The sequence below is a fragment of the Pristiophorus japonicus genome, chromosome 5 (assembly GCF_044704955.1).
Source record: "Pristiophorus japonicus isolate sPriJap1 chromosome 5, sPriJap1.hap1, whole genome shotgun sequence".
NCBI lineage: Eukaryota > Metazoa > Chordata > Chondrichthyes > Pristiophoridae > Pristiophorus > Pristiophorus japonicus.
Window position 1 is genome coordinate 214,554,590 of NC_091981.1, and position 144,179 is coordinate 214,698,768.

At 44.1% G+C, this 144,179-nt stretch overlaps 2 protein-coding genes across 4 annotated transcripts in view; both read left to right on the forward strand.

Annotated features, from left to right (window-relative positions):
- Nucleotides 1–5,300: 5,300 nt before the first annotated feature.
- On the forward strand, nucleotides 5,301–92,424 carry dync1li1 (dynein, cytoplasmic 1, light intermediate chain 1). Of its 3 annotated transcripts, none has more exons than XM_070881293.1 (13): nucleotides 5,301–5,454; nucleotides 5,564–5,637; nucleotides 30,652–30,768; nucleotides 32,593–32,823; nucleotides 37,133–37,302; nucleotides 41,986–42,079; nucleotides 47,545–47,680; nucleotides 49,161–49,272; nucleotides 50,218–50,277; nucleotides 52,748–52,792; nucleotides 53,870–53,990; nucleotides 56,522–56,632; nucleotides 91,509–92,424. In XM_070881293.1, the coding sequence occupies exons 1-13, from the start codon at nucleotides 5,324–5,326 to the stop codon at nucleotides 91,616–91,618; spliced, it is 1,512 nt and encodes a 503-aa protein (XP_070737394.1). In that variant the 5' UTR covers nucleotides 5,301–5,323; the 3' UTR covers nucleotides 91,619–92,424. The 3 variants fall into 3 exon arrangements, with proteins under 3 accessions (XP_070737394.1, XP_070737395.1, XP_070737396.1); XM_070881294.1 differs by having other exon boundaries at nucleotides 56,522–56,629; XM_070881295.1 differs by lacking the exon at nucleotides 91,509–92,424 and adding an exon at nucleotides 63,358–64,049.
- Nucleotides 92,425–144,082: 51,658 nt separating this feature from the next.
- The window catches only part of cmtm6 (CKLF-like MARVEL transmembrane domain containing 6), a 124,268-nt gene continuing 124,171 nt past the window's right edge, over nucleotides 144,083–144,179 (forward strand). The window contains exon 1 of the mRNA XM_070881297.1: nucleotides 144,083–144,179. This exon is cut by the window's right edge and continues 4 nt beyond it. The gene's annotated coding sequence lies outside the window, so the exon portion shown is untranslated.

Below are 144,179 nucleotides of genomic sequence, written 5' to 3' on the forward strand. Positions count from 1 at the left end.
ATCTGGGTCACCTGAAACCTGCTGGCAGTTGCAGACTCGTGGGTTCTGCCCTGTACATTTCTGCTCGCAAACACAGTTCCAGTTCATTTATGAACATTGCTGGCACTTGTGTGCTGAGAGATTTGTTTGGTGTTATCACTGGTGGACATAAACGCCTGTGCTATCGCAATAGCCTTACTGAGGGTCGGTGTCTCTCCAGTCAAAAGTTTTCGTAGGATGGTCTCGTGGCCAATGCCCATTACAAAAAAGTCTCTGAGCATTTGCTCCAGGTAGCCATCAAACTCACGTTGTCCTGCAAGTCGCCTTAGCTCACCACCTCCTGACCTTCAGATCGCTGGCACGTGTAGAACCGGTACCTCGCCATCAGCACACTCTCCCTCGGGTTAAGATGCTCCTGAACCAGTGGGTACTTATCTGTGGGTTTCACGGGAGCCAGAAGATTCTTCATGAGGCTGTAGGTCGGTGCCCCGCAGAGTGTGAGGAGGACCGCTCTTCTTTTTGCAGCGCTTCCTTCTCCGTCCAGCTCATTGGCTACAAAGTACTGGTCTAGCCGTTCGACATAGGCTTCCCAGTCCTCACCCTCCGAGAACTTCTCCAGGATGCCCACAGTTTGCTGCATCTTTGCGTTGGATTCGTATTCTCGTCGGCAGTTTTTGTGTTCCTAAAACAGATGAGGCTGCACACAGGGAGGTTAAAGTAACAGTGACCTCAGTCTTTAATAAGACACTCCAGAGTGAGGAACAGGCCTTAGAGGCCGGCTTACATACAGTGCTCCCAAGGGAAGCTGGGATCACTTGGGACTTCAGGGGATGAGCTCCCTGGTGGCGGAACATGGGAGTGCATGCTTTACAGATATAGAACATATTGCATACCACTCAATCTGAAAAATCAGATAATGGAGTGTGCGCAGACATTCCCACTATCCTGCACACTTGTTCTCACCGTGAGCCGTTCTTTTGATGGCTAGTAATCGTACTGATGCTACTTCCATTGAACGGCCAATCAGCCTTTTTAAGAACATTAACTCAACTAAATTGCAACTGTCTTTAAAAAAAAACTTCATGTTCTCAGCAAATCACAATGCAGTTTATAACTAATAAATTACTTTTGAAGTATAGTGACTGTTATTTTGTAGGTAAATCTGGCAATCAATTTGCAGTTAGGTCCCACAAACAGCAATGTAATGAATGACCAGATAATCTATTATTGGTGGTGATTGAGGAATAAATTGTAGCTAGACAGCTCTTCAAATTACACCATAGGAGCATCCAACAACAACTTGTATTTATATAGCGCCTTTAACATAGTGAAACATCCCAAAGCGCTTCACAGGAGTATTGTGAGATTAAAAAATTGACACCGAGCTGCAGAAGTAGAAATTTGCGCAGGTGACCAAAAGCTTGGTCAAAGAGGTAGGTTTTAAGGAGCGTCTTGAAGGAGGAGAAGGGTAGCGAGGCGGAGAGATTTTGGCAAGGAGTTCCAGAGCTTGAGGCGTAGACAACAAAAGGCGCGGCCACCAATGGTTGAGCGATTATAATCATGGATACTCAAGAGGGCAGAATTAGAGGAACGCAGACATCTCTGGGGGTTGTGGGGATGGAGGAGATTACAGAGATCCACCTGAACAGATGGACAGGGCCTCAATTTACTGTCTCATCTGAAAGATGGCACATCCAACCATGCAGCACTCCCTCATTTCTACACTTAATTATCAACTTAGATTATATGCTCAAATTCTGGAGTGTGGTTTGAACCCACAATCTTCTGATTCAGACAAGAGTGTCATTACTGACCCAAGGTGGCATTACCCAACCATCTGTTCTTGTACGGCCTAAAACTGCCCCTTTGTTTGATACTTCATCTCTATCATCTGGTATTGTCCCTTTTAACAGAATTTCCTTACAACTTACCTCTGAGTGGATGCATTGGTTGTAATTTATCAAAATTCCCTGGATTCTGGGGAGGTCCCAGCAGACTGGAAAACTGCAAATGTAACGCACCTATTTAAAAAAGGAGGCAGACAAAAAGCAGGAAACTATAGACCAGTTAGCCTAACATCTGTGGTTGGGAAGATGTTGGAGTCCATTATTAAAGAAGCAGTAGTAGGACATTTGGAAAAGCATAATTCAGTCAGTCAGGCAGAGTCAGCATGGATTTATGAAGGGGAAGTCATGTTTGACAAATTTGCTGGAATTCTTTGAGGATGTAACGAACAGGGTGGATAAAGGGGAACCAGTGGATGTGGTGCATTTAGACTTCCAGAAGGCATTTGACAAGGTGCCACATAAAAGGTTACTGCACAAGGTAAAAGTGCACGGAGTTGGGGGTAATATATTAGCATCAATAGAGGTTTGGCTAACTAACAGAGAACAGAGAGTCGGGATAAATGGTTCATTCTTGGGTTGGCAATCAGTAAGTAGTGAGGTGCCACAGGGTCAGTGCTGGGACCCCAACTATTTACAATCTATATTAACAACTTGGATGAAGGGACCGAGTGTAACGTAGCCAAGTTTGCTGATGATACAAAGATGGGAGGAAAATCACTGTAAGGAGGGCACAAAAAACCTGCAAAAGGACATAGACAGGCTAAGTGAGTGGGCAAAAATTTGGCAGATGGAGTATAATGTTGGAAAGTGTGAGGTTATGCACTTTGGCAGAAAAAAAATCGCAAAGCAAGTTATTATTTAAATGGAGAAAATTGCAAAGTGCTGCAGTACAGCGGGACCTGGTGCATGAAACACAAAAGGTTAGTATGCAGGTACAGCAAGTGATCAGGAAGGCCATGGAGTATAAAAGCAGGGCATTGGTGAGGCCACACCTGGAATACTGCATGCAATTTTGGTTTCCATATTTAAGAAAGAATATACTTGCTTTGGAGGCAGTTCACAGAAGGTTCACTAGATTGATTCCAGAGATGAGGGGGTTGACTTATGAGGAAAGGTTGAGTAGGTTGGGCCTCTACTCATTGGAATTCAGAAGAATGAGAGGTGATCTTATCAAAACGTGTAAGATTATGAGAGGGCTTGACAAGGTGGATGCAGAGCGGATGTTTCCACTGATGGGGGAGACTAGAACTAGGGGGCATAATCTTAAAATAAGGGGCCGCCCATTTAAAATTGAGATGAGGAGAAATTTCTTCTCTCAGTGGGTTGTAAATCTGTGGTATTTGCTGCCTCAGAGAGCTGTGGAAGCTGGGCCACTAAATAAATTTAAGACAGAGATAGACAGTTTCTTAACAGATAAGGGAATAAGGGGTTATGGGGAGCGGGCAGGGAGGTGGAGCCGAGTCCATGATTGGATCAGCCAAGATCGTATTAAATGGCGGAGCAGGCTTGAGGGGCCGTATGGCCTACTCCTATTTTCTTATGTACTTATGTCCCCTTTGACACTTTACTCTCGATAACGCTGCACTGTCCAATGTATCTAAAACTATCTCTATGACAGGGTGGTCCAAAGTCCACCCCTAAAGGCCACACAATGGGCCCAAGTTTCCACACGCGCCTAGAACGGCGCAGTCCCGACCTGGACACCTGTTTTTCGCGCCACAAAGTGCGCCTAAAAAGATCCTCGGTATTCTCCACCTACTTGCAGGTCCTCTGGCCCTCGGCGCAGCCAGCTTGAGCTGTGAGGGGGCGGAGCCAGGTCCCTGCGCTGAAAACAGTGCCGGGACCTCTGCACATGCGCGCTACAGTCGGCACGCAAGTGCAGTAGCTCCAGGCGCCGAACTGTGTGGGAGGGGCCCGAAGCACGCAGCCCCTAGCCCTGGCTGAATGGCCTCACTGGGGCTGCGTGAATAAGGCTCCTCCCACGGCCAGTTCCTGCTTCCCCCCCACCCCCGACCAGACCCGACACCCGCTCCCCCCCCTGCCTCCGGACCAGACCCGACACCCGCTCCCCCCCCTGCCTCCGGACCAGACCCCCCCACCCCCCGACTGACCCGACCCGACCCGCGCTCCTGTTCCCGCACCCCGCCCCCCCGACCCGACCCGAACTCCTGTTCCCGCTCCCCGCCCCCCCCCCCCCCCCGACTGGACCCAACCCAACCCGACCCGCGCTCTTGTTCCCGCTCCCCGCCGCCCCCGACTGGACCCCCCCCCCCACTGGACCTGACTCCCGCTCCCGGACTGGATCCGACCTGACCTCCCCCCCCCCCCCCCCTCTCTCTCTCTCTTCCCCCCCTCCCTCTCTCTCTCTCTCCCCCCTCCCTCTCCCCCCCCAAACCGAACCGAACCCCCCTCCCTCTCTCTCTCTCTCTCTCCACTCCCCCCCCCCCGAACCGAACCGAACCCCTCTCCCTCTCTCCACCCCCCCCCCCCCGCCAACCCGAACCGAACCGAACCTCCCCGACCCAACCCAACGCCACATACCTGTAAATCTCGTGCTCGGGATGGGCCCTGCCCGAAGTCTCGGGCCAGCCCGTTCAGCCTTCGGTCCCGAAAGGCCTGCCTGAAGCACTTTCACACAGGTAGGAAGATGGTTTATTTAATCTTTTCTTTGCTTATAAATGTTTATTCAGGTTGGATTTATTTGTATAATATTTGTATAAGTATAAATAAGGATTTATTATAGAATTGAATGACTTCCCCCCCCGCCCCCCCACCTCGTTCTGGACGCCTAATTTGTAACCTGCGCCTGATTTTTTAATGTGTATTACAGGTTTTTTCAGTTCTACAAAAATCTTCACTTGCTCCATTCTACTTTAGTTTGGAGTACGTTTTCACTGTGGAAACTTTCAAATCAGGCGTCAGTGGCCGGACACGCCCCCTTTTGAAGAAAAAATTCTGTTCCAAAGTAGAACTGTTCTACCTGACTAGAACTGCAGAAAAGAAAATGTGGAGAACAGTTGCTCCTAAAAATCATGTGGAAACTTGGGCCCATAGAGTCTTAGCCTTGGCAATTAAAGCTCATAGTCGTATTTCTATATTTGCCAATTTGTCCCCTTTGCAGTGTATGGAGGTTTGGAAAGGGCTCGTTTCAGTGCTGTCGCCTCACTGGTGGATGAATCCAAAATTCTGAACACTAAGATCTGTTGGAATCGGTAAGGAGCGATATGAAAACAGACCGGGGACATAGACTTAAACTTTCTAAGTGTCCGCCCCGGCTCCCCCCCAAAAATGTTGGACATGCCGTGGTGCTACCCGCTTTGACAGAATCGCGGTTCTCCTTTACTCAACACCTTCCCTCTTTATCGGGATCACAGCCATCCCGTGTATCAGACTCCCCGCTCGATCTGGGCCTCCCCTTTACCCGGCGTGACCCGGCCCCGCCCTGTCTGCCGGCTCCTCCCGCCGCCGCCTCTCCCTTTCTCTCAGTGTGTGTGAAGATGGCGCCGATCGAAGCCAGCAAGTCCCGGCGGCGGGCCGGTCACGTCCCGGCAGCGCAGAACAAGTGCCCGGAGGGCGAGCGGCGGCGGTCGGCCACGGAGGAGGACGAGGAGGAAGAGAACAACCTGTGGTAAGGGCGGCTGACGGCGGGGCCCGGCTCTCCCTCCCTCCCGGAGCCGCGCTGTGTCCTGTTCTGTCCTCTCCCGGCCCGGCTGTACTGACCCTGTCTTCTGTTGCAGGTCCTCCATCCTGAGCGAGGTGTCCACCCGCTCCCGCTCCAAGCTGCCGTCCGGTAAAGCTGTGCTGGTGACGGGTGAGTGGAGAGGCCTCGGCCTGGGCCGCGATCGCTTCTTATTCCGCTTCTCTCGGCTCTTTGTCGGCGGTGCCGCCCCCTCGCTCCTGCTCCCCTCTCCCGGGGGATGGGCGGGGGCCCCTCCTGCTCCCCCTCTCCCCCGGGGGGCCCCTCCCTCCCCCCGGTCTCCACAACAACAAAAGGCTGTCGCCCTGTCCTGGGGGCTGCGGGTGGCTCGCTGGAGCCACACCTTCGCTGAGTTAACCGACCCGATCTCCCCCTCCTTTCCCCTCTCCGCCGGCTCACGTTTGACCGAGGCCGCTTCGCACTTTGGCTCCTTTCCCTCTGTCCTTAAACCGCAATGTGAACCGCGGCCATTCATTCGGCCGGCTCCCGAGGCCTGGCGTTGCCATGGGAAACCAGCCTGACGGGCGAAGATAAGGCCGAGCCCAACATCAGCCCCCGGCATCTCCCGCTTGCTTCTGTGCCTTCACCGGCTCTTTTTGTTTCTGTGACCCGATTGTCGAAGAAAGGCTGTATAGAATGAAAGCATAGTTATTTTTATTTTCGATACATTTTACGAGTCTTATGATTTTAAAGTCAATGAGCGTTATTGTTTGAATTGGAATACACAGGCCTGGATCAAAATATTTGGAATGGCTTGTTTTTTTGACCTATTTCTAAGTGGTCTCCGTCTCCAGTCTTCAAAGCTTCGCCCAAAGGCGGGGGTGGGGAGAGGAAGAGAACCGAAATACTGTTATACAAAATAGGGAACCCGACAATCTTCAATATTCAAGTTATTTTGGTTGGGAGTAACTCGTTAATAATTGGTGGAAAGGCGAGAAATAAGGAATAGAATCATAGAATAGTACAGCACAGGAGGAGGTCGTTCGGCCCTTCGAGTCTATACTGGCTCTTTCGAAGAGCAATCCAGTTAGTCCCACTTTCTCCCCATATCTCTGCAGTTTTTCTCCTTTCAAATATTTATCCAATTTCCTTTTGAAGGCTACTATTGAATCTGTAATCACCACCCTGTCAGGCAGGGCATTTCAAATCCTAATCACACGTTGCAGTTTTCCTCATATCATCTCTGGTTCTTTTGCCAATCACCTTAAATCTGTGCCCTCTGATTATTGACCCTTCAGCCATTGGAAACCGTTTCTCTTTATTTACTCTCTCTTTGTCTTTTCTTCTCTGAGGAGAATAACCTAGCTTCTTCAGTCTATCCACGTAACAGTAATCCCTCATCCCTGGAACCTTTCAAGGGATGTTGCCCATTGTTAGATTGTCATTTAGGGGTGGGACCTCGTTATGAGCTGATCATTCGAGTGAATGCATACGGTATCGGCAGTTTTTGCTGTGTACCAGTATGCCTTAATAAATGCTTTAATATGTTGTACTATAGACTACAATGGACAAGCTTATTTACTGCTGTTCTGCTGTAAAGTGTATTTTTGCTCGTCATAGGGGCATGAGAAGTTAGATCTCTATCTGCTGCATATTTGGTAAAGCATTGCTGGAGAATGTAGCAACAACAACTTACATTTAATGTTTAAAAAAAACCTATGCAATTTTTAAAAAGGTGTGGATTATTTTATATTGCATCCTGGGTAAAACCTTACAATAGTCTTAGTCATTCTCTCAAAATAGAGCCCAGTAGTTACATTTAATTTTTTGCTCGTCAGGGTATTTATTTTTGTGCTGTTCAAGGTGGAAAACATTATTGCTGGAGAATGTAGCAACAACAACTTGCATTTATCTAGTGCTTTTAATGTTGTAAAACATCCAAGGCACTTCACGGCAGCGTTGTCAAACAAAATTTGGCACCAAGTCACACGAGATATTAGGATTGATGACCAAAAATTTGGTCAGAGGTAAGTTTATAGGAGAGTCTTAATGGAGGGGAGGGGGAGGTTTAGGGAGGGAATTCCAGAGTTTGGGACCGAGGCTGCTGAAGACATGGCTGCCAGTGGAGTGATTTAAAATCGGGGATGCGCAAGAGGCCAGAATTGGAGGAGCGCAGAGATCTCTTGAGGGTTGTAGGGATGAAGTTAGGTTACTGAGATGGGGAGGGGAGAGGCCATGGTGGGATTTGTAAACCAGGATGAGAATTTTAAAAACAGGCTTTGCCAGACTGGGAGCCGATGCAGGTCAGCAAGCGCAGGGGTGATGGGTGAACAAGACTTGGTGCGAGTTACGGTATGTGCAGCAGAGTTTTGGATGATCTCAAGCTTACGGAGGATGCAAGGTGGGAGGCCAGCCAGGAGAGCATTTGGTGTCAGCATCAAGGGTTTTCAGCTGACATGCAATACTACAAATGTATTCCTCTGCTTTGATGCAACAAGATATTTTAGCCTAACCTCAAAAGTACCAAAACTGCATCAATATGAAGTTTTAAACTTCCCATACCTACCATCCTTCTGGATGCTCGGGTAGAGGTTGCCAAATTTGGGAAGTTTTGTACTGTGGGCTTATGTTCATTCGAAACTAGGTTGGAACTGTAGCAGCTCATTATATACAAAAGCTCTGCATCCTTACTGAGACTGTTACAATTGGAATAATTTGATTTTTGTCTATTCTACTAACCATTTTACTTGGTTCTGTTACGGCTAAATCATTGTATATTCAAGTGTCATTTGAGTTGTGTCAGCCGTGCCTCAGTTGGTAGCACCCTCGCCACTGAGTCAGAAGGTTGTGGGTTCAAGTGTCACCCGGAGACTTGAGCATAAAAATCTAGGCTGACATTCCAGTGCAGTGCTGAAGGAGTGCTGCACTGTCGGAGGTGCCGTCTTTCAGATGAGATATTAAATCGAGGCACCGTCTGCTCTCTCAGGTTGACATAAACGATCCCATGGCACTATTTCAAACGAGCAGGTGAGTTATCCGTGCTGTCCTGACCATTATTTATCCCTCAATCAACATCACTAAAAAACAGATTATCTGGTCATTATCACATTGCTGTTTGTCATCATCATCATCATTGGCAGTGCCTCGAAATTGAGGAAGACTTGCTTCCACTCTGAAAGTGAGTTCTCAGGTGACTGAACAGTCCAATACGGGAATTGTCTCTGTCACAGGTGGGACAGACAGTGGTTGAAGGAAAGGGTGGGTGGGGAGTCTGGTTTGCTGCACGCTCCTTCCGCTGCCTGCACTTGTTTTCTGCATGCTCTCGACGATGAGACTCAAAGTGCTCAGCGCCCTCCCAGATGCTCTTCCACCATTTAGGGTGGTCTTTGGCCAGGGATTCCCAGGTGTCGATTGGGATGTTGCACTTTATCAAGGAGGCTTTGAGGGTGGCAATTTCTTGCCCACTCACTTAGCCTGTCTATGTCCTTTTGCAGATTCTTTTGTGTCCTCACACTTTTCCTCCCATCTTTGTATCGTCAGCAAACTTGGCTACATTACACTCAGTCCCTTCTTCCAAGTCGTTAATCTAGATTGTAAATAGTTGGGGTCCCAGCACTGATCCCTGCGGCACCCCACTAGTTACTGGTTGCCAACCCAAGAATTAACCATTAATCACGACTCTCTGTTCCCTGTTATTTAGCCAATCCTCTATCCATGCTAATATATTACCCCCAATCCCGTGAACTTTTATCTTGTGTAGTAACCTTTTATATGGCACCTTGTCAAATGCCTTCTGGAAGTCCAAATACACCACATCCACTGGTTCCCCTTTATCCACCCTGTTCGTTACATCCTCAAAGAACTCCCAACAAATTTGTCAAACATGATTTCCCCTTCATAAATCCATGCTGACTCTGCCTGACTGACTGAATAATGCTTTTCCAAATGTCCTGCTACTGCTTCTTTAATAATGGACTCCAATATTTTCCCAACCACTAACTGGCTAACTGGTCTATAGTTTCCTGCTTTTTGTCTGCCTCCTTTTTTAACTAGGGGCGTTACATTTGCAGTTTTCCAGTCTGCTGGGACCTCCTCAGAATCCAGGGAATTTTGGTAAATTACAACCAATGCATCCACAATCCTTGCCGCTACTTCTCTTAAAATCCTAAGATGCAAGCCATCAGGTCCAGGGGATTTATCTGCCTTTAGTCTCATTATCTTACTGAGTACCACCTCCTTAGTGATTGTGTTAAGTTCCCCCCCGATAGTCCCTAGACTATCCACAGTCGGAATATTATTAGTGTCCTCTACCATAAAGACTGATTCAAAATATTTGTTCAGAGTTTCTGCCATCTCCATGTTCCCCATTACTAATTCCCGGGTCTCGTCCTCTAAGGGACCAGCATTTACTTTAGCCACTCTTTTCCTTTTTATATATCTAATAGAAACTCTTGCTATCTGTTTTTATATTTTGCGCTAGTTTACTTTCATAGTCTATCTTCCCTTTCTTCATTTTTTTAGTCGTTCTTTGCAGGCTTTTAAAAGCTTCCCAGTCTTCTATCCTCCCACTAGTTTTGGCCACTTTGTCTGCCCTTGTTTTTAATTGGATACTATCCTTTAGTTCTTTAGTTAGCCACGGATGGCTATCTTTTACACCCTTTCCTCCTCACTGGAATATATTTTTATTGAGAGTTGTGAAATATCTCCTTAAATGTACACCATTGTTAATCAAACATCCTAAACTTTAATCTATTTTCCCAGTCCACTTCACCCAACTCTGCCCTCATACCTTCATAGTCTCCTTTATTTAAGCTTAGTACGCTGGTTAGAGATCCAACTTTCTCACCCTCCATCTGAATTTGAAATTCAATCATGCTATGATCACTCATTTCGAGGGGATCCTTTACTAGGAGATTGTTTATTAATCTTGTCTCATTACACAGGACCAGATCTAAGATAGCCTGCCCCCTGGTTGGTTCCGTTACATACTGCTCAAGGAACCCATCCCTTATGCACTCTATGAACTTCTCCTCAAGGCTACCCTGACCTTTGATTTGTCCAATCAATATGGAGTTAAAATCACCCATGATTATTGCTGTTCCCTTTTTACAAGCCCCCACTATTTCCTGGCTTATGCTCCGACCAACAGAGTTGCTACTGTTAGGGGGCCTATAGACTATGCCCTCCAGTGACTTTTTCCCTTTATTGTTCCTTATCTCCACCCAAACTGTTTCAACGCTCTTATCGCTTTGGGACTCTTGTGTCGGTCGTGCGGACACTGTGGCCCGCTCAACGGAGCTGGCCGAGTATGGTCAGTGCTTCGTTCGTGTGTCTATCCTCCTTGGGGAGCTTGCTGTGCGCAAATTGGCTGCCGCGTTTCCTACATTACAACAGTGACTACACTTCAAAAAATACTTAATTGGCTGTGAAGTGCTTTGGGACATCCGGCGGTCATGAAATGCACTATATAAATGCAAATCTTTCTTTTTAAACTCACTCTCGACTCAGATAGCTGCACTTATCAACTCCCAACTGTCCAGCCTTTGGCCCTCCATTCACCATGACATTTCTGCAGCTACCGATCTGTTCAATCACACCCTCACCACCACCTTTGATGGTGTAGTCCCTGTTAAAACAATTACGCTCTCTCACCCTGGCTGTTCCCCCTGGTACAGCCCTGGTCTTCACTCTCTTAAGTCCAAGGGACGCAGACTTGAACAGACGTGATGGACAACTGGTTTAGCCATTCAAACCATGTAAAGATAAATCCTGCCTTCTATTCTCCACTGCAAACCGCCTTTTTAAACCCCTCTCCCCAGTCTCCACCCTCACCTCTGACAATAAGTGTGTGGAGTGGGTGGTGGCTTGACCCATCCACCTCCACGGAGGTGTGTGGGGGGCCTGACCCATCCACCTCCATGGCACGAACCTGGTATTGCAGTACTTCCAGGAACGGTGCAGTGGCTCTCGACCTTTTGGCTAAGAGCATTGGCGCAGAGTGATCCTTGATGTGTGCAAGGTGACCTCTGGCGTTTGTGATTTGACAAAGAATTGGAAAGATTGGCCACGAAAAATAAAAAATAAAAAAATAAGTGTGTGGAGCTCATGGACTTTTTTGTCTCTAAGATTGAGACCATCTGTTTGGCCGCCTCTGCCTCTTCCCTTCCTTCCCCTAGCTCACCGGGCCAAGCTTCCTCCAAGGATCCCTCCTGCCGTAGCCCAAATCTCACATCATTCTCCAGCTTCTCTCCGATCTCCCCTAATGAACTTTCTGAGCTCATCCTGTCTGAGACCCACTTCCTGCTCCCTTGACCCTATTCCACTAAACCACCCAACTTCTTTTTCTGGCTCCCATGTTAACTGATGTTGATAACGGTTCTCTCTCCTCCGGTACTGTCCCCCTCTTCCTTAAATCATCACCCCTCTCAAAAAAACCAACCTTTGACCCCTCTGTCCTTGCAAACTACTGCCCCATCTCCAACCTCCCTCTCCTCTTCAAAGTCCTTGAATGTGTTGTCGCCTCCCATCTTTCCCGCAATTCCATGTTTGCATCCCTCCAATCTGGATTCCGCGCCTGCCACAGTACCGAAACAGCTCAACAAAGTTACAAATGACATCCTTTGTGACTGACACAGGCAAACGATCCCTCCTCGTCATTCTTGACTTGTCTGCAGCGTTTGGACTGTTCAGTCACCTAAGAACTCACTTTTAGAGTGGAAGCAAATCTTCCTCGATTTCGAGGGACTGCCTATGATGATGATGCAGCATTTGACACTGTTGACCACTCTATCCTTCTCCATCATTTTTCCACTGTCGTCCAGCTGGGTGGGACTGCACTTGCCTGGTTCCATTCTTGCCTGTCTAACCATAGCCTAAGAATCACCTGCAACGGCTTCTCTTCCACCCCAGCATTGTTACTTCTGTTGTCCCCCAACGATCTATCCTTGGTCCCCTCCTATTTCCCATCTACATATTGCCCCTTGGCGACATCATCTGAAAACACAGCATCAATTTCCACATGTACGCTGATGATACCCAGCTCTACCTCAATACTTCTCTCGACCTCTCCACAGTCTCTAAATTATCAGACTGCTTGTCCGGATGAGCAGAAATTTTCTCCAATTGAATATTGGGAAGACCGAAGCCATTATTTTCAATCCCCGCCACAAACTCCGTTCCCTAGCTACTTCCCAATTTCTGTCTGAGGCTGAACCAGTCTGTTCGCAAACTTGGTGTCACAGTTGACCCTGAAATGAACTTTCGACCACATATCCGTAGCATAACTAAGACTGCCTATTTCCACCTCTGTAACTTCGCCTGTCTCCACCCTTGCCTCAGCTCATCCGCTGATGAAACCCTCATCCGTGCGTTTATTAACTCTAGACTTGACTATTCCAAAGCACTTCTAGCTGGCCCCCCACATCCTACCCTACGTAAACTAGAGGTGATCCAAAACTCGGCTGCCCGTATCCTAACTCGCACCATGTCCCGCTCACCCATCACCCCTGTGCTTGCTGACCTACATTGGCTTCCGGTTAAGCAATGCCTCGATTTCAAAATTTTCATATTTATAAATCCCTCCATAGCCTGGCTCCTCTCTATCTCTGTAATCTCCTCCAGCCCCATAACTCTCCAAGATGTCTGTGCTCCTCTAAATCTGTCCTCTTGAGCATCCCTGATTGTAATCGTTCAACCATCTGTTGTCTAGGTCTCTGGAACTCCCTGCCTAAACCTCTCTGCCTCTCTACCTCTCTTTCCTCCTTCAAGACACTCCTTAAGACCTACCTCTTTGACTAAGCTTTTAGTCACATGTGCTAATTTCTACTTGTGCTGCTCGGTGCCAAATTGTTTTATCTCATAATACTCCTGTGAAGCGCCTTGGGATGTTTCACTACGTTAAAGGCGCTACATAAATGCAAGTTGTTATTAAAGATGTCAGCCATGGCTTAGTGGCAGCAAACACATTTTTGAGTCAGAAGGTTGTGGATTCAACCTCAACTCCAGAGACATGAGCACATAATCAAGCCCGATACCTCAATGCAATACTGAGGGAATGCTGCACTGTCGGAGGTACCGTCTTTCAGATGAGACGTTAAACTGAGGCCCCGCAAATGCCCTCACATGTAGTTTCAGTTAACACAAGTGAACTATTAAGAATACGTTGTTTTGTTGGCGATGTTGCCATCCTGAGACATCTAGCAATCAAACCTACTGTCCCAAAAAAGACCTCCAGGCCTCAATCACATACATTGTTTGAATGGAATAAGACGGTCTGATTCATTGATCTGTACCAAATAATTTGAATGAACTGTTCAGGTCCCAAAATACAGTGGTAGCAATCAGACCGCAGAAACGGGGGGCATCCCTGAAGTATGGGTAAACTACCTTTGTCATGAGGTGTGAATAGTAACCATACTGTTACTTGCAGCAACATTTAGCAGTAACTGATCTTAACATTGTGTGTTTCATGGAAGAATTTGACACATAATTTAATGTAGATAATCTGCTTGTTACATAGTCTTTGTTTCTTTTAGAAACATAGAAAATAGGTGCAGGAGTAGGCCATTCGGCACTTCGAGCCTGCGCCGCCATTCAATGAGTTCATGGCTGAACATGCAACTTCAGTACCCCATTCCTGCTTTCTCGCCATACCCCTTGATCCCCCTAGTAGTAAGGACTACATCTAACTCCTTTTTGAATATATTTAGTGATTGGCCTCAACAACTTTCTGTGGTAGAGAATTCCACAGGTTCACCACTCTCTGGGTGAAGAAGTTTCTCCTCATCTCGGTCCTAAATGGCTTACCCCTTATCCTTAGACTGTGACCCCTGGTTCTGGACTTCCCCAACATTGGGAACATTCTTCCTGCATCTAACCTGTTTAAACTCGTCAGAATTTTAAATGTTTCTATGAGATCCCCTCTCATTCTTCTGAACTCCAGTGAATACAAGCCCAGTTGATCCAGTCTTTCTTGATATGTCAGTCCCACCATCCTGGGAATCAGTCTGGTGAAGCTTCGCTGCACTCCCTCAATAGCAAGAATGTCCTTCCTCAAGTTAGGAGACCAAAACTGTACACAATACTCCAGGTGCGGCCTCACCAAGGCCCTGTACAACTGTAGCAACACCTCCCTGCCCCTGTACTCAAATCTCCTCGCTATGAAGGCCAACATGCCATTTGCTTTCTTAACCGCCTGCTGTACCTGCATGCCAACCTTCAATGACTGATGTACCATGACACCCAGGTCTCGTTGCACCTCCCCTTTTCCTAATCTGTCATCATTCAGATAATAGTCTGTCTCTCTTTTTACCACCAAAGTGGATAACCTCACATTTATCCACATTATACTTCATCTGCCATGCATTTGCTCACTCGCCTAACCTCATAAAGTAACTTCATACAACTTGATAAACCGCAGTTATGTTGGTATTAAGATTCGCATATTTTTTGCAGACTACTTTATCCTGCATATAATCTGCTTGGACTTCCTATTGATACTTTCGTTGTTTTTAAAGAAAGGCTTTTTATTTTAGTGTTGAGTGGTGGTGGAATGATTAGCATTGATGCTTTGATCCCTCAGCTCTTCATTGTTGAAAGCTTTGTTTATGATCGTGGGACCCTCTACTTACAGTAGGAGCTGTAAAATAGCACGTTTACGTGCCAGCAATTGTACTCTGAATTGCTCTCGTGTTTACTGCAGATTGGGACGACCAGTTCATTCTTTCACTTCCAAAACCTGATCTGAGTTCCTTTGCTTGATAATGTCACAACAGTTTAGTAGATTTTTGAAACACAAATTAAAATACAGATGCGCAGATAGAAAAAAGACCTATTTAGAAAACTTACAACCTAGGACTTGTGCAGGTGATTGGAACAAGATCGAGTGCCATTGTAGCACCACAGGTCTGTGGCATTAAATCCTGGAATGGTTTCATCCAGGTTTCACTAGATACTGTGAAAATGATGTCCGAGAGAAGGAAAACAAAATGTCCCAAAGTAAGAATCTTGTCCATATTGCATGCAACTTGATAGTTGAATAGAAAATGGGTAACTGTTAGCCCGTGATGATCAAAGAGAATGTATCCACAACGTGCATTTATATTGCACCTTTAATATAGAAAAGCATACCAAAGTGCTTTGCAGAAATAAGAACATAAGAAATATGAGCAGGATTAGGCCATTGGGATATAATTTAAAATTCTGTGTCATAGATGCAAAACCTATAAAATGCCAAGCAAATATCACTGCTATGCACATGTGTAGGGAATAAACCCTACATAATAGTCCCTACAATTTGGTAGTCATAACTTCTGCAGTGATACAACAAACTGTATAAAACACGCTTCAAACATATTTTTTGTATAGTACGCAGACAGTTTCAGATGTCTAATTTACCGAAATGCCATACCGTATATCCATTATAAGACCATAAGAACATAATAGGAGTAGGCCATACAGCCCCTCGAGCCTGCTCCGTCATTCAATAAGATCATGGCTGATCTGATCATGATTCAGCTCCACATCCCCGCCAGCTCCCCATAACCCCTTATCGTTTAAGAAACTGACTATTTCTGTCTTAAACTTATTCAATGTCCCAGCTTCCACAGCTCTGTGAAGCAGCGAATTCCACAGATTTACAACCCTCAGAAGAAATTTCTCCTCATCTCAGTTTTAAATGGGTGGCCCCTTATTCTAAGATCGTGCCCTCTAGTTCTAGTCTCCTCCATCAGTGGAAACATCCTCCTGCGTCCACCTTGTCAAGCCCCCTCATAATCTTATACGTTTCAATAAATTACCTCCTTTTTCTGAATTCCACTGAGTAGAGGCCCAATCTACTCGACCTTTCCTCATGTCAACCCCCTCATCCCCGGAATCAACCTAGTGAACCTTCTCTGAACTGCCTCCAAAGCAACTATATCCTTTTGTAAATATGGAAATCGAACCTGCATGCAGTGTTCCAGGTGTAGCCTCATCAATACCTGATATAGCTGGAGTAAGACTTTCCTGCTTTTATACTCCATCCCCTTTGCAATAAAGGCCAAGATTCCATTGGCCTTCCTGATCACTTGCTGTACCTGCATACTATCCTTTTGTTTCATGAACAAGTACCCCCAGGTCCCGCTGTACTGCAGCACTTTGCAATCTTTCTCCATTTAAATAATAACTTGCTCTTTGATTTTTTTTCTGCCAAAGTGCATTATCCCACACTTTCCAACATTATACTCCATCTGCCAAATTTTTGCCCACTCACTTAGCCTGTTTATGTCCTTTTGCAGATTTTTTGTGTCCTCCTCACACATTGCTTTTCCTCCCATCTTTGTATTGTCAGCAAACTTGGCTACGATACACTCAGTCTCTTCTTCCAAGTCGTTAATATAGATTATAAATAGTTGGGATTCCAGCACTAATCCCTGTGGCACCCCACTAGTTACTGGTTGCTAACCAGAGAATGAACTATTTATCCCGACTCTCTGTTCTCTGTTAGTTAGCCAATCCTCTATCCATGCTAATATATTACCCCCAACCCCCATGAACTTTTATCTTGCGCAATAACCTTTTATGTGGCACCTTGTCAAATGTCTTGAAGTTCAAATACACCACATCCACTGGTTCCCCTTTATCCACCCTGTTCGTAACATCCTCAAAGAACTCCAGTAAATTTGTCACACATGACTTCCCCTTCATAAATTCATGCTGACTCTGCCTGACCGAATTTTGCTTTTCCAAATGTCCTGCTACTGCTTCTTTAATAATGGACTCCAACATTTTCCTAACCACAGATGTTGGACTAACTAATCTATAGTTTCCTGCTTTTTGTCTGCCTCCTTTTTACATTTGCAGTTTTCTAATCTGCTGGGACCTCCCCAGAATCCAGGGAATTGTCCTTTCATTATTATAATTTCATGACCCAGGAAAGTGACTAATTAACTACAATGATTAATTATAGTAACTTTGTTAGGAACATTTGTTGTTTTAAAGAACGCAACATAAACATATGTTTAACTTCATTGTGCCAGACTGTCCTAAGTTGCATGTGTCTGTGAGTCTTTTGTAGTTGTGAAGTAACTCTTAATGTACTGCATCCTAGGTGATATTACTATGTATTTCCAGTCAGCAGTTGTTGCAAATGACCAATATCAAAACCAGTTTAAAGCAAGTCTAATAACTGGGATTATGAACAACGATTAAATATATTAGGTTCTGGGAAAATGTTACTAGTAGTTGATAGGTTAGATTAGCAGAACCAGAAACGTCCATAAGCAAGCTGCCAATCACTAATGTTTGCATTATAATTGTATTGACCAGATTCCTATTTTTAATAGGGCACTGACTTTTAACGAAAAATCGGATTCAAATTCTTATTTTTTCCCCTCCATGATTAATTTAATTGTTTTGAAACTTTCACAAAATGGCAGCCAACAGTGCAGACCTTCACAGATGGCTTCTGACTTGCGTTTAGCCAATTCACTCAAAGTCTCACTGGAAGCAATTAAGTTACACCACGCTGTAGTTAGCCTTAAATAGGTTTACAATCTGACCCCCACGGGGGCAGTGGGCATAAGTGTAGCAGAACAGAAAATTGAAGCGTGTTGTTCAACAACTCTTTGTCATCTGGGGATATAAATCAGCACAGTCCATTTTTTAAAAAACTGTTGTCACATTAAATGGAAAACTACAGATAAGGTATAATATAGTAAAAGAATATCCAAATGATATCCAACTTCATTAGATTATTTAGGAAACTAGCATAATTGTAAAATTTCCATTTTCAAATACATTTTAATTTATGCCAGTGCCCAGGAACATATTTTGAATGCTACCTAAGAACATACAAGATCTTTTTGGCAAAAACCTCATTAAGGTCTGGGAGCTCTGCCATTAACAGATCACTTCTTGTGTCTGTGTAGACCTAAAAAGAACAGCTGGTGCTACTTGGATCAAATTATCTTGTGGCAGCTAGATTTTTGTTTTTATGACCTTTCATCACCAACAACAACTTGTATTTATATGGCACCTTTAATGTAGTAAAATATCTCAAGGTGCTTCACAGGAGTATTATAAGACAAAAGATTTGATACCGAGTCACGTATGGAGAAATTAGGACAGATGACCAAAAGCTTGGTCAAAGAGGTCGGTTTTAAGGAGCATCATAAAGGAGGAAAGAGAGACGGAGAGGTTTAGGGATGTATTTTTCATGATGTCGGTTATTGTATCAATTGGGACTGAACATTCATACATATATGAATGCTGCGGGCACCTGGATTGCCTGATGCTTGAAAGACATTTTTATCTTTGGCTATACAGTACCGCTGTGTTGCCAACTTCCCCTTCTAGATTCCTGGAAAGTAACAATTTTTTTTAGCAATAGTGAAAAGTCATTTTGCCACAAGTCTTTCCCATTTTTATTGATCTCAATCCCATCCTCTCGCCCATGTCTCTCATTCCTCTCAGAAGCTGATGTAGTTGCCTCCTTACTCCATATATGCTGAGTCTTTCAATGGCCTTCCCAACAAATCTTTTTTAATTCCCTTCATACTTTTAACAGTGTGAAAAGCAGAGAACTAAAGATTATAAGAAAAATCCACAGCTCTCTTAGACAATTTTTCAGAACTGCAAAGACTGGTTTCATCACCTAAGATTAAATGCGTTCTTCACATGCTTTGTTCATATGTGTGTTGGGGGCAGTTCAGAGAATGTTCACTAGGTTGATTCCTGAGATGAAGGGGTTCTCCCATGAAGAACGGTTGAGTAGGTTGGGCCTATACTCATTGGAGTTTAGAAGAATGAGAGATGATCTTACTGAAACATAAGATTCTGAGCGGGTTGACAGGGTAGATGTATAGAGGATGTTTCCCCTCATGGGGAAATCTAGAACTAGGGGGCATAGCTGCAGAATAAGGGGATGCCCATTTAATGAGGAATTTCTCTGAGGGTCGTGAATCTTTGGAATTCTCTACCCTAGAGAGCTATGGAGGCTGGGACTTTGAATATATTTAAGGTGGAGATAGACAGATTTTTGAATGATAAAGGAGTCAAGGGTTATGGGGAATAGGCGGGGAAATGGCGTTGAGGCCAGAATCAGATCAGCCATGATCTTACTGAATGGCGGAGCAGGCTCGAGAGGCCAAATGGCCTATTCCTGCTCCTATTTCTTATGTTCTTATACAGGTTGTACCTCTCCAGTCCAGGACACTCTTTTTTTTAGTCCAAAAACATCCCTGGTCTGGCATCATTCCTCGCGGTGGTGACTTCCCGCGCCGTTCATGGAGGTAAGCGGGCCGGGAAAGGAAAGGGAAGGGCAGGCAGCTGACTGAGGCGCTGAGGATTGAACAAAACTGAGATTAGAAACATAGAAAATAGGTGCAGGAGTAGGCCATTCGGCCCTTCTAGCCTGCACCGCCATTCAATGAGTTCATGGCTGAACATGCAACTTCAGTACCCCATTCCTGCTTTCTCGCCATACCCCTTGATCCCCCTAGTAGTAAGGACTTCATCTAACTCCTTTTTGAATATATTTAGTGAATTGGCCTCAACAACTTTCTGTGGTAGAGAATTCCACAGGTTCACCACTCTCTGGGTGAAGAAATTCCTCCTCAACTCGGTCCTAAATGGCTTACCCCTTATCCTTAGACTGTGTCCCCTGGTTCTGGACTTCCCCAACATTGGGAACATTCTTCCTGCATCTAACCTGTCTAACCCCGTCAGAATTTTAAACGTTTCTATGAGGTCCCCTCTCATTCTTCTGAACTCCAGTGGATACAAGCCCAGTTGATCCAGTCTTTCTTGATAGGTCAGTCCCGCCATCCCGGGAATCAGTCTGGTGAACCTTCGCTGCACTCCCTCAATAGCAAGAATGTCCTTCCTCAAGTTAGGAGACCAAAACTGTACACAATACTCCAGGTGTGGCCTCACCAAGGCCCTGTACAACTGTAGTAACACCTCCCTGCCCCTGTACTCAAATCCCCTCGCTATGAAGGCCAACATGCCATTTGCTTTCTTAACTGCCTGCTGTACCTGCATGCCAACCTTCAATGACTGATGTACCATGACACCCAGGTCTCTTTGCACCTCCCCTTTTCCTAATCTGTCACCATTCAGATAATAGTCTGTCTCTCTGTTTTTACCACCAAAGTGGATAACCTCACATTTATCCACATTATACTTCATCTGCCATGCATTTGCCCACTCACCTAACCTATCCAAGTCGCTCTGCAGCCTCATAGCATCCTCCTCGCAGCTCACACTGCCACCCAACTTAGTGTCATCCGCAAATTTGGAGATACTACATTTAATCCCCTTGTCTAAATCATTAATGTACAATGTAAACAGCTGGGGCCCCAGCACAGAATCTTGTGGTACCCCACTAGTCACTGCCTGCCATTCTGAAAAGTCCCCATTTACTCCTACTCTTTGCTTCCTGTCTGACAACCAGTTCTCAATCCATGTCAGCACACTACCCCCAATCCCATGTGCTTTAACTTTGCACATTAATCTCTTGTGTGGGACCTTGTCGAAAGCCTTCTGAAAGTCCAAATATACCACATCAACTGGTTCTCCCTTGTCCACTTTACTGGAAACATCCTCAAAAAATTCCAGAAGATTTGTCAAGCATGATTTCCCTTTCACAAATCCATGCTGACTTGGACCTATCATGTCACCTCTTTCCAAATGCACTGCTATGACATCCTTAATAATTGATTCCATCATTTTACCCACTACCGATGTCAGGCTGACTGGTCTATAATTCCCTGTTATATCTCTCCCTCCTTTTTTAAAAAGTGGGGTTACATTGGCTACCCTCCACTCCATAGGAACTGATCCAGAGTCAATGGAATGTTGGAAAATGACTGTCAATGCATCCACTATTTCCAAGGCCACCTCCTTAAGTACTCTGGGATGCAGTCCATCAGGCCCTGGGGATTTATCGGCCTTCAATCCCATCAATTTCCCCAACACAATTTCCCGATTAATAAGGATTTCCCTCGGTTCCTCCTCCTTACTAGACCCTCCGACCCCTTTGATATTCGGAAGGTTGTTTGTGTCCTCCTTAGTGAATACCGAACCAAAGTACTTGTTCAATTGGCCCGCCATTTCTTTGTTCCCCGTTATGACTTCCCCTGATTCTGACTGCAGGAGACCTACGTTTGTCTTTACTAACCTTTTTCTCTTTACATATCTGAGCAACGAAATGCTGCACAGAACGCAGCCAGGTTGTTGTCAGCAGTTGCCTCCAGAAAAAGAACGCCAAACCAGCACAGTGAAAGAGAGAGGCCCAAGATTTCAGCGTGGTGTTTTCTCGTGCATCCTGGCTCTGTGCAGAGCTGCTGCTTTGTGTGGGTGGTGTCCTGGGGTCGGGACTCCATCTTGTCTGGAAAAGATCAGCAAACCAGCGCGAAGAGTGAGGCTGGAGTTTTGCAGCCGGAGCATGGTGAAGGCATTCAGGGGCCCGAGCACTTTCATCAGGACCTGGCAAGTCTAGGGTTGGCGTGTTCTCCCGTGCCGGAAAACTCTCTGGTCCGTCACCGGTCAGGTCCCAAGGTTGCCGGACTAGAGAGGTACAACCTGTATACTTTTTGATGCTTTTTTAAATAGTGGGCAATTTGAGATACCTGTACTGTATTTCAAACATTTCCTTCAGTGTAAGACTCGCAACATTAATATCTCCAAACGATCTCTAAAGGAGCATTTGTTAAAGCCGTTAAGAGTCAACCATGTAGCTGCTGACTAATGTTTAAGCTAACAGTGCTTAATTTGCTTCAATAGAAAACAATGCAAACTTCTCCTATTTTTCAGGTCCAAATCACCAAAAAATGATGTGGTGTGAGACCTCTTCTAATAAGGGGCCTTGTACCATTTCACCTTCATATTGGCCTAATGGTCATAGTTTTTACAACAAGCAATATAATCATTTGCATAGGCCGAACACATGAATTGGCTCCAAAATAACTTACGTTTGTGCTTTATGTTGTCTCTACACACACAAAACATTGTCCAATTCGCTTTAGGAAGAATGTGAAGGCTTTTGAGAGGGTACAGAAGAGATTTACTAGAGTGGTTCCAGGGATGAGGGATTACAGTTACGTGGGTTGACTAGAGAAGCTGGGGTTGTTCTCCTTAAAGCAGAGAAGGCCAAGAGGAGATTTGATGGAGGTGTTTAAAATAATGAAGGGTTTAGCTAGAGTAAACTAAGTGAAACTGTTTCCAATGGCTGACTGGTCGATAAACAAAGGGCACAGATTTAAGGTGATTAACCAGAGGCAACATGAGGAAATATGTTTTTTATGCAACGAGTAGTTATGGTTTGGAATGCACTCTGATAGGATGGTGGATACAGGTTCGATAGTAACCTTCACAATGAAATTGGATAAATACCTGTACTTGAAAGAGAAAAAATTGCAGGGCTATGGCAAAAGAACAGGGGAGCAGGACTAACTGGATTGCTCTTCAAAAGAGCTGGGGCAGACTGAATGGTCTCCTGTTCTGTACTATTCGATGAAAAACTGTGTATAATCCTGTGTCTTACTATATTCCTTCTATAAAATTGTACCAGACACTTGGGAGTCTCTGGACTTGAGCAAAAAGTCATTTGCTGACCTTTATGCCTATTATAGGAGCACTATGATCAGCAGAGAAATATTGTTAAAATGAAGTCTGTGTACAAATTCTTTCTGATCATAAAAAGCAGAAATAAAGCTAAAGCAGATTGCCAGTGTCTTTTGAACCCTGAGGTGTACTGTCTTGGAAAATACTAGTGCTTATTTTTCTAATTTTTGATTCCTCCTGTTCTGAAGATAATCATGATTCTAGGGACACCAGCAGCCCTCTAGCACATAATCCAAGTGTATTCCATCATGTGTGGTGAGTGTTGGCAGGCTGTTTCACCATGGAGGAGCATCCTAGCCCAACTTGAACATGGTGCAACACACCCAGAAATGTTAACTGCAAATATACAAAAATAATAGACTGGAAATGACCAGCTAGTTCAACGAACCTGCCCATAGCCTAAAGCATCATCATTTGCAATAACACACACACCAACAGCCAAATAATCTCCTGGGACAGGCAAAAAAAAAAGATTTAAAAAAAAAAACTAATTTAGGGGTGTGAAAATTCCTTTCCAACGTCGTACGGCGATTAAGACTGGTTCAGGAGTCTGCATTGACCATGACTTACTTTAATTCCACCTACCCTTTGTCGACGGTCATATCTGCCCCAGCTAGGAACTGGTCCAACTCTTGAATGAATGCAGCAAATCTGCACTCTCCTCAAGAGCAGACAACCTGTTCCATTGGTCTACTATGCTCTGGGAAAAGAATCTTTTGACATTTAATCTAGTTGTGCCCTTTTGTAACTTATACACTTGACTCCTGGTCCTGGTCCTTCCTAACCTATCTAATTGCAATGATGCTCACATTTCTAGTCATTTTCAGTGCTTCTGTCCGATCACCCAAGTCTACACAGTTCTAAAGTAAATAGATCCAGCTGATCCTATCTGGATAGCTAAGGTGTTTTAAGCTCGGTATCATTCTTGTGGCCCTCATCTGAATCTTTTCCAAAGCCTCTAGATCACCCACCATGTATGGGGGCCAAAAGTGGTTCGAATATTCTAAATGAGGCCTAATCAAAGTCTTGAACAGGACAAAGTGGTTTGTTATGCTTTATATTGAATTGCCTGGCAGTATAACCTTGTATGCTATTTGCTTTGGCTATTTTTTTCACACGGTTGATCATGAACCTAATAGAATTGTGTACTGTAATACCGAGATCATTTTCTTTCTCAACAAAATACAGTTCTGTACCCTGTCAGGTGTAAGTATACTTGCCGTTGATCCTGTCCATGTGCATAACATTACATTTATCTATGTTAAATACCATTCCATCGCATTAAGAGCCACTTGGAGTAGTTTATTCTCATCCACAGTCCTAATGCTTGCACATGTTCTCAACCTTTATTTGAATGATGCCAGGAACTAATGTGTATATAATAAGGATGTCTTTGTGATGCTCCACATGATGGGAGCTGGGTTAGTGTCTTTTTTCCCCCACGCATGGTACAGCTGAGTTCAGGAATATGGCATTAGGAGAAATAAGTGGGAACTATACATTTGCTCCAAAGATGGCCTGTTCACTGTGAATCATGCAGATCTAGCAGCTGCCTTCAGTGACATTGGCAAAAGTTTGGGCACAGATTACTGCATTATAAAACAGGATGGCCGTCCACTGTGACTCTTGCAGATCTAGCAGCTGCCATCAGCGACATTGGCAAAGGAGATTGCTGCATTATAAAACAGTTAATCAGGGGGAAAAAAATTATTTACAAATTAGACTTAATAGTAGCTCAAACTAACTTGTGTTTCATACGGAGTGCCTAAACTGCGGGGGAGGGGGGTAGGGACATTCTGTATGGTGTTTTTTAAAAAAAATTGTTTTCTATGATTGCTTAGTGTAGCACTGAGCCATACAGATCAAACTAAATTTGTTCTCTGTTTTTTGCTTAATCAGTTGATGTAACCTGGGGGTGTGGTCCTGCTCCTAGTCAATATCAAATGCTGGAAATTCCTGTGACAATTGATGATGGGAATTGGCAATGAATTTTCTCCCACATATCCAGTTGAATACCATGTCAACCCTCACTGTTCAGATGCACATTTGAGTAAGTTACTATTACCCAGCATGAGTCATTACTTCAGGACAAGAGAGACTAAATTGGAGGGACAAATATAAAAGGGTAATTTTCTGACTGCACTCCCAGCAGGAAGCCTCATAAATGATTGGAAATTCAAGTGTAGCGTAAGCCTGAATTCCCAATATATGGCCCCAACTGTTGAGGCTCTCTGCTAGAACAGTAAAGTTAGTAAATTATCCCTATGGTGTAGAACATCTGTATGCCATGGTGTCTTCACTTGTGAGCTAATTCCTGACTTTATTCTTTGAGCTATAGAGCCGTCACTTGAGGATATGTTTATCATGTTTTTTTAGTTAGCCATGAGGTTACAGCTTCTAATATTTTATTTAAAAAGTGCACCTTCTTAGTGTTCATTTAATTTCAGCGGAAATAATGTAAGTGTGTTTCTTTTTGTTTACTGCGTGTGGGTGTTTTGGTTTGGCCATTTTTCTTTTCTTTTAATTCCTCAAGTTTTTTTTTTCCAATTTCTGTTTTCGTCTCATTTTTTTCTTGTTTTCTTTTTTTAGGTGGAAAGGGGTGGGTGTGCAGGTTGGAAGTGCAGTGAAGGGAGTCTGGTATGGGTGCCAGCTGGAATCAGGGTTGAACTATGGTGGCAAGCTGAATGAGGTGGTAGAGGTTGAAGATAGGCTGCTGGCTGCGACTAGGACCTTTGGTAAGTGGTAGCAAGAGTTGGTAGTGGATGGCGCAAGATTGGGACAATGTTGGCAAATGTATAGGGCAGGACAGAACATTTTTGAGAGCGAGGGTGAGTGAAGAACTGGATTCAGTGGGACCAGGATGAGGCGGTGATGGAGGGAGAGGTGGTTGGAGAATCGTGTGCATAATGTGAGGTTTGGTATCATAAATAAGTGTTATAAAAACAATTGTGCCTGAAACCATGCTGGAAATTGGTGATGCATGCTAGTTGTAAAACCTGTATAGTTCAATACAAAGAAACAAACTAGTGAAGAGTGAAGTTCATACAAAAATCAGTTGTGAATATTAGAAAAGATAAGATGGTGATTATTGATTTACAAAAGGCTGCAATAGCAAGATTTTAATAAACTTTTTTTTTTAAATGGTATCTGTTTAAAAACTAGATGGAATCTTCAAGGGATATATGTTGGGTGGAAATATAGAAATGTGTTAAATTAATTTTAGAAGGCAGCAACTAAGGTTCTAAAGGAAGGCTCTGAAGTAGATTTCATTTTCCTGTATTATCAGTGGATACAAAGCTACACATAATAGGGCTGTTCAGAGGATAGGGCTCATGAACTGGCTTGATAGTAGCTTCAGGTTATCATATGTTCTGGTATTACACACAGTATTCTCTATATAGTTTATGAATACAGTTACAATGTCTCAAATCCGGCAACCTTGGGACCGAGACCATGCCGCTTTTCGGATTTTTCCAGATTTTGGACAAGAAAATCAAGAGTGTATGTATGCTACCAAGACAAAGTACTAATGCTGGCGTGGATCAGGTCGAGTCGGGCTGGGTCGAGGGTCATTTGGCAAGGCTCGGACCGATCGCACACCATTTAAAACATAGCAGCAAAGCCGATAACTAGTCCGGCTCGCCGGTTTATGGACAATAATTCCGGATTTTATTTTACTGATTATCAAATTGGATTTTCTCTCATGTCTGGTTTTCGCATAGCCGGATTTGAGACGTTGTACTGTACTGTGAACAAGGGACTCGGGAGCCCTTACAAATCTGTACAAGTGACATGAGCTATTCCAGTTATCAATATGAATTCTACAAAACAATAATTCAGAGGAGTTTCGGTCCATTTCCTTGTTGATGTGAGTCCATGGCTGAAATTTCCAGTCTCTTGCACTGGAGCAATTCATTTTAGGAAGACAGAAGGTAAACGAATACAGCTTTGCTGATCTTGTACCTAATGTGTTTTATACAATTATTTTTGGCATCTCCAGCTGAGTATTGTAGTGTTTTGTTATTGCGGTCTTGTAAAAATGTACTATAAATGCAAATATTTCTTAAAATTGATAATTTTTCTGATGCTTCATCCATCTGATCATTTTATGGTATGCAAGGTATTTTCTACGACTTCAGTTCTTTCTGTCTTGATATTGATTTTTTGCAGTATATTTCGATCCAGTATATCTCAGATTCTGTTTGAATGTATTCATATTCATATAATCTACCTCGAAAGGAGCTCCATACATGACTTGTGAGGTATTAGTGTTCATTCTGATGTCACAGCACAGCTGTTGCATTTCATGGCTACATTCCTGTGCTTCAATATGAATTGCTCCCTATTGACTAGAAGTGTTGATCTGTTTTGAATTCAAATGTTTCTGCAGCCAATGAGGATCTGAGACTCTGGATCAGAGTTGATCAAACTTGTCAACAATTGAGCTTCAGTAAGAACTCTGAAATCCGACATATGGGGTATGCATGCCTAATAAGTAGATACTTTTTGAAGCCACAATGGATTTTAGGGTTACATAGAAACATAGAAAATAGGTGCAAGAGCAGGCCATCTGACCCTTTGAGACTGCACCACCATTCAAATAAGATCATGGCTGATCATTCCTTTAGTACCCCATTCCTGCTTTCTCTCCATACCCCTTGATCCCTTTAGCTGCAAGGACCATATCTAACTCCCTCTTGAATATATCTAACGAACTGACAACAACAACTCTCTGCAGTAGGGAATTTCATAGGTTAACAACTCTCTGAATGAAGAAGTTCCTCATCTCAGTCCTAAATGGCTTATCCCTTATCCTAAGATTATGTCCCCTGGTTCTGGACTTCCCCAACATCATGAACATTCTTCCTGCATCTAACCTGTCCAGTCTTGTCAGAATTTTATATGTTTCTATGAGATCCCCTCTCATCCTTCTAAACTCCAGTGAATACAGGCCCAGTCGATCCAGTCTCTCCTCATATGACAGTCCTGCCATCCCAGGAATCAGTCTGGTGAACCTCCGTTGCACTCCCTCAATAGCAAGAATGTCTTTCCTCAGATTAGGAGACCAAAACTGAACACAATATTCCAGGTGGGGCCTCACCAACTGCAGAAAGACTTCCCTGCTCCTATACTCAAATCCCCTTGCTATGAAGGCCAACATACCATTTGCCGCCTTCACCGCCTGCTGTACCTGCATGCCAACCTTCAATGACTGATGAATCATGACACCCAGGTCTCGCTGCACCTCCCCTTTTCCTAATCTGCCGACATTTAGATAATCTGCCTTCGTGTTTTTGCCCCCAAAGTGGATAACCTCATATTTATCCACATTATACTGCATCTGCCATGTATTTGCCCACTCGCCTAACCTGTCCAAAAGACTCTGCAGCCTCTTAACGTTCTCCTCACAGCTCACACCGCCACCCAGTTTAGTGTCATCTGCAAGCTTGGAGATATTACACTCAATTCCATCATCCAAATCATTAATGTATATTGTAAAGAGCTGGGGTCCCAGCACTGAGCCATGCGGCACTCCACTAGTCACTGCCTGCCATTCTGAAAAGGACCCGTTAATCCCGACTCTCTGCTTCCTGTCTGCCAACCAGTTCTCTATCCATGTCAGTACATTACCCCCAATACCATGTGCTTTGATTTTGCACACCAATCTCTTGTGTGGGACCTTGTCAAAAGCCTTTTGAAAGTCCAAATACACCACATCCACTGGTTCTCCCCTGTCCACTCTATTGGTTACATCCTCAAAAAAATTCCAGAAGATTTGTCAAGCATGATTTCCCCTTCATAAATCCATGCTGACTTGGACCAATCCTATCACTGCTTTCCAAATGTGCTGCTATTTCATCCTTAATGATTGATTCCAACATTTTCCCCACTACTGATGTCAGGCTAACTGGTCTATAATTACCCATTTTTTTCTCCCTCCTTTTTTTTAAAAAGTAGTGTTAGCAACCCTCCAGTCCATAGGAACTGATCCAGAGTCGATAGACTGTTGGAACATGATCACCAATGCATCCACTATTTCTAGGCCCACTTCCTTAAGTACTCTGGGATGTAGACTATCAGGCCCTGGGGATTTATCGGCCTTCAATCCCGTCAATTTCCCTAACACAATTTTCCGCCCAATGAGATACTTCAGTTCCTCCTTCTCACTAGACCTTCGGGCCCCTAGTACATCGGGAAGGTTATTTGTGTCTTCCTTTGTTCAATTGGTCTGCCATCTCTTTGTTCCCCATTATAAATTCACCCGAATCCGACTACAAGGGACCACCGTTTGTCTTCACTAATCTTTTTCTCTTCACATTATCTATAGAAGCTTTTGCAGTCATTTTTTATGTTTCCGGCAAGCTTTCTCTCGTACTCTATTTTCCCCCTCTTAATTAAACCCTTTGTCCTCCCCTTTATTCTAAATTTCTCCCAGTCCTCCGACTTGCTACTTTTTCTGCCTAATTTGTATGCCTCTTCCTTCAATTTAACACTATCCTTAATTTCCCTTGTTAGCCACGGTTGAGCCACCTTCCCTGTTTTATTTTTACTCCAAACCGGGATATACAAATGTTGAAGTTCATCCATGTGATCTTTAAAAGTTTGCCATTGCCTATCCACCGTCAACCCTTTAAGCATTATTTGCCAGTCTAATCTAACCAATTCGCGCCTCATACCAACAAATTGTAAGTTTTTAAGTTGTATGCAGTGTCTGTGTGAGTGGTGCACAGTCCGGAAGAGCCCAATATATTCCTGTATTCCCTTTTTCAATGTGGTAGTAGGGCAAGAGCCAGTTGCCTAATAGTTCCATTTAGGTGTACTTGATGAGATTGGTGGCCAGCAGGATACTCAAATATACTTTGTTTTTGAAACATGTCCCAGTAGAAAGTGTGATATTTGTATTGGTGGTTTATTATTGATGGTAAATTGATGTAAAAGAAACAGTGCCACTGTCAGCTGAAGCCACAGAGACCAGAAAAAGAACTGGTTTTCGCAGGTGCTTCCAGTGGCAAAGCACCTGTCAGAATCTGAGGTGGCCATATTTTCTGGCTGCTTGTAGCTGAGCAGCTTAGCTCACTTGTACAAAGTGGGCTTGCTGGCTTATATGGACTTTTGCCTGTCATTGAAGAACATACAGTGACATAGTTGGGCATAATTGTTTTAAAATAACACTAGCTGTTATAGGAACCACCCACATTGTATGCAATATAATTTCTAATGCACCCTTAAGTTGCATCTGCTATTGCAGAATTGCTTCCTGAAGTGGTTCGACAAGGTAAATGTGCCACAAATGACCAATTCTAGGCTATTAAGTTAACTTGTTGCTTAGTAGCTCCAAATTTGTCGTCGTAATTTGAATTTTTTTATTTAAAAAAAAATAGAATCGGCATAATATTCACAGCAGGGAAGAGAAACACAGTCAAATATGTTTGTGGTGAGCAAGTAATATTTTCTAAGATAGCCAAACAAGGTGTGAAATTCAAAGTGTTACGGTGTGTTGGTTAGATTTTGATGTAATTCGGTTTCTGTAGATGTTCAAATAATGAGCTGATTTTTTTTTCCACCCCCTTCCTGTATTTCCAGGAGAAGATGGATCTGGTAAAACCACTTTAATAGCAAAATTACAAGGAGTAGAGGACTACAAGAAAGGGAGAGGAATGGAGTTTTTGTACCTTGATGTTCATGATGAAGACATTGATGGTGAGTGTCATACTGTGTTTGGAAAACTTGTTTATTTTTTAATTAATATTGCAATATGCTTTTAATATGTACTTGAACACTCTCTTGGTTACTTATTTTTCATACCAAGAAAATGTAGACATGGGGCCAGAATTTGCGCTGGGTAATAACTGTGAACTAACAGCGTTTGCCATTATTACCCCCTTTAAAAATGACCACAACTTCAGGATGTAGCGCATGCGCATCTAAATGCGGGAACCCTGAAGATGCAGTCAGTCAGTGCTCCGACACTGGCTATGCTGTGGACTCCCACCCCAAAGCCGACAGTCAGTGAAACTGATGAAAACTTGGGCTTTTCCACAGTAATATCGCTGTTAAATACCCTGTTAAATGTTAGGCCTTGTTTGATTAGGTGTAATTGGGGTTTTAGCAGCCTATTGACTGCTAAATAAACATTGTGGCTCTGAAAAACTAATTTTAATTTTGTGAAGTGTCAAACTTCTCCATTATGAAAAAATCATCATTTTTAAGAAACTTAAAGAAATGTTTTTTAATTTTTTTTAAGTTCGTTCATATTTATTTCCGGTTCCATCGTATCCCCATGTGAGAGCCCGAGTCTTCATTTTGCTCTCTAACATTTTTTAAAAGTCGGAATAAAAGCAGGTTCTCATTTCCTGCTTCTCTGAGGATTCTGCAATGTGATTGGCTGCTTTGACAAAGATCCCCATCATTTTGCATTAAAATCACTTGCATGCTGAAAAAAGAAAACTTCTCGCCACAGAGATCACGACATCTCTCGGAACCTTTCTTTGAGGCCAGCGGCAAACATCTTTGCTTCGCTGCTGACTGCAAATTCCAGGCCATGGTCAATGTTTATGTCCTGGAAATAGTCACTATAGATGAAACTGGTAACCTCTCTGCAGCCTTTGGCACGGTCGGCCACACCAGCACTTCTTCATTATCAAGCTCAGTGGGACTGCCATCCCTTGGCTCCACTCTTACCTATTGAATTGCAGCCAAAGCCTCTCCAGCAATGGCTTCTCTTCTCGGCCCAGAACATTACTTTGAGTCCCGAAGGGATCTATCCACAGATCCCCCCTGTTCCTCATTAACGTGTTGTCCCTTGGCGACATCACCAGTTTTATCTCCCCCCCCCCCCCCCCCCCCCCGCTGCAAGTTTCATGGCTGATGAAGTGAAGGTAATGCTGCATGATTGCGACCTAGTTTTCCTCTCTGCCATTTCATGGCGCTGCCACCATAGGTCATAGGTCATTAATACAGCATACTTGCCAGGAAGTAGAAACAAGCTTCAGGCTACAGCTAACCATTGCTGCCACTGCGTGTGTCAGCTGTATGACTTACTATGATTGAGGTGCTTTCAAGAAAGCATCCAACATTACAGTATCCATGTATCTTGGTTGTGCCATTAAGTCTGCTGTGCCTCAACATTCATTGACCATCTGCCAAAGAGAAATGTTCGCTTGTCTACAGATGAGTGTGTTTGGCACGAGAAGGCGAGTACAGAGCCTGATGTTCCAGGCATTCTTCCATTGGTCTTCCTCTTCTAAACATTTCAGATAGATATGCTTAGAAGAAGATAAATGCATTTAGTGCAGTAAGCGCAAAGGCTCATGGAAGCTTACGTGCCAGCAGAAAGAAAAACACAAAAATCCAGAAATTATTATTAAACTGCAAATTAATTTATTTACCTTTTTAAAGCCCCAAGTAACCGTAGCAGCCCTGAATATTGCATGAGGTGTTATGAGAACTTTAGATGAGGGTGCAGTCCAGTGGTGTAAAGTGACTGGTGGTTTTATTTTCTTTTGTGGGATCTTGTATTAACAGATCATACTCGATGCAATGTTTGGATCTTGGATGGTGACACTTATCATAAAGGTCTCCTGAAGTTTGCAGTTACATCTGATAACATAAAAGACACTCTGCTTATGCTGGTGGTGGACATGTCCCGGCCTTGGATGGTCATAGATTCATTACAGAAGTGGACCAACATTGTTCAAGAACACATTGACAAACTAAAAATACCGCCAGAGGAAATGAAAGAAATGGAACAAAATTGTAAGTCCTATGCTGTATGGAAATAACAAGCATATATTATAATATATTTCTCATTAAATAATTCATTTATTTTTCTATTTAAAAATGTACTATGGCTGTTGGGGTAACTAGCTTGCCTTGTTTTTGAACAGTCGCTTCACTTTCTCCCTCTGGGAGAAATTGGAGAGAGTGGAGGAGGAGGAAAGGTTTGTGTTGTGTGAGCTTCCAACAATGGATCCTCAACTACTTTCAGCATTTTCCAGTTCAAGGTTGAATATCATTCATTTAGATTGAGTGTTTCTCAATTCAAGTTCTTCAGCCATATGCTTATTGTGGAGAGGGCTGCACGCCATCACAGCTGGGTTGGATGGTCACCTTACTGCTGGTGATGAGAATTATGATAGTCTGCACGTTGCAGGGGGCCTCTCGTGCTGCAGTGAGTAGGCCCAACAACCACTGCACTGGTTTGCTTTTTTTTTTGCAGAACAAAGGAGAGAATTCCTAAAACACTATGCAACACAGTTTGACTTAATCACTTACTGTAATATCCCAAGTCACCATGCAGCATGGCTGAATAAGGGAGCATGACAAGAATGTGTGAGAGGGTGCCTTACTGCCCACAGCCCACCGGCATTCATTGGGTAGGAAGAGAGGAAATTTGTCGAGTTTATGTAATGTGGTATGTACGCTGTAAATTCAGTTGCCCCATTTACTTTTTGCTGCAAGTGGTATCTCTAACCTGTCTTCGTACACTTGTTTCATGACAGCCGAAGGCTATGTTTCAATCTTAAAACCTGCATTGCTCCGAGTGCAAGTACAACCATACCAAGAAATCTTAACATACCAATGTAATCCTCCCACAGGCACCATGTAATCAAAATGTACAGTGCTTTAGAAAAATGTGGGTGGAAGCTCTTCGAAATACAAATTTTTTTTTTTTAAAAGGTACTCTAGTGAATTGCAAAATGCAGTTTTTGCCATTGGGTAGTGGCTGCAGCATCTGAGCTATGCATCCAGCAACTCTCAGGATTGTTTTATTTTTGAGTACTCCAAAGGATGTTGGCAATTCAGTATCCTTCACTACAAATTGTACTTCTGCTAAATGTTGTTAAATTATGCTTTCAGCAGGGTGAAATCTGTTAGTAGGAATAGTATCCGTCCAGAAAAATGTATTTTTTTCTCAGCATATGCCGAGTGACTTAACTAGATATATGTTGCAAATTAAAATCATTTTAAAGTCTCATTTTGAAGTACTGAGGATTTATCAAAATTAGTATGAAGTTGAAGATAATTGTTTCTGTGACTGAGTTCTTGATGTCCTTCATGATCCTCTGGATCAATTCCTATCGAGTGGAGAGTAGCCAATGTAACCCCACTTTTTAAAAAAGGAGGGAGAGAGAAAACAGGGAATTATAGACCGGTCAGCCTGACCTCAGTAGTGGGTAAAATGATGGAATCAATTATTAAGGATGTCATAGCAGCGCATTTGGAAAGAGGTGACATGATAGGTCCAAGTCAGCATGGATTTGTGAAAGGGAAATCATGCTTGACAAATCTTCTGGAATTTTTTGAGGATGTTTCCAGTAAAGTGGACAAGGGAGAACCAAATGATGTGGTATATTTGGACTTTCAGAAGGCTTTCCAGAATGGCAGGCAGTGACTAGTGGGGTACCGCAAGGTTCTGTGCTGGGGCCCCAGCTGTTTACACTGTACATTAATGATTTAGACGAGAGGATTAAATGTAGTATCTCCAAATTTGCGGATGACACTAAGTTGGGTGGCAGTGTGAGCTGCGAGGAGGATGCTATGAGGCTGCAGAGTGACTTGGATAGGTTAGGTGAGTGGGCAAATGCATGGCAGATGAAGTATAATGTGGATAAATGTGAGGTTATCCACTTTGGTGGTAAAAACAGAGAGACAGACTATTATCTGAATGGTGACAGATTAGGAAAAGGGGAGGTGCAACGAGACCTGGGTGTCATGTTACATCAGTCATTGAAGGTTGGCATGCAGGTACAGCAGGCGGTTAAGAAAGCAAATGGCATGTTGGCCTTCATAGCGAGGGGATTTGAGTACAGGGGCAGGGAGGTGTTGCTACAGTTGTACAGGGCCTTGGTGAGGCCACACCTGGAGTATTGTGTACAGTTTTGGTCTCTTAACTTGAGGAAGGACATTCTTGCTATTGAGGGAGTGCAGCAAAGGTTCACCAGACTGATTCCCGGGATGGTGGGACTGACCTATCAAGAAAGACTGGATCAACTGGGCTTGTATTCACTGGAGTTCAGAAGAATGAGAGGGGACCTCATAGAAATGTTTAAAATCCTGACGGGTTTAGACAGGTTAGATGCAGGAAGAATGTTCCCAATGTTGGGGAAGTCCAGAACCAGGGGTCACAGTCTAAGGATAAGGGGTAAGCCATTTAGGACTGAGATGAGGAGAAACTTCTTCACCCAGAGAGTGGTGAACCTGTGGAATTCTCTACCACAGAAAGTTGTTGAGGCCAATTCACTAAATATATTCAAAAGGGAGTTAGATGAAGTCCTTACTACTAGGGGGATCAAGGGGTATGGCGAGAAAGCAGGAAGAGGGTACTGAAGTTGCATGTTCAGCCATGAACTCATTGAATGGTGGTGCAGGCTTGAAGGGCTGAATGGCCTACTGCACCTATTTTTCTATGTTTCTATTAATTTAAAATGCTGTGCCTTGTTGCCTTCACGAAAGGGTTTCCCAAAATGATAATGACTCTGTTGCATGCAGCAAAAGTGAACGTAGTACATATTCCAAGGCCCCTTGAAGCACCTGATGCTATGGCCTCCACCCCATTTACCTTGCCAGGTGCATTATCCAGTGACCTCTGTGGGAAAGTGATTGTCTGTGGACGATGACTGAGAGCAGAATGAAGATCAGCCATGATGAAATAGCTTGCTGGTTTACACATGAAGAATGGCCACTTGGACAAATCAAATATAAAGCTGCCAGCACTCATAGGATCACAACTCAGCAAGAGTTAGCATCTTTAGAAGAGGAAAAAATTGGAGGGTAAATAAAAAGAAAAATGGGTTTAAAAATCCTGATTTCTCTCTGTGCTTCAGATAGTTATGAGAAAGGTTGTATGTTATCTGATGGCTGTCTGAACTACTTATCTTTTTGTTTTTTACTTTTCAAGCTCTGTCTTGTGCAATAAAACTATTTGGTTTTGCCATCAGTGCCACACTCAAGAACCCACTACTACAGTGACAACAATAACTGTCCATTAGGTCTCGGTAGCAACAGAAACATTGTAGTTGGCCTGAAGGTTAGGGGGGCAATGGGAAAAATTATCCACAACGTCGTCTTAATTGATATCTAGTCACCTTACCTGAAAGAACCTATATTTTAGAAAGCTGAGTTTAGAAGCAACAGATGTCAAACAGCAGGACAATAATTACATAACTAAGTGGATATAGTCTTTGTAGTATTTGCTAATGGTGACAAATGGAGTAAAGTTTTCTTGGAAGATTCGCATTTCAGCTTTTCTTGCCAGGTTTACCAGTCCACATGATTTCACTAATACAGTTCACAAACCCTAGGAATTCGCAGTTTGACCTGTTGATATTTATAGCCCAAAGCAGCAAGTGAATGTCCTCCGAACATTTTGACACCAAAACTAAGTAATGTCGTGTCCTTTAATATGTTTGTGTTTCTGAAATCTACAAAATTATATATTGGAAAATATTTTTTTAAGTGTACAAGAAAGTGTCCACACCTCCCTGCACCCCTCCACCCTCCCACTACCACCTGTGGCTGGAGATGATCCCGCCCTGTCACTAAGCACCCTGCTCTAATATGTAGAATTGTATAACTATGGCCCTCAGTACAAGTATTGTAGCACGTACTGTCACAAAACATATCGTGAGAAAGCGTGTAAAGCGTCTGCAAAATATTAAAGTTTGAAGGAAAATGTGAAAATACTGTTTGTCATTAGTGCTCATTATTTCTGAGTAGAAGTTAAAGGGCATTAAAGCTCACCAGTTTTGCAGATTGTTTGTTTTTCTCATAACTAATGTGTTCCCTGAAAACACTTAACAATTTATGAAATGCTGTTTTTAATAGTAAAAGAAACCCCTTACAAACCTTTACAGACGCTATTCATTTATGTTTTTGCTAACTTTTTTAAAAACTCCGTGGCATCAGTAATTTTATGTGAAGTTACTCAGTGAATGAGAAACTGCATTAACTATACTGCATGTCATTAAATGTAATATTTTGAAAATTTATTACACGCAGCCCAGGTAGGATACTAATTTAGTGCCTGATACTTTTTACACTTCATTTTTTTTTCTATCTACAGTGGTGAAAGAGTTTCAAGAATATGAAGAGCCAGATAAGGAATTACCAGTTTCTCCACAGCGAAGAAATACTGTATCGCAAGAAGCAAATGAAGAAAGCGTACTCTTACCTCTCAGTTCAAATACACTTACACATAATCTTGGCATTCCAGTACTAATAATCTGCACCAAGGTTTGTATATGAAAAAATGTTAAAACTTGATAAATCACATTATTTTGCTTGAGTAATATTTTGTGTGACTTACAAAGCCTGTCTTTCCCCCCTCTTCAAGCCTTTTATGATTTGGGGAAAATATTTGCACATAAAGAATGGTTCAGGTAGCTTATCTCAATTAGAACATAGAAACATAGAAAAATAGGTGCAGGAGTAGGCCATTCAGCCCTTCTCGCCTGCACTGCCATTCAATGAGTTCATGACTGAACATGCAACTTCAGTACCCCATTCCTGCTTTCTCGCCATATCCCTTGATCCCCCTAGTAGTAAGGACTTCATCTAACTCCCTTTTGAATATATTTAGTGAATTGGCCTCAACAACTTTCTGTGGTAGAGAATTCCACAGGTTCACCACTCTCTGGGTGAAGAAGTTTCTCCTCATCTCGGTCCTAAATGGCTTACCCCTTATCCTTAGACTGTGACCCCTGGTTCTGGACTTCCCCAACATTGGGAACATTCTTCCTGCATCTAACCTGTCTAAACCCGTCAGGATTTTAAACGTTTCTATGAGGTCCCCTCATTCTTCTGAACTCCAGTGAATACAAGCCCAGTTGATCCAGTCTTTCTTGATAGGTCAGTCCCACCATCCCGGGAATCAGTCTGGTGAACCTTTGCTGCACTCCCTCAATAGCAAGAATGTCCTTCCTCAAGTTAGGAGACCAAAACAGTACACAATACTCCAGGTGTGGCCTCACCAAGGCCCTGTACAACTGTAGCAACACCTCCCTGCCCCTGTACTCAAATCCCCTCGCTATGAAGGCCAACATGCCATTTGCTTTCTTAACCGCCTGCTGTACCTGCATGCCAACCTTCAATGACTGATGTAACATGACACCCAGGTCTCGTTGCACCTCCTCTTTTCCTAATCTGTCACCATTCAGATAATAGTTTTGTCTCTGTTTTTACCACCAAAGTGGATAACCTCACATTTATCCACATTATACTTCATCAGCCATTCATTTGCCCACTCACCTAACCTATCCAAGTCACTCTGCAGCCTTATAGCATCCTCCTCGCAGCTCACACTGCCACCCAACTTAGTGTCATCCGCAAATTTGGAGATACTACATTTAATCCCCTCGTCTAAATCATTAATGTACAGTGTAAACAGCTGGGGTCCCAGCACAGAACCTTGCAGTACCCCACTAGTCACTGCCTGCCATTCTGAAAAGTACCCATTTACTCCTACTCTTTGCTTCCTGTCTGACAACCAGTTCTCAATCCACGTCAGCACACTACCCCCAATCCCATGTGCTTTAACTTTGCACATTAATCTCTTGTGTGGGACCTTGTCGAAAGCCTCAAAGTCCAAATATACCACATCATTTGGTTCTCCCTTGTCCATTCTACTGGAAACATCCTCAAAAAATTCCAGAAGATTTGTCGAGCATGATTTCCCTTTCACAAATCCATGCTGACTTGGACCTATCATGTCACCTCTTTCCAAATGCGCTGCTATGACATCCTTAATAATTGATTCCATCATTTTACCCACTACTGAGGTCAGGCTGACCGGTCTATAATTCCCTGTTTTCTCTCTTCCCTCCTTTCTTAAAAAGTGGGGTTACATTGGCTACCCTCCACTCGATAGGAACTGATCCAGAGTCAATGGAATGTTGGAAAATGACTGTCGATGCATCTGCTAGTTCCAAGGCCACCTCCTTAAGTACTCTGGGATGCAGTCCATCAGGCCCTGGGGATTTATCGGCCTTCAATCCCATCAATTTCCCCAACACAATTTCCCGACAATAAAGATTTCCCTCAGTTCCTCCTCCTTACTAGACCCTCTGACCCCTTTTATATCCGGAAGGTTGTTTGTGTCCTCTTTAGTGAATACCGAACCAAAGTACTTGTTCAATTGGTCTGCCATTTCTTTGTTCCCCGTTATGACTTCCCCTGATTCTGACTGCAGGGGACCTACGTTTGTCTTTACTCACCTTTTTCTCTTTACATATCTATAGAAACTTTTGCAATCCGTCTTAATGTTCCCTGCAAGCTTCTTCTCGTACTCCATTTTCCCTACCCTAATCAAACCCTTTGTCTTCCTCTGCTGAGTTCTAAATTTCTCCCAGTCCCCGGGTTCACTGCTATTTCTGGCCAATTTGTATGCCACTTCCTTGGCTTTAATACTATCCCTGATTTCCCTTGATAGCCACGGTTGAGCCACCTTCCCTTTTTTATTTTTACGACAGACTACAATTGTTGTAGTTCATCCATGCGGTCTCTAAATGTCTGCCATTGCCCATCCACAGTCAACCCCTTACGTATCATTCGCCAATCTATCCTAGCCAATTCACGCCTCATACCTTCAAAGTTACCCTTCTTTAAGTTCTGGACCATGGTCTCTGAATTAACTGTTTCATTCTCCATCCTAATGCAGAATTCCACCATATTATGGTCACTCTTCCCCAAGGGGCCTCGCACAACGAGATTGCTAATTAATCCTCTCCCATTACACAACACCCAGTCTAAGATGGCCTCCCCCCTAGTTGGTTCCTCGACATATTGGTCTAGAAAACCATCCCTTATGCACTCTAGGAAATCCTCAATTAATGTTGACAACCTGGTGGCCTCCAATTAATACTCAGATTTGAAGCATCAACAACTAGCTGTTTGAACTCACTGCTCGAGATTTTAAGAACCAGAATAGCCTGTTGCACAAAACTGACGAATGTTTAATGCAACCGTGGATAACCAATATAAATTGTGACACTGAGTCAGATACTTGCAACAAGTGATCTGGTTTCTTGAGCCAATGCTAACATTATCCAAGTATACAAAAAAGGAAATCAAAAATGACTGAACTTCTAAAGCCTGTTGCACCACTAATAAGATTTTGTTAGCACAACTGTTTTCTACCTCTCATAATTAAGTATCTCTGAGCCAGTAAGATCCCACAAAAATTGTGATATCGATGTGTAGCCAGTTGCTAAATATTAATTTTAATGAACCTGGTATTCTATGTGTGTCTATGTGTTTCTGTTGTCACTGAATTGTTGTGCAAAATTATTTGTATATAAATTGTGTTTTGGAAGGATCACTGCAGAATGAAATTAATATTGTTACTGATTTCATGTGATAAAGAAAAACATCCATTCTAAATTTTTTTTGGAAAGATATCCAGTTGATATATGAGGATTCTTTTTCTGTTAGCTGATGTATTGGTTTTCCCTTGTAGTATACTGGAGGCCATCTTTGTAAATAATGTTAAAATCCAAATTAGAATTTAAGGGTCCAAACCTTGGTCGATGAAATGAAAATTGATCTAAATATTATCCTGCAAAAGTTTAAGAATTCACTCCAAAAATTATTCCGGTCTATAAGCTTTCCTCATGTATTTGTCAATTTCTCAATTTAAAGTTAATTTTAAGCTCCCTGGATAAATTATTTAACTTGGCAAATGGTTGCCCTGCATAATAGGATAATCATAGGCCATGAAATTACGGACACCAACATGGCTAAGGAGTACGCCATCACCCTCTGAAAGAAATCCACACTTACTTCGAAAACTTGCATTGTTTCGCTGCGGCGTTGAGCGCAGCGTAGTGGCCCACCGATCCCAGGGGCGCACTGTGTGCGTAAACGTGAGGGTGGTGCTCCAGTCAGGAAACGGAAATCTCCGATGTCCAATCATTTTTTTAGTCTCAGTTATATAAATGTAAATTAAGTTTATATTAATAGATAAATCAGTCATTCACTCACCCCAGTTATATTAATAAATAAATTAGTCTCTCATTCTTGGTACATTGTTTTCACTCTTTGTCTATTTGTTTCCGCGAGTTGTGTTGGGATCAGGAGATAGTTAGGTGGATGTAGATATTTTGAAGATTTTTTTTATCACGGCCGGTGTATATTTCAAGCTGCTGCATATCCCTCCTCGCACTGTACAAACAGCCTCCTGCGCCTGTTTACACCAGCTGTAAAATCTTCGTCTGTAATTGCTGGTCAGTTGGTGAGCAATTAGCCTAATTCTGCACCAGCAATAGGGATTTCACAGTCACAGCGGATGATCTGTCAAGTCGGAGCTTGCGGTTAATTTCAAATGCGGTATGATGGTATGCAGTAATACCAACCGCAAATTCTGCCCCATAGACTTTACAGGATACCTGTGATGCTTTTCATAGTGCTATGGAGCTCAAAAAAGAAGTGAAGTCCAACATTACTTGACCTCAACATCACCAAATGTTGACTGCAAGTAAAACTCGTATGTATGAATATACTTCCCTCCCAGCTTTCCGTCCTCCTGAATTTTTCACAAGTCCCAAAGGACTGTCTACAGGGAGTAAGATGCAATGTTATTGGCAGTCAATGCACTTGGCATCCGGTGCTCCTGTATTATTGTTGTGTGGGTAGCCCTCTGAAAAAAGTTTACAGCACAGAAAAAGGTCATTACCATTCTTTGCTAGAACAATTCAAAACGAATCCGGTTGAGTGTTGGAACTCTGTAATGCCTCTATTTATCCTGCAACATAAGATTAAGAAATAAAATAATTAGAACCAGGTAGATTTTATGTTTTCCTTTTTAATTTAAGGATCAGCTAGATGAGTGGGTGGTTCACACATTTTGTTCATTTATCCTTTCTAAATAATTGTACTAGCTTTTACGGACAATCGCAAGTTATATTATTCTGTTATCTGCAGTGTGATGCAATTAGTCAACTGGAAAAGGAACATGACTACAGAGATGAACACTTTGACTTCATTCAGTCACACATCCGTAGGTTTTGCCTACAGTGTATCCTTTATACTCTTGATGCCGTAATGTTAGAGAAATAGTATTTGTCCACCCCTTCTCTCAGCAAATATGTCATGTCATAATGTTTGCAAGTAAAAGAAAGTTCTGACATTGTGATGCTCATTTCATTCAGTAGCATTGTGTATCATGAAGAATTTTGGAAAATAATCCCTTTCCAGTTAAAGATCATTTTTTTTAAATGGTTGAAAATATTGCGTTCCTAACACAGATGAGACTGCACACAGGGAGGCTAAAGTAACAGTGACTTCCGTCTTTAATAAGACACTCCAGAGTGAGGAACAGGCCTTGGGGGCCGGCTTATATACAGTGCTCCCAAGGGATGCTGGGATCCCTTGGGACTTCAGGGGATGAGCTCCCTGGTGGCGGAACATGGGAGTGCATGCCTTACAGATACACAACATCACTCCCCCGCAAAGCCAAAGTGAAAACTATTTACAAGGTGAGGCGGTTGGGAGCCTTTCTTTCCCTGATGGACCGCCTCGGTACAAATGTCTGTTCTGGTGTGTTGGCTGAGCCCTCGCTGGGCTGGCATGTTGTTGGGCGTGATGGGTTCGATTTCCTGGTCCGAGGTGGTGTCGTTGATCTTTTGGGTGTGTGTTATGCGCTCGAAAAAGGTGGTGTCTGCTGTGGGTTGTTCAGGGCAGTCTGTGAACCGCAGCCTCGTTTGGTCCAGGTACTGATACATTTTCTTTACCCCGAACACACATGCTTAATGCCTCTTTCTCAATCATGCTGTAGGCCCTCTCGGCCTTAGACAAGTTCCTGGAAGCATAGGCGACAGGTTGTAACTTCCCCGCAACGTTAACTTGTTGTAATACACACCCGACTCCATACGACGACGCGTCACATGCTAGAACAAGTCTTTTACACGGGTTATACAGTACAAGCAGCTTGTTGGAGCATAAAATGTTTCTGGCTTTCTCAAAAGAAATTACTTGTTTTTTTTCCCTATACCCAGTTCACACCTGTATGCAATAACACATGTAGGGGCTCTAAAAGGGTGCTTAACCCCGGTAGGAATTTACCAAAATAGTTGAGGAGTCCCAGGAACGACCGGAGCTCCGTGACGTTCTATGGCCTGGACGCATTCCTGATAACCTCTGTCTTGGCGTCTGTGGGCCAAATGCCGTCCGCCGCGTTCTTTCTCCCCAAAAACTCCACTTCTGTTGCCATGAAGACGCATTTCGACCTCTTCAGCCGCAGCCCTACGCGATCCAGTCGCTGGAGGACCTCATCCAGGTTTTGTAGGTGCTCGACGGTGTCCCGACCCGTGACCAGTATGTCGTCCTGAAAAACCACCGTGCGTGGTACCAACTTGAGTTGGCTTTCCATGTTTCTCTGGAAGATCGCTGCAGCCGACCGAATTCAAACGGGCATCTGTTGTAGATGCAGGTGAGGCCCTTCGAAGACTCCTCCAACTCCTGCGTCATGTAGGCCAAAGTCCGGTCAAGCTTGGTGAACGTCTTGCCTCCTGCCCGCGTCGCAAATTGGTCGTCTGCCTTGGGTAACGGGTATTGGTCCTGTAGCGAGAAACGATTAATAGTTACTTTATAATCGCCGCAAATCCTGACTGTGCCATCACTTTTGAGTACTGGAACAATCGGGCTGGCCCACTCGCTGAATTCCACTGGGGAGATGATGCCCTCGCGTTGCAGCCTGTCCAGCTCATCGCGCCTTGTGGTGAATGGGTCGTGCCTCTGGGACCAAGTGGATCCGCCCCGGAAAAGTTTCCAATGCCTGGCTCAAAAAGGAAGGAAATTTGTTAAGAACCTGGGTACATGAGGCCTCATTGACATGTGATAGCGTTCGGATGTCATCCCAGTTCCAGCGTATTTTGCCCAGCCAGCTCCTTCCCAGCAGTGTGGGGCCAGCGCCCGGGACAATCCAAAGTGGCAGTTCGTGCACCGTGCCCTCGTAGGTGACCTTGACCATGGCGCTGCCCAGGACAGTGATAAGCTCTTTGGTGTACGTTCTCAGTTTTGTGTGGATGGGGCTCAGGGCTGGTCTGAATGCCTTATTGCAACACAGTCTCTCAAACATCTTTTTACTCATGATGGATTGGCTAGCGCCAGTGTCCAGTTCCATGGCTACGGGTAAGCCATTTAATTTTACGTTTAGCATTATAGGTGGACATTTCGTCAAATGTGTGCACCCGTATACTTCAGCATCTGCCTCCTCTGAGGCTCGAAATTGCTTTGATCTACCATGGACCGATCTTCCTCTGCCACGTGGTGGTTAGCAGGTTTTGCAGAGCTTGCAGCTCATTTGCAAGCTCGTTGGAGGTGCCACATTGTTCCACAGCTCTTGCAAACATACCCTTTGAAGCGGCATGATTAGGCTGAATGGAAGCCTCCACAACGCCAACAAGGTGTGAATTGCCTCTGGGTCACCTGAGGCCTGCTGGAAGTTGCAGACTCGTGGATTCTGCCCTGTACATTTCTGCTCACAAACACAGTTCCAGTTAATTTATGAACATTGCTAGCACTTGTGTGCTGAGAGATTTGTTTGGTGTTATCACTGGTGGACATGAACGCCTGTGCTATCGCAATGGCCTTAGAGAGTCGGTGTCTACAGTCAAAAGTTTTTGTAGGATGGTCTCGTTGCCAATGCCCAGTACAAAAAAGTCTGAGCATTTGCTCCAGGTAGCCATCAAACTCGCATTGTCCCGCAAGTCGCCTTAGCTCGGCGATGTAGCTCGCCACTTCCTGACCTTCAGATCACTGTCACGTGTAGAACCGATACCTCGCCATCAGCACGCTCTCCCTCGGGTTAAGATGCTCCCGATCCAGTGTACGCAGCTCCTCATATGACTTATCTGTGGGTTTCACCGGAGCCAGAAGATTCTTCATGAGGCTGTAGGTCGGTGCCCCGCAGACTGTGAGGAGGACCCACTCCTTTTTGTAGCACTTCCTTCTCCGTCCAGCTCGTTGGCTACAAAGTACTGGTCTAGCCATTCGACATAGGCTTCCCAGTCCTCACCCTCCGAGAACTTCTCCAGGATGCCCACGGTTTGCTGCATCTTTGCGTTGGATTCGTATTCTCGTCACCAGTTATTGTGTTCCAAACACAGATGAGACTGCACACAGGGAGGTTAAAGTAACAGTGACCTCAGTCTTTAATAAGACAGTCCAGAGTGAGGAACAGGCCTTAGGGGCCGGCTTATATACAGTGCTCCCAATGGATGCTGGGATCCCTTGGGACTTTAGGGGATGAGCTCCCTGGTGGCGGAACATGGGAGTGCATGCTTTACAGATACATAACAGAAAATGTCTTCTGGGGCAAAAAAATGTACAAATTATACTAAAGATGATAGTATGCAATGAAAAGAATGAAAAAATTATCAAGCTGTATAACCTTACAATTTACTGGATGCTTCTCCATAAAAATACTGAATGAAAAATCTTAGGCTGTTTAACATTTTAAAGCTATCTTATTTATAAAGATCGTAAAATGTAGTTGAGCAAGCTACATTTCTGTAATTTCAAACAAAGAGAAGTGATTGATGTTGGTGCTTAGGTCAAGAATTCCATGATTGTAATCCATCAACAATGAAGGAGTGCTCAAGTCAAGATGGTACGTGACTTGGAGATTATGATTTTGCTACTCGTGTCCTTGGTCATCGAGGTCACAGGGCAGAGGGAGTTTGTTGATGTAAACTTAATGAGTTGCTGCAGTGAGTGTTCCCACTTGCTATCCCAAGTTTGCATGTAGTCCAATTCTGCTGTAGACTGGCATGAGCTGGTTAATTATCTGTCTTGAGTGACGCTAAACACTTTTTTAGAATCATCAGTAAAAAGCCCCAGCCCTGAACTTATGATGGATCAACTAAAGATTGAAGATTGCCCTGAGCAACTCCTGCAACAATATGCTAGGGCTGCAATAATTGAGCTCCAAGAACGACAACCATAAGAACTTAATAACATTTGAACACAATAATTAGGAGCAGAAGTAGTCCATATAGCACCTTGTGCCTGCTCTGCTATTCAATACGATCAATACTTTCCAGCCCTATCCCTATATCCCTTGATTCCTCAAATCTATCTATCTCAGCCTTGAACATACTCAGCGATTGAGCATTGACAACCCTTTGGGGCAGAGAATTCCAAAGATTCACAACCCTCTGAATGAACATAAGAACATAAGAATTAGGAACAGGAGTAGGCCATCTAGCCCCTCGAGCCTGCTCCGCCATTCAACAAGATCATAGCTGATCTGGCCGTGGACTCAGCTCCACTTACCCGCCCGCTCCCCGTAACCCTTAATTCCCTTATTGGTTAAAAATCTATCTATCTGTGATTTAAATACATTCAATGAGCTAGCCTCAACTGCTTCCTTGGGCAGAGAATTCCACAGATTCACAACCCTCTGGGAGAATAAATTCCTTCTCAACTCGGTTTTAAATTGGCTTCCCCGTATTTTGAGGCTGTGCCCCCTAGTTCTAGTCTCCCCGACCAGTGGAAACAACCTCTCTGCCTCTATCTTGTCTATCCCTTTCATTATTTTAAATGTTTCAATAAGATCACCCCTCATCCTTCTGAACTCCAATGAGTAAAGACCCAATCTACTCAATCTATCATCATAAGGTAACCCCCTCATCTCCGGAATCAGCCTAGTGAATCGTCTCTGTACCCCCTCCAAAGCTAGTATATCCTTCCTTAAGTAAGGTGACCAAAACTGCACGCAGTACTCCAGGTGCGGCCTCACCAATACCCTGTACAGTTGCAGCAGGACCTCCCTGCTTTTGTACTCCTTCCCTCTCGCAATGAAGGCCAACATTCCATTCGCCTTCCTGATTACCTGCTGCACCTGCAAACTAACTTTTTGGGATTCATGCACAAGGACCCCCAGGTCCCTCTGCACCGCAGCATGTTGTAATTTCTCCCCGTTCAAATAATAATCCCTTTTACTGTTTTTTTTTCCAAGGCGGATGACCTCACACTTTCCGACATTGTATTCCATCTGGCAAACCTTAGCCCATTCGCTTAACCTATCTAAATCTCTTTGCAGCCTCTCTGTGTCCTCTACACAACCCGCTTTCCCACTAATCTTTGTGTCATCTGCAAATTTTGTTACACAACACTCTGTCCCCTCTTCCAGGTCATCTATGTATATTGTAAACTGTTGTGGTCCCAGCACCGATCCCTGAGAAATTCCTTCTCTTCATCTTAGTCTTAAAAGGCCGACCCCTTACCCTGAGACTATGCCCCCAGTTCCAGACTCCAACCTTTTTTTTTTCGATATTCCAACCACTGGAAGGTGTTTCCCTTGACACCTACCCCAATCTCTGATGTGCTGTATTAGGAGCTGCCTGTTGTACCCGATAGATACTTGTAACACTCAACTGTTTTCCTACTTAGTGATTTGTGCCTACCATATATAGTGATTTGTTAAATCAGAGCTGTTGTATGTATTTGTTATATTTTTCCTTAATACAGATGTTTTAGATGGCGCAGCACTTATTTATACTTCAATAAAGGAAAATAAAAATATTGATTTAATGTATAAATACCTTGTCCATAAATTATATGGATTTCCTTTCCATTCACCAGTACTAGTTGTGGAAAAAGATGCAGTATTTATGTAAGTTTGAAGTTTTGATTTTGAATTACAGTACATCTAATAAATTGTGACTGTTAGGAATAAAAATCATAGCATTACATTTGTTTGGAACTGGATTTTTTTTTTACTCAATTCTAGGTTTAAAAAAAATCTTGTATCCTCTTTAGCTCAAGTAGTAATTAAAATGAGCTATCCTGTTTAATTCTGCCCTAAACAAATTAAAAGCAAAATGTGATTATGACCCCCCCCCCCCATTATCTCATGTAGTCTTTACATGCTGTCGTTCAGTACTTTTTGTAAAATGTTAAAATTTTAGTGTATGATGCTGTAAAATGAGAAGTCTCTCCAGCGTGGATGCTGTGACTTGCATCGTGCTGACTGCTAGGAAACCTGCTCTGGCTTGCAAATCAAGGAGCGTGAGTGCAGCGGTAACTGTTCAAAGTTAGAGAAAAGGAGCTTTTTAAAAAGTATATCACGGTGTTTTGTTTTTTAATTATATACATTTTCATCCCTCGCCATTGTTTGTTTCACGTATCATCCTGTAGTTCTCATTTGATCTGATGGATGGACAGCTCCATTTGAATGTTATGAGAAGGTATAAGTTTTCCCTGTCTCGATTTGACAAAACATTTTCCTTATTGGGGAAAAGAGAATCTGAAATATCACTTTACTTTGGGATTAGAACTGGTAGTTTTATCAGTACTGCTTTAGCTTCTAGATCACCCCAGATCTGTTATTTTTTTTTTTACATGGTTTTGCTTGGAATTGAATTCTAACACTAAATAGTGGTTCTGCCAATCACATCAGGATAGTTCCTTTGTTTATAATCCATCAAAAATAATTGTTGATTTTGCAACATAAATTGAAATCTTAAGAGCAGTGTTGAGGAACTCATAATAAATAGATGCATAATGCTTAAAAATAGATGCACATTATTTTGGATATATTAATGGCTTCCTATTAAAGAAATCAGGAAAAATCTGTAAATTCATATGAAAATGAGAGCAAAAAGTCCATGTGGAATGCCATTGGGCAAATGAATTACAAACTTTTTCATTCAAACCCTACTAATGTACCAAATGGTATAGTGATCTATTTTTAAGCCAAATTAATGCTTTTTTGAATTCTCTTAACTCAAAGATAACATGATTTACGTGGATGATCCGGCCATCCAATTGTGATATTGTTGATTGGCATTAGTTTTCCTGGCATTACTCAATTGCATTGCATCTGCTTAATAGTTTTTAATTTCACTATGAATATTATTAACTTGCATTGTCTCTCTCAACTTGGTGGGGGAGATATAATTATGTTGCTAAACCAAATCAATGTCAAATTAACATAATTTTCGTAGAAGAAAAAATTAAAGGACTAGTTTGCAATTGATACTGTTGGTCTTTATTAACAGATGTGCTGTAAACATTTTCTGCTAGATGTGTTTTGGGATTTGGGTCTTTTTAATGCTTTGCTGTTTTTTGAACTCAAATATATTTTCCTATAGTCCAGCAGGATGGGACAATGAAAAGAAAATAGGAATTTTGCATGAAAATTTCCAGTCTTTAAAAGCTGATGACAAATTTGAAGATGGCATTATGAAGCCTCCAGTAAGAAAGGTAACTTTTTTTCCAGATTACATTATCTACACCAAGCCATGCTGACAACGTTGGGATTCTATACCAATTATAGCTTAGCCAGATATCTATTAACAGTACTAAGAATCTGGATAATTAGAAAACCTTCTTATGGCTCATTCTTACAATTTTGTGTGCATATATCTCAAAAGTATATTGTCATTCAAGTTAAATCGCAAATCTGTCTGATACTGCTTCACAGTAATACTGCATTACTAATTACATGCCAGATATTTAATGATTTAAAGCTCTAATTCCACATTGCAAAAGATTGCACTGGAGCAGTTCTTTATCAACTGCTTTGTCCATCCATTAAAGTGATAGCTTTTCACTGTAGGCTTTTGCAATTCCATTTCCAAATGATCATACCTGACTTTTATACAGGTTGTACCTCTCCAGTCCGGGACACTCTGGTCCGGCCTCAATCCCGGCGGGGGCTCGCGACCTGCGCTATGTTCTGGGGCTGGCTGCTCCTCTTCTCCCCAATGCCTCTGGTGTTCCCTCCTTGGTTGGGTCGGCGTGGAGAGGGAGCGAGGAGCATGGCGGCTGACTGAGGTGCCGAAGCTGGGCCTGAGAAATGCTGTGCACTAGGCTTCTGTACAGCGTATGTGCAGAACGCTGCCAGGTCGTTGTCAGTAGTACCCGGTAAGTCTAGGGTACTGCTGACAACGCCAATGTGGCGTGACCTCACGTGGTCCGGAAAATTCTCTGGTCCCAAGGGTGCCAGACTGGAGAGGTACAACTGTATAATGTCATACAAAATCGTGAAGCTGAAGAGAGAAAAATATAATAACTTTTATAAAGATAAAAACATCTTGCAGGTATTGAATTATTGTACTTGCCACTCCCAAGACATGTTGTAATCTCTTCTAGATACATTATGTTGTATTATAGGCCAGCAGCTTTGGCAATCTGTTTTTCTTGCAGTTTGTACATGAAAAGGAAATTTTATCAGAAGATGATCAAGTCTTTCTTATGAAGCAGCAGGTAAAACATTTAATATTTCTTAATGATTATATTTCAATTACTATAGTTTCTTTACCTTTATTTAAATAACTTCCCGTGCTCATCGAGAGGAGTGTCAGTGCTGGGAATGGAATACTTTCCATTTTGGGCATATCCGTGTCCACATCAGATGTAGCAAAGTTGGAAATAAAGAATAAATCTCCTTCCAGAATGTCCCAACAAGGTGCCTCAGCCATAAACTCTGAAGAGCCGCACTACTGCACCAGTCTAACCTTTACATTTTCTACTGGCCAATTGAGGGACAAATTTGCTGAGACTGTGCAGAATCATTTCATGTTGGATCTTTCTAGTCAGCAGAGAGGAATATTTCTAGGCTGCAATTAAACTCGGGCATTAGAGTTGAAAGGTCACCAAGTCTATGGTTAGTTCTTTATTGTTCAAAAATCTCTGTCTCATTGTTATTATAGTTGCCTCTGATATGAAAAGGCCCTAGAATGATAAAGTGGCCTAAATGGCTCAGTCAGTATAATTTTGTTTTTAGGGTGGTTCTAAAACCTTTACAGCACATAAGCACAGGTAGGATCTGCTGTATAATTAATGGGCAGATGTTCATGGGCATATAAATGGGTGCCATCATAATATCTTGGAACTAATTTATCAGCTTAAAGTACAAAATGACAAACTGCATTAGTGGTTACACAGCCCACCAGGCATCTGACTAACATCTTTCTCATCTTGTCTGATGAAGGTAACTGAGTTTGTACTTACCAAAAATATTTCTGACATTTGCGAAACAAAACAGGATTGCCAAATTGGGTCATGTTGTAGAAAGCTCAATTCATCACAGGTTGTCTTAGGAAAATTGCTAGACCTGCCATGTTATACAATGTAGCAAGTTCATGCTGCATCTCAGACCACTCCTTTAGATGAGTTCTGTTTTCTTATGTTCCAGAGTAACCCTTTATTTGTAGCGAGCTTCGCAATTGAACAGAAAACGCACATTGCTGTATTTCAGCTCACTGGTTAGATTGCAAGCCCTCATGTAATATAATCAGTGTAATTAGTTTCATTATTTTATAAATCTGCTGGTTTTAGAACTATGGGCAGATAATGCTGAAATAGCAGAAAACTATTTGACAATTTTAATTTCATTTGTTCGAGTGCCACTCTGCTGCATTTCTGCTGGTGTTACATCCAAGTGAAAAATCTAGGTCATAATGTCTACATTCTGGGACAATCATATCAAAGTATTGTCTGAGTAAACCAGCTTTTAACCACAAAAAGAAAGAAGCCAATTATACATTAGAGACAACATGCTTAATTTTTGTCACACATCACACTGCACTTTCTGCATTTTGATTTTTACTGCAGTAAAAAGTTGAATCTTTTGTGTAGCATCGGGTACAATGGGGAAGAATGTATTTATAAGGTATGAATTAACATGAGAACTATAATAAATACAAAAAAATAGGCAAAAACATTGAGGTGCCTCCCCTCAAAGTGCTTGGAGCCTCTCCTCATAGCACAAGTGAGATCAGTAATCTGCCATATGAGGAATGGTGTTCAGATCTGTAACCTAACATTCTGTGGTGCAACACATCGAAGTAACAAAATCTCAACCCATAGCTGTACTTAAAATGAAAACTGTTGTAGACATGTTGTGACATTCTTGTATAGTCTGGCTTTCAAAATGCTTATCTTTTTCAGCAGGTATAGTGCTTCCCATGGGTGCACCGTGTCCCTTCTGAATAGGAAATGTGCACCTTGGCTTTCTAGTGAATTAGTGGCAGTAATTGGCTACTTTAGATTCCACAAACATTAAGCACTCATGACAAAAAAATCTCCAATTAAAATGTATTTAAAAAGTAGAATGGTTTGCGGGGGGGGGGGGAAGCAAAACTTCCCATCAAATTTTGAAAATATTCATAAAACAATTGACATAACCTCAATTACTTTAATTACTTAAATTCAGTTTGGAAAATCCCAATAGACATGAACACACCCTATATCTCAGACTTCAAGGCACCTGAAACAGTACCTCACAATTCAACTTAAACATCCTTATTTAAACAATCCTGCTATATTCTCCTCCCGACTACTGTTGCGGTTAGCCATAGTGTCAAAGAACCACAATAAATTTCAGTATTCTAAATGGGGTAGAATGTTAAGGAGAAGCTAGATAAACACATGAGGGAGAAAGGAATAGAATAATTGTTGATAGGGTGGGAGGAGACTCATGTGGAGCAATCTGGTGTAGACCGATTAGGCCATTGTATCGAATTAATTTTCAAGATATTTAATTATGGCAATGAATGTAAATGTCATGGTCCATGAAGTTGTTTCTTTGCTTATTCATGAGAAAACATTTGAGTGACGTAAAATTGTCCTGCATTTTTCATCTTCCAAAAATATTTCTGACCTTGTTTTGGAGATTCGAGAAACACAATTTGTGAATTCCTAATCATAATGTGTATATTGTTTTAATTTGCAGTCTTTCCTAGCAAAACAGCCGCCCCTTTCAACAGGAAGACCACTAGTAAGTATGCATCTTGGCATTAGATACATTATTGTTTATCTTCTGACGCTCATGTAATCAATACACCTTTTCTTCCCCACCCTACATCCTCCAACCATCACCAGATTACAATTTACTTGCATGCAAAGTATGAAAGTGATTAATGACGCTGCTCTCTCCAAACAGAAGTTAGCCAAATGCTCTTTGTCTGAAGGCACCCCTTTCGGATATAAAGGTCAAAACATTGTACATTAGTAGGGTCTTTTTTTTTTTGCTTTTGAGTTGTAAATACAGTTCAAAATTGTACGCCAGATAAGGCCTGTTTTAATTTTGATGACTGAACTTGGTTGCTAAGGAAGACAAAGAAAATATGTTTTTCCTTGTATTTGCATGACAGCTTCATTGAAAGTTTGGTGCCCTCTACTGAAAATAGGAAATAAAATAAGAACTGGGGACTGTACAAACAGCCATTTATATTTTGGTAAAGGTATTTTGGCAAATGTTATAAATAAGTCATTCTTGTTTTGTAATTTAACCTGTCTGGTTTGAATTTAAATAAGAGCTTTGTCCAATTGTTAAAAGTCGGCTCTGCTGATGGCTCAGTAAATTAATCCAGTTAGTGATTGAACTGTACAGACCAAGAATGTCCCTGATTTGATTCCCATTCTGTACGGAGGCAGCTAATTTCAGCCAGGTCAACGGTAAGGGTGCTGTAATTGGTTGTAGTGCTCCTGAATTAGGGAGAGGAAAATTGAACAGTATTACCAGTCCTGAACACTATCCAGCGTCTCCTGTGAGTGTGCGTGGGAATGTCAAATGACGCCTGGATTGGGCTCAGCTGTAAAGTTCTCATCCCCCGCCCCCCTCAATGGTTAAGAAACATACCAACAACAAAGCAAATGCCTACTGGTTTGAGGCACCCAGGGCAGCTGGTGCTTCTGCAACTTGACACTGCCAAGGAGTCGACATCTTCAGAAGAGGGGAGAAACTTTTAAAAGGCTGCATATCCAAAAGTGTAAAATTGGAGCATCTAGGCCATGGTTCTTTCACTTCTGTAGTTTGTTATAGATCTTGATTACTTCTCTTATTTTTGCTCAGGATTCCTCAACAAGAGTTGCTGGAGGTTCTCCAAGAACGCCAAGCCGATCTGGAAGTGCCAATGTTGTTAATGTTACACCTATTCCAGCAGGAAACAAAAAGATTGATCCCAATATGAAAGGTACTTAAGAGTGCTTTAAACCCTTTTAACACTTCTGATCTTTTTCACCACCCAGAATGCACGACTACTTGTTTTTAAATACAATACTTGTGAATCTATCTAATCCTCATCCAAAATGTCATTTTTCCGGGATCCAAATGAGTTGGACAAATATGAAGTAAAAATGAGTAACACACATCCTATGCTGAAATAACTAAGGAGGAAATTGCGAGATCTAGCAGTTCTAAAGCATTTAACACTCACCAACGCGCAGCAGCAATCAACAAAGGAACAAAGAACACTTGCATATTTATAGCATCTTACACATCCTCAGTATGTCCCAAAGCATTTCACAGCCAATTAAGTACTTTTGAAGTGCAGTTCTAGAGAAGTGGGTGACACTGATAAAGCCATATTTATGTCTGTCCTGTTGCCTAATGAAGTTGGCGGTGGCCGCCTTGAACTTGTGTAATTCCCCACCTCCATGCTATATTCCTTGGCCTTGCGCTGCTTCACACTCTACACTGACTGCAAACTGTCCCACCTGGTCTCCTGGAAATACCATATTGAGCGGCTTTTTCTTCATCTTCATTGGCTCCACTCCCAGTATCAACATTTTTGCCACAACGGGAAGACCATCTGAGCTACATGGACCTGGTATTTTCTCTCATTCGCACATGTCCCAGCCAGTCTCAGACAGCCTGCTCCCTCCCAGCCCCCAAGCTCCACCCACCTCCAACATGCAGGCTTTATAAAGAGAAGTAAGTGATTCAAATTAAGTAATTCTTGAGGCATACAGGGAAAGTACAACACATGCAGAAAGGCAAGACTTGTATAAAGAAAGAAAGACTTGCATTTATATTGCGCCTTTCACGACCACTGGATGTCCCAAAGTGCTTTACAGACAATTAAATACTTTTAAAGTGTAGTCACTGTTGTAATGTAGGCAATGCAGCAACCAATTTGTGCACAGCAAGCTCCCACAAACAACAGTGTGATAATGACCAGATAATCTGTTCTAGTGATGTTGATTGAGGGATAAATATTGGTCAGGACAGCAGTGATAACTCCCCTGCTCTTTGAAATAGTGCCATAAGATCTTTTACGTCCATCTGAGAGGGCAGAAGGGGCTCAGTTTAAAATCTCATCCAAAAGATGGCACTTCCTCAGTACTGTACTGGAGTGTTAGCATAGATTTTTGTGCTCAAGTCTCTAGAGTGGGACTTGAACTCCCAACCTTCTGACTCAAGAGGCGAAGGTGCTACCAACTGAGCCACGCTGACACACAAACAGAGAAGGGGCACGAGTCAGACAAATAGAGATGAAAATGTATGGAGTGTAATTGGAAGACAAACTGACAGAATCAGGCAAAGAATTAGAGTAGGACAGCAGCAGCAACAATTACAGGAAGTGAATTTTTATTTGTGAGCAACACCATGACATGAGGAAAAACTTTTTTACACAACAAATGATTGAGATTTGGAATGCACTGCCTGATAAGGTGGTGGATAGAGATTCAATAGTTGTCTTCAAAAGGGAACTGGATAAATCCTTGAAGGAGAAAAAATTGCAGGGATATGGGGAATGAGTTGGGGAGTGGGACTAACTGGATTGCTCTTTTTTTTTAAAAAGAGTGGGCACAGACTCGATGGGCCGAATGGCCTCCTGTGTTGTACTATTCTATGATTCTATCATGGGAGATCGACTGTATTATATATTTATCAAAATGATTTTATGGAACCATGGGTTTATACAGAACTATGGGACAATTGTTTACAGTGAATAACTTTTAACTTCAGTTTATCACTGTCTGTTAAAATCCTAATTCAAAGAAACAAACCGTCAACTTGACACTTCGGTGGGCTAATCTGTACAAATCTGAGTCAGTATAGGTTAAGCGTCTGGGAGTTCCAAAATTCAGAATGTTCCGAAATCTGGACATCGTGTTGATTCTTTGGAGGCATCATCTGGAATCCGGAAAATGTTCTGAAGTCCGGACATTTTTCTAAACTAATTACCACTGCGAGTTGAGCCCAGGGAGAGGGGAAAACACCAACAAAAAAAATCCCCAAATAAAAATTCACAAAACCCTTACCTATTAAATCACTGAAAAAGAATTTTAAAATAAAAACTTTAACTTGCCTTTTTTGCAGGTATTAACACAGGTTTTTCCTGGCTGCCGATGCTGCCAAACCCGGACCTGCCACCACCCCAGACCCTCTGTCGACCCTCCGCCGAAGACCCCGACCCTCCATCGCCGACACCCTCTCTTCCCCGACCACCACAGTGCATTTACCTTGGCCCAGGCTTTTCCGGATTCGGGACGTCGGAAAAACGTTCCGAAATACCCAAAATCCAGAATGGCTTCGGCCCGAGGATTCCGGATTTCGGACGCTCTACCTGTATAAACTTGTGATTCTTACTATAATAAAGTGCTCTAAATGAACTTATTGTTTACAATTTTATTCAATTAAAAATACGCTATAAAAAATAAACTAGCAATTTACAATTCCAATTTAGAAGATAATCCCCTTTGTATTTTATACTTCCAGGAGCTGCAAGCGAAGGTGTTTTGGCAAATTTCTTCAACAGTCTTCTCAGCAAAAAGACTGGCTCTCCTGGAGGAAGTAGTACTAATTTACAAGGCTCTGCAAAGAAAGGTGGTAAGCCATCGATTTTCGCTTTAAATAAAGCTTAATTGCTGGGTTTTACATCTTGTAGCAGTTGAATCATGTTTCAACTCCCGATTAACTTAGACCTGAAGCTTTTGCAATATTTTTTATTAAGTATATTTACAAATACATTATAAGGAGATTACATCCAAAGGGGATTGTAATTTAGTTTTATGCGATAAAAGCTCGTTGGAATGTTATTATGTGGAATCTTTACATTAAAGGAATATAAAAGTTTAGGTGATTTTTTTTTTTTAAAGTATTCAACCATTGAGTTTTCTCTCACTACTCAGCCACATCAGTGATGTCACTGACCTTGAGGGGGAATTTTAACCCCCAAAAAGGGGTGGGTTTAGGTTGAGTGGGATTTTTAAAATTTTCAAATCTCAAACTGCAACCCAAGCCACCTTCAACCTGCCATTTCTGGTTTTAACAAGGTGGGACCGGGGGGCAGGTGCCTAACCCACTCCCAGGAGTGAACTTAAATGTTTTAATGAGGGTGAGTGCTTCCATCCCCCCCCCCCCCCACCCCCCGACACAACATGCTAACCTGCATCCTCTCGAGCCACAATCTGCCACCGACAAGACTCTGATTCTTTCTTTTTTCCTCCACCCCCAGGACTTTCAGATCCCTTAATTCTCCCTCCTCTGCGTTTTCCGGCTTCTGATTTCCCTGAGATAGTTGACCCGCATCATTTCCCATATTATAAATGTCCTGAAATAGGTATTTACTCTGATTTTCCTTTAGCTGGATCATTAGCCGTAGCAAGTTCAAAATGAAGGTTGAAATAAAATCAGTGAAGAAAGACTGCTAAAGTTAGGTAATCTCGCTGACCTGTGCTGCCTAAATGTCCCCCTCTCTATAAATTCTCCTGCCCATATTAATGACCAACCCCTCGACCTTGCCATCTCCCGCTGTGTCTTCTCCCAGGTCTCAATCACTGGCATGGCCATCTTTTATCAGTTTCTTGTAACCCTCACTACCACCTTCCAACCCACTTCCTTCTGTTTGAGCTCTTGGAGGAAAAAAAACTTCCCCAAGTTACTTACTTACAACTGTACTTTCAAATATTCAACTGCCCAGCCTTTGGCCCTTCATAGAAACATAGAAAATAGGTGCAGGCGTAGGCCATTCGGCCCTTCGAGCCTGCACCGCCATTCAATGAGTTCATGGCTGAACATGCGACTTCAGTACCCCATTCCTGCTTTCTCGCCATACCCCTTGATCCCCCTAGTAGTAAGGACTACATCTAACTCCTTTTTGAATATATTTAGTGAATTGGCCTCAACAACTTTCTGTGGTAGAGAATTCCACAGGTTCACCACTCTCTGGGTCAAGAAGTTTCTCCTCATCTCGGTCCTAAATGGCTTATCGCTTATCCCTTATCCTTAGACTGTGACCCCTGGTTCTGGACTTCCCCAACATTGGGAACATTCTTCCTGCATCTAACCTGTCTAAACTCATCAGAATTTTAAACGTTTCTATGAGGTCCCCTCTCATTCTTCTGGACTCCAGTAAATACAAGCCCAGTTGATCCAGTCTTTCTTGATATGTCAGTCCCGCCATCCCGGGAATCAGTCTGGTGAACCTTCGCTGCACGCCCTCAATAGCAAGAATGTCCTTCCTCAATTTAGGAGACCAAAACTGTACACAATACTCCAGGTGTGGCCTCACCAAGGCCCTGTACAACTGTAGTAACACCTCCCTGCCCCTGTACTCAAATCCCCTCACTATGAAGGCCAACATGCCATTTGCTTTCTTAACCGCCTGCTGTACCTGCATGCCAACCTTCAATGACTGATGTACCATGACAGCCAGGTCTCGTTGCACCTCCCCTTTTCCTAATCTGTCACCATTCAGATAATAGTCTGTCTCTCTGTTTTTACCACCAAAGTGGATAACCTCACATTTATCCACATTATACTTCATCTGCCATGCATTTGCCCACTCACTTAACCTATCCAAGTCACTCTGCAGCCTCATAGCATCCTCCTCGCAGCTCACACTGCCACCCAACTTAGTGTCATCTGCAAATTTGGAGATACTACATTTAATCCCCTCGTCTAAGTCATTAATGTACAGTGTAAACAACTGGGGCCCCAGCACAGAACCTTGCGGTACCCCACTAGTCACTGCCTGCCATACTGAAAAGTACCCATTTACTCCTACTCTTTGCTTCCTGTCTGACAACCAGTTCTCAATCCACGTCAACACACTACCCCCAATCCCATGTGCTTTAACTTTGCACATTAATCTCTTGTGTGGGACCTTGTCGAAAGCCTTCTGAAAGTCCAAATACACCACATCAACTGGTTCTCCCTTGTCCACTCTACTGGAAACATCCTTAAAAAATTCCAGAAGATTTGTCAAGCATGATTTCCCTTTCACAAATCCATGCTGACTTGGACCTATCATGTCACCTCTTTCCAAATGCGCTGCTATGACATCCTTAATAATTGATTCCATCATTTTACCCACTACTGATGTCAGGCTGACCAGTCTATAATTCCCTGTTTTCTCTCTCCTTTTTTTAAAAAGTGGGGTTACATTGGCTACCGTCCAGTCCATAGGAACGGATCCAGAGTCTATGGAATGTTGGAAAATGACTGTCAATGCATCCGCTATTTCCAAGGCCACCTCCTTAAGTACTCTGCAATGTAGACCATCAGGCCCTGGAGATTTATCTGCCTTCAATCCCATCAATTTCACCAACACAATTTCCCGACGAATAAGGATTTCCCTCAGTTCCTTTTTCTTACTAGACCCTCTGACCCCTTTTATATCCGGAAGGTTGTTTGTGTCCTCCTTAGTGAATACCGAACCAAAGTACTTGTTCAATTGGTCTGCCATTTCTTTGTTCTCTGTTATGACTTCCCCTGATTCTGACTGCAGGGGACCTACGTTTGTCTTTACATATCTATAGATGCTTTTGCAGTCTGTCTTAATGTTTCCTGCAAGCAAAGAATGACTAAGAAAGCAATAAAGAAAGGAAAGATAGATTACGAAGGTAAACTTGCGCAAAACATAAAAACGGATAGTAAAAGCTTTTACAGATATATAAAACGGAAAAGAGTGACTAAAGTAAATGTTGGTCCCTTAGAAGATGAGAAGGGGAATTTAATAATGAGAAATGTGGAAATGGCTGAGACCTTAGAAACAATTATTTTGCTTCGGTCTTCACAGTGGAAGACACAGAAACCATGCCAGAAATTGCTGGTCACCGGAATGTGGGAAGGGAGGACCTTGAGACAATCACTATCACTAGCAGGGTAGTGCTGGACAGGCTAATGGGACTCAAGGTAGACAAGTCCCCTGGTCCTGATGAAATGCATCCCAGGGTATTAAAAGAGATGGCAGAAGTTATAGCAGATGCATTCGTTATAATCTACAAAAATTCTCTGGACTCTGGGGAGGTACCAGCGGATTGGAAAGCAGCGAATGTAACGCCTCTGTTTAAAAAAGGGGGCAGACAAAAGGCAGGTAACTATAGGCCGGTTAGTTTAACATCTGTAGTGGGGAAAATGCTTGAAACTATCATTAAGGAAGAAATAGCGGGACATCTAGATAGGAATAGTGCAATCAAGCAGACGCAGCATGGATTCATGAAGGGGCAATCATGTTTAACTAATTTACTGGAATTCTTTGAGGATATAAACGAGCATGGTGGATAGAGGTGTACCGATGGATGTGGTGTATTTAGATTTCCAAAAGGCATTCGATAAGATGCCACACAAAAGGTTACTGCAGAAGATAAAGGAACGCGGTGTCCGAGGAAATGTATTAGCATGGATAGAGAATTGGCTGGCTAACAGAAAGCAGAGAGTCGGGATAAATGGGTCCTTTTCGGGTTGGAAATCGGTGGTTAGTGGTGTGCCACAGGGATCGGTGCTGGGACCACAACTGTTTACAATATACATAGATGACCTGAAAGAGGGGACAGAGTATAGTGTAACAAAATTTGCAGATGACAGAGATTAGTGGGAAAGCAGGTTGTGTAGAGGACACAGAGAGGCTGCAAAGAGATTTAGATAGGTTAAGCGAATGGGCTAAGGTTTGGCAGATGGAATACAATGTCAGAAAGTGTGAGGTCATCCACCTTGGGGGAAAAAAAACAGTAAAAGGGAATATTATTTGAATGGGGAGAAATTACAACATGCTGCGGTGCAGAGGAACCTGGGGGTCCTTGTGCATGAATCCCAAAAAGTTAGTTTGCAGGTGCAACAGGTAATCAGGAAGGCGAATGGAATGTTGGCCTTCATTGCGAGAGGGATGGAGTACAAAAGCAGGGAGGTCCTTCTGCAACTGTATAGGGTATTGGTGAGGCCGCACCTGGAGTACTGCGTGCAGTTTTGGTCACCTTACTTAAGGAAGGATATACTCGCTTTGGAGTGGGTACAGAGACGATTCACTAGGCTGATTCCGGAGATGAGGGGGTTACCTTATGATGATAGATTGAGTAGACTGGGTCTTTACTCGTTGGAGTTCAGAAGGACGAGAGGTGATCTTATAGAAACATTTAAAATAATGAAAGGGATAGACAAGATAGAGGCAGAGAGGTTGTTTCCACTGGTCGGGGAGACTAGAACTAGGGGGCACAGCCTTAAAATACGGGGGAGCCAATTTAAAACTGAGTTGAGAAGGAATTTCTTCTCCCAGAGGGTTGTGAATCTGTGGAATTCTCTGCCCAAGGAAGCAGTTGAGGCTAGCTCATTGAATGTATTCAAGTCACAGATAGATAGATTTTTAACCAATAAGGGAATTAAGGGTTATGGGGAACGGGCGAGTAAGTGGAGCTGAGTCCACAGCCAGATCAGCCATGATCTTGTTGAATGGCGGAGCAGGCTTGAGGGGCTAGATGGCCTACTCCTGTTCCTAATATGTTCTTATGTTCCTCTCGTACTCTCTTTTCCCTGCCCTAATCAAACCCTTTGTCCTCCTCTGCTGAGTTCTAAATTTCTCCCAGTCCCCGGGTTCGCTGCTATTTCTGGCCAATTTGTATGCCACTTCCTTGGCTTTAATACTATCCCTGATTTCCCTTGATAGCCACGGTTGAGCCACCTTCCCTTTTTTATTTTCCATATTACTTCTGCAGCTGTTGATTTGATGAACGTCCACCTTTGATGCCCTTCATTGTGTCCCATCCTTGTTGTTCCCCGGTATAGTTTACATTTTCCCTCCAAGTCCAAGGGTTGCAAACCAAAGCATATCTGGCACCCAACATACTTGGTCAATTATTGCCAGACATAGCGAGTCACTGTTATATTTTCAACTTTGGCACCTAGCTTTTAGATTTGGGATGAAAGTCCCTCTGCCATCAAAGAAGGTTTTGGTATCCAAACCCATAATAAAGTGCTCCCCTTTGGTACAAGTTGGGAATCCAAACTTTTAGGGTGGCCAGCATGGGAAATGGAACAATTCTTAGTGATACAGAATAGCTTGCTGCTCTAAAGTAGAAAAGTGTTCTATTCCCAACATGGACATTGCTCACCCCTTGATGTGAACAAATGTTGTTAATAGTGAATTCCATATAGAAATGAACCAAGATGTTAGCTGAAGCAGAACTACCAGTACAGTTTTGGTAACCTCGTTGCAGTTTTGGTGGATACACCAGGGAATGTGTATCCAATTGGAAAGATTATGCATGTACATGTACTTTCAGAATGACTAAACCACTGGTCACCATACGCCATGTAACAACTGTCGGGGACCTTCATTTAATTTCAAACCATGTAATTTCACAAAGTAACAAAATGAGCAAACCTGCCATGTTGAAATACTTTTAGTAAGAATAAGCACAACGCTGCATATCATGAAGCCAATCCTCCACTGTTATTTCTTTGGAAAAATCTACAGCAGTACAAGTTGAGCAACTTTGCCATGGTAATTCTGTATTTATTTTGAGGTAGGTAGGGAAGAATGCTAACAGAAAACTCAACATTTGTGTACTTTAGAGAACAACGTCTCGAATGAGTTCAAAATGCTCCATGCGGTATTTTTTTTAACTGGATCGACAGTTGAGTTTGGAGAACTGTATTTAATTGGTTCTCTTTTTCCTTTGCAAACAAAAAAAAACTGTTGATGTTTAATGATGCATGTAATGAATCCTGAACTTTTTTTATACCGTCTGTAAAATATGCAACTGGGAAGAATTGCAGGAAAGTCTGTTGGTTTAACTTTTCAGACAACAATGTGATCTTCCTTTATATCCCTGCATCATTCTGTTCTGCCACCATTGGCGTCAGTTGTGATACAAGCTGTTCCTCCAAGTTAAATGTAAGCATTGCAGAAAGACTGTACAGTAATTTATTTTACATACATGTGGAGAATGTATCCCAAGAATATTCCCAAGCATATACCATTGGCTACTTTGAACATTGTGTTCAACTTGATTTTTCCTGTGGCTGCTGTGGGTGTAGGTCTCCTGCTAAACCAGAGTTATTTAGCTTGCAGAATGAGGAAGGATTTTTGAATGAGGCGAAGAAAAATAGGCTTTAAAGGGCAAACATTCTAATCCAACTGAAAATGTGGCCAGCATAAAACCACTTCCTCGACAAAATCAGTTTGTTTTTCAAGCTTACTTCATAGATTACAACATATGGTGAGTAACCTCCAAACAATAACATGCCCTTGAAGAAATATTATCAGTCTGGCTTTTAAAAATGTGACATATATATATATATACTTGCAATAGTTTAATATTCAACCTAATTTACAGGCAGTGAGTTTTCAGCCCTGCCCACTCGTACAGTGGATCAACAGATGAACATCCAATGAACATAGGAAAATGGAGAACAGGAAAAGACCAACTAGTCCATATAGACATGATGCTACCAACGTGCACCATCAGCACGCCCTCAGTTATGCAATCTCCTGGGAGGCAAAATTCTGAAGGCTGGCAAGCAACCAAAACTGGGAACAATATTCTAGATGCAGTTACACTGAGGCCATGTACAGGATGAACTTTATATTTCTAGTTTTCCTTTTAACTCTCCCAGTTATACACCCTAACCCCCTATTCACTTTTCATGTTGCCATGCAGCATTGGTTATAGACTTTCAACATTTAAGATCTATGACCCCCCCCCTCGGCCCCCTTGCCACTTCCATAGCCGAAAGCGAATAACCCTTCATGATTGAAATTGTATGTTTGAAATTGCCACAACCAAAATGCATCATGATCTCATTGAATGGTGGTGCAGGCTCGAAGGGCCAAATGGCCTACTCCTGCACCTATTTTCTATGTTTCTATCATGCTCCATTTATCCAGATTGAAGGCTATCTCTCACACCTGGATCATTTCCCCCATGTACAGTTTATATTGTCCACAGTTCTAATTCCTCCATGAATCTTTGTATCATCAGTAGAATTAAAGATTGTGCCCCTAGTGCCTTCATCCAAGTCATTGTAAAGCTGGTAAAGTGCAACATCTTACTAACAATCCCAGGGGAACTCCACTAGTGATCCGAACCCAAGCAGAGCTGCTATCATTAATAGCTACCATTTCCCTATGTAAATCCAACCAGTTTGCAATTCAGCTTACATTTTGATTGCAAGTGCCACAGGACACGACCTTACTTAACAACCTTCGCTGCAACACTTGATCAAAGGCATTTTGAAAATCAAAGCACGTGATATTAACCGGTTACTCTTCAAAATGTTTCACCAAACTGGTGAGACAATTTGAGAGAGTAATAGGAAGAAAGCACAGAAGGAGTCCCCGTGTTTGACGTCAGTACAATTTGTATTGATGAACGAAATTCCAAAATGGTTTCCCTTCTCATTCTGCAAATTCAGTAAGTCAGAAATGCTACAAGTTTACTCCGCAATATTTGTAGGACATTTAGTAGAACTCTGTCCTTGCATTAATGTGGGGGATGACTGTTAAGTGAGTGCCATCTCTAAATTAATCCCTGTGCCCCCAAATGGACTAGCTGTGTAGAATCCCCAATAATCTATATCTATGGTTTTATTTATGTTTAAATAAAGGTAGGGCAAGCTCTGTTACACAACCCTATATTCTCAGACACCCACAATGCCACTTACCAAGTTAATTTGGTGATGTTACAACAAATAACAGAATGGAGCAGTATAACTAAGGATCTCCAGTTACACAGACAGACTCTATACCATTCGATAGCCTGTTGTAGGTTGCATACCTTCAGTTCTGATACCTATGATGTGAGCATCAGTTATGTGGCCTGATGAGAGTCTTCCTTTTCCATGGTTAAAAATACCTGGGTTAATGCAGAACAAATATGTTGTAGGTTTACATCGCAAAACTTTAAAGTTTTAAGATTTTAGGGTGAAAGGAAGGATAGACAGAACGGAAAAGGAGATGGGGTAACTGTTAATAAAGGATGAGATCAGTGCAGTGGTGAGAAATGATATTGGCTCAGAAGGTCAAGTTGTAGAATCAGTTTGGGTGGAGATAAGAAGTAATATGAGGAAAAAGTCACTGGTGGGCATAGTCTATAGGCCCCCTAACAGTACTGTTGGACAGAGTATAAATCAAGAAATAATGGAGGCTTGTAAGAAAGATAGGACAATAATCATGGGCGATTTTAATCTTTGGACAAATCAAATTAGCCAATGTAGTCTTGAGGAAGAGTTCATAGTGTGTATCCGGAATTGTTTCCTTGAACAGTACATTGTGGAACCAACCAGGGAGCAGCAGGCTATCTTAGATCCTGTACTGTGTAATAAGACAGGATTAATAAATGATCTCAGTAAAGGATCTTCTCAAAGATTGATCATAGCATTGTTAAATTTCAAACTCAGGAGGGTGAGAAAGTTGGGTCTCAAACCAGAGTAATCATCTTAAATAAAGGCAATTACAAAGGTATGAAGGCAGAGTTGGCTAAAGTGGACTGGGAAAATAGATTATAGTGTAAGACAGTTGATGATCAGTGGCAGACATTTAAGGAGATATTTCATAATTCGCAACAAAAATATATTCCAGTGAGAAGGAAAGACTAAGAGAAGGGAGAACCATCCGTGGCTAACTAAGGAAGTAAAGGATGGTATCAAATTGAAAACAATGGCATACAATGTTGCCAAGGTTAGTGGGAGGCCAGAGGATTGGGAAATTTTTTTAAACCAGCAAAGGACAACTAAAAATAAAATAGAGAGAGAAGATAGATTATGAGAGTAAACCAACAAGAAATATAAAAACAGATAGTAGGAGTTACAACAGGTATGTAAAAAGGAAGAGAGTAGCTAAAGTAATAGTTGGTCCCTTAGAGGAAAAGACTGGGGAATTAATAATGGGGAACAGGGAAATGGCAGAGACTTTGAACAAATATTTTGTATTGGTCTTCACGGTAGAAGACATTAAAAAATCTCAATAATAGATAATAAAGGGGCTATAGGGAGGGGTAACTTAAAACAATCACTCACTAAAGAAAAAGTACTCGGTAAAATAATGGGACTATCCTGAAGGACAGGATAAATCTACATTTAGAAAGACATTGATTAATCAAGGACAGTCAGCACGGATTTGTTAAGGGAAGGTCGTGTCTGACTAACTTGATTGAATTGTTCGAGGAGGTAACCAGGATGAGGGCAGCGCATCTGATGTAGTGTATATGGATTTTAGCAAAGCTTTTGATAAGGTCCCACATAGCAGACTGGTCACAAAAGTAAATGTCCATGAGATCCAGGGCAAAGTGGTAAGTTGGATCCAAAATTGGCTCAGACAGGAAGCAAAGGGTAATGGTTGATGGGTGATAGTGATGGGTTTTTGTGACTTGATGGATGTTTCCAGTGGGGTTCCGCCAGGGCTCAGTACAAGGTCCCTTGCTTTTTGTAATATACAATAATGATCTAGACTTGAATATAATGGGTATGATGAAGAAGTTTGCAGATGATACGAAAATCGGCTGTTTGGTTGATAATGAAGAAGAAAGCTGCAGACTGCAGGAAGATATCAATCAACTGGTCAGGTGAGCAGAACAATAGCAAATGGAATTTAATCCAGAGAAGTGTGAGGTCGTGCATTTGGGGAGGGCTAACAAGGAAAGGGAAATGTTGGGACTCTGAGAAGTGTAGAGGAACAAAGGGACCTTGGAGAGCATGTCCACAGATCCCTGAAGGTAGCAGGCCAGATAGATAAGGTGGTTAAGAAGGCATACCAAATGCTTGCCTTTATCAGCCGAGGCATAGAATTTAAGAGCAGGGGGGTTATGCTTGAATTGTATAAAACTAAAACACTGGTTCGGCCACAGCTGAAGTACTGCGTTCAGTTCTGGTCACCGCAATCCAGGAAGGACGTGATTGCACTGGAGAGGGTACAGAGGAGATTTACGAGGATGTTGCTGGGAGTGGAGAATCTTAGCTAGGAGGACAGATTGGATAGGCTGGATTTGTTTTCCTTGGAACAGAGGACACCGAGGGGAAACCTCATTGAGGTGTATAAAATTATGAGGGGCCTAGATATAGATAGAAATGGCCTATTTCCCTTTGCAGAGCGGTCAACAACCAGGGGACATTAATTTAAAGTAATTGGTAGAAGGTTTATAGGGGATTTGAAGGGAAATTTCTTCATGCAGAGGGTTGTGGGGGTCTGGCACTCACTACCTGAAAGGGTGGTAAAGGCAGAAACCCTCACCACATTTAAAAAGTACTTGGATGTGCACTTAAAGTGCCATAACCTGCAGGGTTACAGATCCAGAGCTGGAAAGTGGGATTAGGCTGGATAGCCTCTTGTTGGCCGGCGCGGACACGATGGGCCGAAATGATCTCCTTCCGTGCTGTACACTTCTATGATTCTAAAAGTGGACAAGTCCCCTCGACTTAATAGCCTGCATCCTAAGATCTTAAAAGAAGTGGCTGCAGAGATAGTGGATGCATTGGTTGCAATCTACCAAAATTCCATGGATTCTGGAGGTGTCCCAGCAGATTGGAAAGCCGCAAATGTAACACCCCTATTTAAAAAAGGAGGGAGACAGAAAGCAGGAAACTATAGATCAGTTAGCCTTACATCTGTCGTTGGGAAAATGCTGGAGTCTATTATTAAGGAAGCAGTAGCAGGACATTTGGAAAAGCATAATAAAGTCAAGCAGCGTCAGCATAGTTTTGTGAAAGGGAAATCATGTTTGACAAATTTGCTGGAGTTCTTTGAGGATGTAACGAGCAGGGTGGATAAGGGGGAACAAGTGGATATGGTGTATTTGGATTTCCAGAAGGTATTTGATAAGGTACCACATAAAAGGTCACTGCACAAGATAAGAGCTCACGGGGTTGGGGGTAATATATTAGCATGGATAGAGGATTGGCTAACTAACAGAAAACAGAGTGTCTGGATAAATGGGTCATTTTCCGGTTGGTAAACGGTAACTAGTGGGGTGCCACAGGGACCGGTGCTGGGGCCTCAAGTTGTGAGGAGGACACAAAGAATTTGCATAGGGATATAGACAGTCTAAGTGATTGGGCAAAAATTTGGCAGATGGAGTATAATGTGGGAAAGTGTGAGGTTATCCACTTTGACAGGAAAAATAAAAAAACAAATTATTTAAATGGGGAGCGATCACAAAATGCTGCAGTACAGGGGGACCTGGGGGTCCTTGTACCTGAAACACAAATGTTAGTATGCAGGTACAGCAAGTAATCAGGAAGGCAAATGGAATGTTGGCCTTTATTGCAAGGGGGATAGAGTATAAAAGCAGGGTAGTACTGCTGCAACTGTGCAGGGTATTGGTGAGACCACACCTGGAATACTGCGTACAGTTTTGGTCTCCTTATTTAAGGAGGGATATACTTGCATTGGAGGCAGTTCAGAGAAAGTTCACTCGGTTGATTCCTGAGATGAATGGGGTTGACTTATGAAGAAAGGTTGAGCTGATTGGGCCTATACTCATTAGAGTTCAGAAGAATGAGAGGTGATCTTATTGAGTTTAGACAGGTTAGATGCAGGAAGAATGTTCCCAATGTTGGGGAAGTCCAGAACCAGGGGTCACAGTCCAAGGATAAGGGGTAAGCCATTTAGGACCGAGATGAGGAGAAACTTCTTCACCCAGAGAGTGGTGAACCTGTGGAATTCTCTACCACAGAAAGTAGTTGAGGCCAATTCACTAAATATATTCAAAAGGGAGTTAGATGAAGTCCTTACTACTCGGGGGATCAAGGGGTATGGTGAGAAAGCAGGAAGGGAGTACTGAAGTTTCATGTTCAGCCATGAACTCATTGAATGGCGGTGCAGGCTAGAAGGGCTGAATGGCCTACTCCTGCACCTATTTTCTATGTTTCTATATAGATTACTGACGGGACTTGACAAAATGCAGAGAGGATGTTTCCACTCGTGGGTGAATCTAGAACTTGGGGGTCATTTAGAACTGAGATGAGGAGAAATTTCTTCTGAGTGTCGTAAATCTGTGGAATTCTCTACCCCAGAGAACTGTTGAGGCTGCGTTATTGATTATATTTAAGGTGGAAATAGACAGATTTTTGAACGATAAGGGAGTGAAGTGTTATGGGGAGCAGGCAGGGAAGTGGAGCTGAGCCCAAGATCAGATCAGCCATGAACATATTAAATGGCAGAGCAGGCTCGAGGGGCCAAATGGCCTACTCCATTTCCTATTATGTTCTTAATTGGGTAGGGAAAATGCTTTCTGAATGCCAATTCATGGTTGTTTCCCCAAAGCAGGCTGTAGGTTTCCACAGCATAACTGATGAGTACATGAAAGGAAAGAACCTGCATTTATGGCCATGTTAATTTGCCACTCCTAAAGTTCTGATTGGTCCCCTTAGAGGATAAGACACACCCAGCAGTTTCTCTGGAATGTGTACTTAGACCCTCCCTGACTACTCCAGACAGAACAGAGCTCACTTGGAACAGACAGGACTCATCCTCGTGGAGCTTAAGACCTTCTCTCACCCCTCTTAACCCCACCCCCCCCCCCCAAGTTTCCAACTCTCCCGTCCCACCCAAATGCCTGACCAACCTGCCCCAAGTTCCTGACCACCTCACTCCCACTCTGGCTTCCTGACCTTCTCTCATTGCCCAAGTTCCTCTCCCACGGATTTATGAAGTTTTCGTCCCAACAAGTTCCTGACCTTCCTCACCCCACGCCCCGCCCACCGCACCATAGATGGGGCAATGTGTGTGAATCACGGATTGTTAATCGGTTTATTAGGCATGAAGCGAATAGTGACAGCGTTGTGACTTCTGAAATTCGTCCAGTCTTATCTGGATCATGTTCTCGCTCTCAAGCTCAACCTCTCTTTTCTCTCCCCCCCTCCCCCCCAACCTTTACATCTGGGTCTCTTTCTTCCCTACTGTGTACACCATACTCTTTACCCTGCCCACCGTGTTCCTGACCAATTCTCTTTTAACTTTTCTCCCCACCCTACCTCTCTGATTCTACCTCCAATCTCCAATACCCTCTCTCTCCCTCTGGCACCTCCCCCTGCACTCCCCGCCGTTGCCTCCCCCCCCCCCCCCCCCCCCGCTGACGTCTTCCCCCTCCTCTCCCTCCAGTGATGGGCTTTCTCCCACGGAGGTGAACAAAGCGTGGCCTACGCTACATTGCAGTCGCAACTGTAGGGGTACTGCACACGCGCAGCCGAACCTCGGTGGCAGTGCACATGCGCAGAAGGGAATCTGGGTCTACCATGCGCAGAAGGACACACATGTTCATGCAGATAATCACTTTGAGCATTCTTATACTGCCTTTCATGACCACGGAAGCCCCAAAGTACAACCAATGATCTACTTTTTGAGGTGGTCACTGTCTTAATGTAGGGAAAAGTTGCAGCCAATTTGCGCACAGCGAGGTTTCCACAAACATCAGTGAGATCTATGCCGGTTAATATGTTTCAGTAATGTTGGTTGAGTGATAAATATTGGCTGGGACATCAGGAGAACTCCCCTGCTTTTCTTCGAATAGTGTCATGGGATATTTTACATCCGACTCGATAGGACAAACGGAGCCTCTGTTTAACGTTTCATCCCAAAGACGGCGCCTCCAATAGCCAACTGTCCTAATTCAAGGGTATAGTCACATTGACCACATTACTGAGATTTGTCCAGATACTATATTTTGTTCTTCTAGGAATAATAACTTCATAATTTGTTGCATGACCATACTATTTGTTGTAAATAAACATGTAGTAGTATCTGTTGCATACTGAACTAAACTGTTCAGTGTTGGGAGTATAACCAACACCTCCGATAGATTATTGGTTAAACTTAATTTGCACGTTTTCAAATTTGGCATTGTATATCTGGTGTACAATGCATTCTTGTTCTAACTATCTTCTTGTTCTGTGTGTGGTGACAGTTGCTGCAAGTTGTTGGCCTCGTTAAGGTCAGTGTTTTTGCTTAAGCTTTGAGCTTTTGGAATCATGAAGATTGCACAAATTAATTTTCTTCTACAGTGGCTGAGCATGCCCATTTCTTTTACCTTGTTTCTGTCTGCTTTAAGCTTTAATGCCAATTCTTGCTTGCTTTGAGCTATTGTGCACAAAGGAACCCCATTTTAATCAATCCATAGAGACTAGATGGTCTTTATCAACACGACTGGCAGAGATGTATATTGGTCAAGCATGTATAAGTTTTTATATATATATATATATATATATGTGTGTATATATATATATATATATATATATATATATAATATGTGCCCAACTTATGCATGTAAAAGTTTGATCTAGCACGAAAATAATCCTGAAATTTTTTGCAGAGTGCACTTTAATATCTCAGCCATTAAAAGGGAATTGTATTCAACTGAGTTGAAGTGTTTCTATTGAATATTGTCACAGAAGATGTGTACATATAATTGCACACACAGTATCTGCGACTCATTACTGTGTTTTGTGTGTTAGAACCACTACCTAAAGCCACTGTTTAATTCTTCATGTTCCTGGATCAGACCCATCGTGGATAGAGCCATTGGTTTTCATGGATAAGATCCCAGAATCTAGTCTGCCAAAACATCAATACAAATCCCAGAATCATGTAATATCAGTATAAAAGTCCCATAAAGTAAAAATGAAATTTGATTTAAGTAACTAGTGGCCACAATCATGAACATTGTTATCTAGTTACCTCTTTCCAGCAGTAACACAAACTAATTGGAAAACATTACTGAGTCTGAAATTCCTGGACACCGAGGTACACAACAGCAATACGAACAGAGTGGACGGGCCAGAAATTGAGAGAGGATCTAGTTCCTTGGGGTCTCCAGACTCTCCACCCTTTTTATGTTACAAAACTCTGCCAAAATTGGGGGCGGGTGCATCTTGCTAGCCGCTGTTCTCACCCTGTGCAGCGCACTCAAAAGCGGGTCATCCATCAGAAATACAACCAGTTCTGTCTAACCTGCTGCAACAACAAGTATACCTGGATGACACCGCGTATAAGCATACCAAGATCATATTTTGGTGGAGGGTGAAATTCATAACTTCATAGTCTGTTTCTGCACAGCAGTCAATCGATTGCCATTGGGAAAGTAGCAACTAAGAATTTCTGCATTTTTTTTATCTCTATTTTGTGCCTCTTTTGACCAAATTGGCTGACTGCACACTGTTGCAGGAAGGTGCTACTGACCAATAACTGACTCCCTCCCAAGGGAAGCACTTCAGTAATGCCAGAAATGGGGTACTGTAGTTTAGTGGTTATGGTACTGAGCTAGCAACCCAGACACTGAGAGCTCAAACCCCTAGTATGGCGAATTGTTTCAAAAGATTTTGGTTCTACTTTTGTGCTTTCTTGTCTCAAAGGAGACTGCACTATTTCTGGATTCTGCTTTGCTGCAGTTGACCTGCCCATACTGTGGGAATCACCTCTCTTCCTTTTGTGCCTTTCTTGTATTGATGCACCATGATGATCTTGGTCAGAGTAGACCAAGATTATTTCATGATTCCACTGGATATTCACTGCACAAACATGGATATTTTTCATTCTTCATATTTGCTTTCCTTCACACTTCCAAAAATACTATGCTGAAAGGCAACCTATGCCGAGATTGTAATACTGCTGGAAGGATGGAGGTGGCTGAATTTTTTTTCTCCTTTCCCTCACAGGGGAATGTCATCAAACCACCTGTTGGAGTTTTAGGCATTAAATGGAGAATTGATATTTCAGCATTAATCTCTGCACTAAATACAGTATTGCTATATCATCATCATAGGCAGTCCCTCGAAATCGAGAAAGTGAGTTCACGGGTGGCTGTATAATCCAATGCAGGAATTAGTCTCTGTGACAAGTGGGGCAGACGGGTTGAAGGAAAGGGTGGGTGGGGAGCCTGGTTTGCTGCACACTCCGCTGTCAGCACTTGGTTTCTGCATGCTCTCGGCGGCGAGACTCGAGGTGCTCAGCACCCTCCCAGATGCTCTTCCTCCACTTTGTGTGGTCTTGGACCAGGGATTTCCAGGTGCCAGTGGGGATTATATTTTATCAAGGAGGCTTTAAGGGTGTCCTTGAAGCATTTCCTCTGCCCACCGGGGGCTCGCTTGCTGTGTAGGAGTTCCGAGTAGAGTACTTGCTTAGGGAGTCTCGTGTCGGGCATGCGGACGATGTTGCTCACCCAACGGAGCTGGTCAAGTGTGGTCAGTGCTTCGATGCTGGGGATGTTGGCCTGAGCGAGAACTATGATGTTGGTGCGTCTATCCTCTCTGGATTTGCAGGATCTTGCAGAGGCAGCGCTGGTGGTACTTCTCCAGCGCTTTGAGGTGTCTGTTGTATATAGTCCATGCCTCTGAGCCATATAGGCAGGTATCACTACTGCCCTGTAGACCATAAGCTTGGTGCCAGATTTACGATCCTGGTCTTCAAACACTCTCCTACTCAGGCGACCGAAGGCTGACCTGCATTGCTATAACTGAAACTACAGCTACTTTAGTAATAGAATCATAAAAATAACACATTCGCCCCATCACCCCGTACTGTCTGAAATGGCCTATCCACTATCCTGCTACCCTTTCCCTGTATCCTTTTTAATATTTTTCAAATATTTATCCTCTTCCCTTTTTAAAAGCTGTTATGGATTCTGTTTCCATTGCTGTTTCTTGCAGGGCATTCCATGTCCTACCAACCCTCTGCATAAAAATAAAATTTCTACCTTCTGTTTTTTGGTGATCTTAAATTTATGCTTTCTAGTTGCCCACTCACTGACTAATGGAAATAATGTTTCTGATTGATTTTATTAAAATCAGTTATAATTCTGAATACCTCTACTAGATCTCCCCTTAACCACCTTAATTGTAATGCAAAGAGGCCTGATTTCTCGAATCTCTGGTAAGACAAGATCATTGTCTCTCTTTAAACTTGATGAACTAGGTGTTGAGGGTAAACTACACTGACGAGATAGAATAACGTTTTCAATGCAAAAGTTGCAGATATACCTAATTTTTTTTTTTAACTTTTATATAATTTCATTTGATTTAGACTCCAGTGGAATTTGAATCAAATTTTAGATTTTAATTAATTCAATAAATCACAACCATGATGCAACTAGAGGAAAGAGTGCCATGTTTTTCTTCCCATTGATGTATACTTTTTATGTGAGGATCTGGATTATTTTTCACCAGTTCTTTACTTAATTCCTGTATTAACCAGTCTCTCAGTTTGGGTTTTTTGACTAACCTAGGAGGACTTTTGGGATGTTACTATTAAGTTAAATCAAGCTCGCAAGGAATGCAAATCCATAGAATAGCCACATACTGGAAACAAGAATTATATCTAGGCAGACGGACTGCTGAAGTAGTGCTTTCTGCATTCCACTTCAAATGGAGACACGGGATGTTGTTCCAAGATGTGGAGGACACCAGCAAGGCCATACTTATTGCTCATCCCTAATTATCCTGAAAAAGTGGTGGTAGCCTTCTCCTTGAACTGCTACAGTCCTTGTGGTGATGGTACTCCCACAATAGTGTTAGACGGAGAATTCCAGGATGTTAAGGGTGTTAAAAAAACAAGCCTGAAGGCTTTGTGTCTTAATGCAAGGAGTATCCGCAATAAGGTGGATGAATTAACTGTGCAAATAGATGTTAACAAATATGATGTGATTGGGATTACGGAGACGTGGCTCCAGGATGATCAGGGCTGGGAACTCAACATCCAGGGGTATTCAACATTCAGGAAGGATAGAATAAAAGGAAAAGGAGGTGGGGTAGCATTGCTGGTTAAAGAGGAGATTAATGCAATAGTTAGGAAAGACATTAGCTTGGATGATGTAGAATCTATATGGGTAGAGCTGCAGAACACCAAAGGGCAAAGAACGTTAGTGGGAGTTGTGTACAGACCTCCAAACAGTAGTAGTGATGTTGGGGAGGGTATCAAACAGGAAATTAGGGGTGCATGCAATAAAGGTGCAGCAGTTATAATGGGTGACTTTAATATGCACATAGATTGGGCGAGCCAAACTGGAAGCAATACGGTGGAGGAGGATTTCCTGGAGTGCATAAGGGATGGTTTTCTAGACCAATATATCGAGGAACCAACTAGGGGGTGAGGCCATCTTAGACTGGGTGTTGTGTAATGAGAGAGGATTAATTAGCAATCTCATTGTGTGAGGCCCCTTGGGGAAGAGTGACCATAATATGGTGGAATTCTGCATTAAGATGGAGAATGAAACAGTTAATTCAGAGACCATGGTCCAGAACTTAAAGCAGGGTAACTTTGAAGGTATGAGGCGTGAATTGGCTAGGATAGATTGGCGAATGATACTTAAGGGGTTGACTGTGGATGGGCAATGGCAGACATTTAGAGACCGCATGGATGAACTACAACAATTGTACATTCCTGTCTGTCGTAAAAATAAAAAAGGGAAGGTGGCTCAACCGTGGCTATCAAGGGAAATCAGGGATAGTATTAAAGCCAAGGAAGTGGCATACAAATTGGCCAGAAATAGCAGCGAACCCGGGGACTGGGAGAAATTTAGAACTCAGCAGAGGAGGACAAAGGGTTTGATTAGGGCAGGGAAAATGGAGTACGAGAAGAAGCTTGCAGGGAACATTAAGGCGGATTGCAAAAGTTTCTATAGTTATGTAAAGAGAAAAAGGTTAGTAAAGACAAACGTAGGTCCACTGCAGTCAGAATCAGGGGAAGTCATAACGGGGAACAAAGAAATGGCAGACCAATTGAACAAGTACTTTGGTTCGGTATTCACTAAGGAGGACACCAACAACCTTCCGGATATAAAAGGGGTCAGAGGGTCTAGTAAGGAGGAGGAACTGAGGGAAATCTTTATTAGTCGGGAAATTGTGTTGGGGAAATTGATGGGATTGAAGGCCGATAAATCTACAGGGCCTGATGGACTGCATCCCAGAGTTCTTAAGGAGGTGGCCTTGGAAATAGCAGATGCATTGACAGTCATTTTCCAACATTCCATTGACTCTGGATCAGTTCCTATCGAGCGGAGGGTAGCCAATGTAACCCTACTTTTTAAAAAAGGAGGGAGAGAGAAAACACGGAATTATAGACCGGTCAGCCTGACCTCAGTAGTGGGTAAAATGATGGAATCAATTATTAAGGATGTCATAGCAGTGCATTTGGAAAATGGTGACATGATAGGTCCAAGTCAGCATGGATTTGTGAAAGGGAAATCATGCTTGACAAACCTTCTGGAATTTTTTGAGGATGTTTCCAGTAAAGTGGACAAGGGAGAACCAGTTGATGTGGTATATTTGAACTTTCAGAAGACTTTCGACAAGGTCCCACACAAGAGATTAATGTTCAAAGTTAAAGCACATGGAATTGGGGGTAGTGTGCTGAAGTGGATTGAGAACTGGTTGTCAGACAGGAAGCAAAGAGTAGGAGTAAATGGGTACTTTTCAGAATGGCAGGCAGTGACTAGTGGGGTACCGCAAGGTTCTGTGCTGGGGCCCCAGCTGTTTACATTGTACATTAATGATTTAGACGAGGGGATTAAATGTAGTATCTCCAAATTTGCGGATGACACTAAGTTGGGTGGCAGTGTGAGCTGCGAGGAGGATGCTATGAGGCTGCAGAGTGACTTGGATAGGTTAGGTGAGTGGGCAAATGCATGGCAGATGAAGTATAATGTGGATAAATGTGAGGTTATCCACTTTGGTGGTAAAAACAGAGAGACAGACTATTATCTGAATGGTGACAGATTAGGAAAAGGGGAGGTGCAACGAGACCTGGGTGTCATGTTACATCAGTCATTGAAGGTTGGCATGCAGGTACAGCAGGCGGTTAAGAAAGCAAATGGCATGTTGACCTTCATAGCGAGGGGATTTGAGTACAGGGGCAGGGAGGTGTTGCTACAATTGTACAGGGCCTTGGTGAGGCCACACCTGGAGTATTGTGTACAGTTTTGGTCTCCTAACTTGAGGAAGGACATTCTTGCTATTGAGGGAGTGCAGCGAAGATTCACCAGACTGATTCCCGGGATGGTGGGACTGACCTATCAAGAAAGACTGGATCAACTGGGCTTGTATTCACTGGAGTTCAGAAGAATGAGAGGGGACCTCATAGAAACGTTTAAAATTCTGATGGGTTTAGACAGGTTAGATGCAGGAAGAATGTTCCTAATGTTGGGGAAGTCCAGAACCAGGGGTCACAGTCTAAGGATAAGGGGTAAGCCATTTAGGACTGAGATGAGGAGAAACTTCTTCACCCAGAGAGTGGTGAACCTGTGGAATTCTCTACCACAGAAAGTAGTTGAGGACAATTCACTAAATATATTCAAAAGGGAGCTAGATGATGTCCTTACTACTCGGGGGATCAAGGGGTATGGCGAGAAAGCAGGAAGGGGGTACTGAAGTTTCATGTTCAGCCATGAACTCATTGAATGGCGGTGCAGGCTAGAAGGGCTGAATGGCCTACTCCTGCACCTATTTTCTATGTTATGCCATGGTCCAAGTCGGGATGTGTGATTTAGGAAAGTTGATGATCCCATGACATTGCTGTTGTTCTGCTCAGTGGTAGAGGTTGAAGTAATCTTGGTGAGTTGCTGCAGTGCTTGCTTTAGATCGTATATACTGCAGCCATGCTGTGCTGGTGGAGAGGATAGATAATTAATTCAGTGGCAGGCAGGCTGATGTCCTGGATATTGTTGAGCTTTTAGAGTTGCACCCCTCCAAATGAGTGGTGAGTATTCCATTACACTCCTTACTTGAGCCTAGTAGATGGTGGAGAGGCTTTGAGGGGTCAGGAAATCAGCCACTTGTTGCAGAGTACTCTACTCTTGTAACCATAATATTGATATGGGAACTTGCATCTGGGGATAGCAGCACTACTGGCCAATTCCTGGTTAGAGAGCACGAGAATGAGAGATTAAGATGCTGGAAAGAAAAGGAGAAAGGAATATTCAGTCAGACAATCTAGAAAGACTGATAAAGGAGTCAGACCTAGAGGGAAAGTTGTCTTATTTAAATCAGGGATAATTACTTTGCAAATTCTCTGGTCAGAAGAGTACATTAGCTAGCTAACGTGGACAGCATGGCATACTTTGTTTTTTGTGTTGTGGAATTAAGTTGAAAAATTGATTTCTGTTCACTTGTTTTCTGTAAAATAAACCAACTCATTTGTTTGTATTTGTCTTGGTTAAAATTTTAATTAGTCTTCCTATCGAAAGATTGGAGAAGCACACATGGTATGTGTAAGATTAGTGTCCAATTCATATATCAAGGAATTTTATTGTAAAAGCCTCTTCAGTCATGCCATTTAATGATTGGATATTGGGCAGTAAAGGTAAACTCTTGATCGTAAGAGACACGGTCAGTTTACAGGAGAGAGCAGTGATGCTGGGCCTGATTATCCATTGCAGACCCAAAATTTGTAAAAACTAGTTTGTCTCAGTTGCTCATCGAGACAAATGGGTGATAGCAGTAAGATTAATGTCTGCACGTCCCATTATATGTCCTGTAATTTTCCAGAAACAGGTACTTGTGATTAATGCCTTCAATGTTTTCCAACTTTCTGAAGTGTGCAGCCTACCCCAGACTCTTGGGAGAGGAGAAAGATAGAGTCTTGTGAATACTTTAATCACTAGAAATTGATCTTAGAAAAAATATGGTTGGTTGGTTCTTCGGTGTCATTTATGCTTCGCTGAAACAAATATTGTAGAGGTAACCTTGGACCAGAAATCCCGGTCAGCTGCTTCCCGTGGGCGATCGGGTAAAAAAAAACTTTTTTTTTAAATGCGCACTTGCCTTATCCTGCTGCACCCACGCGAGTTCCCGGTCCTGAGGCCTCCACCGACTGTGCATCGCAGTGCGTGCACGTCAGGATGTGCGCAGGGCTGGAGCTGCAGTCACATGGCTCTGGGCAGCCAATCAGGTAAAGTATGTTCTCATTCCAACTCTTAAGTTGGAGTTCCCATTATTATGATTGAGAAACAGCCCCCAAAACACACAAAACCAATAAGAAAAAATAGAAAAAATACACCACATATTTTTATTAATTTAAATTAGTTATTTGTGTTATAAAAAATAATATATTCTGATTTTTTAAGTTTTTTTTAATTATGGTTTAAAATAAACTTACCGTAGTGGAGAGGGTTTTTAACAAAATGTGTTTTTATAATTTTATTTTAAAATGTTTGCGTATTTTAAAACTCTTATGCCTGTAAAAATAGGCTATGCGCCTACTTTTATCAGGCGCAAGAGTTTTGAGAACATTTGCTGGGCAAGATATGGGTAAATCCCGCAATCTTGCTCTTGCAAATGTCCTCACTCCCGAGATACGGAAGATCTGTCGATCGGAAAAGCCGTTTTTCAGCGCATGCACATTGTGCACTGAAAACCGGCTTTTGCGATGCCTTCCCAGGTCCATAGACACTCCGTACAGACCCGGGAGGCCAGATTTTCTGCCCCATGATCTCCGAGATTCCCTCTTGCATCTGTTAGAAAACATATAGAAGTTCCCTTTCATGAGGGAGCACGTCTTTGCAGGGTATATATAGGTGATGCTACAGGGATTCATGAAATGGCAGCAAAATCTCAAAGCTATTCCAAGCATGGGTCCTAAATTGGCCTATCATCATGCCTGGAACAACAAAATGTCAGCTGTAGAGGAAAACGGGCCTCATTTTGTGGCAAAAGAAAAGGCTCCAAGAAGCAGCTAAGTACCAGCCAGAAATAAGTTGTTTTCGGCTGATACCCACTGAGTATAATCCCAATTCACTTCAGGGATGGATGCAGCCCCTCAATGGTACTGTCCAATGAGATTACATTCTGCAGAGTACAGTGTATTTTATTATTTTAAAGTTATTTATCAGATTAGATCTACTATGTGAGCTACCCTTCTGGCATTCCCAGACACCACTCAATTTCTTCATCAATAACGCATTTCACAGTGTATGAGCCTCTATTAAGCTCAAAAGTGTGCAGGCAGAGGGGAAGTGGGTGACCACCAGACGGATGAAGAACGCTAGACAGGTAGCGCAGGAGTCTCTCTCCCTTCTCCACCACCCCACCCCCCCTGCCGAATCCATCTCTCTTTCCAACCGATATTCTCTTGAGTACCTTAAATGGTGCCTCTGGGGAGTGCAGCCAGAGCCAAGTCCAAGGCACCACGTGTGGCTCAGCTGCACAGGGGGGAGGGACAGAGAATAAAAGAGCTGTAGTGTTAGGGGATTCAATAGTTAGGGGAACTGAGAGGTGTTTCTACAGCTGTAGACGTGACTCCAGGATGGTATGATACCTCCCTGGTGCCAGGGTCAAGGATGTCAAAGAGCGGACGCAGGGCATTCTGGGGGAGAGGATGAATAGCTGGAGGTCGTGGTCCATAATGGGACCAATGACATAGGTAGAAAGAGGGATGAGGTCCTGCAGGCAGAATTTAAAGAGCGAGGAGGAAAATTAAAGGGTAGGATCTCGAAGATAGTAATTTCCGAGTTACTACCGGTGCCACGTGCTAATGAGTACAAGGATAGAGGTTGAACGCGTGGCTGGAAAGTTGATGTAAGAGGGAGGGCTTTAAATTCCTGAGGCATTGGGACCACTTCTGGGGGAGATGGGACCTGTACAAACGGGACGGGTTGCACCTCAACAGCGCTGGGACCAATATCCTCGCGGGGAGTTTCGCTAGTGCTGTTGGAGAGAGTTTAAACTAGCTTGGCAGGGGGATGGGAACCTGAGAACAAATTAATTGGGGAAGGAAGTAAAGCTGAAATTGGATAGCAAGAATGTAGAAAGTGAATCTGTAAGGACAGAGGAAACAAGGGTTAGTAAGTAGTAATCAAGGAAGCCATCCTGTGCTAAATGGTATATACTTTAATACAAGGCAGATGAGCTGAGAGCACAGGTAAACACTTGGGAGTATGACATTATAGCCATTACAAAGACATGGCTGAAAGAGGGGCAGATTTGGCAACTCAATATTCCTGGTTACAGGATTTTTAGACCAGACAGAGAGAGGGTAAAAAAAGGGGGGGGGAGTCGCGGTATTGATTAAATAAACTATTACAGCTGTGAGGGGTAATGATATGTTAGAGGGATCATCAAATGAGGCCATATGGGTCGAATTGAAAAATAAAAAAGGGGTGCACACTGCTGGGCGTGTATTATGGACCCCCAAACAGTGGGAAGGAGATAGAAGAGCAAATATGTAGGCAAATTTCTGTGGTCCAAAAACCATAAGGCAGTAATAGTAGGGGATTTTAACTATCCTAATATTGATTGGAATAAATATAGAATAACGGGTATAGAGGATGCGGAATTCTTGAAATGCATTCAAGAGAACTTTTTTAGCCAGTATGTAACGAGAGGGAGCCATTTTAGATTTAGTTTTGGGGAATGAAGCTGGGCAGGTGGAAGGGGTATTAGTGGGAGATAACTCTGGTGCCGGTGACCATAATTCAGTCAGATTCAAGGTAGTTATGTCTATGGACAAGGATAGACCAGGAATAAAAGTCCTCAAATTGATGAAAAGCTAAGTTGAGAAGTGATTTGGCCACAGTGGACTGGAAACAGCCACTTGTGGGTAAATCAGTGTCGGAACAGTGGGACGCATTCAAGGAGGAGATCCGGAGGGCTTAAGCCAAACATGTGCCCTGAAAGAAAAAGGGCGGAATAACAATTCCAGAGCCCCCTGGATGTCTAGTGACTTACAGGGGAGGATAAAGAAAAAAAGGAAAGCTTATGTCCTATACTGACGGCTAAATACTGTAGGATCTTTGGAGGAATATAGAAAGTTAAAAAGGATATTCGGAATGCTAAGAGAGAGCATGAAAAATTCTTGGCAAGTAAAATTAAGGAAAACCCAAAGATGTTCTATAAATATATTAAAAGCAAGAGGATAACTAAAGAAAGGGTAGGGCCTATTAGAGGCCATGAGGGTAATCTGTGGACGTGGAAGATATTGGTTTGGTTCTTAATGAATACTTTACATCTGTTTTCACAAAGGAAAGGGGCAATGCTATCGAGGAGGAGTGTGAAATTCTGGATGAAATAAACCTTGTGAGAGAGGAGGTATTAAGGGGTTTAGCAGCTTTGAAAGTAAATAAGTCCCTAGGCCCGGATGAAATGCATCCCAGGTGGTTGAGCGAAGTAAAAGAGGAAATAGCAGAGGCCTTGACCATCATTTTCCAGTTCTCTTTGGATTTGGACTGGAGGACTACTAATGTGGTACCCTTGTTTAAGAAGGGAAGACCGAGTAATTACAGGCCTGTCAGCCTAACCTCAGTGGTGGGAAAATTATTGGAAAAAATCCTGAAAGACAGGATAAATCTAAGAAAAGCAAGGATTAAGTAGGGACAGTCAGCACGGATTTGTTAAGGGATGATCGTGTTTGACTAAGCTGATTGAATTTTGTAAGGCGGTAACCAAGAGGGTTAATGAGAGTAATGCTTACAAAGTAGTGTAAATGGACTTTAGCAAAGTTTTTGATAAGGGCCCACATGGTAGACTGGTCACAAAGGTTCAAGACCATGGGATTCAGGGCAAAGTGGCAAGTTGGATCCAAACTTGACTTAGAGGTAGGAAGCAAAGGGTAATGGTTGATGGATGTTTTTGTGACTGGAAGGCTGTTTCCAGTGAGGTTCAGCAGGGCTCAGTACTGGGTCCCTTGCTTTTTGTGGTATATATCAATGACCTAGATTTGAATATAGGGAGTATGATTAAGAAGTTTGCAGATTACACCAAAATTGTCTGTGTGGTTGATAATGAAGAGGAAAGTCTTGGACTGAAGGAGAATATCAATCTACTGATCAGTTGAGCAGAACAGTGGCAAATGGAATTTACTTCGGAGAAGTGGGAGGTAATGCATTTGGGGAGGGCGAATAAGGAAAGGGTATACACATTAAATGGTAGGCAACATAGAAGTGCATAGGAACAAAGGGACCTTGGAGTGCTTGTCCACAGATCCCTGAAAGTAGCAGGCCAGGTGGATAAGGTAGTTAAGAAGGTTTACGGAATGCTTGCCTTTATTGGCCAAGGCATAGAGTACAAGAGGAGGGAGGTTATGCTTAAATTGCATAATACTTGGTTAAGCCACAGCTGGAATACTGTATGCAGTTGTGGTCATTGTATTATAGGAAGGATGTAATTACACTAGAGAGGATGCAGAGGAGATTTACTAGAATGCTGCCTGGAATGGAGAATCTTAGAAATGAGGACCGATTGGATAGGCTAGGTTTGTTCTCATTGGAACAGAGGAGGCTGAGAGGAGACCTCATTGAGGTGTATAAAATTTGGAGGGGCCTGTATATAGTGGATAGCAAGGGCCTATTTCCCTTGGTGGAGCGTCAATTACAAGGGGGTATAGTTTTAAGGTGGTTGGTGGAAGGTTCAGAGAGGATTTGAGGGGAAGCTTCTTCACGCAGAGGGTTGTGGAGGTCTGGAACTCACTGCCTGGAAGGGTGGTGGATGCAGAAACCCTCACCACATTTAAAAAGTGCTTGGATGGGTACTTGAAGTGCCGTAACCTGCAGGGTTACAGACTTAGAGCTGGTAAGTGGGATTAGACAGATACGATGGGAACTACTGCAGGGAATCAAATACAGTCAGGGTGATCTCCTGGAGTAGTTTCAATTGCCTGGAAGGGTCGGAGAGGAATTTTCCCAGATTTTTTTCCCCCCAATTGGCTTGAGAATATCCCAATTATCTGTGATTTTGCGCCTCCCAGGAGATCGCATGGCTCTGTTTGGGGTGGAGTGTAGAATGTTGCGGTACAAGGGGTGTCGCAGTTGTGTGGGGCGAACTGGTTGGGCTGGATGCTCTTTACCTTTCCGCCATTGTTCATGGGTTATATGTAACCTTCAAGGCTGCTGACCAAGGGCCGTGTGGCTCTTTGGCGGCCGGCGAGGACACGATGGGCCGAAATGGCCTCCTGCGCTGTAGATTTCTATGGTTTCTATTCTGGGTTTAGATTGTTGATTTAAGTGTAAGCAGATCAGGTGGGGAGTTAGTAATCTGCCTCAATGTTAGAAAAATAATGGTCTGAATGTATGTCTAAAATTTGAGTCTGACCCAGTTGTAAAGTATCTTGCCCATCACCAGTGCACATCAAAAGTTTGCAGGTGCATTATCCACAGTTCCCCACCCATTGATTCACTGGACCCTTTTTTTTCCCTAGTTGATTTTAAGTGTCACTAGTGCAGAGTCTGAAAACTCACTACATAATGTGAATTGTTCTAAGTAGTGTAGAAGTGATTTATTTTAATAATCATTTTAAATCCGTAACGACAATAGCGCAGAGATCTTTAATTTAGTATGTATTTTTCCTACATTTATTAATGATCTGTTTATCTCGCATTCTTGTTTGTCAAGTGCATAGACACTTAATCATGCAGAGCAGAAGATCTTAAATTTGCTTCTTAGTTTGTGCCAGAGAAGAAAATTTAGCCAGGGTATTTGTTTATATGCAATTGAGTGGAAAGTTATACAGATGTATGAAAACAGGATTGGCTCTAGAATCATACTAGAACTGAAAGGCTATACCTATTGGAAAAGATTGAACAGGCTGGGGCATTTTTCTCCAGAATTGAGAAGTCTGTTAGAGATCTTTACTATCGAACCCTTTCATAATCTTATAGACATAGAGAAGATGTTTCCACTTGCGGGTGAGACCAGAAAACGGAGCCATAATTGTAAAGTAGTCACTAATAAATCCAATAGGAAATTCAGGAAAAACGTCTTCACTCGGAGAGTGGTTAGAATGTGTAACTCGCTACCATGAGTAGTTGAGGCGAATAACATAGATGCATTTAAAGGAAAGCTAGATAAGTATATAAGGGAGAAAGGAATAGAAGGATATGTTGATGGGATTAGATGTGGGAGGGGGCTCGTGGAGCATAAATTCCGTCATGGATCTATTGGGCCAAATGGCCTGTTTCTGTGCTGTAAATACTTTATAATACTGTAATGCCCCCACTATTCAGCAGTCTGCCAATACTACCAGTGCTGTTCAGGCTAACAAGTGACGAATAGCCAAGTTGAGGATCATGTGTAGTTACGGTGTCTTCAAGAGGAGGAGAGAAAATAAATAAGTTGCATCAAAAAGGGATTTCTATAAACAATCTATTACCTGCCAGAGCATTTCATTGAAAATTTTTTCCAATGTTCTATTTCTATGAAGGTAATCCATCCTGTCTTTGTACAGTTAAGGAAGATATTAAATTGCTTTTCAGTTTGTATCCAATTGCAAAATACATTAAACTTAGCCAATATTATAAAACTTTCACCTTAAAATCAACAAAATATAATGTAGGTTGGGGAAAGTTTAATCCTCCCTTATCCGTGATTTTGTTCTGCCTCTTTTTAACTCGTCTATCTAAAAATGTGTTTTATATTCAGCAGCTTCATTGAGAGTAAGTAAGTAATTTTTGAACAAAAAGCAATTGTCAGACAGCATCTGTGGAGAGAGGAAGGTAGGGTTAATGTTTCAGGTCAATGATCTTTTGTCAGAACTGAAATATTCTTCATGGGTATAACCTCTCCTTCCTAACAATCCTGGTTGGTTAATCTCTACTGTACCCTTTCAATGGCAGTAATATCCTTACTAGATGTAATATTCATGCAATATTTGTGTCTCATTACTTCCTTGAGGTCTATTGTTAGAAATAACCAATTTATGGCTATCTCTGATCACAATAATCAGGATCAACTGCAAACCAATATGGTGGATGTATTGTGTTTAATCAGAATTTAAGACTGAATATAACACGCTAGGTGTAGAGCAAAAATATACGACTGTGACAAGTAGCTGATACCCATCCGATCAGATAGACGGCTGGCACACGTGAGTAGTTCTCTGGCTTGCGGCCTCTCTTCCTCACGTCTAGAGCCTCTTTCGGTGAACATGGGATCACTCTCAATAGCATTCGATCAGCCCAACTTCTGTATGGCTCTCCCCTCCACCATCTGTGGGGATAAGCCCTCAGTGTTACTTTTATTCTCTTTTTAGGGGTGAGCCTGGAATTGAATATTGACGAGACCTTTTAATCTATAGAAGTTGCCCTAAAACTCAGTACCCAATGGGACGTCGAGTTCTTTGTCTCGATTCTGATTCAAAAGCCCTCTCCTAAATTGGTCTCATGATCTTGTTCACATGTCTTTCCTATTTATACTTTCTGAAGGTTCCTTCATTGGAATTTGTGTCTTATCTCCCTGGTCCCTATTTTCTCGGGTACAATTAGTACAAGGCCTGGCCCTGTACACATTCAATCAAGCCAGAGCTATCTCAATTCAGCTGGTCATTATCTCCTTTTGATCTAGCAAACTGTTCCATTCTGAGATGCATACCTTAACCTTCCCAAATTCCTTCCATACATAAACAAAGTTCAAATCTTAACTTGAAAACAACTGTTAAACACTTGGAAACAAGAAGAATGTATATGGCTGTCATAGTGCAGAATGCTCTTAACATCCACAGGGAACCAAACATTAGCACATTCTAAGCATCTATCCTAATACTAATCTGAGGAGACTTTTTGTCTCCAGTTCTAACACATTTATGTAAACACAGCATTATTCACATCAGTTTTGTTTGCATAACCATACACATTTTGGACACCCCTGATTTCTAACACTATGAGCCCAAGTTTCCACATGATTTGCGGCTGATTTTTAGGAGCAACTGGTGGAGAACGGACTATCTTAGAAATCGCAATTCTCCACATTTTTTTTTCTGCAGTTCTAGTCAGGTAGAACAGTTCTACTTTGGAACAGAATTTTTTCTTCAAAAGGGGGCGTGTCCGGCCACTGACGCCTGATTTGAAAGTTTCCACAGTGAAAACGTACTCCAAACTAAAGTAGAATGGAGCAAGTGAAGATTTTTGTAGAACTGAAAAAACCTGTTCTACACATTAAAAAATCAGGCGCAGGTTACAAATTAGGCATCCAGAATGAGGTGGGGGGTGGGGGGGAAGGGAAGTTATTAAATTCTATAATAAATCCTTATTTATACTTATACAAATATTATTCAAATAAATCCAACCTGAATAACATTTATAAGCAAAGAAAAGATTAAATAAACCATCTTACTACCTATGTGAAAGTGCTTCAGGCAGGCCTTTCGGGACCGAAGGCTGAACGGGCCGGCCCGTGACTTCGGGCAGGGCCCGTCCCGAGCACCAGATTTACAGGTAGGTGGCGTCGGGTCAGGTCGGTGAGGGGAGGAGGGGGGAGGGAGGAGGGGAGAGAGAGGGGGGGAGAGGGATGGAGGGGGGGGGGAAGGGAGAGGAGGGGGGAGAGGGGAAGGGAGAGGAGGGGGGAGAGGGGAAGGGAGAGGAGAGGAGGGGGGGGAGGGGAAGGGAGAGGAGGGGGGGGAGGGGAAGGGAGAGGAGGGGGGGGAGAGGAGGGGGGGAGGGGAAGGGAGAGGAGGGGGGGGAGGAGGAGGGGGGGGAGGGGAAGGGAGAGGAGGGGGGGGAGGGGAAGGGAGAGGAGGGGGGGGAGGGGAAGGGAGATGAGGGGGGGGAGGGGAAGGGAGATGAGGGGGGGGGAGGGGGGAAAGAGAGGAGGGGAGGGGGGGAGGGGAGGAGGGAGACGGATCCAGTCCGGGGGTCGGGTCCAGTGGGGGGGGGGGGTGGGAGGAGGGGGGGGGCGCGGAGCGGAGTGGGAACAGGAACTCGGGTCGGGTCCAGTCGGGGTAACGGGAACAGGAGCGCGGGTCGGGTCCAGTCGGCGAGGCGGGAAGCGGGAACAGGAGCGCAGGTCGGGTCCACTCGGCGAGGCGGGGAGCGGGAACAGGAGCGCAGGTCGGGTCCAGTCGGGTGGGGGGTGTGTGGAGCAGGTGTTGGGTCTGGTCCGGAGGCAGGGGGAGGGGCGGGGAGCGGGTGTCTGGTCTGGTCAGGGGGGGGAAGCAGGAGCTGGCCGTGGGAGGAGCCTTATTCACGCAGCCCCAGTGAGGCCATTCGGCCAGGGCTAGGGGCTGCATGCTTCGGGCCCCTCCCACACAGTTCGGCGCCTGGAGCTACTGCACTTGCGTGCCCACTGTAGCGCATGTGCAGAGGTCCCGGCACTGTTTTCAGCGCAGGGACCTGGCTCCGCCCCCCTACAGCTCATGCTGCGCTGCGCCAAGGGCCAGAGGACCTGCAGGGAGGTGGAGAATACGGAGGATTTTTTTAGGCGCACTTTGTGGCGCGAAAAACGGGCGTCCAGGTCGGGACTGCGCCATTCTAGGCTCGTGTGGAAACTTGGGCCCTATATCTCATTAAATCCCTCAGAGATCAAAGGAGTTAACCTGACATCTAATCAGAATAAAATGCTATTGCAAATCCATCCAAACCTCAATTTTCCCTGAAGCTATCAATTTGATATTTTTCACATTCTCTTATTGAGAGCAAAGCTGTCCCTCTGGGAATCTAACAGGATAGGTAGTGTTAAACTCTCTCAAAGTTGCTTCAAGGTCTTCTTCCCTCATTGTTTGTCCTGATTAGTGAAGATTCATAAAGTGGTCAAAAATCATTAAAAAATATGTTCTTTATTAGGGGAGCTGTTAAATGAATGGCCATGAAACCTATAACAATTCCAAGTCCACCTGCCTCTGCTGATGAGATTGAGAATTTTCACTGGTTTGCTGTGATATTGATACGTGCTTTGACTGACACGGACCAAGTTATACTTCTGTCTTGGTCGCTGGGTATTCCGGTGCAGAGCTAATAAAGAGCTAATGTGGTAATCCCCTAAAGTTAAAAGAAAGAACTTGCAATTATATATTATACTAGTAGATCTCAAACTGTAGTGATGCTGAAGTTACGGTGTATATTCAGAATCTAGTTCTAATCTGACCCAGAGCAAAATGGAGTGGGGACTCCCTGAAGGAAGGAGAATGGCGCTGTAGTTTGCTCCGAGCTTGGGTCAGCCCGACTGCAGATGTACACTAACTTACCATTACACCGACACCACAATCATATTGTAGATGCAGCATTAAACATTGCTTTGTACCGTTTTGCAGTTATGTATCATCTCTAAATGTTTTTGTGATCATTTTAATTAAACTAATTTCAGGTCTGGTTTATGCTACATAGTTTGCATCAATACAAAATTTTATTTTGCATTCGTGCACACTACGTAGTACAACTGGAATATTTGTGTCCCTCCAAGCAGTGTGTCAATTTGAAGGGTTAAGGCCTGATCTAACTTAGACTAACTCAAATTTCTGGATTATTACTAGTTTTGAGCTTGTTCGGTTGAACAACTTTTTTTTAAAACAATTTCTTAAGCTGCTCGCTGTCTCCCCATGCACTATTTCCTCTTAAAGACACAACACATTACTTTCCTTACTTATTGCCTTAGCTTCAAGGTTGGAGACATTTCTGGAAGTTTTATTTAACAATATTTCCAACACCTTACTGAGGAATATTGGAAATCTATCTTAAATCATAGTATTTATCATACTTGTACTTTGGTATCTCCATGAGACCAGAGATTTTCATTTGAGCATGCTCTAAGATTAAAATATTTCCAATTAAAGCTTTCACTACATCATAAACTCACTAGTGAAATAGATGTGAGAAGAGGGCACAAATAAAAGCCCTTTCCTTGCTTCCATCGACTCTTAATTTATTGTAATTGATAATTGTCTTAATAAATTGAACTTTATTACTGTTTGTGAACTTATAGACAAAGGTAGCTTGAGAACAAACACCCCAATGCCTGCTGCTCCATTATTCTTCAGATTTGAGCATAATCCTGATTGGTTTTGTACAGAAGATTGGGACCAAATACGTCATCAGCTGCCATTTTTACTCATTGTCTAATCTATTTCAGAAAATCATTTTCAATTTGTTATAAGTGTATGCAGCTATTTCACCTTTTACTTCACCTCAGTTTCCTTTGGGATTAAATTGATTTATTAAACACTGGTTCGGAAGATTAAAAGCATGGTATTTGCCTTCCACCATTACGGTAAAATTTTGCAAAATGGTAAAGCATAATTTAGCCTGACAGTGCTCAATTTAAAAAAAAAATAGATTCCAGAACTCGGGAAAATAGCTAACACTTTCCATTTTTAATGTCTGTACATTGTAATAATTTAGGTTCCTTGGCCAACTGTATTATTAATTCTTTATTTAGATACTCATCACTACTCAGTTAAGCCGTTCCGTTAGTTTTCTTTGTGGAAATATCTAGCTCAGATTTGCCGAGAACTAGTATTTCAACATGATCCAACTGGAAAATGGCAGCATTACTTCTCTCTGAAAACACATCAGATCTGGAGTTGCTGGAATGGGTCATTGACCTGTGCTGCTACTTTTAAAGCTTGAACTTTAATACAATTTTGAGCAATAAATGATTCAGCTACAATATCCGTTGAAGTGAGATTTTTAAGATTTATTTTTGAAACATTTCTACCTTAGTTTGGTCATTTTTTTCTGTTGAGTTTCAGTTGCAAAAGTATGGTTTCATTGGGTTCCACACATTTATCCTTGCTCAATTTGCTAATAGGTTTAGTCACTTTTAGATTTGCTTTCTTTGTAGTGAATTAATTCTAAAAAGTAACATTTAGCAAATTTTTAAAACATTCATAAACTTTAAAAGAAATAAATTACAACCAAATGGTCTTGAAAGCTCATCAGTTGTGCTGGATTGCTGTGCTGAGGTCACATGACCCATCGACCTCTGAAGGAAAGCTTCAAAATGGTAATGTCACTACCCATTGTTCAGGTGGTGTATTCAGCAGCCAGAGACATCAAGGTCTTATATTTTCACCAATTGATCGAGATATCCTAAATTATGAGCCTTGGTTTCTCGGGGGGGCGGGGGTTTAAAGGAACATTCCCTGTGGTTCCTAGGGCTGATAACAATAACCATCTTAATGGTCTCGGATACAATTGCAAAACAGATTGCTGCTGCAAACCCCATTGCCAGTGACTCACACAGAATAGGAGGCATATTTTCATGGACCTTAATACAAGCTTTGTGGACACAGCCACATGTTACTTGGCACATAAACCAGGCTCTAGTTTTGAGCTTGGCTCTGTTCCTCCCATCATAGTGTTTACATGTTTTTTTAATATACAGTTGATACATATTTCTTCAAAGCTCACTTTCTTACTGTTGCTGCACATCAAGGTGGGAAGAAATGAGACCTGCTGTGTCAGGTTGCAGTTCTGTAAAGTTAAATATAAAAGTATAAAGTAACATGCTTTTACCAAAGAAAAGTGCTCTATAGACTACAGGTTTTTAGAGCTGTAATGTATGAGGATGTTGAGTATGAAAAGAAATCCCATAACAATTGTCCTTTTCCCAATACTAAGTTCAGTGTCAACCTGAATACACTCACTGTTTGACCAATGCAATCCCAATTCTGATGCACACTTTCCATGAATATTGTTTATAAAAGACCAAATACTTGAGCAGATCCTTCAGAATTGGTGCCCAGTTATCATTGATAATCTGCTCATTCTTGAAATGACTAATGTGCTATTAAAATTGCAGACAGATTGATATCTAATCTGCTTTTCCTGCTACTTCAAATCATAACGTATCTGTCTTTCTCCTTTTCTATTTGTAGGTCATAAGCCCGTCTTAACAGATGTACAAGCAGAACTGGACAGAATTGCACGTAAGCCAGAAGCGCCGTCTCCAACCCATACATCCATAGCAGAAGACAAAGCATCCTGAAGAAAAGTTACTTAAGATGCTTAATACAATACCCTGTGTTGTTGGCTTTGCCTCTCCCTTTTCCTTCAGGACGTGTACTGAGGATCAAAGGCTGTTTTTGAAGTATACTGGACTACCACGTTTGAGTCTTCGATGAGTTGTTCAATGTATGTAAGGAAACTGTATCGAGAGGGGAATACAATGCTGCAAAAATGATTCTAGTAATGTGTTTTCTGAGAGGAAAAATAATGAGAGATGTATTTAATTATTGGGACTTTGCATCTCTTTGTTCAAATAATGCTAATTTGCAGCCAGTGTTGGTGAGTTATTTGTATTTCCCAGGTGTTCATTTGGGAAATGTCATATACTGATAGTAAATATGGTGCCTAAAACAAAGTATCTAAACATGTATTGCTGGCCAGAGTCATAGCAGGAATCCAGGCTACATAATAAACTTTTCAGAAACTTGCATCCTGAAAATATTGCCTCAAAGATGAATTGTTGGTGGCCAAAATAAAAAGTGTGCAGAACTGAAGTATTCTTACAACAGTCTTCTTTAAAGTGGTGAACAAAATGGTGAAATGCCTAATTTTGTATAGTAACCCACGTTACTTGTAAACTGCAATGTTCAAAAATTGAAGAAAGGGGGCACCCAAGGAATGTATATTACTTCAACTTGAACTCCTCCTTTGTTCTGGTTGTTAATATCATACTTCCTTAACTCAACCCTGTCTGGTTTCTGTATTGTGCTGTTTCTAATTACAGAAAGATGTAAGGGTTGTAATCCTTCAATAAAGTTGTATTTATTCTCTGCAACAGATCTAAAACATGTTAATCCTTTATTTAGAAAAAGTAAATCAACTGTAATTCACTAATGGTGGTTGTCTATTCACAAACTTCAGCCCTCCTTTGGAGGGCCTCTTTTTCTCTCTCTCTCTCTCTCTGTCTTTCTCCACCTCCGGAAGTGGATACATGAAGGTGCTCCAAACAAAAAATAAAATCAAGAATTTTTTTTCACTCAGCATGTAATATTTTTCTTGTCTTTAGTATTTAGGATGGACATTTTCTCCTGTTAAAATGTTTTTAACTGTTGGAAGTCCCAAATAGTCGGCCCAAAAATGGAGTAACTGCTTCCAACGGTGAAAACACAAGAACTTTGAGAATTATGTACACACTACATCAAATAAATGCTTTACCTAATCCAAATCTGTGTATGTGTGCTGCGCCACTTAAGTGTGATCTATGGCTTTGGTGATGTATAGTTTTTTGATGGCAAATGCACTGCTTAGGTATGGAAATGAGCAAGACAGACCAGCTACATCCCAATTTTAATGCTGTTTTCTACTGTGACTCCTAGAACGAGACAGCGCAGAAGGAAGCCATTTGATCCATTGTGGCTGTGCTGGCTCTTTGATAGAAGTTTCCAATTAGTCGCACTCCCCTGCCCTTTCCTCATAGTCCTGTTTTTTTTTAAATCCCTTAAAGTATTTATCCAATTCCCTTTTGAAAGTTACCATTCTGCTTCCACTGCTCTTTCAGGCAGTGGAAGCAGATCACAACTCTTTTTTTTTTAAATTTCCTCATGTCGCCTCTGGTTCATTTGCCAGTCACATTAAATCTGGTTACAGTCCTTTCTGCCACCGGCAACAGTTTCTCCTTATTTACCCTATCAAAACCGTTAATGATTTTGAACACCTATTAAATCGCCTCGTAACCTTCTGCTCTAAGGAGAACAACCCCCGTTTCTCCAGTCTCTCCATATAACTGAAGTCCTCATCCCTGGTACCATTCCAGTAAATCTCATCTGCACTCTCTCCAAGGCCTTGACATCCTTCCTAAAGTGTGGTACCCAGAATTGAACACTAGCTGAATTATTGTTTTATTAAGATTTAGCATAACTTAGTTACTTTTATACTCTCTGCCTCTATTTAATAAAGCCAAGGATCCCATAAGCCTTTTTTTAAACAGCATTCTCACATTCTCAACTTGTCCTGTCACCTTAAGATTTGTGTACATACACCCCCAGGTCTTTGTTCCTGCACCCCCTTTAAAATTGTACTACATAGTTTATATTGCCTCTCATTCTTCCTACAAAAATTTATAATTTCACACTTTGTGTTAAATTTTATGTGCCATGTGTCTGCTTATTTCACGAGTCTGTCTTTCTGATCAAAAGCGTGTGTGTTGACTTGATTGGGCTTATCTGTAATGCATCTCGTAATTGAATTATCTACCGATGCTCACTGTCGAGGCTTCGTTGAGGTATCACTGGGCTGTCTTTAAGTGGAACTATATCCCATCATGAGTCTGTTTTTGGAAAGGAATAGAACATTTTCTTCCAAATGCTGCATGGGAGTGAAAGACTTACAACTTCAAAGTACATTTGTTGGAAAGAGGCTGTTCCTATTTGTGATCAAAACTGGAATGTTTTTAAAATTTAATTTGAACATCTTTAAAATAAAGTTTTAAATGTTGTCTAGAAAGAAGCCTTATCGCCTGATTTTCCTCTGTTGACTGCCCTGGGGTTGTGGGTTTATGGCACACTCCAGAGACTTGAGCACATAAATCTAGGCTGACACTTCAGTGCAGTGCTGAGAAAGTGCTGCACTGTCGGAGGTGCAGTTTTTTGGATGAAACGTTAAATCAAGACCCCGTCTGCTCATTCAGATGGACGTAAAAGATCCCATGGCACTATTTCGAAGAAGAGCAGGGGACTTATCCCTGGTGTCCTGGCCAATATTTATCCCTCGTCATCACAAAAGCAGATTATCTGATCACTATCACATTGCTGTTTGTGGGACCTTGCTGTGTGCAAATTGGCTGCCGCGTTTCCTACATTACAACAGTGGTTACACTTCAAAAAGTACTTCATTGAGTGTAAAGGGCTTTATTTAGGATGTTCAGTGGTTGTGAAAGGCACTATATAAATGCAAGTCTTTCTGGGTATGCCTGAAAACAGGCAGCAAAACAGAAATTATGTTACAAACATAGAACATAAGTGCAGGAGTAGGCCATTCGGCCCTTCAAGCCTGCACCACCATTCAATATGATCATGCAACTTCAGTACCCCATTCCTGCTTTCTCTCCATAATCCTTGATCCCTTTAGCCATAAGGGCCACATCTAACTCCCTTTTGACTATATCTAACGAACTGGCCTCAACAACAAAAATCTAATAGTCCTATTTTAGTCATCATCACAGGCGGTCCCTCGAATGAGGATGACTTGCTTCTACGAGTTCACCGGTGTTTCGATGAAGGACCCGATGTTCCTGTCCTGAACTCCAATTGAGGGGGTGAAAGATGCCTGTGCGTGAATTTTTTTAACGTGGTGACCGTTGCACACCAGACACCACACGGGTTTGACAGCTGGATCTTGGTCTAGTGACAAGGATTAACCAAGATGACTGGAGACCTGCTCTGCTGCACGGACCTAGTGCACACACATCGCAGTGTGGGCTGGGCTCTGGGCCCCGTACCCTCATCTGTCGCACCTCCGCCATAAACATTCACCGCATCTTGCCACAAACTCTCACCGTTCATCCGCCTTGACCTTCCCATTCCTCTCTACCTGGGTCCTGCCAATGTTCCTGCTCACACTCCAAAACAGCGACCAGCGTTTTGATAACGTCACCCAGTTGCCCATCTCAAAATCGTCGCACACTTGGAGCAGCTCACGCCGGAGTTTGAAGTGGTACACTCCAGCTCTTTTATAGCCCGACCTGCGAGAGCATGATTTGCTATAGTAAATATCTATTTTAGAAGACATTTACTGTATCAAGGCTTTGATAACACTACCTGCTAGTGGCATTCTCTCGCCTTTTGCTGGAGAAAAGGATATTGAATCGCAGTTTGGTCAACATTTCATGGACAGGTGGGCTGTAAATGAAGGCCAAGGGATTCATGAAGCAGTAAGTACATTGAGGGATACAGGTGAAGGAGACAGGGATAAATGGTTAGCTGTAATATCAATGCCACTGACCTAGCACAAACCCTTTAGTTGATGAAACCTAATAAGCACACACTACAACTGTTGTGAAAGAGGTGATGAGTGAGCAGGACCTAGTGTGTGATCGGATGTGGATGGGTGAGTTTTAGATACATTGGAGTTTATGGAGGAGTAGTACAGCAAGGAAGATGTTGGAAATTGAGTCAAGATGTCTCAGAAGTGTGGATAAGGATGGAGGTAGAAACAAAGACAGCAATATTGCAGAGACGGAAGTAAGCAATCTTGACGATGGGTCAACTAGCGCTGTTACAAGTTTGGGTCTGCTGCAAATACCTACTGGGGTTTAGTGGTGTCAGTCGTTCTCTTAAATGGTCTGCCCACGGTTCCCAACCCTCCCACTTTGGGCAGGGCGAGAGCCTACCAGAATTGATCTCCCGAGTGCAGCTGCTGGCAACTCTGGAGAAACGGTCCTTGTATGCGTGGTTCACGAGTGTGCAGTACCCTGGCTGTCGTGGCTTCTAACCAGGGCCAGCACAAGGGTAATTGGCATTCTAGGCAAACTTCACCTGGCGCCCTGCCAATCCCCTCCACCTCAACTCAAGTTGTCCAATATGTACTGGTCCTCGTTGATGGCTTTCTCAGAGGTGGACAGGCAAAGCAAGCTGCTCGATCGCCAGGACCAGGGTCCCTGCAACCTAATTCTGCGCAAGACCTGACTAAACCAAGTGGTTCCAGTGCGCAGGGCCATCAAAACAGTATGTTCTAGGTAGGGGAAAATGCTTTTTGCTGAGTGATCTGTTCACAAAGGATGCGATCGGATGCCCAAAAGCAGTGGAGTCTGTGTCAAAGCCCGCTGGTGACACTGGCAAAACACTGACGGGGGATGGACCGAGTGGGCTTGGCGGATCCCTGATGGATCTGGGTGGGATGCCCACCTAGTTGGGCTGGATGTGATTGTTGAAGAGTGTTGCGTCCCCCCAGGTCCCCTTTCCTCTCTAACCACACCCAGTAGGACCCCAGCCACCGCCACATCAGGGGGCCTGTTTGTTTGTTTATTTTTAGGGCAGGTATTTTCCGATGGCTTTTTATAAGATAGAACTTCTGCTCAACGACTGGCTGAGCTCATCTCCATATTTGTACTATAATGTGCGAAAAGTGGGAATTAAATAACCTGCTAAAGGGGGATTAAGTCAGATGAATCCGAAGGAGAGAGGGGCGGGGACAAGCCGAGTGAAAGACCATGAACGGAAACTTTCTTACAGAAATGTCAAATCGTGTTGTGCACAAACTTCTGCATCCGCCCCTCCCCCCCTACTCAACATAAACCCCCATTCCCAATCTCACAAGGGTGCCTGGGTTAGGTAGCTTTTCAACCAAATTAATCAGGGTAGCTTGACATTTGACATTATAATAATGGATCACAATAAGTATGTTTTCTTTCCGTTTTATTCTTGTGTATATGTTTTAATGTGTGCTCACTGTCGTATCTCTTTTAATGGCTTGCTTTTGAATTTCGGGCTATAAGTGTTTTCCTCAAAAGTTCCTCTATAAAAGCATAGGCAACGAGTACAAGCGGCTCATTACACTGAGCACCTGATTATTAGGCACCAGGTGTCCCTCTCTTCTCAAGATTGGCACTATTAGACCGTTTGGAATTCAAACTTCGGATCAAACTTTCAAGTGAACTCATTCACCGGAAACACTTGGACCAAATCAAACTCAGATTCACAGACTACCCTGAGCAACCCACCTTGGACCCTACCTTTTTTGATCCCCCAATACACACCAGTGGCAACCGACACCACGGTTGACCACGAAGCAGAATCCATCATCCACAGCAGCCCTGCAGGGCCCAACACACCGGGCAGCCCAGCAAGGCCAGCTGCACAGCAGCCCAGCGAGGGCCCAACAAATGACTCAACAACATCAGCCTTCACACCGAGGCAATCAACCAGGGCAAGAAGTGCCCCAGATCAACTCACATTGTAAATAGTTACACTATCGACTTTAGGGGGGAATGTTGTTATGTATCTGGACTTGTATATACTCCGTATACCCACCAGAGGGCTCATTCCCTGGAGTCCCAAGGGATCTCATAATCCCTTGGGAGCACAGGTATTTAAGAGTACTTCACAGGTTGGCGGGGCAATCTGGAGACCTGCAATAAAAGACTACGGTCACACTTTATTTTAAGCTCAGTGTTCAGTCTGACTCTTTCTCCATACACTACAATTCCGACTGAAATAAAGGCAAATACGAAATGGTACAGGAGCAAAACAGAGCCCCAGAAGCAACGCGATATCAACGATTACCCTTTAACTAGAGTAACTGCAGGGAATGGAAACCCAGCTTTGAATCGCAGATAAACACCTGCCCCGAATAACCCAGTAAAGTTAGCACTCAGAAACCATATGGAAAAACCCAGCAAATAAAACAACAGAATCATCTTGGGATGGTTGGAGACATTCGGGAATGGTTCCCAAGATATTATGCATGATTACTCATAATCTGATTTCAGAATACTGTCAACCCATTGCCCCTGTTTCAATGAGTTCCTTGTCCAAAGTTGCTTGCTCCATTTAAAAACACAGGGAAGGGATTGTAGTCAACTTAACCTAAAACAACAAGTATTTGAAAAGTGTGATAGATTTTGTGAGAAAAAAATCTCCTTAAGATCCTGTTACATAATGGATAATTCAGTCAAGATTTGGAAGGTATTCATGTTATCTGCCTTGCATAGAAATCCTGATTCAAGTGTAATCTTGGTTCAAGCGTAACATTCTTGGACAATTTAATGATACCCTTACCAGGATTAAACAGCGGTGTATCTCAAGAATTTGGAGAAACGCATCTGGTGTAAATAGAGATCTGTTTTTGCATTTGATTGTACATTAAAGGAGTCATGATTCATGCACGATCAAAGCATGGTCCAAAAATGGCGTTGGTTATATGGGAACGCCGTTGTGAAAAGGTAATTGGTCTAATAATAAAAATCAATTACAATATCATATGAGAAGAAGCCACGTTGCTTTTTTGTTGTTTGTGAACTGTTGATGGTCCTGAAAGGCAGCAGCAGGCACCAACTCCAGGGCAGGGTTTTTCTTCTGTGCGTCATCCGCAGGAGAAGAAACTGATATCGTGGGTGAGTTACGTGAAAATCAAGAGATGCAGGAGGAGGGACATGAGATAATCTGCCCTAGTCAGCCATCTCTCTGCTGAGTCAGCGGCTGCACAATTTCGTTAGCCCATGAAACTTCAACCAGGCTTAAACAGCTTCTCCAGGACTAGAACCATTTAGGACGCGCACTGTAGATTAAAATGGTGCCGTCTCCACCGACCAAGACATTCAATTAAAATAAACTATCTCATTAATACGGCCGACCATTTAAAGCTCAATGCTCTGTATTGCTTTTTAAAAATGTAACTTGTGTTGGAAGCAATTGTTTCATTTCAGATGAATTATTCCCCTGAGTTTGTTCAGCGCAACAACCTGTAAAGCTACAAAGTAAACTGTTCCGCAAGATCTGATCCACGCCATTTTTTGGCACCCCCCAAATTTTGGCACCCTAGGCTTCATTGCCAATTGTGCGGGGCCAACAAAAATCACCTGGAAATTCCATGTCGTTAGAGAGCAACTGGAGGAGTAGGGTCACCAACTCTGGTTGGAGGCATTCCTGGAGAACACAAGAACATGAAAATTAGAAACAAGAGTAGGCCATACAGCCCCTCAAACATGCATTGCCATTCAGTAAGATCTTCGACCTCAACTCCATTTTTCTGCCTGATCTCCATATCCCTTGATTCCCTGAGAGTCCAAAAATTTCAGCCTTGAATATACTTAACTGGAGGTTTGATCACATGTCAAACTGACCATAATGCCTGATCATATGTAATCTGATCACATGCCTTCTACAAATGTTATTGCATTTACCTTATAAAGGCTGGGTCCCCGTAATGGAGTAGCTTTGCTCATGGTTTCACAGCAATAGCTGTTAAATAACAAATTCCAAGAACCAGGAGGCCACCCGTAAACAGGCAGAGGGGAAACCGAGGGTGGGAAAGAGGGGAAACCAGTGGTGGGGAATCCCGACCATGGGAGAGGGATTCGCAGAGGGGAAACCAGAGGTGGAAGGAACTTTGATTCCACCAGTAACTAATATGACTCACTGAAATTGCACTGATAACTAATAATAAATGCATTACAGATTCTCCTCACAACCAACCAAGTAGTACAATAATGCATTGGTAATCTATATGTAACTGGTAGTAATAAATGTAATGCCCCAATATCCTACCGAGTAGTAATCCTATAACCCGCTGATATTTACCCTGATAGCATGGCCAGAAGCCCCCTGCACTGCGGGAGGTGTGGTCAGATTCCTCAGTTGATGCCATTTTTAACAGGCCCGACCTCTCTCCTTAGACTCTGGTTTGGTCTCGGGTTCCGTGTCAAGGTAACAACTCTGAACTGTGGACCTCACACAAAGGGCAACAAACGCATGGTTGGGGCACAGTGCACATCATCCTAAACTCAGCTCAGCACCAACATTTCTAAACCACTCCCTAAGCTCGGCCTCGATCAAGGGAAGTTTTCATAAAATTATAGAAATTACAACACAGGAGGAGGCCATTTGTTCCCCTGTACTGGCTCTCTCACATATAAGTCACTGGCAGCCCCCCCCCCCCCCAAGATCTTTTCACATTATTATTTTTCAAAAATATATCCCATCCCCTTTGAAATGAAGTTTTAGTTTGTACTCAATCGCCAAATGTGGTGAAGTATCTCACGGTCTAATAGACCTCAGTTCAAGAACTTTCCTTCTCCCTTCACCCTTGTTTCTTCCAGTGACAATCTTTGTTTTCTATTCTCTAGTTCCCTATTCACCCGATAATGGAAATAATGGTTCACTATTGACCCACAGTAAGGTCTCTGGGTTTCACTCATCCCTTTACTGGCTGCTCCTCTCTCAGTGCCGCACCCACTCACCACCTTGCTGCTACTACACCTGGCTCTCTGGGAAATGCTGGTCCCCACGCCCACCCCCAAAACTATTCTCCTCCCCCACTCACCTGAGCCCTAATCCCCCAACCTCTCTCACGACCTCTCATCCCCTAATTCCCCATTTCTCCCCTGGTTTACAACATTACAACAGTGACTACACTCAAAGTACTTTATTGGCTGTAAAGTGCTTTGAGACATCCAGTGTTCATGAAAGGCATTATATAAATCCAAGTCTTTCTTTCCCAAGCCCCCCATTCCCAGTCTCCCTCTCCCCAAGCTCCCATTCCCAAGTCTCCATCGTTCTCCCTGATCCCCAGTCTCACCTTCCCCAAGCCCCCATTCTCAGTCTCCCTCTCCCCAAGCCCCCATTCTCAGTCTCCCTCTCCCCAAGCCCCCATTCCCAGGTCTCCATTGTTCTCCCAGATCCCCAGTCTCACCCTCTCCAAGCCCCCATTCCCAGTCTCCCTCTCCTCAAGCCCCCATTCCTCAGTCTCCATAGTTCTCCCTGATCCCTAGTCTCCCCTTGATCCTCCAGGCTCATGCCCTTCTCCCGGCCCCGATTTCAGAGCCCTCATTAGTTCAGAGTCCCCCGAATAGTCACTCGCGAGTCTCAAGCCTCCCAATTCGCGACTCTCCTGCCGACTGCATTCCACGTGGTCACAGCTCCCTGCAGCAGTGGCCGGGTGACATCACCGAACCTCAGACTTTCACAGCAACTGCCCGGTGACGTCACGGGTGGGGGGGCCGCACGGGGTGGGAAATTTAAATAGCTGATCTCCCGGGCTGTGGGGGGCACACCTCGGGAGAGGTACCCTTTGATATGTCCTTACTATACAGAATAAATGCACACGAGGCCCATACTTGAGAGAAGGTCACTCTGTGACCAGTTACCGTTATTACCAAGACCTCAAGTGATGAAACTCCAGGTTAGGAGTGTTTCCCACAAGTTCATTCCTTGTGGTCATGTTCTCAAGGTGTACAACTTAGGTCAGTTTATACATGGGTTACAATGATAGTTGAATACATGACATCACCTCACCCCCCCCCCAAAGTCTTATTGGGATCACAAGTTAAGTCTCTCTGGTGGTTTACGCTCCCTTGTAGAGCGCCTGAGTTGGGGCTCCGGTTGTTGGGCACTGGCCTGAGTGTCTGCTGTTTGCGGTGCCTCAGGCCTGTCCGGACTGCCCACTGTGACTGGGCTCTCCTCCACTTCGTTCTGGTGTTCGGTCACATGTGGGGGAGTAAACTCTACGTCGTGTTCTTCCTCTGCTTCTTCTATGGGGTTGCTGAACCTCCTTTTAGTTTGATCCACGTGGTTGCGGCAGATTTGTCCATTAGTAAGTTTAACTACCAAAACCCTGTTCACCTCTTTGGCAATCACAGTGCCTACAAGCCATTTGGGCCCTGCAGCGTAATTAAGGACAAAAACAGGGTCATTGACATCAATACATCGCGCACTCGCATTCCTGTCATGGTAGTCACATTGTGACTGACGCCTGCTCTCAACAATTTCTTTCATAGTAGGGTGTATAACCTGGTTTTGAGTGTCCTTTTCATTAGCAGCCCTGTGAGCGAGTATGGTCGGGATCTATTGGCCAACAGGAGGCGTGATAAGCGGCTTTGTAGGGAACCCCCTTGGATTCTGAGCATTCCCCGTTTGATTATCTGCACTGCTCGTTCCGCCTGGCCATTTGAGGCCGGCTTCAACGGTGCCGTTTTGACATGGTTGATTCCATTGCCTGCCATGAAGTTCAGGAATTCAATGCTTGTGAAGCACGGGCCATTATCGCTGACCAAGACATCCAGGAGACCATGGGCGGCAAACATTGCCCGTAGACTTTCTACCGTGGCAGAGGATGTGCTTGAATTTAAAATGGCACACTCAATCCATTTGGAGTAGGCGTCTACTCCAACCAAAAACATTTTTCCCATGAAAGGATCTGCGTAGCCCACATGGATGCGTGACCATGGTTTGGCGGGCCAGGACCAGGGGCTAAGGGGGGCTTCCCTGGGTGCGTTGCCCAGCTGAGCACACATGTTGCACCTGCAAACACAAAGTTCCAGTTCTGCATCTATCCCTGGCCACCAAACGTGTGACCTGGCAATTGCCTTAATCATGACAATGCCCGGGTGCCCATTGTGAAGTTCTCTGATAAACATCTCTCTGCCCATATGGGGCATGACTACTCGGTTTCCCCACAGTGGGCAATCGGCCTGAATCGAGAGTTTATCCTTGCGCCTATGAAACGGTTTAAATTCCTCAGGGCATGCCCCGTATGTGGCTGCCCAGACCCCATTCAGGACACATTTCTTAACTAAAGACAGTAGCGGGTCTTTATTTGTCCAGACTTTAATCTGACGGGCTGTCACAGGTGAGCCATCGCTTTCGTAAGCTTCAACAGCCATGACCATCTCAGCATCATGCTCAGTTGCCCCCTCAGTGGTGGCTAGTGGGAGCCTGCTGAGTGCATCGGCGCAATTTTCAGTGCCCGATCTGTGCCGAATTGTGTAGTCATAGGCGGCTAACGTGAGTGCCCACCTCTATATGCGGGCCGATGCATTCGCATTTATGGCTTTGTTGTCGGCCAAAAGGGACGTTAGGGGTTTGTGATCTGTCTCCAGCTCAAATTTCCTGCCAAACAGGTACTGGTGCATTTTTTTACTACATATACACATGCTAGTGCTTCCTTTTCTACCATCCCGTAGCCCCTTTCTGCCTGGGACAGACTTCTGGAGGCATAAGCTACCGGCTGTAACTGACCATTGGCATTCACATGCTGCAACACACACCCGATCCCATAGGACAACGCATCGTACGTTAAAACAAGTTTCTTACATGGGTCATATAACGTTAACAGTTTGTTGGAGCATAACAAATTGCGTGCTCTATCAAAAGCCTTTTCCTGGCTGTCCCCCTAAGACCCAATCGCAACCTTTGCGTAGGAGCACGTGTAGTGGCTCAACAGCGTGCTCAATTTGGGAAGAAAGTTACCAAAATAGCTCAGGAGCCCCAGGAACGAATGCAGCTCCGTCGTGTTACGGGGTCTGGGTGCTCTCTGGATCGCTTCTGTTTTGGACGCAGTAGGTCTGATCCCGTCTGCTGCTATCCTTCTCCCCAGGAATTCTACCTCTGGAGCTAGGAAGACGCACTTCGCCTTTTTCAGTCGCAGCCCTACCCGGTCCAGTCTGCGTAGCACCTCCTCCAGGTTGTGGAGGTGTTCTTCAGTATCGCGACCCGTGATGAGGATGTCGTCTTGAAAAACCACCGTCCCTGGAATCGACTTGAGGAGGCTTTCCATATTTTGCTGAAAGATCGCGGCGGCCGAACAAATCCCGAACGGACATCTGTTATACTCAAACAACCCCTTGTGTGTCGTGATGGTGGTCAGCTTCTTCGACTCACTCGCCAGCTCCTGGGTCATGTAAGCTGAGGTCAGGTCCAATTTTGAAAAAAATTTGCCACCGGATAGCGTCACAAAGAGGTCCTCCGCTCTCGGTAGCGGGTACTGGTCTTGGAGTGACACCCGATTGATGGTGGCCTTGTAATCGCCACATATCCTGACTGACCCATCCGCCTTGAGCACCGGCATGATCGGGCTCGCCCAGTCACTGAATTCAACTGGCGAGATGATGCCTTCCCTCAGCAGGCGGTCCAATTCGCATTCTATCATTTCCTGCATCACGTACGGCACCGCTCTGGCCTTGTAGTGTACTGGCCTGGTGTCCGGGTTTATGTGAATCACTACCTTGGCCCCCATGAAAGTGCCGATGCCGGGCTGAAATAATGAGTCAAATTTGTCCAGGACCTGTGAGCATGATACTCGCTCCACAGAAGAAATTGCATTGACATCGTCCCATTTCCAGTTCATGACAGCAAGCCAACTCCTCCCCAGTAGTGCGGGACCATCCCCCGGGACAATCCAGAGTGACAACCTGTTCTCCGAATCTTTGTGGGTCACGACTACCGTGGCGCTGCCTAACACCGGAATGATCTCCTTTGTATATGTCCGTAGCTGTGCATCAATCGGCACTAATTTTGGCCTCCTGGCCTTGGACGCCCACAACTTTTCGAACTGTTTGTTACTCATCAGGGACTGGCTGGCCCCCGTGTCTAGCTCCATTAATACTGGGATGCCATTGAGGAGCACTTTCATCATTATCAGTGGCGTCCTGGTATATGAACTGTATATGTGCTTCACATGAATTCACACTAACTTCAGCTTCCAGCGATTTCCCCCAGTATTCATTCGGCCTCGTAGGACTTATATCGGGCCCGTCCTCCTCGTACATCAACCTGGCTGCAGGCTTCCTGCACATACACACTAAGTGACTGCTGATGTTGCAGTTTCTGCAGGTATATTGCTGATACCTGCAAGCTCTGGCTGGGTGTTTGCCTCCACACCTCCAGCATGAGCTGCAGGCCCCATTGCTGGAAACAAAAGGTCCATTACCAGTTGATCGTCTCTGACTGTCTCTGTAACTGTCCTTAAGCGCACCATTAACAGGTGTTGATGGCCCCATTACTGGCCGCATTGTCCATTGCGATGGCATGAATCGCTGTTCAGCTAGCCATTGTCTCCATTGAATTCCCCCTTTGGGTTTGACTACATGCTGGGGCATGTCCGATTGCCCTTGTCTGCCTAGAGAACTGTGTGCCGCATTAACAATGTTGGCTCCCTGGTCGTTTGCAGCATTTGAGCCAAGATTTTTGTCATACATCATTCTGGTCTCTTCCTCCCCTGAGATAAATGTCTAGGCTATCAGAGCCGCCGCTTCCAAGGTCAAGTCTTTGGTCTCAATCAGTCTCCTGAAAACCCCAATGTGCCCGATGCCCTCAATAAAAAAGTCTTGCAGCAGCTCCGGTCTGCATGCATCTGGGAACTTACATAGGCTCGCCAGTCGCCGGAGATCTGCCATGAAGTCTGGAACGCTTTGCCCTTCTCGCCACCGGTGCGTATAAAACCAGTGTCTCGCCATGTGCATGCTGCTCGCCGGTTTAAGATGTTCCCCGATCAACTTACTGAGCTTTTCTAACGTCTTGTCTGCCGGCTTCTCTGGTGCTAAAAGGTCCTTCATCAGGGAGTGCGTTCTGGATCCACAAACCGTCAGAAGATGAGCCCTGCATTTGTCGGCCGAATCCTGTCCCAACCATTCCTTGGTGACAAAACTTTGTGTAGTCTCTCAGTAAAGTCGTCCCAATCATCACCAACACAGTACCTCTCTTCTGTGCTGCTAGTGGCTATGCTTGCGTGGTTTAAATCCCAGTTTCTCATCGCCAATGGTATGTCCTTACTATACAGTATAAATGCACTTGAGGCCCATACTTGAGAAAAGATCACTCTGTGACCAGTTACCTTTATTACCAAGACCTCAAGTGATGAAGGTGGGTGGAGCTTCCCCTTTTATACCTGAAAGTCCAGGTTAGGAGTGTCTCCCACAAGTTCACCCCCTTGTGGTCAATGTTCTCAAGGTGTACAACTTAGGTCAGCTTATACATGGGTTACAATGATAGTTGAATACATGACACCCTTGATTCCGGGAAACTCGTGATCATACCGGGAGGGTTTGGGACTGCTATGGCAGGGAAGGAGAGAGACAGAGAACACAAACTGGGGAAGAGAGAGAGAAAGAAACAGAAACTGGGAGAGGGAAGAAGAGAGAAACAAATGAGGAGAAGAAGGGAGAGATAAACACAAACTGGAGGAGGGAGAGTTCATGTCGGCCTGTGATGTGCGCTGTTGTATAAAGTATTTTAATCCGGGATCCATAACCCTGCAGGTTACGGCATTTCAAGTGCACATCCAAGTACTTTTTAAATGTGGTGCAAGTTTCTGCCTCTACCACTCTTTCAGGCAGTGAGTTCCAGACCCCCACAACCCTCTGCGTGAAGAAATTTCCCCTCAAATCCTCTCTAAACCTTTAAATTTATGCCCCGTGGTTGTTGACCCATCTGCTAAGTGAAATAGGCCCTTTCTATCCACTATATCTAGGCCCCTCATAATTTTATATACCTTAATGAGGTCTCCCCTCAGCCTCCTCTGTTCCAAGGAAAACAAACCCAGCCTATCCAATCTGTCCTTAATAGCTAAGATTCTCCACTCCCGGCAACATCCTCGTAAATCTCCTCTGTACCCTCTCCAGTGTAATCACGTCCGTCCTGTAATGCAGTGACCAGAACTGCACGCAGTACTCCAGTTGTGGCCTAATAAGCATAAACCCCCTGCTCTTATATTCTATGCTTCACTAATAAAGGAAAGCATTCCGTATGCCTTCGGGGATCTATGGACCTGCACTCCAAGATCCCTTTGTTCCTCTACACTTTTCAGTGTCCTACCATTTAATGTGTATTCCCTTTCCTTGTTAGCCCTCCCCAAATGCATTACCTCACACTTATCCGGATCAAATTCCATTTGCCACTGTTCTGCCCACCTGACCAGTATATTGATATCTCCCTGCAATCCGCAGCTTTCTTCTTCATTATCAACCAAACAACCTATTTCTGTATCATCTGCAAACTTCTTAATCATACCCTCTATATTCAAGTCTAGATCATTGATGTATACCACAAAAAGCAAGGGACCCAGCACTGAGCCCTGCGGAACCCCACTGGAAACAGCCTTCCAGTCACAAAAACATCCATTAACCATTACCCTTTGCTTGCTGCCTCTAAGTCAATTTTGGATCCAACTTGCCACTTTGCCCTGGATCCCATGGGCTTTTAGTTTTGTGACCAGTCTGCCATGTGAAACCTTATTAAAAGCTTTGCTAAAATCCATATACACTACATCATATGCACTGCCCTCATTGACACTCCTGGTTATCTCTTCAAAAAATTCAATCATGTTAGTCAGACATGACCTTCCCTTAAAAATCGGTGCTGACTGTCCTTGATTAATCCATATCTTTTTAAATGAAGATTTATCCTGTCCTTCAGGATTTTTTCCAATAATTTTCCCACCACTGAGGTTAGGCTGACTGGCCTGTAATTACTCGGTCTATTCCTTTCTCCCTTCTTAAACAAAGGTACCACATTAGCAGTCCTCCATTCCTCTGGCACCACACCTGATGCCAGAGAGAATTGGAAAATGATGGTCAGAGCCTCGTTATTTCGTCTTTTGCTTTGCAACAGCTTGGGATACATTTCATCTGGGCCTGGGGACTTATCCACTTTCAAAGCTGCTAAACCCCTTAATACCTCCTCTTTCACTATGTTTATTTAATCGAATATTTCACACTCCTCCTCCTCGATTGCAGTGTCTGCTTTGCCCCTCTCTTTTGTGAAAACAGATGCAAAGTATTCATTAAGAACCAGACCCACATCTTCCACCTCCACATACAGATTACCCTCATGGTCTCTAATAGTCCCAACCCTTTCTTTAGTTATCCTCATGCTCTTAGTATATTTATAAAACATCTTTTGGTTTGCCTTGATTTTACTTGCCAAGAATTTTTCATGCTCTCTCTTTGCTTTCCTAATTTCCTTTTTAATTTCACCCCTGGGCTTTCTATACCCCTCTGCAGTATTTAGCCCTCGGTATCTGTCATAATCCTCCCTTTTTTTCTTTATAGTATCCTGTAAGTCCCCAGACATCCAGGGGGTTCTAGATTTGTTAGTCCCACCCTTTTTTTTTAAGGGCATATACTTGCTCTGAACCCTCCGGATCTCCTCCTTGAATGCCTCCCACTGCCCTGACACTGATTTACCTTCAAGTAGCTGTTTCCAGTCCACTATGGCTAAATCAACTTTCAGCTTAGCAAAGTTGGCTTTTCCCCAATTTAGAACTTTTCTTCCTGGTCTATCCTTGTCCTTTTCCCAAACTACCTTAAATGTAACTGAATTATTGTCACCAGCACCTAAATGTTCCCACTGATACCCTTTCCGCCTGCCCAGCTTCATTCCATAAAACTAAATCCAGAACCGCCCCCTCCCCTTGTTGGGCTTGCTACATACTGACTAAAAAAGTTCTCTTGAATGCATTTTAGGAATTCTGCACCCTCTAAACCCTTCACACTAATTTTGTCCCAGTTAATATTAGGATAGTTGAAATCCCTTACTATTACTGCCCTATAGTTTTTGTACTTAATAGAAATTTGCCTACATATTTGCTCTTCTATCTCCCTCTGACTGTTTGGGGTTCTATAATACACTCCCAGCAGTGTGATCGCCCCTTTATTGTTTTTCAGTTCGACCCATATGGCCACGTTTGATGATCTCTCTCACATATCATCCCTCCTCACAGCTGTAATTGTCTCTTTAATCAATACCATGAAACCCCTCCCCCCTTTTTACCCTCTCTCTATCCCGTCTGAAAATCCTGTAACCAGGAATGTTGAGCTGCCATACCTGCCCCTCTTTTAGCCGTGTCTCTGTAATAGCTATAATATCATACTCCCAAGTGTCTACCTGTGCTCTCAGCTCATCTGCCTTATTCGCTATACTCATTGCATTGAATATATACAATTTGGTACATCCAGACCTCCTTGTTAACTACTATCTAACCCTTGTTTCCTCTGTCCTTTAAATTCACTTTCTACATTTTTGCTTTCTAATTCTAGCTTTACTTCCCTCCCTACTGAATCTATTTTCAGGTTTCTATCCCCCTGCCAAGCTAGTTTAAACCCTCCCCAACAACACTAGCAAACACTCTGTGAGGATATTGTTTCCAGCTCTGTTGAGGTGCAACCCATCCGGTTTGTACAGATCCGACCATCCCCAGAAGCAATCCCAATGCCTCAGGAATCTAAAACCCTCCCTCCTGCACCATCTTTCCAGCCACGCATTCATCTGCTCTATCCTTATTTTTCTGTACTTACTAGCACGTGGCACAGGGAGTAATCTGGAGGTTACTACCTTTGAGGTTCTGCTTTTTAATCTCTCTCCTGGCTCCCTAAACTCTGCCTGCAGGATCTCATCCCTCTTTCTACCTATGTCATTGGTACCGATATGGAACATGACCTCTGGCTGTTCACCCTCTCCCCCCAGAATGCCCTGCAGCTGCTCAGTGACACCCTTGACCCTGGCACCAGGGAGGCAAGATACTATCCTGGTGTCATGTCTGTGGCCGCAGAAACGCCTGTCTGCTTCCCTGACTATTGAATCTCCTACCACTATAGCTATTCCATTCTTCTTCCTCCCCGCCCCCCCCCCCCCCCCCCCCCATGCAGCTGAGCCACCTGTGGTGCCGTGGACTTGGCTCTGGCTGCATTTCCCAGAGTTCCACATTCTCATCACTCTTTGGATAAGGAAATTTCTTCTGAATTCCCTATTGGATTTCTTGCTGACTATCATATTGATGACCTCTGGTTATGCTCTTCCCCACTAGTGGAAAAAAATTTTCTGTATACACTCTCAAAACCTTTCATAATTTTAAAGACCTCTATTAGGTCATCCCTCAGCCTTTTTTTTTCAAGAGAAAAGAGACCCAGCCTGTTCATCCTTTCCCGATATGTATACTCTCTCATTTCTGGTATCATCCTTGTAAATCTTCTCTGCATCTTCTCCAGTACCTCTTTATCCTTTTTATAATATGGCGACCAGAACTGTATGCAGTGTGGTCGAACCAATGTTTGATACAGGTTTAGCATTACTTCCCTATTTTTCAATTCTATACCTCTAGAAATAAACCCTAGTGCTTGGTTTGCTTTTTTTATGGCCTTGCTAACCTGTGTCGCAACTTTTAGCGATTTGTGTATTTGTACTCCGAGATCCCTTTGTTCCTCTACCTCACCTAAACTTTCACCCTCCAAGTAATAAATTACCTTACCTATTCTTCGTACCAAAATGTAAAACCTCACATTTATCTGTGTTGAACTTCATTTGCCAATTATATGCCCATTCTGCAAGCTTATTAATATCCTTCTGTAATTTGTTGCAGTCCTCCTCAGTATTGACTATCATCCCCAATTTGGTGTCATCTGCAAATTTAGAAATTGTGTTTTTGATTCCAAAGTCTAAATCGTTAATATAAATTGTGAACAATAGTTGTCCCAGCATAGATCATTGTGGAACACCACTACCCACCTTCTGCCACTGCGAATAGCTACCTTTTACCCCCTACTCTCTGTCTTGAAGCCAGCAAGCTATCCATTCTGCTACTTGTTCCCTGACTCCGCTTTCTCTGATCCTGTTCATCAGTCTATTATGGGGTGTCTTATCGAAGGCCTTCTGAAAATCTAGATAAATTACATCTACTGCTTTACCATTGTCCACTCTCTCTGTTAGCTCTTCAGAAAATTCAATGAGATTGGTCAAGCAAGACTTTCCCTTTTGAAATCCATGCTGACTATTATTATATTTTTGGTTTCTAGATGTTCTATTTTCTCCTTTAGTAGGGATTCCATTATTTTTCCTACCACCGATGTTAAGCTGACTGATCTATAATTCCCTGGATATGTTCTATCCCCCTTCTTAAATATAGGTGTTACGTTAGCTATCTGCCAGTCCTCTGGCACTACAGCTTTTTCTAACGAATGATTAAGTATGTGTAGTAATGCCTCTGCTATCTCTTCCCTAGCTTCTTTTAAAATGCGTAGATGCAATTCATCTGGACCAGGGGTTTTATCCTCTTTGAGTTTGATTAGCTTATTTAATATATCTCCTCTTTTTATTTTAAATATACTTATCTCAGTACTGTAGAAACATCACAGTAGTTTTTATTTAAACATTACTTATCCTTAAATCTTTCTATTCTTTTGTGTTTTTTCTTTGATTTGAATTTGATTTGAATTTATAAATTCACCTCACTTTGAAACAAAAAGTCAAATCTTTTATTCGGGGCTTGGTGATATTCAACTAATTTAAATGCAGCAACATTTTCAAAAAGTGGGCAAATGTCACATGATCAAATCTTCAGGAATACATCAAACCAGAGTTGGCAACCCTAACTCATCTGCTTCTTATGGAAGTTGACTTCCATTGCCATATATCTACCTGCCGTAGCAGGATTCAAAGATCAAAATAGATTGTCAACGCCAAGATGATAGATATCTTTTTGAATGACCAGACATTACCAATGAATTGCTTAATGTTTAGTCTCTGAAAGAAATCACTTACCATCCCGCATATTAGTTATCATTCGTTTGCCTCTGGAATCGCAACTCAGCATAGGGCTAACTACATTCAGGAAGCATTTTTTACTCTGAACAGGTTTTAAAATTACTTGTGTCCAATTCTTTTCCATGGGAAAATGGCCAAAGAATGCCAAACCATGATAAGGACTTCACATGAATGAGTGGCCAAAAAGTGGAATGCAGTCAGTGGCAAGGAGGTGGAGTTTATTGCAGGGCTGAAATTATAGCTTCTGTCTTCCTGATGTGCAGTTGGAAATGTTGATTCATCCGTGATGATATCAGACACGCAGTTGAATTCTCTACCACAGAGGGCTGTGGATGCTCAGTTGTTGAGTATATTCAAGGCAGAAATAGATAGATTTTTGGACACTAAGAGAATCAGGGATATGGGGATAGGACTGGAAAGTGGAGTTGAGGTAGAAGATCAACCATTATCTTATTGAATGGCGGAGCAGGCTCGGGGGCCATACGGCTTACTCCTGCTCCTATTTCTTATATTCTTATGTTCTTAAGTGGTCATTGGATCAAGAGAAAAGGTGGAGCAGTAGATCTGGGCAGCAACTAGATACAGTAGAGGAGAGGACCTAAGGATAAATTATTGGAGGACTCCAGAGGTGACTGAAGAGGGTCATGAAGAGAACCATTGCAGAAGATGCATGGCCTCCATTGTAAAAGTCACGATTGGAATTGAGTAAGGGCATCAATTATTAAAGATGAAATAGCAGCACATTTGGAAAGCAGTGACGGGATCGGTCCAAGTCAGCATGGATTTATGAAAGGGAGATCAAGCTTAACAAATCTTCTGGAATTTTTTGAGGATGTAACTGGTAGAGTGGACAAGGGAGAACCAGTGGATGTGGTGTATTTGGACTTTCAAAAGACTTTTGACAAGGTCCCACACAAGATAGGTGTGCAAAATTAAAACACATGGTATTGGGGGTAATGTACTGACGTGGATAGAGAACTGGTTGGCAGACAGGAAGCAGAGAGTCGGGATAAACGGGTCTTTTTCAGAATGGCAGTCAGTGACTACTGGGGTGCCACAGAGCTCAGTGCTGGGACCTCAGTATTTACAATATACATTAATGATTTGGATGAGGGAATTGAGTGTAATATCTCCAAGTTTACAGATGACACTAAGCTGGGTGGTGGTGTGAGCTGTGAGGAGGACGCTAAGAGGCTGCAGGGTGACTTGGACAGGTTAGGTGAGTGGGCAAATGCATGACAGATGCAGTATAATGTGGATAAATGTGAGGTTGGACAACATAGGAGAGGTGATAGAGGAGGATGACAACAGTGACAATATCAAAACTGTGGCGAGGTCAAGGAGATATAAAGAAACTCGGTTGTAATGGGGGTTACTGGCATTTAGAGTAAAAGAGGAATGCACATGGCCACGGATTTGGAAGAATTTATGAGGGATGTGTTCAGAGTCAGTGAGGCAAGTGTTTTTGGTCAACTACTGCAAAATTTGAGCTAATTAGGATACTTGTGTGATGAACACTGCATATGTGACAAAAGTAATTTGTTGCAGTTACTATAATGAAAAACTATTTTTATGCTACCCTATTCTATTAGTGATTCATTTTAGAAACATAGAAAATAGGTGCAGGAGTAGGCCATTCGGCCCTTCGAGCCTGCACCACCATTTAATAAGATCATGGCTGATCATTCAACTCAGTACCGCTTTCCTGCTTTCTCTCCATACCCCTTGATCCCTTTAGCCGTAAGGGCCATATCTAACTCCCTCTTGAATATATCCAATGAACTGGCATCAACAACTCACTGCAGTAGGGAATGCCACAGGTTAAAAACTCTCTGAGTGAAGAAGTTTCTCCTCATCTCAGTCCTAAATGGCTTACCCCTTATCCTTAGACTATGTCCCCTGGTTCTGGACTTCCCCAACATCAGGAACATTCTTCCTGCATCTAACCTATCCAGTCCAGTCAGAATTTTATATGTTTCTATGAGATCCCCTCTCATCCTTCTAAACTCCAGTGAATACAGGCCCAGTCGATCCAGTCTCTCCTCATATGTCAGTCCTGCCATCCCGGGAATCAGTCTGGTGAACCTTCACTGCACTACCTCAATAGCAAGAACATTCTTCCTCAGATTAGGAGACCAAAACTGAACACAATATTCCAGATGAGGCCTCACCTAGGCCCTGTACAACTGCAGTAAGACCTCCCTGCTCCTATACTCAAATCTCCTTGCTATGAAGGCCAACATACCATTTGCCTTCTTTACCGCCTGCTGTACCTGCATGCCAATTTTCAATGACTGATGTACCATGACACCCAGGTCTCGTTGCACCTCCCCTTTTCCTAATCTGCCGCCATTCAGATAACATTCTGCCTTCGTGTTTTGCCACCAAAGTGAATAACCTCACATTTATCCACATTATACTGCATCTGTCATGCATTTGCCCACTCACCTAACCTGTCCAAGTCACCCTGCAGCCTCTTAGCGTCCTCCTCACAGCTCACACCACCACCCAGCTTAGTGTCATCTGTAAACTTGGAGATATTACACTCAATTCCCTCATCCAAATCATTAATGTATATTGTAAATACTGAGGTCCCAGCACTGAGCTCTGTGGCACCCCAGTAGTCACTGACTGCCATTCTGAAAAAGACCCGTTTATCCCGACTCTCTGCTTCCTGTCTGCCAACCAGTTCTCTATCCACGTCAGTACATTACCCCCAATACCATGTGTTTTAATTTTGCACACCTATCTTGTGTGGGACCTTGTCAAAAGTCTTTTGAAAGTCCAAATACACCACATCCACTGGTTCTCCCTTGTCCACTCTACCAGTTACATCCTCAAAAAATTCCAGAAGATTTGTTAAGCTTGATCTCCCTTTCATAAATCCATGCTGACTTGGACCGATCCCGTCACTGCTTTCCAAATGTGCTGCTATTTCATCTTTAATAATTGATTCCAACATTTTCCCCACTACTGATGTCAGGCTAACCAGTCTATAATTACCCGTTTTCTCTCTCCCTCCTTTCTTACAAAGTGGTGTTACATTAGCTACCCTCCGGTCCATAGGAACCGATCCAGAGTCGATAGACTGTTGGAAAATGATCATCAATGCATCCATTATTTCTAGGGCCACTTCCTTAAGTAGTCTGGGATGCAGACTATCAGGCCCCAAGGATTTATCGGCCTTCAATCCCATCAATTTCCCTAACACAATTTCCCACCTAATAAGGATTTCCTTGAGATCCTCCTTCTCACTAGACCCTCGGTCCCCTAGTATTTCCGGAAGGTTATTTGTGTCTTCCTTCGTGAAAACAGAACCAAAGTATTTGTTTAACGGATCCGCCATTTCTTTGTTCCCCATTATAAATTCACCTGAATCTGACTGCAAGGAACCTACATTTGTTTTCACTAATCTTTTTCTCTTCACATATCTATAGAAGCTTTTGCAGTAAGTTTTTATGTTCCCTGCAAGCTTCCTCTCATACTCTATTTTCCCCCTCCTAATTAAACCCTTTGTCCTCCTCTGCTGTATTATAAAATTCTCCCAGTCCTCAGGTTTGCTGCTTTTTCTGGCCAATTTATATGCCTCTTCCTTGGATTTAACACAATCCTTAATTTCCCTTGTTAGCCAAGGTTGAGCCACCTTCCCGTTTTATTTTTACTCCAGACAGGGATGTACAATTGTTGAAGTTCATCCATGTGATCTTTAAATGTCTGCCATTGCCTATCCACCGACAACCCTTTAAATATCACTCGCCAGTCTATTTTAGCCAATTCACGTCTCATACCATCGAAGTTACCTTTCCTTAAGTTCAGGATCCTAGTCTCTGAATTAACTGTGTCACTCGCCATCTTAATAAAGAATTCTACCATATTATGGTCACTCTTCCCCAAGGGGCCTCGCACAACAAGATTGCTAATTAGTCCTTTCTCGTTACACATCACCTAGTCTAGGATGGCCAGCCCTCTAGTTGGTTCCTCGGCATATTGGTCAAGAAAACCATCCCTAATACACTCCAGGAAATCCTCCTCCACCGCATTGCTACCAGTTTGGTTAGCCCAATCAAAATGTAGATATGTAGATGTTAACTGCTGTACCTTTATTGCATGGATCCCTAATTTCTTGTTTGATGCTGTCCCCAACCTCACTACTACTGTTTGGTGGTCTGTACACTACTCCCACTAGCATTTTCTGTCCTTTGCTATTCCGTAGCTCCACCCATACCGATTCCACATCATCCAAGCTAATGTCCTTCCTTACTATTGCATTCATTTCCTCTTTAAACAACAATGCCACCCCACCTCCTTTTCTCTTCTGTATATTCTTCCTAAATATTGAATACCACTGGATGTTGAGTTCCCAGCCTTGGTCACCCTGGAGCCATGTCTCCGTGATGCCAATTACATCATATCTGTTAACTGCTATCTGCGCAGTTAATTCGTCCACCTTATTCCGAATACTCCCCGCATTGAGCACAGAGCCTTCAGGCTTGTCTTTTTAACACACTTTGCCGCTTTAGAATTTTGCTGTAATGTGGCCCTTTTTGCTTTTTGCCTTGGGTTTCTCTGCCCTTCACTTTTACTTTACTTCTTTCTATCTTTTGCTTCTGCCCCCATTCTACGTCCCTCTGTCTCCCTGCATAGGTTCCCATCTCCCTGCCATATTAGTTTAACCCCTCCCCAACAGCACTAGCAAACACTCCCCCTAGGACATTGGTTCCAGTCCTGCCCAGGTGCAGACCGTCCGGTTTGTACTGGTCCCGCCTCCTCCAGAACCGGTTCCAATGTCCCAGGAATTTGAATCCCTCCCTTCTGCACCACTCCTCAAGCCACGTATTCATCTGAGCTATCCTGCGATTCCTACTCTGACTAGCACATGGCACTGGTAGCAATCCTGAGATTACTACTTTTGAGACAAAACCTAGAAATTATTTTCAGTATTATTAGCAGACAGACACTTTATGTGTTCATCTCGCAATTCTTTGTCCACTATTTTTTCATAGAACCTATCCCATTTGAAATAAAGATATTAGCACCAAATGCTTCCAACATGGTGTTATTTGGAGTGGGAGGAAGTAATTTTGAGCATACTCATTAATGACTCTAGTGGAGATTGTCCGAAACTGGATGTGTAACTGCACTGAGTAACCCATAACATTTTAATGCTCTTATGACTTATCTTCTTTATAAGTATAGTTTAAAATTAACAGTTACATAAAGAAAAATCAGAAAAGGCCTTTATTTCTCAGGTATAGCAGTTCTAATTTTTTAATGTTGTACTCCACTCCCGAGCCTTTCCAATCCTTTCCTTGCTTGGATTGCACGAAACATCACAACAATGCTCCAGATCAGACTAACCAATGAGCAATGCCACTGAAGATCAGTTAATATTTCTAAGCAGTGGAAAAACAACCTGACAAACCCAATAATAGCATGCTTACAATGGAACTCAGCTACGAGGGAAGGCCTTTACATTGTTCAGCTCAGTATCGTAAATAGGAAAACAAATGAATAATTTAATATCTATTTTGAAACAAAAGTTGCTATTATACACAGTGTATCCTTTCGCGATGTCTGGATAGCATTCTTTAAAGAAAGAAACATGACAGCACGATTTTATTACAGAAGACAGTTTATTCCAATCAAAATTGCAAAAAACAGAAATGTTCTTCATCCATCCTCAGTCTTAATAGAAGACAGGTGACAATTTTGGTTCAGCCCTAGTTGTAACATTCATTTGATTCCCCCATTGCAAATTTGAATGTCCTTACTGAGACATAAATTTATCCCATAAAACTGCCTGAGTATGAAATAGTAGGAGTCGACTATCCGTAAAGGAAAGCATTATTTGAAATGAGTAACTGGAGTAGATAGGTCCCAGTTTAAACTTTAGTCTGCACTGATAGGTGGGGATTGAATTTTGGGGGTTCTCCCGGTCATCTGCCATAACTTTAGCAGAAAATCTGTGGAAACCCGGGAGAAATGGCATAAATAGTTATGCCGATCAATTGGGAGAACCCTGCAGGAATTCAATCCCCTGATCTCAGTGGGGGCTGGCAGTAGAGCTGCTACAGTTGGTCTAAGCGTTGGTGAATTTGGGAGGGAAAACTAAACATGAAGCTTCTTAACAATTTTATGGCTCAGTTATATATTATTTTTCTGATCAATCTATGAGGTTTTGCAGTACATCTGTTTGTTATACCCTTCTATCATCTCACTCCAACTACTTCTGCAGCCTCCTCAAGCCCTGTATCCAAGTTTAGCATCTACTCTACTGACTCTGACCTTGCGTGCATTCCGCCCCCCACCCCCGCTCCCCGCAATTCACTGTCCCATCATTGATGGCAGAGCCTTCAGTCATCACACCACCTGCCCTCTGGAGTTCTCTTCCTAAGGTCACATTCAAAAGATTTTTCAAAACCTATCCAACCCTAATGGCTTTGCCAGCAATGCCCATATTCCGATAATTCATTTTTCAAATTCACGGTGATCTTAGTGAGCTTAAAAGCTACCTGGAATCTTACTGAACTCCAGAGGTGAGGTGAGAGTTGTTATGTCTTTAGATGCTCTGATAATGACTCCACAAGGCAAAGTATTGTACTTGAACTGTAGTGACCTTAGTCCATTTAATATAACTCCAGAGTGAGGATACCACATGGTGGACTCCCTTTTATACCTGAGTACCTGTGGTGTACAGGTGACCCCTAGGCCTTCACCAGTTGCACCCTCTGGTGGTTCCAGCATAGTGTATACAGTGTGAACCTTGTTGATGGTACCTCCGGTAAACAAGTCTCCATCTTATGCAACTATACAGTGACTGCACAGAGAGTATATCTATAGTATACATATATAACAAGAGTAACTGCACTAGACATCAATGCAGCATTCGACCGAGCATTGCACTAAGGAGCCCTAGTAAAACTCAAGTCAATGGGGATCAGGGGCAAAACTCTCCAGTTGCTGGAGTCATACCTAGCGCAAAGGAAGATCGTTGTGGTCAGAAACTCAACTGGACCAGCCACATAAATGCCGTAGCTACGAGAGCAGGTCAGAGGCTGGGTATTCTGTGGTTAGTGGCTCACCTCCTGACTCCGCACAGCCTTTCTACCACCTACAAGGCACAAGTCAGGGGTGTGGTGGAATACTTTTCACTTGTCTGGATGGGTGCAGCTGCAAAAACACTCAAGAAACTCAACACCATCCAGGACAAAGCAATCTGCTTGATCAACAGCCCATCCACCACCTTAAACATCTAGTCCCTCCGCCACCAGTGCCTCAAGGCTGCAGTGTGCACGATCCACAGGATGCACTGCAGCAACTGACCAAGCACCTCTGCGACAGCACCTGCCGAACTCACAACCTCCACCACCTAGAAGGATCAGGGCAGCAGGTGCATGGAAACACCATCACCTTCAAGTTCCCCTCCAAGTCACACACCATATCGACTTGGAAATATATCGCTGTTCCTTTGTCGTCGTTGGCTCCCTATCCTCGAACTCCCTATGTAACACCAAATGGACTGCAGTGGTTCAAGAAGGAGGCCCACCACCACTTTCTCCAGGACAACTAAGGATGGGCAATAACTGCTGGCCTTGCCATTCACGCCCACATTCCCAGAGTAATTTTTTTAAAAAGATTGTGTCAAATGCCAGAAAACTTCTGAGAATATCAGGATACTATAAAAAAAACTTAGCAGAAACAATGCAATTATTGAGAACCCCTAATTGCATGGACTTGAAGGAATGCTCCATGCATCTGTGGAGTGTCAAAAGCCTTTTGAGAATTGAAAAAACCCCTGCATTCAACATCTATAGTAAGCTTTTTTGATTATGCTCTATAGTTTGAAATTACCATTAATGCATTAGATTTGGGCTTAGAAGTAGTCTTGTTGAATGGGTGAAGAGCAGATTCTGTTAATGAAGAAGTCACCTTATCATCCTCAGTCAACCCAAACTGAGAGTGAACCGAACAATCAAGACACCACAAAGCCCAATATCGGTCAGAACCACAGCAATTGGAACAAATATGTGACATCACTGACTTTTGTTATTAGAACTGCACCTCACAACAGCACATGATAAACCAGCATTTATCTTCCTTGCAGGGGATTTGACAACCCCTCTTGACCTGGTCGCAAATCATAGGTCATCCTGTGGAGTGTATGTTGGCTCTACAAGGCCAACCTGAAGATATTGTTGAAAGCTAGGTTTTGTGCAGGAAGAGTGAAAGAAAGAGGCAAAGGGCAAAGTGCTATTGCTGTTTCTGATAGGTATCATTATTACCAGTTATTATGAAATACACTCTGTTCTGTATGCATAACTGTGTTTGAAGCTTTGTCTGGAATAAGTTGAAGAGATTATTATCTGCTGCTTGTGTGACTCTTCACAAGCAGAAATATACCAAAGAACATTCATTACCTTGCATCCCTTTTTTTGAGTTTTGAGGTGATCCTCACATATGCATCTTTCAAAGATCTGGTATGGCTTTTGTTATGTATGCATGTTAATAATGTACTGTAACACGAGACCTGAATGTACCTTCACCCTGTATATACCATACCTGTACACCAGAGGGTGCTGCTACTGGAGACCGAAGGGTCACCTGTACACTGCAGGCAACCAAATATAAAAGGGAGCTCACCCCTTGGTGTTCTCACTCGAGGAGCTGCAATAAAGGACTACAGTCTGTACAGTTCAAGTGCCATACCCCTGCCTCGTGGAGTCATTAGAGAGTGCTTGCATACACAATAGCTTTTCCCTATGTCACTGACCTCTACATGCAGTACCACAACTGTCTCTCTTCCTGCCACCTTCAGGAAACCTTCTAACCTTTTCTCAATGTGTATCACTCTAGCCCCCAAAAAAGAGTTCATCATCTTGTAGTCCTCTTTGTGACACATATGGTTATCTAAGCTGATGGCTTATACTGTCATTTCTCATACCACGGGCATTTAACTCCGCCTACGGCAGATATACAACAACGCTTCCACATTTTGGCAGGAGTCTCATACATGAGGCAACATCCTCATACCCACACTACAGCTGTAAATTCGGGGGGAAAATATTATAAGATCAGATAAAAAAGGTCATTATGGAATTGTAATTATGTTTTTTACCCAATTAGGTTTTTATGACCTACTGGAAACGTGTCCATCAACTGCACAGTTTAGCGACTATGTATATTGCAGAAATATATTCTCCAGATCTTACAGGTTTTGCTAAATCTGATTGGGGTTGTTTCTGTAACTTTACTGAAGATCATCCAAAATTTCACTTTAAAATAAATTAGGCTTTTTAATGCTTGGATATACAGCTTTGTATTTCCTGTAGTAAACATAGCAAAAAGAAACAAATAGTATTCTGTGTAATGAATATCTCAAAAACAGTGGGAGAGGGAAATAACTCTCCAGTTCTGACGAAGGGTCATCAACCCAAAATGTTAACTCTGCTTTCTCTCCACAGATGCTGCCTGACTTGCTGAGACTTCCAGCATTTTCTGTTTTTATTCCAGATTCCAGCATCCGCAGTATTGTGCTTTTGTAATAGAGGGCAATGTAACCCAGCAGGCAGCATGTGGTCACATTGTTTTTAACCTCCAGTCCAGTTCCCACCCGGATTGGGTGGGCAGTGGGGAGGAAATGGCAGCCGGTCTTGCAAAAGTTGCGCATCCCATGGTCACCCATGCAGGTAGCTGTGTGGAAAGGGGTTCTGAGAGGATCTTGCAGGAGGGAAACATAGAAAATAGGAGCAGTAGTAGGCCATTTGGCTCTTCGAGCTTATACCGCCATTCAATATTGTTGTAGTTATGTATCTGGACTTGTATATATTCTGTACATCTCATAATCCCTTGGGAGCACAGGTATTTAAGAGTGCTTCACAAGTTGGAGAGGCACTCTGGAGACCTGCAATAAAAGACTAAGGTCACACTTTACTTTGAGCTCAGTGTTCAGTCTGACTCTTTCTCCATACACAACAACTGGCGACGAGATACAGATAGTGAACCCAAAGATGCAGAGAACAGTGGGCATCCTGGAGAATTTCTCAGAGGGAGATGATTGGGAATCTTTTGTGGAGGACTCGACCAATACTTCATGGCCAACGAGCTAGATGGGAAAGAGAGCGCTGCCAAATGTAGAGCAATCCTCCTCACCATCTGTGGGGCACCAACGTATGGCCTCATGAAGAATCTGCTCATTCCAGCGAAACCCACGGAGAAATCGTACAACAATTTGTGCAATCTGGTCCGAGAGCATTTGAACCCGAAGGAAAGCGTTCTGATGGCAAGGTACCGGTTCTACACCTACAAAAGATCTGAAGTCCAGGAAGTGGCGAGTTATGTCGCTGAGCTAAGACGCCTTGCAGGACATTGCGAATTTGAAGGACATTTGGAACACATGCTCAGAGACTTTTTCGTACTTGGCATTGGCCACGAAAACATACTTTGAAAACTCTTGACTGTAGAGACCTCAACCTTGAGTAAGGCTATAGCGATAGCCCAGGCGTTCATTGCCACCAGTGACAATACTAAGCAAATCTCTCAGCACACAAGTGCTGCTACAAGTACTGTGAACAAAGTGATGTTTGAAACATAGAAACATAGAAAATAGGTGCAGGAGCAGGCCATTCAGCCCTTCTAGCCTGCACCGCCATTCAATGAGTTCATGGCTGAACATGAAACTTCAGTACCCCCTTCCTGCTTTCTCGCCATAACCCTTGATCCCCCGAGTAGTAAGGACATCATCTAACTCCCTTTTGAATATATTTAGTGAATTGGCCTCAACTACTTTCTGTGGTAGAGAATTCCACAGGTTTACCACTCTGGGTGAAGAAGTTTCTCCTCATCTCGGTCCTAAATGGCTTACCCCTTATCCTTGGACTGTGACTCCTGGTTCTGGACTTCCCCAACATTGGAAACATTCTTCCTGCATCTAACCTGTCTAAACCCGTCAGAATTTTAAACGTTTCTATGAGGTCCCCTCTCATTCTTCTGAACTCCAGTGAATACAAGCCCAGTTGATCAAGTCTTTCTTGATAGGTCAGTCCCACCATCCCGGGAATCAGTCTGGTGAATCTTCGCTGCACGCCCTCAATAGCAAGAATGTCCTTCCTCAAGTTAGGAGACAAAAACTGTACACAATACTCCAGGTGTGGCCTCACCAAGGCCCTGTACAACTGTAGCAACACCTCCCTGCCCCTGTACTCAAATCCCCTCGCTATGAAGGCCAACATGCCATTTGCTTTCTTAACCGCCTGCTGTACCTGCATGCCAACCTTCAATGACTGATGTACCATGACACCCAGGTCTCGTTGCACCTTCTCTTTTCCTAATCTGTCACCATTCAGATAATAGTCTGTCTCTCTGTTTTTACCACCAAAGTGGATAACCTCACATTTATCCACATTATACTTCATCTGCCATTCATTTGCCCATCACCGAACCTATCCAAGTCACTCTGCAGCCTCATAGCATCCTCCTCGCAGCTCACACTGCCACCCAACTTAGTGTCATCCGCAAATTTGGAGATACTACATTTAATCCCCTCGTCTAAATCATTAATGTACAATGTAAACAGCTGGGGCCCCAGCACAGAACCTTGCGGTACCCCACTAGTCACTGCCTGCCATTCTGGAAAGTACCCATTTACTCCTACTCTTTGCTTCCTGTCTGACAACCAGTTCTCAATCCACGTCAGCACACTACCCCCAATCCCATGTGTTTTAACTTTGCACATTAATCTCTTGTGTGGGACCTTGTCGAAAGCCTTCTGAAAGTCCAAATATACCACATCAACTGGTTCTCCTTTGTCCACTTTACTGGAAACATCCTCAAAAAATTCCAGAAGATTTGTCAAGCATGATTTCCCTTTCACAAATCCATGCTGACTTGGACCTATCATGTCACCATTTTCCAAATGCGCTGCTATGACATCCTTAATAATTGATTCCATCATTTTACCCACTACTGAGGTCAGGCTGACCGGTCTATAATTCCCTGTTTTCTCTCTCCCTCCTTTTTTAAAAAGTGGGGTTACATTGGCTACCCTCCACTCGATAGGAACTGATCCAGAATCAATGGAATGTTGGAAAATGACTGTCAACGCATCCGCTATTTCCAAGGCCACCTCCTTAAGTACTCTGGGATGCAGTCCATCAGGCCCTGGGGATTTATCGGCCTTCAATCCCATCAATTTCCCCAACACAATTTCACGACTAATAAAGATTTCCCTCAGTTCCTCCTCCTTACTAGACCCTCTGACCTCTTTTATATCCGGAAGGTTGTTTGTGTCCTCCTTCGTGAATACTGAACCAAAGTACTTGTTCAATTGGTCTGCCATTTCTTTGTTCCCCGTTATGACTTCCCCTGATTCTGACTGCAGGGGACCTACGTTTGTCTTTACTAACCTTTTTCTCTTTACATACCTATAGAAACTTTTGCAATCCGCCTTAATGTTCCCTGCAAGCTTCTTCTCGTACTCCATTTTCCCTGCCCTAATCAAACCCTTTGTCCTCCTCTGCTGAGTTCTAAATTTCTCCCAGTCCCCGGGTTCGCTGCTATTTCTGGCCAATTTGTATGCCACTTCCTTGGCTTTAATACTATCCCTGATTTCCCTAGATAGCCACGGTTGAGCCACCTTCCTTTTTTTATTTTTACGCCAGACAGGAATGTACAATTGTTGTAATTCATCCATGCGGTCTCTAAATGTCTGCCATTGCCCATCCACAGTCAACCCCTTAAGTATCATTCGCCAATCTATCCTAGCAAATTCACGCCTCATACCTTCAAAGTTACCCTTCTTTAAGTTCTGGACCATGGTCTCTGAATTAACTGTTTCATTCTCCATCCTAATGCAGAATTCCACCATATTATGGTCACTCTTCCCCAAGGGGCCTCGCACAATGAGATTGCTAATTAATCCTCTCTCATTACACAACACCCAGTCTAAGATGGCCTCCCCCCTAGTTGGTTCCTCAACATATTGGTCTAGAAAACCATCCCTTATGCACTCCAGGAAATCCTCCTCCACCGTATTGCTTCCAGTTTGGCTAGCCCAATCTATGTGCATATTAAAGTCACCCATTATAACTGCTGCACCTTTATTGCATGCACCCCTAATTTCCTGTTTGATGCCCTCCCCAACATCACTACTACTGTTTGGAGGTCTGTACACGACTCCCACTAACGTAACGGTCAGGGCAGGTCACACATACCTGCAGCTACATGTCCGCAGATGTCTCAGAGTCCACCATCAAGGGTGATGAATGCAAGGCCTATAACACCTTGTTGGCGCTGCTGGGGTGATCATCGTTTCCATTCATGTTGATTCAAAGGATACATTTGCAAGGGCTGTGGAACAATGGGACACCTCTAATGAGTGTGCAGGTGAGCTGCTAGGCCTGCTAAACCTGCAAACCACCACGTTGCAGAGGAGGACAGATCCACAGATGATCACGACGAAACAGAACCTCTGATAGAGGAGGCAGAGGTACATGGGGTGCACACATTCACCACAAATTGTTCCCCGATAATGCTGAAGGTAGAACTAAATGGACTCCAGGTGTCAATGGAGCTGGACACGGGCGCGAGCCAGTCCATCATGGGCAAAAGGACTTTCGAAAGGTTGTGGTGCAACAAGGCCTCAAGGCCTGTCTTAACTCCAATTCGCATGAAACAAAGAACTTACATGAAAGAACTGATTCCTGTAATCGGCAGTGCTACTGTAAAGGTCTCCTATGATGGGGCGGTGCACAAGCCACCACTCTGGGTGGTACCGAGCGATGATCCCACGCTGCCCGGCAGAAGCTGGCTGGGAAATTTACGCTGGAACTGGGATGACATCCGAGCGCTATCGCCCGCTGACGACATTTTGTGTGCACAGGTCTTAAACAAATTTCCTTCGCTGTTCGAACCAGGCATCGGGAAAATCCAAGGAGCAAAAGTGCAGATCCACATAATTCCAGGGACGCGACCCATCCAGCACAAGGCGAGAGCAGTACCGTACATGATGAGAGAAAGGGTAGAAATCGAGCTCGACCGGCTACAAAGAGAGGGCATCATCTCACCGATCGAGTTCAGCGAGTGGGCCAGTCCTATTGTCCCAGTCCTCAAGGGAGACGGCACCGTCAGAATCTGTAGTGATTACAAAGTAACTATCAATCATTTCTCCCTGCAGGACCAATACCCGCTTCTAAAAGCCAATGACCTCTTTGCAATGCTGGCGGGAGGAAAGACGTTCATGAAGCTGGATCTGACTTCAGCCTACATGATGCAGGGACTGGAGGAATCATCGAAGGCCCTCACCTGCATCAACACGCACAAAGGTCTTTTTGTTTATAACAGATGCCCATTTGGAATCCGATCAGCGGCGGCGATATTCCAGAGAAACATGGAAAGTTTACTGAAGTCGGTCCCGCACACTGTGGTCTTCCAGGACGGCATCTTGGTCACAGGTCGGAACACAGTCGAGCATCTGCAGAACCTGGAGGAGGTTCTTAGTCGGCTCAACCGTGTGGGGCTCAGATTAAAACGCTCGAAGTGCGTTTTCCTGGCGCCTGAAGTGGAGTTCTTGGGAAGGACGATTGCGGCGGACGGCATCAGGTCCACCAACGCGAAGACGGAGGCAATCGAGAACACACCGAGGCCACAGAACGTGATGGTGTTGCGGTCATTTCTGGGACTCTTGAACTACTTTGGTAACTTCTTACCGGGTCTCAGCACCCTGTTAGAACCACTACATGTCTTATTACGAAAAGGGGGCATATGTGTTTGGGACAAAAGCCAAGAAAATGCCTTCGTAAAAGCAAGAAAATTGTTATGCTCAAACAAATTGCTTGTGTTGTATGATCCATGTAAGCATTTGGTACTAGCATGTGATGCATCGTCATATGGCGTCAGTTGTGTATTGCAACAAGCTAATGATTTCGGGAAACTGCAACCGGTTGCTTATGCATCCAGGAGTCTGTCTAAGGCCGAGAGAGCCTACAGCATGATTGAAAAAGAAGCATTAGCGTGTGTCTATGGGGTAAAGAAAATGCATCAATACCTGTTTGGGCTAAAATTCGAATTGGAAACTGACCATAAGCCACTTATATCCCTGTTTTCCGAGAGCAAAGGGATAAATACCAACGCATCGGCCCGCATCCAGAGATGGGCGCTCACGTTGTCCGCATACAACTACGCCATCCGCCACAGGCCAGGCACAGAAAACTGCACCGATGCTCTCAGTAGGATGCCATTGCTCACTACGGGGGTGGAAATGGCGCAGCCCGCAGATCTAGCCATGGTTATGGAAGGATTTGAGAGTGAGCAATCACCCGTCACTGCCCGGCAGATCAAAACCTGGACAAGCCAGGAGCCCTTATTATCTCTAGTCAAAAGCTGTGTGCTTCACAGCAGCTGGTCCAGTGTCCCAGTGGAAATGCAGGAAGAGATAAAGCCGTTCCAGCAGTGCAAAGATGAAATGTCTATACAGGCAGACTGCCTTCTGTGGGGCAATCGAGTAGTGGTCCCCAAGAAGGGCAGAGACACCTTCATCAATGACCTCCACAGTACCCATCCAGGCATTGTAATGATGAAAGCGATAGCCGGATCCCATGTGTGGTGGCCTGGCATCGATGCGGACTTAGAGTCCTGCGTTCACAGATGTAATGCATGCTCGCAGTTAAGCAATATACCCAGGGAGGCGCCGCTAAGTTTATGGTCTTGGCCCTCCAAACCGTGGTCTCGGGTACACGTCGACTATGCAGGCCCGTTCTTGGGTAAAATGTTCCTTGTGGTTGTAGACGCATACTCCAAGTGGATTGAATGTGAGATAATGTCAGCTAGCACGTCCGCTGCCACCACTGAAAGCCTGCGGGCCATGTTTGCCACACATGGCTTACCCGATGTCCTGGTGAGCGACAACGGGCCATGTTTTACCAGTGCTGAGTTCAAAGAATTTATGACCCGTAACGGGATCAAACATATCACATCTGCCCCGTTTAAACCAGCGTCCAATGGTCAGGCAGAGAGAGCAGTGCAAACCATCAAGCAAGGCTTGAAGAGGGTAACTGAAGGCTCACTACAGACTCGCCTATCCCAAGTCCTGCTTAGCTACCGCACAAGACCACACTCACTCACTGGGATCCCACCTGCTGAACTGCTCATGAAAAGAGTACTTAAGACAAGGCTTTCGTTAGTTCACCCTGATCTACATGAACAGGTAAAGAGCAGGCGGCTTCAACAAAGTGCATACCATGATAGTGCAAATGTGTCACGCGAGATTGAAGTCAATGATCCTGTATTTGTATTAAATTATGGGCAAGGTCCCAAGTGGCTTCCCGGCACTGTCGTGGCCAAAGAGGGGAGCAGGGTGTTTCGGATCAAACTTTCAAATGAACTCATTCACCGGAAACACTTGGACCAAATCAAACTCAGATTCACAGACTATCCTGAGCAACCCACCTTGGACCCTACCTTTTTTGATCCCCCAACACACACCAGTGGCAACCGACACCATGGTTGACCACGAAGCAGAACCCATCATCCACAGCAGCCCTGCAGGGCCCAACACACCAGGCAGCCCAGCGAGGGCCCAACAAATGACTCAACAACACCAGCCTTCACACTGAGACGATCAACCAGGGCAAGAAGGGCCCCAGCCAACTCATATTGTAAATAGTTACACTATTGACTTTCTGGGGGGAATGTTGTTATGTATCTGGACTTGTATATACTCCGTACACCCACCAAAGTGCTCATTCCCTGGAGTCCCAAGGGATCTCATAATCCCTTGGGAGCACAGGTATTTAAGAGTGCTTCACAGGTTGGCGAGGCAATCTGGAGACCTGCAATAAAAGACTAAGGTCACACTTTACTTTGAGCTCACAGTGTTCAGTCTGACTCTTTCTCCATACACTACAGTTATGTTTTTAGATGCTCTGATAATGACTCTGCGAGACAATGTATTGTATTTGAACTGTAGTGAACTTAGTCCTTTATTGATAACTGCAGAATGAGGATCACACATGATGGCCTGCCTTTTATACTAGGCCAGACACACCTGTACAGATAACCTGCAAGTCTCCCACTGAGGTGGTCTCTGGTGGCACACCTTGTAATAGTACTAGCAGTAACCGTGTAGGATACATGACATCACTCTCTCCCAAGCCGTTAGTGCAAATCGCCTCTGCATTGACTGTGCTCTGGGTTTAGCGCTATCTGGTTGACCCTTGGTGGGTCGTTTCTATCTTGGGTGTGTGGGTGGTGTTTCGTTGACAGTAGAGTGCTGGTGGTTTCTGTTTGTGTGTCCATGACCACTCCATTCTCCCCCCCCTCCCCCCACCCCCACCACATAGAGATTATGTCAGACGATCATTACATTCATATACATTCAAATCCAGAAAAAAAATTAGCATTAACATTATTATATTTGTAGTTCAGTTGTGAGGCAAGTACATTCGACTGGTGAGATACATTCTTAATACATACTAGGAATCGGTACAGGTGTCATCACCGGTGCTTAAGGACAAGCTAGTTCCAGAACTGCTGGATGGTGCCCAGTGCTGACAGTGGGAACCCAGTTGGCTCGAGTCGGGGCTTTGGCCGTTGCTCCTAGCGTTGGGCAGGTTCACAGATGCCTGTGACCTCCCTGTCCTTTCCTTGCGCCCCGGATCGCTGCTGCTCCCTGAGGAGCCGTTGTCTAGCAGTGCACAGAGAACTGCTGACGCGCTTGCCTGGGCGTTGTTTGCTGTGGGATCCTGACTGGTCCCGGTCCCATTTGGGAGATCTGTTGCGGGCGATCCTTCGTTCCCGGGTGTAGCCTTGGTGGCGATAGGGTCTGGGGGCTGTGCCTTGGCGCAGTTTGCTCTTTCAGGCTCGTGGCGGTTGGTGCCCTCGGGTGCCTGAGAGGTGGAGCCAATAAGGGGCAGGGTATCGATACCGGTGCTGTTGCCCTCCTGAGATCGCTTGCTCTGCAGCTTGTATGTATCGGTTGCTTGTGGCCACACTCCGCGCTGCAACACTCTGGTCCCAGGGACACAGGCTACTACATTGGGTAGCTCGCTGGACCTGTGTGCTCCCGATGGGTGTCTGCCCGCTGCATTGAAGGAATGCAGTTGAAATCCTACATCGCACAACGTTTCATTACTCATTGTAAATAACCTGTAGCTCCAATCGTGATCGTGCGCCTTTTCTTTGCTTATTGCCTGTACACAACGCTGATCATCAGTTACACATTTTACATCTAACTCACAGTTGGTCTTACGTTGATTGAAAATGTGGAACTATCCCTTTAAGTGTGATGGGTTGCAGGCCTCCTTTAAGAGAGCCTTGCTATCTCTACCTCAATCCTCTTCTCCGTTTGGTGCCACGTGTTGCTCCATCAGCGCTGCACCTCGTGGTCTGGCCGCCGCCATCTTTTTCTTCAGCGCATCACCTCATGGTTTGGGTGCCATATTTCCTCAATCCACGATGTCGACTGCGGTGATCCTCTTCTCCCCGGATTCTGCCACCGAAGCTGGGAAGTCACCTTTGGATCTGATTTTCTTCCTCCAGAGTCCTGCCACGGGAGCCTGGAAGGTGCGTTCGGGTTGTCTCAACTGGATCATCTCCGTGCATCGTGCTGAGCAGTCTGTGCCTCGAGTGCTGTGCTGGTCTACTTTCTGGTGCCGGGTCCACCCTCAGGTGAGGGCTTGCTTTGCCTCTGAGCACGGAGGACGTCGATCGCTGGAGGGATGAAGTGTTCCCAACTCCAGTGGATCTTCTCCATCCACCGTCTTCCGAGTAGCGTTGGTCCATCATTTGCAACAATCCACAGAGGTAACTTGTGCACCGTGCCATCATGGAGTACCTTTACATCCGCACTACCAATGACTGGGATAAGTTCGTTGGTGTAGGTACGCAGCTTTGCCTGAACTGGGACCAACTTGGGTCGTTCAGCCTGATTGTCCCATAGCCTCTCAAAGACTTCTTGATTCATTACTTACTAGCTTGCCCCCATGTCCACTTCCATGAAGACTGGAACGCCATTTATCTTGACTTCCATCCTCAACGGGGAACATTCTGTGGTGCAGGTAAACATGCCATACACCTCATCATGGGGTTGAGCTGCCTCTCTGATTATCGCTTCATAATCCGCGCTGGATTCATGGCCATCTGCTGACTCTTCATCAACACAGTGAGTCATATTTCTTTTACACATTCACTGGAGGTGGCCCTTTGTGCTGCAGGCTTTACAAACATAGTCTTTAAAGCGGCACTGGTGGGCCCTGTGATTCCCTTTGCAATGCCAGCATGGAGCTATTCGATAGCCCTCCTCAGCAGACACTGAGTTAAGGGACTCGGGGGCCTGTTCTCTCTTCCCTGAGAAGGTTCACGTTCTACAGTCCAGCCTCTAAAAGGCGCCACTCTGTACAAAGTACTTGCCGAGTTTGAGTCCTGAGGATGAGTCATCTGCCTAGAGCCGCAGGTCGAGGTTATGAATGCTTGGCTCACGGAGGTGGCCTTCTGCATTGTGACTGTGGTATCCGCAGACAGTAGCTTATGAAGAAGGCCCTCATGGCTGATTCCAATGACAGAGATTCCCGCAGCGCTTCGGTGAGGTGGTTGCCGAAATCACACGGTGCGCCAGTCTCCTGAGGTCTGCAGCATATTTCGCGATTTCCTGGCCTTCGGGCCGTTGGTGTGTGTAGAACCGGTGTCTGACTGTGAGGATGCTCTCTTTGGGCTTGAGTTGCTCTTGGATCAGCGTTACAAGCTCCTCGTACGTCTTGGCCGTTGTCTTCGCTGGTGCCAGCAAGTCCCTGATGAGGCCATAGGCAGTGGGCCCACAACTGGTTAGCAGGCTAGCTCTGCGCTTATCAGCCAGTGTGGCCGGATTATCGCCTGCCAGGTCGTTTGCTGTGAAGAAGTGATCGAGCCTCTCCACAAAGGCGTCACAATCATCACCATCAGTGAACTGCTGCAATGTACCAAGGGTAGCCATTTTCGTGTGAAAGTCCGTAATCTCGTCGCCAATTGTTATGTCTTTAGATACTCTGATAATGACTCCACGAGACAATGTGTTGTACTATAACTGTAGTGACCTTAGTCCTTTATTGATAACTCCAGAGTGAGGATCACACCTGGTAACCTGCCTTTTATACTAGGCCAGGCACACCTGTACAGGTAACCTGCAAGTCTCCCACTGCGGTGCCCTCTGGTGGCACACCTTGTAATAATACTAGCAGTAACCATGTAGGATACATGACAAATATGATCACGGCTGATCCTCTATCTCAACACCATATTCCCGCTTTTTCCCCATACCCCTTGATGCCTTTTGTTTCTGGAAATCTATCTATCTCCCTCTTAAATATATTCAGTGACTTGACCTCCACGGTCTTCTGTGGTAGAGAATTCCATAAGTTCACCACCGTCCGAGTGAAAAAATGTCTCCTCATCTCAGTCCTAAATTTCCTACCCCGTATCCTGAGACTGTGACCCCTTGTTCTGGGCTTCCCAGCCAAGGAAAACATCCTCCCCGCATCCAGTCTGTCCAACCCCGTCAGAATTTTATATGTTTCAATGAGATCCCTCTCATTCTTCTAAACTCTAGTGAATACAGGTCTAGTCTACCCAATCTCTTCTCGTATGACAGTCCTGCCATCCCAGGAATCAGTCTGGTGAACCTTCACTACACTCCCTCTATGGCAAGTATATCCTTTCTATTGTATCTGTAAGCACGCTAGTAATTATTGTGTTCCTAACACAGATGAGACTGCACACAGGGAGGTTAAAGTAACAGTGACCTCAGTCATTATTAAGACAATCCAGAGTGAGGAACAGGCCTTAGGGGCCGGCTTATATACAGTGCTCCCAAGGGATGCTGGGATCCCTTGGGACTTCAGGGGATGCGCTCCCTGGTGGCAGAACATGGGAGTGCATGCTTTACAGATACACAACATCACTCCCCCGCAAAGTCAAAGTGAAAACTATTTACAAGGTGAGGCGGTCGAGAGCCTTTCTTTCCCTGATGGACCGCCTCGGTACAAATGTCTGTTCTGGTGTGTTGGCTGTGCCCTCGCTGGGCTGGCATGTTGTTGGCCCTGCAGGGCTGCTGGGTGAGCCTGGCCTTGCTGGGCTGTTGGGCGTGATGGGTTCGATTTCCTGGTCCGGGCTGGTGTCGGTGATCCTTTGGGTGTGTGTTGTGCGCTCGAAAAAGGTGGTGTCTGCTGTGGGTTGTTCAGGGCAGTCTGTGAACCGCAGTCTCGTTTGGTCCAGGTACTTTCTGCAAATTTATCCATTGTCTAGTTTGACTACAAACACCCTACTCCCTTCTTTAGCTATCACCGTGCCCGCGATCCACTTGGGATCATGTCCATAGTTTAGCACATACACAGGGTCATTCAGATCAATTTCCCGTGACACAGTGGCGCGACCATCGTTTAAATTTTGTTGCTGCCGCCTGCTCTCTACCTGATCATGCAAGTTGGGTGAACCAGCGAGAGTCTGGTTTTAAGTGTCCTTTTCATGAGTAGCTCAGCCGGGGGCACCCCTGTGAGCGAGTGGGGTCTTGTGCGGTAGTGAGCAGTACTCGGGACAGGCGGGTTTGGAGTGAGCCTTCTGTGACTCGTTTAAGGCTCTGTTTAATTTTTTGTACTGCCCGCTCTGCCTGCCCATTGGAGACTGGTTTAAACGGGGCCGAGGTGACATGTTTGATCCCATTGCGGGTCATGAATTCTTTAAATTCAGCACTGGTGAAACATGGCCCATTGTCACTGACCAGTATGTCAGGTAGGCCGTGGGTGACAAACATGGCCCTCAGGCTTTCAATGGTGGTGGTGGCGGTGCTTCCTAACATTATTTCACATTCAATCCATTTTGAAAAAGCATCTACCACCACCAGGAACAGTTTACCGAGAAACGTGCCCGTATAGTCGACATGGATCCTCGACCATGGTCTGGAGGGCCAAGACCACAAACTTAGTGGTGCCTCTCTGGGCGCGTTGCTCAACTGAGCACACACGCTGCATTGCCGCACACAGGACTCTAAGTCAGAGTCGATACCGGGTCACCACATGTGGGATCTGGCTATCGCTTTCATCATTACTATACCCGGGTGTGTGCTGTGGAGATCCGAGATGAATGTCTCCCTGCCCTTTTTGGGTAGCACTACGCGGTTACCCCACAACAGGCAGTCTGCCTGAATGGACAGCTCGTATTTTCGCCGCTGGAACGGCTTGATTAGCTCTTGCATTTCAACGGGGATGCTGGCCCAGCTCCCATGCAGTACACAGTTTTTTACTAGGGACAGCAGAGGATCTTGGCTGGTCCATGTCCTAATCTGGCGGGCCATGACAGGTGATTTATCATTTTCAAATGCTTCCACAACCATTAACAAGTCTGTGGGCTGCGCCACCATCAACAAGTTTGCAGGCGGCGCCATTTCCACCCCGTGGTGGGCAATGGTAGCCGACTGAGAGCATCCACACAGTTCTCGGTGCCTGGCCTGTGGCGGATGGTATAGTTATACGCTGATAGCACAAGTGCCCACCTTTGTATGCGGGCTGAGGCATTAGTATTTATCCCCTTGTTTTCAACGAACAGGGATATGAGGGGCTTGTGATCGGTTTCCAGCTCAAATTTGAGGCCAAATAGGTACTGATGCAATTTCTTTACCCCGAACACACACGCTAATGCCTCTTTCTCAATCATGCTGTAGTCCCTCTCGGCCTTAGACAAGCTCCTGGAGGCATAGGCGACAGGTTGCAACTTCCCCACAACATTAGCTTGTTGTAATACACACCCCACTCCGTATGACGATGCATCACATGCTAGCACAAGTCTTTTACACGGGTTATACAATACAAGCAGCTTGTTGGAGCATAAAATGTTTCTGGCTTTCTGAAAAGCAATTATTTGTTTTTTTCCCCATACCCAGTTCTCGCCTTTACGCAATAACTCATGTAGGGGCTCTAAGAGGGTGCTTAACCCTGGTAGGAAGTTACCAAAATAGTTGAGGAGTCCCAGGAACGACCGCAGCTCAGTGACATTCTGTGGCCTGGGCGTGTTCCTGATAGCCTCTATCTTGGCATCTGTGGGCCGAATGCTGTACGCCGCGATCTTTCTCCCCAAAAACTCCACTTCTGTTGCCATGAAGACGCATTTCGACCTCTTCAGCCGCAGCCTTACGCGATCCAGTCACTGGAGGACCTCCTCCAGGTTTTGTAGGTGCTCGACGGTGTCCCGACCCGTGACCAATATGTCGTCCTGAAAAACCACCGTGCATGGTACTGACTTGAGTAGGCTCTCCATGTTTCTCTGGAAGATCGCTGCAGCCGACCGAATTCCAAAAGGGCCTCTGTTGTAGATGCAGATGAGGCCCTTCGAAGACTCCTCCAGCTCCTGCGTCATGTAGGCCGAAGTCAGGTTGAGCTTGGTGCACGTCTTGCCTCCTGTCAGCATCGCAAATAGGTCGTCTGCCTTAGGTAACGGGTATTGGTCCTGTAGCGAGAAACGATTAATAGTTACTTTATAATCGCCGCAAATCCTGACCGTGCCATCACTTTTGAGTACTGGAACAATCGGGCCGGCCCACTCGCTGAATTCCACTGGGGAGATGATGCCCTCGCGTTGCGGCCTGTCCAGCTCGATTTCCACTCTCTCCCTCATCATGTGAGGTACCGCTCGCGCTTTGTGATGAATGGGTTGTGCCTCTGGGACCAAGTGAATCCGCACGTTCGCCCCGGAAAAGTTTCCAATGCCTGGCTCAAAAAGAAGGAAGTTTGTTAAGAACCTGGCTACATGAAGCCTCATTGACATGTGATAGCACTCGGATGTCATCCCAGTTCCAGCGGATTTTGTCCAGCCTGCTCCTTACAAGCAGTATGGGGCCATCGCTCAGGACAATCCAGAGTGGCAGTTCGTGCACCGTGCCCTCGTAGGTGATCTTGACCATGGCACTGCCCAGGACAGTGATGAGCTCTTTGGTGTACGTTCTCAGTTTCGTGTGGATGGGGCTCAGGGCTGGTCTGAGTGCCTTGTTGCACCACAGTCTCTCAAATATCTTTTTACTCATGATGGATTGGCTAGCGCCAGTGTCCAGTTCCATGGCTACAGGTAAGCCATTCAATTTTACATTTAGCATTATAGGTGGACATTTCATCAAAAATGTGTGCACCCCATGTACTTCAGCATCTGCCTCCTCTCTCTTAGGCTCGAAATTGCTTTGATTCACTATGGATTGATCTTCCTCTGCCACGTGGTGGTTAGCAGGTTTTGCAGAGCTTGCAGCTCGTTGGAGGTGCCCCATTGTTCCACAGCTCTTGCAAACATACTCTTTGAAGGGGCATGAACAGGCTGAAAGGAAACCTCCACAACGCCAACAAGGTGTGAATTGCCTTGCATTCATCCTTTGTTGGGGACTCTGAGTCATCTGGGTCACCTGAGGCCTGCTGGCAGTTGCAGACTCATGGTTTCTGCCCTGTACATTTCTGCTCGCAAACACAGTTCCACTTACTTTATGAACATTGCTAGCACTTGTGTGCTGAGAGATTTGTTTAGTGTTATCACTGGTGGACATAAACGCCTGTGCTATCGCAATGGTCTTACTGAGGGTCGGTGTCTCTACAGTCAAAAGTTTTCGTAGGATGGTCTCGTGGCCAATGCCCAGTACAAAAAAGTCTCTGAGCATCTGCTCCAGGTAGCCATCAAACTCACATTGTCCTGCAAGTCGCCTTAGGTCGGTGACGTAGCTCACCACTTCCTGACCTTCAGATCGCTGGTGCGTATAGAACCGATACCTCGCCATCAGCACGCTTTTCCTCGGATTAAGATGCTTCCAAACCAGTGTACACAGCTCCTCATACGACTTATCTGTGGGTTTCACCGGAGCCAGAAGATTCTTCATGAGGCTGTAGGTCAGTGCCCCACAGACCATGAGGAGGACTGCTCTCCTTTTTGCAGCGCTTCCTTCTCCGTCCAGCTCGTTGGCTACAAAATACTGGTTTAACCGTTCGACATCGGCTTCCCAGTCCTCACCCTCTGAGAACTTCTCCAGGATGCCCACAGTTTGCTGCATCTTTGCGTTGGATTCGTATATTCGTCATCAGTTATTGTGTTCCTAACACAGATGAGACTGCACACAGGGATGTTAAAATTACAGTGACCTCAGTCTTTGTTAAGACACTCCAGAGTGAGGAACAGGCCTTAGGGGCCGGCTTATATACAGTGCTCCCAAGGGATGCTGGGATCCCTTGGGACTTCAGGGGATGCGCTCCCCAGTGGCAGAACATGGGAGTGCTTTACAGATACGCAACAGTAATGACTCCATGAGGCAAGGTATTGTACTTGAACTGTGGTGACCTTAGTCCATTTATTCCAACTCCAGAGTGAGGGTGCAGCATGGTGAGCTCCCTTTTATACCTGGTTACCTGTCGTGTACAGGTGACCCCTCGGTCTCCACCAGTTGCACCCTCTGGTGGTACAAGCATAGTGTATACAGTGTGAAGGTACATCCAGTAGTCTTATGTAACTGTACATTGAGTGTACAGGGAGTATACTTGTATTTTACATACACATCACTCTCCCCTAAGTCTTGTGCCACTGGCCTTTGCATTGTGTGCTCTGGCCCTAGACTTGAGTGCCCAAAGCCCTTGCACCTTGTCTATGCTTTGGCTTGGCTCTCTCCCTGTTGACCCTCAAGTCCTTATTGCCACAACATTGGGAAATGGTCAGCAGTGGACGGGTCGAGGTTGCAGTGGAGGTTGAGTGGGTTCTGGGTGTGATCGATGTGCATCCATGGCTGCATACATCCATTCCCCCCCCCCCGCCCGCACGCCCTCCCACCCCATATATAGACTAAGTGTGTGGCTCAACACCTGCATGTGCATACATGTACAGAAAGAAAGAAAAAAAAACATAGGATTAATTACATCACTGTTTGGGTTCTGCAGTAGTGAAACAAGTACATTTTACAGGTAAGGTACATAAGTGGTATCACAGTCTTGCCCCTGGGTTGTGTAGGTGCAAGTGGGTGAGGACGCTAGTTCCAGAGTGACCGGATTGTGTCCAGATTGTCTGATGGTGGCACTGCGCCCCCTGCCAGCTGGGTGGGCTCGGATCGCTCACCTGGCTGAGTCTCAGGGCCTTTGCCATTGCCTAGTGGTGGACAGAGCCACAGGAGTGTGTGGCCTCCCTGTCCTCCTTTGAGGGCTGCGGTGTCTCCCTGCTACCCTTCAGCAATAGTGGGAGCCTGGTCATCCCAGGTCCCGTTGGGAGGGCTGGAGGATGCTAGTCTCTTGCTCCCGGAACTGGCCCTGGTGGCCAGAGAGGTAGAGCCGATCAGGGACCGGTAGTGGTGCCTTTGCTGTCTGCTGATCGCTGGCCCTGCAGCTGGTATGCTCTCTCTGTGTGTTGCTATGCTCCCTGGGGCTTAACATTGGTCCCGGAGGTGCAGGCTACATGATCGGGTAGCCCGCTGGACCTGAGTGCTTACGACGGGAGGTTCCCTTGGTTTTGTCGGCGAACGTGTAGAACCCGGCATCATACATCATTACTTCATTTACGGTCATAATACATTGGTTCCGACCGCAATCGCCCGACTTAACATGGTTAGTTACATTTACATATTTGCATTTATCAATTACATCGCTTACATATGTATCACTGGCATCGCTGTACAAAGAGTGAAACTGTCCCTTTAATTCTGATGGGTTGCCGGTCTCCTTTAAAAGGGCCTTGCAATCTTTACCCCAATCCGGTTCGCTGCTCGGCATCACATGTTGCTCCATCAACGCTGTTCCTCATGGTCTGGCCTCCGCCATCTTTAGTTCAGGCACTTCACCTCGTGGTGCGGGCGCCATTTTCTTTCTCTCCACGAGGTAGGCAGCGGTAATCCTTTTCTCCACTAGTTCTGACACGGAAACAGGGAAGTTGCCTTCTGCGCCGATTTTCTTCCTCCGGAGTCCTGCCACTGGAGCTTGGAAGGTGAGGTTGGGTCATTTGAGCTGGATCATCTCGCTGTTGGGTTGAGCGGTCTGTGTCGTCTCCACGCAGTCGAGATGAGCGGCTGGTTTCTCAGGTGTTGTGCTGGATCCAAATTCAGGGCCACATAGGATGTCGATCACCGGAGGCTGGAGGTTTTCCCAGCTCCAACGGATCTTTTTCATCCATCTTCTTCCTAGCAGCGTTGGACCATCACCAGCAACGATCCACAAAGGTAACTTGTGCATCGTGCCATCATGGGACATCTGGACATCCATGCTGCCAACGACTGGGATGGTGTCGTTTGTGTAGGTGAGCAGCTTCATTTGGATCGGGATCATTTTAGGTCGTTCGATTGGATTGTCCCAAAGTTTCTCAAAGACCACCTGATTCGTCAGTGATTGGCTCGCTCCTGTGTCAACCTCCATCGTGACTGGAACATCGTTGATTTCGACTTCTATTTTCAACGGGGAACTCTTGGTGGTGCAGGTAAACACTCCGTACACCTCATCGTGAGGCTGAGTTGCCTCATGGACTCTCTCTTCATCGTCACTGGAGTCCAGATGATCGGCCAACTCTTCATCGACTCGGTGAATACAATTTCTCTTGCACATTCGCTGGAGGTGGCCCTTCGTATAGTCTTTGTGGCGGCACTGGTGGGCCCTGTGATTTCTTCCACAGTGCCAGCATGGGGTTGGCTGGTTGGCCCCATGTGCCGAATTCAGGGTTGCTGGACTCGGGGTTCTGTTCTCTACCCTAAGAAAGACTGCTTGCAGCAGCCCTGCCTCTAAAAGGTGCCAGTTGGTTCACAATACTTGCTGGGTTAGAGTCCTGGGGGCGAATCATCTGCTTGGAATCACAGGCCGAGACCATGAACGCCTGGCTCACATTAATTGCCTTCTGCAGGGTGACCGTGGTGTCCGCAGAGAGCAACCTGTGGAGAAGGCCCTCATGGCCGATTCCAATAAGGAAGATGTCCTAAGTACTTCGATGAGGTGGTCGCCAAAATCACATGGTGCAGCCAATCGTCTCAGGTCTGCAGCATATTTTGCGATTTCTTGGCCTTCAGGCTGCCGGTGGGTATAGAACCGGTGACTGGCTGTGAGGATGCTCTCTTTAGGTTTGAGCTGTTCCTGTATCATCGTTACGAGCTCTGCATATGTTTTGGTTGTTGTCTTCTCTGGGTCTAGCAGGTCCTTGACGAGGCCATTGACGGTGGGCCCACAACTGCTGAGCAGGATAGCTCTGCGCTTATCATCCAGCGAGGTCGGTGTGTCTCACACCAGGTCGTTCGCAATGAAAAAGTGTTCGAGCTTTTCCACAAAGGCCTCCCAATCTTCCCCATCAGCGAATTGTTGAAACGTGCCAAGGTTAGCCATTTTCCCATGGAAATTCGTAATCTCGTTGCCAGTTATTGTATCTGTAAGCACTCTAGTAATGACTCCACGAGGCAAGGTATTGTACTTGAACTGTGGTGACCTTAGTCCATTTATTACAGTTCCTGAGTGAGGGTACAGCATGGTGAGCTCCCTTTTATACCTGGTTACCTGTCGTGTACAGGTGACCCCTAGGTCTCCACCAGTTGCACCCTCTGATGGTACAAGCATAGTGTATACAGTGTGAAGGTACATCCAGTAGTCTTATGTAACTGTACATTGAGTGTACAGGGAGTGTACAGGGAGTATACTTGTATTATACATACACAACACTTTCCTAGGTAAGGAGACCAAAACTGCACACAATACTCCAGGTGTGGTCTCACCAAACCCCTGTATAACTGTAGCAAGACATCCTTGCTCCTGTACTCAAATCCTCTTGCAATGAAGGCCAACATACCATTTGCCTTCCTAACTGCTTGCTGCACCTGCATGTTTACTTTCAATGACTGGTGTACAAGGACACCCAGGTTCCTTTGTACATCGACATTTCCCAAGCCATCACTATTTAAATAATGCTTTGTCTTTATGTTTTTCCTACCAAAGTGGATAACTTCACATTTATCCATGTTATACTGCATCTGCCATGTGTTTGCCCACTCACTCAACCTATCTAAATCGCCTTGCAGCGTCTTTGCATCCTCCTCACAACTCACAATCCCATCTAGTTTTGTGTTGTCAGCCAACTTGGAAACATTACATTTGGTTCCCTCATCCAAATCATTTATATATATTGTGAATAGCTGGGGCCCAAATACTGATCCCTGTGGTAACCCAATAGCCACTGCCCGCCACCCCGAAAAAGACTTGTTTATTCCTACTCTCTGTTTCCTGTCAGGTAACCAAATTTCAATCCATGCCAGTACATTACCCCCAATCCTATGTGCTTTAATTTTGCACACTAACCTCTTATGTGGGACTTTATCAAAGGCCTTCTGAAAATCCAAATACACTACAACTATTTTAGTTGCACCTGTAAAACAATAAATCCTTATTAGTCAGGAAATTATGTTAGGGAAATTGATGGGATTGAAGGCCGATAAATCCCCAGGGTACTTAAGGAAGTGGCCCGAGAAATAGTGAATGAATTGGTGATCATTTTCCAACATTCTATTGACTCTGGATCAGTTCCTATGGACTGGAGGGTAGCTAATGTAACACCACTTTTAAAAAAAATAGGGAGAGAGAAAGCAGGGAATTATAGACTGACTAGCCTGACATCGGTGGTGAGGAAAATGTTAGAATCAATTATTAAAGATGAAATAGCAGCACATTTGGAAAGCAGTGACAGGATCGATCCAAGTCAGCATGGATTTATGAAAGGGAAATCATGCTTGACAAATCTTCTAGAATTTTTTGAGGATGTAACTAGTAGAGTGGACAAGGGAGAACCAGTGGATGTGGTATATTTGGACTTTCAAAAGGCTTTTGACAAGGTCCCACACAAGAGATTAGTGTGCAAAATTAAAGCACATGGTATAGGGGGTAATGTATTGACGTGGATAGAGAACTGGTTGGCAGACAGGAAGCAGAGAGTCAGAATAAACGGGTCCTTTTCAGAATGACAGGCAGTGACAAGTGGGGTGCCGCAGGGTTTAGTGCTGGGACCCCAGCTATTTGCAATATACATCAATGATTTAGATGAAGGAATTGAATGTAATATCTTCAAGTTTGCAGATGACACTAAGCTGGGTGGCGGTGTGATCTATGAAGAGGATGCTAAGAGACTGCAGGGTGACTTGGACAGGTTAGGTGAGTGGGCAAATGCATGGCAGATGCAGTATAATGTGGATAAATGTGAGGTTATATACTTTGGTGGCAAAAACAGGAAGACAGAATATTATCTGAATGGTGACAGATTAGGAAAAGGGGAGGTGCAACGAGACCTGGGTGTCATGGTACATCAGTCATTGAAGTTTGGCATGTAGGTACAGCAGGCGATGAAGAAGGCAAATGGTATGTTGGCCTTCATAGCTAGAGGATTTGAGTAGAGGAGCAGGGAGGTCTTACTGCAGTTGTACAGAGCCTTGGTGAGGCCACACCTGGAATATTGTGTTCAATTTTGGTCCCCTAATCTGAGGAAGGACGTTCTTGCTATTGAGGGAGTGCAGCGAAGGTTCACCAGATTGATTCCTGGGATGGCAGGACTGACATATGAGGAGAGACTGGATCAACTGGGCTTGTATCCACTGGAGTTTAGAAGAATGAGAGAGGATCTCATAGAAACATATAAAATTCTGACGGGATTGAACAGGCAGGAAGAATGTTCCCGTTGCTGGGGAGTTCCAGAATCAGGGGTCACAGTCTTAAGAATAAGGGGTAAGCCATTTAGGACCGAGATGAGGAGAAACTTCTTCACTCAGAGAGTGGTTAACCTGTGGAATTCTCTACCGCAGAAAGTTGTTGAGGCCAGTTCGTTAGATATATTCAAAAGGAAGTTAGATATAGCCCTTACGGCCAAAGGGATCAAGGGGTATGGAGAGAAAGCAGGAAAGGGTTACTGAGGTTGAATGATCAGCCATGATCTTATTGACTGGCCGTGCAGGCTCGAAGGGCCGAATGGCCTGCTCCTGCACCTAATTTCTATGTTTCTAAATCAAGTGACCCCTGCTTAAAGTCGGGGGGGGGGGTGGGGGGGGCACTAAGACCGACAAACTTAAACAAATTAAACTTTAGACATTATGTGGTTCAAATTAAAATTTGGTTGCTGGGGATAATGACGCAATCCAATCCCTCCAGTGCCCACCTCTCGTGGAAGGCCGCGAGCGTACCGGTGGACACCGTGTGTTCCATCTCCAGGGACACCCTGGCTCGGATGTAATCGCGGAAGAGAGGCAGGCAGTCAGGCTGAACAACCCCCCTTGACCACCCGCTGCCTGGACCAGTTGATGGTCACCTTGGCCATGCCCAGGAGCAGTCCTACGAGGAGGCCTTCTGACCTGCCCGCTCCCCTCCACATAGGCTGCCCAAAGATCAGGAGTGTGGGACTGAAGTGCAAGCAGAATTTGAGTAGCAGCCCCTTCAAATAATGGAATAGGGGCTGCAACCTCACACATTCGACATATACATGGAACACAGACTGCTCCAGACCACAGAAATTGCAGGCGGCCTGGGAGCCAAATGCACTACATCCACTGGTTCTCCCTTATGTATTCTATCAGTTATACCCTCAAAAAACTTCAGTAGGTTTGTCAAACATGATTTTCGTTTCATAAATCCATGTTGACTTTGTCTAATCCCATTGATACTATCTAAGTATGCTGTTATCACATCCTTTATAATAGACTCTAGCATTTTCCCTACTACTGATGTTAGGCTAACCGGTCTGTAGTTCACTGTTTTCTCTACCGCTCCTTTTTTAAATAGTGGGGTTACATTTGCCACTGTCCAATCTGCAGGAACTGGGGAAGGGCGGGGGCATGGCGTGGGAATCCGGCATAGGGAATACCTAAACATTTCATGTGGGGTCCAGAGAAACACCGCTGCTCCTTCTCACTCCGCAAAGAAAAGTTAAAAAAAACTCAAGGCCTCTTCACCTCCTGTCCGGCTTCAGCCTGAAGGCAAAGACTACAGCAGCTTCCCTGCCCAGAGCTGAGTTAAAATGCCGCCGGGATCTCATTGATCTTATTTTAGTCAGGATTTAAAGACCCCGGTGGCTTTGCCACTTATTCAGAAAAGCGGGTTAAAATCGGGAACGGCGGTCGCTTTCCGGTCGCTAAGTATTCTGGGGTATTTTAACTGCCCACATTCCTCCTGTCCTGACTGGACAGTTCAGTTAAAATCCCCCTCTCCTCCAAGGATTTTAATTGTAACTGTAAAATCCGCTGGAGTCAGATCTTTAATCCAACTCCGGAGTAATGATACCACTTTGGCAGCATCACAAAGTTGTTCCCTGAAAGTCTCCCACTTGCTGCAGTGAAGAGAAATGACCACAGCTCATTGACCTGGCCAGAGAGACTCTCCCTGCGGCCACCTGCCCAACACCAGGGGGACGAGTTTGCGAGGTCAGATGATGAGGCGTCAAACGGCGGGGAGTGGAAAGTCCCAGAGGAGGCTGGGCTTGTCTGATCGTCTCTTTTGTTGGACGAAACTGAAACAAGGAAGTGGAGCAGCGGGGGAGAGAGAAAGAGAGAGAGAGAGACGTTGAACACAGCTGCAGGGCAGAGGGCAAAGCGCTGAAGATCGGGCAGCGGCTGCGGTC

Bases quoted from the DNA above. Each gene is read 5' to 3' on its own strand.
- dync1li1 (XM_070881293.1), top strand. From the start codon at position 5,324: ATGGCGCCGATCGAAGCCAGCAAGTCCCGGCGGCGGGCCGGTCACGTC. The intron at 5,455-5,563 runs GTAAGGGCGGCT...CTTCTGTTGCAG, and splicing joins GAGGAAGAGAACAACCTGTG to GTCCTCCATCCTGAGCGAGG. The intron at 30,769-32,592 runs GTGAGTGTCATA...TTGTATTAACAG, and splicing joins TCATGATGAAGACATTGATG to ATCATACTCGATGCAATGTT.